The following is a 144,179-nucleotide window of genomic DNA, read 5'->3' as shown; positions in this document are numbered from 1 at the left end:
GAAACCAGGTGTCATTATGGCAACACAGTATTTTAAGAGAAACCTCTCTTTAAATTTGTATAGAGAAGGAAAAAAATATTGCTAGTTTGTTTCCTCCTGCCGCTTAAGAGAGATAAAAATGTCTGACACTTGCAGGCTATTTTTCTTCCATTTGGAGACCCCTGGCCTTCCTGCCTGTTACCCTCTAAAAAGGATCAATCCAAGAAGAAGATATCAGATCACATCAGATCAGATCAGTCGCTCAGTTGTCTCCGACTCTTTGAGACCCCATGAATCGCAGCACGCCAGGCCTCCATGTCCATCACCAACTCCCAGAGTTCACTGAGACTCACGTCCATTGAGTCAGTGATGCCATCCAGCCATCTCATCCTCTGTTGTCCCCTTCTCCTCCTGCCCCCAATCCCTCACAGCATCAGAGTCCTTTCCAATGAGTCAACTCCTCGCATGAGGTGGCCAAAGTACTGGAGTTTCAGCTTTAGCATCATTCCTTCCAAAGAAATCCCAGGGCTGATCTCCTTCAGAATGGACTGGTTGGATCTCCTTGCAGTCCAAGGGACTCTCAAGAGTCTTCTCCAACACCACAGTTCAAAAGCATCAATTCTTCGGCGCTCAGCCTTCTTCACAGTCCAACTCTCACATCCATACATGACCACAGGAAAAACCATAGCCTTGACTAGACAAACTTTTGTTGGCAAAGTAATGTCTCTGCTTTTGAATATGCTATCCAGGTTGGTCATAACTTTCCTTCCAAGGAGTAAGCGTCTTTTAATTTCATGGCTGCAGTCACCATCTGCAGTGATTTTGGAGCCCTGAAAAATAAAGTCTGACACTGTTTCCACTGTTTCCCCATCTATTTCCCATGAAGTGGTGGGACCGGATGCCATGATCTTCGTTTTCTGAATGTTGAGCTTTAAGCCAACTTTTTCACTCTCCACTTTCACTTTCATCAAGAGGCTTTTTAGTTCCTCTTCACTTTCTGTCATAAGGGTGGTGTCATCTGCATATCTGAGGTTATTGATATTTCTCCTGGCAATCTTGATTCCAGTTTGTATTTCTTCCAGTCCAGCATTTCTCATGATGTACTCTGCATATAAGTTAAATAAACAGGGTGACAATATACAGCCTTGACGTACTCCTTTTCCTATTTGGAACCAGTCTGTTGTTCCATGTCCAGTTCTAACTGTTGCCTCCTGACTTGCATACAAATTTCTCAAGAGGCAGATCAGGTGGTCTGGTATTCCCATCTCTTGAAGAATTTTCCACAGTTTATTGTGATCCACATAGTCAAAGGCTTTGGCATAGTCAATAAAGCAGAAATACATGTTTTTCTGGAACTCTCTTGCTTTTTCCATGATCCAGCGGATGTTGGCAATTTGATCTCTGGTTCTTCTGCCTTTTCTAAAACCAGCTTGAACATCAGGAAGTTCACATTTCACATATTGCTGAAGCCTGGCTTGTAGAATTTTGAGCATTACTTTACTAGCGTGTGAGATGAGTACAATTGTGCGGTAGTTTGAGCATTCTTTGGCATTGCCTTTCTTTGGGATTGGAATGAAAACTGCCCTTTTCCAGTCCTGTGGCCACTGCTGAGTTTTCCAAATTTGCTGGCATACTGAGTGCAGCACTTTCACAGCATCATCTTTCAGGATTTGGAATGGTTCAACTGAAATTCCATCACCTCCACTAGCTTTGTTCATAGTGATGCTTTCTAACAATTATAAATATATATGCACCCAACATAGGAGCACCACAATATGTAAGACAAATGCTAACAAGTATGAAAGGGGAAATTAACAATAACACAATAATAGTGGGAGACTTTAATACCTCACTCACACCTATGGGTAGATCAACTAAACAGAAAATTACCAAGGAAACACAAACTTTAAATGATACAATAGACCAGTTAGACCTAATTGATATCTATAGGACATTTCAACCCAAAACAATAATTTCACCTTTTTTTCAAGTGCACATGGGACCTTCTCCAGGATAGATCACATCCTGGGCCATAAATCTAGCCTTGGTAAATTCAAAAAAAATGAAATCATTCCAAGCATCTTTTCTGACCACAATGCAGTAAGATTAGACCTCAATTACAAGAGAAAAACTATTAAAAATTCCAATATATGGAGGCTGAACAACATGCTGCTGAATAAACAGCAAATCACAGAAGAAATCAAAATATGCATAGAAACGAATGAAAATGAAAACACAACAACCCAAAACCTGTGGGATACTGTAAAAGCAATGCTAAGGGGAAGGTTCATAGCAATACAGGCATACCTCAAGAAACAAGAAAAAAGTCAAATAAATAACCTAACTCTACACCTAAAGCAACTAGAAAAGGAAGAAATGAAGAACCCCAGGGTTAGTAGAAGGAAAGAAATCTTAAAAATTAGAGCAGAAATAAATGCAAAAGAAACAAAAGAGACCATAGCAAAATCAACAAAGCCAAAAGCTGGTTCTTTGTGAGAATAAATAAAATTGACAAACCATTAGCCAGACTCATCAAGAAACAAAGGGAGAAAAGTCAAATCAATAAAATTAAATAAGAAAATGGAGATCACACAGACAACACAGAAATACAAAGGATCATAAGAGACTACTATCAGCAATTATATGCCAATAAAATGGACAACTTGGAAGAAATGGACAAATTCTTAGAAAAGTACAACTTTCCAAAACTGAACCAGGAAGAAATAGAAAATCTTAACAGACCCATCACAAGCACAGAAATTGAAACTGTAATCAAAAATCTTCCAGCAAACAAAAGCCCAGGTCCAGACGGCTTCACAGCTGAATTCTACCAAAAATTCAGAGAAGAGCTAACACCTATCCTACTCAAACTCTTCCAGAAAATTGCAGAGGAAGGTAAACTTCCAAACTCATTCTATGAGGCCACCATCACCCTAATACCAAAACCTGACAAAGATCCCACAAAAAAAGAAAACTACAGGCCAATATCACTGATGAACATAGATGCAAAAATCCTTAACAAAATTCTAGCAATCAGAATCCAACAACACATTAAAAAGATCATACAACATGACCAAGTGGGATTCATCCCAGGGATGCAAGGATTCTTCAATATCCTCAAATCAATCAACATAATACACCACATTAACAAATTGAAAAATAAAACCCATATGATTGTCTCAATAGATGCAGAGAAGGCCTTTGACAAAGTTCAACATCCATTTATGATAAAAACTCTCCAGAAAGCAGGAATAGAGGGAATATTCCTCAACATAATAAAAGCTATATATGACAAACCCACAGCAAACATTATCCTCAATGGTGAAAAATTGAAAGCATTTCCCCAAAAGTCAGGAACAAGACAAGGATGCCCACTCTCACCACTACTATTCAACATAGTTTTGGAAGTTTTGGCCCCAGCAATCAGAGCAGAAAAGGAAATAAAAAGAATCCAAATTGGAAAAGAAGAAGTAAAACTCTCACTGTTTGCAGATGACATGATCCTCTACATAGAAAACCCTAAAGACTCCACCAGAAAAGTACTAGAGCTGATCAATGAATATAGTAAAGTTTCAGGATATAAAATCAACACACAAAAATCCTTTGCATTCCTATACACTAATAATGAGAAAATAGAAAGACAAATTAAGGAAACAATTCCATTCACCATTGCAATGAAAAGAATAAAATACTTAGGAATATATCTACCTAAGGAAACAAAAGACCTATATATAGAAAACTATAAAACACTGGTGAAAGAAATCAAAGAGGACACTAATAGATGGAGAAATATACTGTGTTCGTGGATTGGAAGAATCAATATAGTGAAAATGAGTATACTACCCAAAGCAATCTATAGATTCAATGCAATTGCTATCAAGCTACCAATGGTATTTTTCACAGAGCTAGAACAAATAATTTCACAATTTGTATGGAACTACAAAAAAACCTCGAATAGCCAAAGCAATCTTGAGAAAGAAGAATGGAACTGGAGGAATCAACCTGCCTGACTTCAGGCTCTACTACAAAGCCACAGTCATCAAGACAGTATGGTACTGGCACAAAGACAGAAATATATATCAATGGAACAAAATAGAAAACCCAGAGATAAACCCACACACCTATGGATACCTTATCTTTGACAAAGGAGGCAAGAATATACAATGGAGAAAAGACAGTCTCTTTCAAAAGTGGTGCTGTGAAAACTGGTCAACCACTTGTAAAAGAATGAAACTAGAACACTTTCTAACACCATACACAAAAATAAACTCAAAATGGATTAAAGATCTAAACGTAAGACCAGAAACTGTAAAACTCCTAGAGGAGAACATAGGCAGAACACTCTCTGACATACATCACAGCAGCATCCTCTATGACCCACGTCCCAGAATATTGGAAATAAAAGAAAAAATAAACAAATGGGACCTAATTAAACTTAAAAGCTTCTGCACAACAAAGGAAACTATAAGCAAGGTGAAAAGACAGCCTTCAGAATGGGAGAAATAATAGCAAAGGAAGCAACTGACAAAGAATTAATCTCAAAAATTTACAAGCAACTCCTGCAGCTCAATTCCAGAAAAATAAATGACCCAATCAAAAAATGGGCCAAAGAACTAAATAGACATTTCTCTAAAGAAAACATACAGATGGCTAACAAACACATGACAAGATGCTCAACATCACTCATTATCAGAGAAATGCAAATCAAAACCACAATGAGGTACCATTTCACACTAGTCAGAATGGCTGCGATCCAAAAGTCTATAAGCAATAAATGCTGGAGAGGGTGTGGAGAAAAGGGAACCCTCTTACACTGTTGTTGGGAATGCAAACTAGTACAGCCACTATGGAGAACAGTCTGGCGATTCCTTAAAAAACTGGAAATAGAACTGCCATATGACCCAGCAATCCCACTGCTGGGCATACACACTGAGGAAACCAGAATTGAAAGAGACATGTGCACCCCAATGTTCATCACAGCACTGTTTATAATAGCCAGGACATGGAAGCAACCTAGATGTCCATCAGCAGACAAATGGATAAGAAAGCTGTGGTACATATATACAATGGAGTATTACTCAGCCATTAAAAAGAATACATTTGAATCAGTTCTAATGAGGTGGATGAAACTGGAGCCTATTATACAGACTGAAGTAAGCCAGAAAGAAAAACACCAATACAGTATACTAACTCATATATATGGAATTTAGAAAGGTGGTAACGATAACCCTGTATGCAAGACAGCAAAAGAGACACAGATGTATAGAACAGTCTTTTGGACTCTGTGGGAGAGGACAAGGGTGGGATGATTTGGGAGAATAGCATTGAAATATGTATAATATCATATGTGAAATGAATCGCCAGTCCAGGTTTGATGCATGATACAGGATGGTCGGGGCTGGTGCACTGGGATGACCCAGAGGGATGGTATGGGGAGAGAGGTGGAAGGGGAGTTCAGGATGGGGAACACATGTATACCCGTGGTGGATCCATGTTGATATATTGCAAAACCAATACAATACTGTATGAATTGTTTGTCAATGCAAACTTCAGAAAAGGAATTATTCTCTTTGATCTACAGACAGTGGAGTGGCGTTTTCTCTTCTATATCCACTCTCCCTGTGCTATGGAAGCTTTAAAGTTTGGATAGGATTAAAGCTACTCCAGCTCCAGGAGTGGGGCCTGATTAATACAAGCCAAGGATCAGAATCCCATAGACAGATGAGCCATGTAGGCTAGACCTAAAGTCCATGGGGTTGCAGAGTCAGACACAACTGAGCAACTAACACATGCACGCATGCACACGTACACTCACACACACAAGGATCAACAAATTTTCCTGCAAAAAGTGAGATAGTAAACATGTTAGGCTTTGTGAACCAGATGTTTGCAACTACTCAATTCTGCTGCTTCATTGTGAAAACAGCCATAGTCAATAAGTAAACAAAAGGGTCTGATTGTGTTCCAATAAAACTTTACAAAACAAGCAGCAAAAAGAATTCAGCCTGTGGCCATAGTCTGATGGTCTAAGCCAATCAAGGTAACTCCATTCATCCTCTTCTTAAATGATGCTTAACCAAATAATGCATCACATTCCAATGACTACAATAATTGGCTCTGGAATTGTCTAGTCAGCGTGAATATTAGGAATTTCATTTGATGGTTGGGAGAGGGTGGAGTAGTGGGGAGGAGGAGGGATAGAGGGGCAATACACTGTTTCTCCCTGTACCTAAGTAAGAAAATGATAAGGAAAGAAGCTAACAAATAGAGAAGGAAAAAGCTAGAGAAATCAAACTGAAAGAAGGCCTGATTAAATAATGCCTGAAGCCTACGCAACATCTTGGCTTGATAATTATGAAAGCAAATAAATTCCTATTTTATAAGCCATTTTGACTTAGATTTACTAGTACCATCAACCTACAGCATCTAAACATACAAATTGGAGATCATATTAACTAACTGCTGCTGCTGCTGCTAAGTCACTTCAGTCGTGTCCAACTCTGTGCGACCCCATAGATGGCAGCCCACCAGGCTCTGCCATCCCTGGGATTCTCCAGTCAAGAACACTGGAGTGGGTTGCCATTCCCTTCTCCAGTGAAGTCGCTCAGTCATGTCTGACTCTTCGTGACCCCATGGACTGCAGCCCACCAGGCTCCTCCATCCATGGGATTTTCCAGGCAAGAGTACTGGAGTGGGGTGCCATTGCCTTCTCCGTATTAACTAACTAATGGAAGCGAAACAACATTGTGTTTTCCCCCAACTTAAACAAAACGATAAAACACTAAAAATGTGTAATGGTTAATTTTATGTGTCAACTTGACTATGCCACTAAACTCTCAGATACTTGGTGAAATACTGTTTCTGGGTGTGTGTGTTAAGAGTGCTTTGGATAAGATTAACACTTGAATTGGTAGACCAAGTAAAGCAGACTGCCTTTGTGAGTGGGTCTCATCCAGTCAGCTGATGGCCTGAATAAAGTAAAAGGCTGAGAAAGAAAGAATAATCTCTCCCTCCTTCTGCTCAGGGCTTCCCTGGGGGCTCAGCAGTAAAGAATCTGCCTGGGAAACCTATGGACAAGGATCCTAGTGGGCTACGACCATGGGACAAAACAGTCAGACTCAGCTTAGTGAATAAACAAACAAACAAAAAAACCTTTCTGCTTAACTGTCTTCCTCTACCTGGGACATTGATTGGTTTTCTTCTGACTTCAGACTTGGACTCAGAATGAAACTCACACCATTGACTCTCCAAGTTCTCAGACCTGGACTGAAACTTATATCATCTGTTCTGCTTCTCAGGACCCTGGACTCAGCATGTGTGTGTGTTAGTCACTCAGTCATGTCTGATTCTTTGTGGTCCCGTGAACTGCAGTCCACCAGGCTCCTCTTGTCTATGGGCTTCTCCAGGAAGAATACTAGAGTGGGTAGCCATTCCCTTCTCCGGGGGAGCTTCCTGACTCAGGAATCAAACCTGGATCTTTTGCATTACAGGCAGATTCTTTACCATCTGAGTCACCAGGGAAGCCCCTGGACTCAGATTGGGACTAAATCAACTCTCCTAGGTATGGACTTCTCAGCCTTCATAGTCACATGAGGCAATTCCTTACAATAAATCATATGTATGTGTGTGAGAAAGTTGTCTTAAAACTCAATATTGAGAAAACTAAGATCATGGCATCTGGTCTAATCACTTCATGGCAAATAGATGGGGAAACAATGGAAACACTGACAAATTTTATTTTGGGGGTCTCCAAAATCACTGCAGACGGTGACTGCAAACATGAAATTAAAAGATGCTTGCTCCTTGGAAGGAAAGCTATGGTCAATCTAGACAGCATATTAAAAAGCAGAGGCATTACTTTACCAACAAAGATCCATCTAGTCAAAACTATGTTTTTTCAAGTAGTCATGTATGGATGTGAGAGTTGGACTGTAAAGAAAGCTGAACACCAAAGAATTGATGCTTTTGAACTGTGGTGTTGGAGAAGACTCTTGAGAGTCCCTTGGATGGCAAAGAGATCCAACCAGTCTATCCTAAACGAGGTCAGTCCTGAACATTCATTGGAAGGATTGATGCTAAAGCTGAAACTCCAATACTCTGGCCACCTGATGCAAAGAACTGACTCACTAGAAAAGACCCTGATGCTGGGAAAGATTGAAGGCAGGAGGAGAAGGGAACAACAGAGGATGAGATGGTTGGATGGCATCACCAACTCGATGGACATGAGTTTGAGTAAGATCCGGGAGTTGGTGATGGACAGGGAAGCCTGGCGTGCTGCAGTCCATGTGGTCACAGAGTCGGACATGACTGAGTGACTGAATTGATATATATATAATATATAATTTTACTGTTGTTTGGTCGCTAAGTTGTGTTCATCTCTTTTGCGACCCCATGGTATTGATTCTGTTTCTCTGGAGAACCTTGATTAATATAAAATGAAACTGCTTTTGATGTAGCTCAGGTTAGGAAATTAAAGTGGATTGGGCTCCACCCACTCCCTGCCCATCCCCACAGTTTCCAAGGCATCTCCCTTATCACCTCAAGGCCTAAAAGGATGCTTTGAAAACAAGAAGCTGAAATTATTTCTGTAGGGTGTTTGTTTCAGAAGATATCTCTGAGAGAAGGAGACTAAAATCACAGAGGTTCTGACCTGCATTTCTTCCATATGTTGACTTGCTATGGGAGTCCTCTGTGGGTCTCTATTTCCTCATTTGGAAAATAAGCATCTTGAATGAAATGAGCATTTGGAAAGACTCTCCTCCCTCTGTACCCAATATCAGAATAAGAGCAGGCTGATCATCTCCCTGGCAGAATGAGAATTTGGTTAGTCACAATTATTTTTATTCCTTATACAGAAATCATACAAAGTCTCTGGAAATATTTAGAAATAAACATAAGGGAAAAAAGTAGAAAATCCAAATAACCCATAATGCCTCTCTTGAAAACAACCTCTGTGAACATTTTGATGTAAATATATTCAAGCTTACTTCTCTTTCTCACTCTCACATACACACACACGTTAGAAATTATACTTATATCTGTAAGTATGTACATGCTATTTATAACCTGTTGAATTATCTTAAAAGTATAATATCTCTCCATACCAATAAATATTCTTCTGTAATACTGTTTTAATAGCTGTAAAGAATCTCAATTGCATAGATACACCAAAATTTATTCAACTAATCTTTTTCTGTTGGAAATTCAAGTTTATCCAATTTTCTGCTATTTTAATAGTATGATGAACATTATTGTAGCTTAATCTCTACACATTTGCATTATCATATCCTTAGGATTTATTTTTAGAAATGGAATTACTAATTCAAAGGGTATAAACATTTTTAAGTTGTTTGATGCATTTTACCAAATTATTCAGAAAGTTTATGCAAATTTAAACATCCTTTCCCTGTGTATGGGAAAGCCTATTCATACACAGTCTCACCACTATCAGGCTGTTATGCTTTAAAATCGTAATAAATCAGAGAAAGTGAGAAAAATGGGACTCTGCATTCCTTATGAGATGATTTCTTGAACTTTAATTCATGTGTGTGTGTGGTGGAGAAGGGGTACAGCTTTGATTTATAACTGGACCCTAGAGTTACATTAGGATCTAATTCTAGTTATGTGCCTATAGTAAAGGGTGGTGGCATATGAAGATGATTTGATTCCTCCTTCAAAATCTAAAAATAAAGAAGCAATAGCCTCATGAGACATGGAGGAAAGGATGTATGGTGGACCAGAGGACAGTGGCTCATGGAGTATAAGGACAATGCGAAGTTTTCTGAATCCTCCCACACTTACCCTTTCAACTCTTAGAGCCTCAGTCTTTACTGATCAGTGCCATATTGTGTCAAAAGAGCTGATCCATATTCAACTGATAGGGCTTTCTTGAATATGGTTATCTTTTCTGTGACTCTTCCTGACAATTTATTTACCTGAGGGCACTGTATTTACCTGAGGGCATTGTATGACTGAATTTTTTAAAAATCTGAGCAAAAATTTAAGATTTGGCATGTCGTTTTCTTCCATTAATCAGTCCAGTGCCTTCAGAAGTAACCATTCCACTCCAATATCTTGCATTTTCCTATGTACTGTTGTGTGTCAGTAGCAAGACTGTAGTCAAAGCCTTGGCCTTGGTGGCCACATCACTGCAGATGTCTACAAGTGATAAGTGCCTTGCCTCCATGTGAGGCGACCCTCCAGGTTTTTCATTCTGGAATACTAACAAAAGTTGTTAATGCCTTCAATCCATTTTGAATGCCTTCTATCCCAGCCAAGTCAGATAGTCGAAAGCATCTTCCTTTCTGCGACAAATTCTAAGGTGGCATCCAAAGTTCACTTGGTGTTAACACCTTTGTCTAACCTTGAGTGTGGGCAGGAGCTGTGACTTGTTTCTAACCAATAAACCCATGAGAAAGGTGATGAGATGCCATTCTTATGATAAGGTTACCTTATATGACAAAAATCACAGGCTGTCACTATCATGAACATGTTACAATACACTATATACTCTATACATACTATATTATACATCTATAAGTATATGACTCGAAGCAGTCTCTCCTACTCTCTCTCCTCTCCCTCTGCTCCCTCTTTCCTCTCTCTCTCTGTTCCCTTCCTCTCTCTTTCTCCCACTGGCCTTGAAAAAGCAATCTTGCATGAGTTCCTCTGCAAGAACATAAATTCTATCAACACCTTGAATGAGTTTGGAAGAAGAGTCTTCTCCAGCTGAGCTTCTGATGAAACCTCAGCCCTGGCCAATACTTGGGTTATAGCCTGATGAGATCCTGAAGCAAAGAACTCAGATAAGCCGTGTTCAGATTTTTGATCTATGGAAACTCAGATAATAAATATGTGCTATTTGAAGTTGCTAACTTTGTGGGAATTTGTTGTGCAACGATAGAAATCAAATACACTCATACACGCCTCTTGCTGTTACTAATTTCTGTAGCAAGGTTCTCAATTGCAAACCAATTCTAATTCAGACATAAAGCAATTCACTGAAAGCCTACCAGATATGCCACAGAATCAATAGAAAGGCTATAGAACTAGCCTTGTTCAATGGGCAAGAGGCAAAGGACAGTAGCAGTAAAAACCACAATCAAAATGATTCCATGATCAGTCTGGTAAGATACCACCAATGGCACAGCTACCACTATTCCCACCCCTTCCAAACAGCACTGCCTCTGGGTCATGTTGCTGCTGCTGCTGCTGGACCCTCAGTAGCAGTGCCATTACCCCTGGGTGTGGTTACCATGCAATTCTACTGTGACATTCCTTATTACCTTGCATCTGTGCATCACTCTTCTAAGATTCAAAGCATCAGATGAGAATATACTGTTGGCCAAGTTTATGTCACACACTCACAACCTAACCACCAGTGGGCTGGCTTATCTTCTCAGGGTCACAGAATTGCTCAAATCTAGAGTATACATTCATGTTTAATGTTAATAGTGCCATAGTCAATTTGGGCTGCAATAAAAAATTGCTGGACTGGATGCAGCACAAGTTGGAATCAAGATTGCTGGGAGAAATATCAATAACCTAAGATATGCAGATGACACCACCCTTATGGCAGAAAGCAAAGAGGAACTAAAGAGCCTACTGATGAAAGTGAAAGAAGAGAGTGAAGAAACTGACTTAAAATTCAACATTCAATAAACAAAGATCATGGCATCCAGCCCCATCAGTTCATGGCAAATAGATGGGGAAACAATGGAAACACTGACAGACTTTATTTTCTTGGGCTCCAAAATCTCTGCAGATGGTGACTGGAGACATGAAATTAAAAGATGTTTGCTCCTTGGAAGAAAAGCTATGACAAACCTAGACAGCATAGTAAAAAGCAGAGACATTACTTTGCCAACAATGGCCCATATAGTCAAACCTACTGTTTTTCCAGTAGTCATGTACAGATGTGAGAGTTGGACCATAAAGAAGGTTGAGAACTGAAGAACTGATGTTTTTGAACTGTGGTCCTGGAGAAGACTCTGAAGAGTCCCTTGGACAGCAAGGTGATCAAATCATTCAATCCTAAAGGAAATCAACCCTGAATATTTATTGGAAGGACTGATGCTGAAGCTAAAGCTCCAATATCTTGGCCACATGATGCGAAGAGCTGAAAGACCCTGATGCTGGGAAAGATTGAAGGCAGGAGGAGAGGGGGAAGACAGACAACAAGATGGTTGGATGGCATCACTGACTCAATGGACATGAGTTTGAGCCAATTCCACGAGATGGTAAAGGACAGGGAAACCTGGTGTGCTGCAGCCTATGGGGTTGCAAAGAGTCAGACAACTGAGCGAATGAACAACAACACAAAATACCATAGATTAGGTGGCTTATAAACAACAGAAATTTGTTTCTCACAGTTCTGGGGGCTGGGAAGTCCAAAATAAAGGTGTCAACAGATTTGGTGTCTAGTGAGGGCCTGCTTTCTTAGATGGCTATATCCCCATCATATTCGCACATGGAGGAAGGGTCTGGAGACATTTTTGAGTCTCTTTTCAAAGGGCTCATTCATGAGGACTCCATTCTCATGAATTCATTACCTCTCAAAGGTTCCATCTCCAAATACCATAACACTAAGATGTAGATTTCAACACATGAATCTGGGAGGACACAAATATTCAGTCTTCAGCAAATGACATGCCTTGGAGTTTTAAAGGACTTAGCTATTCATAGACTGTACTGTCTAGAATTGTGTGTTAGTTGCTCAGTCATATCTGACTCTTTGAAACCCTATGGACTGTAGCCCACCAGGCTTCTCTGTCAATAGAACTCTCCAGGCAAGAATACTGGAGTGGGCTGCCATTTCCTTCTCCAGGATATCTTTCCAACCCAGGGATCAAACCAGGGTCTCCCACACAGCAGGCAGATTCTTTACCCTCTAAGCCACCTGGAAGTTCACTCTCTAGAATTAGATAATCTATAGCTCTTTGTAGATATTATTATGAGAATGAGAGCCCCTCAGAGTGGCACAATACAGAACTCTGTCCTGCTCTCATCTAGCTTCTGTTGTGGAAATCAAAAGTTCCATTATCATGACTTATGAGATGCCCCACCTGCCAACCCATCTGTGCCATATGAGATGTTAAGATGCAGTGAAATCATGAAAAAAAAATTTTTTAAATAAATATAAATGACTCACTTCAGTAAATGGATGGCAACTGAAGCCATATGAATGATTAAGATTACTTCATGTAAGAGAAAAGCATGGGGACAGAAGAGAAACATGAAAAAAATGTCAACAAACTCCAACATTCCATGGCCAGAGAAAGTGTTAATAAGTATTCAGAAATGCAAAAGTGATCCATACCTCTCCAGGTGTGACTCTGAGGAAGAATTTTCCAGGGAGGCTTCAATCCTATACAACAGTTAATTATTTTTAGTTTAAAAATATCACTGTGTTTAATAAATTTAACTTGCTTCAATAAAAGTAACTGTGAAAACAAGGAGGAACAATGTGTTTCTTTTAGACTCTGTGTCCTGATTTGGGATTTGGAAGTTATGGTTACTTCAGAGGCAATATTCAAACTTTTACTTGTATTATGGTGCTAAATTGAGAGATCAGGATCCAGGATTTGTGGCCCAAACATCTTTAGTGGGGCCAAAATAATTTCCATCAAATTTCCAGCATATCCAGTCTCCTAATTACTAACATATTGGAAAATGCAATGTATTTGTAAAGTTGAATGAAATCTTTCCTAAAATAAGCCAAATGGATTTTCTTTAATTATTGAGAACATAATGTGGTCATGATCTAAACCTGAAAAGTTAATCAAGAAAAGTTATAGAATTTAACAAATTGGACCTGGCAGGCCGTCTCATTTCTCTATAGTAAAGCAAGGATAATATAAAATTTTAATCATCTGTGTCTGATGTCTCTGGTTCATAGAGAGAATGGAAAAAAATCTACTGTAAAAGTTGAATGGAGAAGAAGACAGAAATAAAATAGATACCGGTACATGTGAAGGGAGAATATCCTTGCTAGAGGGTGGATTAAATAAACAGTGAAGAAATTCCAAAGAAGGTGAGGGAAGGTGGCAGAGGAAGAGCTTCTTGACTGAGCAGACATGAACCCAGGGAGATAAATGGCATACAGGACAGTGGGACAGGAGGCAAGTGCCCTAGACAGCTAACTGGCACTGGGAAAGCTAAAGGGGTAGACTATTCTTACAAGATTGATTATTTTAAAACAACTCTGTATTGAAAATCCCATGGACTTTCAAAGCCAATATCTTTCCTTTGCCTGGGAGTAAATCCAAACATCTCTGTGTGACCTCCAAAACACTCTAGTCAGATGGTCTCTATTTCTCTTTGCTCTGACCACACTGCGGTCAGCTGTGCTGTTTTTCTTCCAGACCACTGTTCACACCAGAATCCTGTCTTGATTTACTATTTCAAATCTGCATTTAGCAACTCCCTGTCCTTGGAAATCCTGCTCCTGTCCAGAAGCAGCCATCACCTGGTCTTCTGTGCCACTATCCTAGCAGTTAGCACAGATTTCCTGGAATCATTTAAGTCAGAGTTTTTCACAAAGAAAGGCAACAGAAACAAGCAGGTGAGGGAAGAATGCAGAAGCAGACAGGACCATTTTAGGAGAACCATGCCAATTTTGAAGCCGGTCCTCACTTGGGTTATCCAGAAGCTCTGAACAAGATGTTTAAGGAGGTACAGTGAATTCATGATTGATTAAGGCTTGTGTTAACATCAAGCAAGAGCAGAGTTGATGTTCTGATCAGTCTATTTGGAAGAGAAAATCAAACTACCTCTGAAGAAAACATATCTAGCCACACGGGAAGAAGCTGGAAAGACCACAGACGTGTAACAGACCTTATTCACTAAAGCAGGAATCCATACTCTGTGGCAAGAACAACTACAACTATTTTGGCTATTACTACTACTACTAACACCACTAATAGCTACGATCAGATGCATCCCTTCTCTGCTTTAGGCTCTACAGCCAGTTACCTCATTCACTCTTCACAACATCCTCCAGATGACATATTATCATCTCCTTTTAGCAGAAAAGTTTTATGTATTGGATCAACACAACTAGAAAGTGGCAGAGGCAAGATTCAAACCAGGATCACCAGAGTCCAAAGCCCACATATTGTCTTGTACCTGTAAGTCATGTTGCCTCTGCAAAAACTGTCAAGCTTAAATGGAAGCTGAAGCCAAACTGTGCCTGAGGAGGAATTGGGAGTAGTCTTCAATTAAAGGGCAAATAATGGTCTGGGGTAAGCCCTGAGCACATTGGATCTCAGGCTTTCCCTGTATGCTGGAGGAGCTGAGCCTTTAACTCACTATTTCCTGTCCTGTAGGAACTGGGCTAGGGACTGAGTATGGCTGAGCCTGTAGCTAATAGTTGCTGGGGAAGGCAAGGGCTGACATAGTCTACTCATTTTCCCAGCTGGACAAGGAGCTCCTTGATAAGACGAGCTGTGGCTTGCATATTTACTATCCATCCTAAGGGCTGGCCCACAGTAGGTCCTCAATATGTTTGTTGATGGATTGATTAGTTGATTGATTGATATGCCAACTGATGGAATAAAAAGGCATTAGGGAAAGCCACAGTGGGTTTAGTTCTTCCATTATCCATCTATGCTTGCTCAGACATGCCTCACAGAGATGTGACTTATTGCCTCACTGCCTCCCCTCTTTCTCAGAGAACAGGATATGACCTTTCTGGTTCCATAGAATATATTTACGGTCCTCCTGGGCATTTCAATTTGCATTAAGTGAAACAATGCTTACTTCGCTTTCTCCTTTGTCCTTAATCAATGGGAGCCCTAACTATCCTGTGTCTAGACAAATCAAAATCACAGGAGCTCTGAGCAGATCTGAGGGCCCAGCTTAACAGAACCAATGGCTGCACACACATCCCATCCTCCATCTCTCATCACCACCCTCCACTCCCATCCCACACTGCAATACTCTGGCTAACTTGTTCAAGACATGAAGGATGGTACATAAACTGAATGCTTGCAGGACAACATATTTCTATCTCTTACACTGGACAAGATAATGGTTAGGCATCAATGTACAGAAAGCAAGAGGTCCAGTGGGGCAGACCTGCATCAAAAGTGTTGGTCATCAGTGGTACTAGGCATCAGTTGTATTAGCTCCTACCAGACAAGGTCAAGTCCTTGTTGGTTACATGTCAACAAGCTCTGACCACTGGACTCCCTCTCTTACTAGGATGCTATAAGTCTTCTTCCAGGCATCCTGAGGTTCCCTAAATCCTGAGAAGCACAACTTCTTTGTCCCAAGCCCTTGGAACATTTTTCTTCTTATCAGAATATTCACTTATGAATACTTTATTATTAATAGTAGTAGGGTGAATCTTTATTTTTTTAATGAAGAAAGCTTCTAGAGTGATAGAGGTCACTATTAATAAGTATACAGGGATAATAGACATAAGTTGGGACCATCCTAGGCAAACCAGGTTGTGTGCTAACTCTACCACTGGTTTCTCAAATTATAATGTGAGCTCCCTGCAGACTGAGTAAGTGGTCCTTCCTCCTCTGCTACTCCTCCTTGGCCTGTTAACCTCCAGTTCTTCTTCAGGGCGCAGTTAGAGAGCCCTCTACACACCGTTTTTAATGGCCCCTGTTAATCTTCAGGTTTAAGTGTATAAAAATATCATCTTCAAGCTCAGGACTACTTACTCCCGACCAAAGCATGAGCATGAATGCTCCAAAGAATCTCACATGCAGTTTTCCAAGCTTTTGGTCAACTTTGATGCGTTCCTTTTTTCTTCCCCTATAAGTAGTCTGACTGTGGTCAGAGAGGGCTGACAGCTCTGTACTATAATAGGTTCAAGAACTGGGAGAGAGGGCAGTTGGGATGCCAAAGGGCCAAGCTGGACCTTTCTGAAGCATTAATCTTGAGCAGCAAATGCCAAAGTCAGACAAGGCCAAGGGCCTGCTAGGTAAATGTTTCCCCCTACCTGAGCTGGGTCTGGGGACTCCCTGCTGAGGTGCAGCTATTGTAGAATTCCTGGCCCTCCTCGCACAGCCTCTCAAGATCAGCCATTTTGTGTGTGCTGTCATAACACAGCCTTTATCTACTTCACACTCAGAACCAAAGGCCCTGCACCCAGTGTCTGGGGCTCTTGTACAGCAGGAGGAGGTTAAAAGATCATTTATCGGTCATATGTGGCTTCCTGGCCTCACAATATCAGTCCTAGGTATTTTGCTCTGAGTGCTCCCCAGGTGCTCGAGGGTAGATCTGGAGAGTGTGGTCCCCCCATTCATCTTCTAAGGTTTCGCTCTATCCCTCTTTCATCCCATTTTCAACAAAAACAGCTGATAGGCAGAGACAGGAATACTCAATGTGGGAGAAAGCAGAATGCAGGCCAATGGTAGGAATACGAGGAATTTGAAGAGATCATGCCCTGAGCCTTAGGAGTATGAGCACTGACTCCAAGACCCTAGAATACCAGAGAACTAACCCTAGGGAGTATCAAATAGTGAGAACTCACACACAGGAAACCACTTGAATACAAGACCTGGCATCACCCAACCACCAGTAGCACCCTGTGCAGGACTCCTGATCCAGAAAACAAAAACACAAACTGAATCATCAGCAGACAGGATTACCACCTCACCCAGCCTTCATCAAAGGAGAAATCAAACAAACAAACAAAAACTTAGCTCAAATCTCACCCTATATGAAGCTTACACAAACCACTGGACCAACCTTAGAAAGCAGAAACCAAAAGGAAGAAAGAATTCAACCTTGAAGCCTGGGGAAAGGAGACCTCAAACACAGTAAGTTAAAAATAATAATAATAATGAAAAGGCAGAGAAATACTACACAAATGAAGGAACAAACTAGAAATACAGAAGTCCAAATAAATTAAAAGGAAATAGGCAAACTATCTGAAAAAAATTTCAGAAAAATGATAGCAAAGATGATCAAAAACCTTGGGAAAAAATGGAGAAAATGCAAGAATCAATTAACAAAGACCCCATGAATCGCAGCACACCAGGCTTCCCTGTCTATCACCAACTCCCAGAGTTCACTCAAACTCACGTCCATCGAGTCAGTGATGCCATGCAGCCATCTCATCCTTTGTTGTTCCCTTCTCCTCCTGCCCCCAATCCCTCCCAGCATCACAGTCTTTTCCAATGAGTCAACTATTTGCATGAGGTGGCCAAAGTACTGGAGTTTCAGCTTTAGCATCATTCCTTCCAAAGAACACCCAGGATTGATTTCCTTTAGAATGGACTGGTTGGATCTCCTTGCAGTCCAAGGGACTCTTAAGAATCTTCTCCAACACCACAGTTTAAAAGCATCAATTCTTTGGCGCTCAGCTTTCTTCACAGTCCAACTCTCACATGCATACATAACTACTGGAAAAACCATAGCCTTGACTAGACAGACCTTTGTTGGCAAAGCAATGTCTCTGCTTTTTAATATGCTATCTAGGCAATAGGACGGAGAAGGCAATGGCACCCCACTCTAGTACTTCTGCCTGGAAAATCCCATGGACGGAGGAGCATGGTAGGCTGCAGTCCATGGGGTCGCTGAGGGTCGGACACGACTGAGCGACTTCACTTTCACTTTTCACTTTCATGCATTGGAGAAGGAAATGGCAACCCACTCCAGTGTTCTTGCCTGGAGAATCCCAGGGACAAGGGAGCCTGGTGGGCTGCCATCTATGGGGTCACACAGAGTCGGACACGACTGAAGTGACTTAGCAGCAGGCAATAGGAACATATATATCAGTAATTACTTTAAATGTAAATGGATTAACTGCTCCAACCAAAAGACATATACTGGCTGAATGGATACAAAAACAAGACCCATTTATATGCTGTCTACAAGAAACCCACCTCAGACCTAAAGACATATATAGACTGAAAGTGAGAGGATGGAAAAATACATTTCATGCAAATAGGAAGCAAAAGAAAGCTGGAGTAGCAATCCTCATATCAGACAAAACAGACCTTAAAATAAAGATTACAAGAGATAAGGAAGGACACTACATAATGATCAAGGGATCAATCCAAGAGGAAGACATAAGAATTGTATATATCTATACACCCAACATAGGAGCACCTCAATACATAAGGCAAACACTCACAGACATAAAAGGAGAAACTGACAGTAACACAATAATAGTAAGAGACTTTAACACCCCACTCACACCAATGGACAGATCATCAAACAGAAAATTAATAAGGAAGCACAAGTCTTAAATAATACATTAGATGAGATGGATCTTATTGATATCTTCAGGACATTCCATCCAAATGCAGAAGAATACACCTTCTTCTCAAGTGCACATGGAACATTCTCCAGGATAGAACATATCTTGGGCTTGGGTCACAAATCAAACCTCAGTAAATTTACAAAAACTGAAATCATATCAAGCATCTTCTCCGACCACAACACTATGAGACTAGATATCAATTACAAGAAAAAATCTATAAGAAACACAAATACCTGGAGATTAAACAACACATTTCTAAATAACCAACAGGTTACCGAAGAAATAAAAAGGGAAATTATAAAATTTCTAGAAACAAATGACAATGAAAACATGACAATTCAAAACCTATGGGATAAAGCAAAAGCAGTTCTAAGAAGGAAGCTTATAGCAATACAATCCTACCTCCAGAAACAAGAAAAACATCGAATAGACAACCTAACTTCACACCTACCTGGAAAACGAACAACAACAACAAAAAAGCAAAAAACAAACAAACAAAAAAAACCAAAATTAGTAGAAGGAAAGAAATCATAAAGATCTGAGCAGAAACAAATGAAAAATAAATGAAAGAAACAATAGTAAAGATTAATAAAACAAAAAAAGTTGGTTCTTTGAGAAGATAAACAAAATTGACAAATCTTTAGCCAGACTCATCAAGAAAAAAAGAGAGAAGACTCAAATCAACAAAATTAGAAATGAAAAAGGAGAGGTTACAACAGACAATGCAGAAATACAAAGGATTATAAGAGACTATTATGAACAACTATATGGCCATAAAATAGATAACCTGGAAGAAACTGACAGATTCTTAGAAAAGTTCAATCTTCCAAGACTGAACCAGGAAGAAATATAAATTATGAACAACCCAATTACAAGCACTGAAATTGAAGCTGTGATCAAATATCTCTGAAAAAACAAAAGCCTGGGACCAGCTGGCTTCACAGGAAAATTCTATCAAACATTTAGAGAAGAGTTAACGCCTATCCTTCTAAAACTCTTTCAAAAAATTTCAGAGGAAGGAACACTTCCGAACTCATTCTATGAGGCCACCATCCTGATACCAAAACCAAAGATAACACAAAAAAAGAAAACTACAGGCCAGTATCACTGATGAACATAGATGCAAAGATCCTCAACAACATTTTAGCAAACAATATTCAGCAACACATTGAAAAGCTCATACACCATGATCAAGTTGGGTTTATTCCAGGGAAGCAAGGATTCTTCAATATATGCAAATCAAGCAATGTGATACACCATATTAACAAATTGAAAGATAAAAACCACAAGATAATCTCAATAGATGCAGGAAAAGCCTTTGAAAAACTTCAGCACCCATTTATGATTAAAACTCTTCAAAAAATGGGCATAGAAGAAATCTACCTCAATATAGTAAACGCCATATATGATAAGCCTATAGCAAATATTCTCAATGGTGAAAAACTGAAAGCATTCCCCCTAAGATTAGGAACAAGATGAGGGTCTCCACTTCCGCCACTATTATTCAACATAGTTCTGGAAGTCCTAGCTTCAGCAATCAGAGAAGAAAAAGAAATAAAAGGAATCCAGATCAGAAAAAAAAAAAGTAAAGCTCTCATTGTTTGCAGATGACATGATACTGTACATAGAAAGCATAAAGATAGTATCAGAAAATTCCTAGAGCTAATCAGTGAATTTAGCAAAGTTGAAGGATACAAAATCAATACACAGAAATCACTTGCATTTCTATATACTAACCATGAAAAATCAGAAAAAAAAAATCAAGGAATCAATCCCATTCACCATTGCAACAAATATAATTAAATATCTAGGAATAAACTTACCTAAGAAGACAAAAGAACTGTACACAGAAAATTATAAGACACTAATGAAAAAAATAAAGACAACATAAACAGATGGAGAGATATTCCATGTTCCTGGGTAAGAAGAATCAGTATTGTGAAAATGACTATACTACCAAATGCAATCTACAGATTCAATGAGATCCCTATCAAATTACCAATGGCATTTTTCACATAACTAGATAAAAAGATTGCACAATTCACATGGAAACACAAAAAACCCAAATAGCCAAAGTAGTCTTAAGAAAGAAGAATGGAGCTGGAGGAATCAACCTGCCTGACTTCAGATTATACTACAAAGCTACAGTCAGCAAAACAGTATGGTACTGGTACAAAAACAGAAATATGGACCAATGGAACAAGATAGAAAGCCCAGAAATTAACCCATGCACCTATGGGTATCTTATTTTTGACCAAGGAAGCAAGATTATACAATGGGGCAAAGACAGCCTCTTCAATAAATGGTGCTGGTAAAACTGGACAGCTACATGTGAAAGAATGAAATTATAACACTTCCTAACAAGATACACAAAGATAAACTCAAAATGGATTAAAGACCTAAATGTAAGACCAGAAACTATAAAACTCTTAGAGGAAAACATTGGCAGAACACTCAATGATATAGATTAAAGCAAGATCCTCTATGGCCCACCTCCTGGAGTAATGGAAACAAAAATAAAGTAACAAAAGTAAACAAAAACAAAAAGTAACAAAAACAAAAGTAAACAAGTGGGACCTGATTAAACTTAAAAGCTTTTGCACAGCAAAGGAAACTAGAAGCAAGGTGAAAAGACAACCCTCAGAATGGGAGAAAATAATAGCAAATGAAACAACTGACAAAGCATTAATTTCCAAAATATACAAGTAGCTCATACAACTCAATGCCAGAAAAACAAACAACCCAATCAAAAAGTGGGGAAAAGACCTAAACAGACATTTCTCCAAAGAAGATATACAGATGGATAACAAACACATGTAAAGATGCTCAACATCATTCATTATTAGAGAAATGCAAATCAAAACTACAATGAGATATCACCTCGCACTGGTCAGATTCACCATCATCAAAAAGTCTACAAACAATAAATGCTGGAGAGGGTATGGAGAAAAGGGAACACTCTTGCACTGTTGGTGGGAATGTAAATTGATACAGCCACTATGGAAGACAGTATGGAGATTCCTTAAAAAACTAGGAATAAAACCACCATAGGACACAGCAATCCCACTCCTAGGCTTATACCCTGAGGAAACCAAAATTGAAAGACACATGTATCTCACTGTTCATTGCAGCACTACTTACAACAGCTAGAATATAGAAGCAACCTAGATGTCCATTGACAGATGAATGGATAAAGAAGTTGTGGTACATATACACAATGGAATATTACTCAGCCATAAAAAGGAATGTATCTGAGTCAGTTCTGATGAGGTGGATGAAGCTAGAACCTATTATGCAGAGTGAAGTGAGTCAAAAAGAGAAAGATAAATATTTATTCTAATACATATATATGGAATCTAGAAGAATGGTACTTAAGAACTTATTTACAGGGCAGCAGTGGAGAAATGGACATAGGGAATAGACTTATGGACATGGGGAGAGAGGAGGAGAGGGTGAGATGTATGGAAAGAGTAACATAGAAAATTATATTACCATATACAAAATAGATAACCAATGGGAATTTGCTGTATGGCTCAGGAAACTCAAACAGGGGCTCTATATCAACCTAAAGGGGTGAGATGGGAAAGGAGATAGGAGGGAGGTTCAAAAGGGAGGGGGTATATGTATACCTATGGCTGATTCAAGTTGAGGTTTGACAGAAAACAGAAAAAACTCTGTAAAACAATTATCCTTCAATTAAAAAATTAAAAAATTAAAAACAGAAAAAAGAAAAACAAACAAACAGCTGATCGTTGGCAGACAATATCCATTATCTTTTCATCCCCTGGATCCTATGGGGATCTTTGCACCCTGGGGTTTCCTAAGCTGCTAGAGACCAGGAGAGGACGCTGAATCTTCCTGTAGAGCACATGTGGCCATTGTTGTAGGCAGGATGCCTGCATTATCTGACTGATATACTGCCAGGCCTATAATATATAATATCATATAATGATACTTTTGAATTGTGGTGCTAGGGAAGACTCTTGAGAGTCTCTCAGACTGCAAGATCAAACCAGTCATCCTAAAGGAAATCAACCCTGAATATTCACTGGAAAGACTGATGCTGAAGCCGAAGTTCCAATACTTTGGCCACCTGATGCAAAGAGCTGACTCATTGGAAAAGATCCCGATGCCGGGAGAGATTGAGGGCAGGACGAGAAGGGGATGACAGAGGATGAGATGGTTGGATGGCATCACAGACTCAATGCACACAACTTTGAGAAAACTCCAGGAGACAGTGAAGGAGAGGGAAGCCTGGAGTGCTGCAGTCCATGGAGTCCCAAAGAGTGGGACACAACTTAGCGACTGAACAGCAAACAACACACATGCATATATTTTACATACATGTGAAAAAAAAAAATATATATATACACAATATCCCCTTTGTTTATACCTGGGGCAAACAAGCTAAACGAGTTGAAGCAGTTTGCCCAGAGTCACAGAGCTTTCTGCTACACTGTAAATAAAGTGGGGTTACTTGCTGAAAAGAGACTGAATGTTCTTACAGAACCACAAACATATATTCAGGAAGTAAAACACAAGACTAGGTAGGTCAGTCAAGAAATCCAGGCGAGAGGCTGAAAAGGAGTTATAGTTTGGGAATCCTGGGCAGAAAGACACAACAGGATCATATCACTGTGAGGGAGTTATATTCTATAACCCTGCAGTCAGTAATAAGTAAACAAGTCTCCAGGGTCTGCTAAGATCTACAAGTTAGAAAGTCTCTATGTATAGAATTTCCTTAACTACTGTCCAATGTTCAATAAATGGAGGAGAAAATTTTAATTCTGAGAACTCTGGCAAAACTATTACTAAGAAAATATTTCTTTAACGACTTGAAGAATAATGTTTCATACAGTGCAATTACAAAACTGTATCCAAAACCATGCAAATGGAAAGAAAGACAGCAATAAAATACATCAGAGAGCTAAAAGTGGTGATGAACAATTAATTTTCTTTTCCAAAACATAATCTAAATTTTTACAAAACTGCTGCTGCTGCTAAGTCACTTCAGTCGTGTCCAACTCTGTGCGACCCCATAGACGGCAGCCCACGAGGCTCCCCCGTCCCTGAGATTCTCCAGGCAAGAACACTGGAGTGGGTTGCCATTGCCTTCTCCAATGCAGGGAAGTGAAAAGTGAAAGCGAAGTCGCTGAGTCTTGTCCGACTCTTAGCGACCCCATGGACTGCGGCCCACCAGGCTCCTCCATCCATGGGATTTTCCAGGCAAGAGTACTGGAGTGGGGTGCCATTGCTTTCTCTGTTTACAAAACTATCCTACTTTAATTGTTTTTTAAGATTTGGTGAAGGCAAAGAACATGAGACTTGAACACAAGCTCTACCTTTTACCGAGTTTATGGTTTTTCTTACTCTGAGTATCAGTTTCTTCATTTTACATAATGGCTATGTAATTCTGCATACAAATGGCCTAACCCACTGTCTGATGCTCAGTGTTACTCTTCTTCTCTTCCTAACATAAGTGAAAATGTCCCACCAAGATCCACCAGGTCAATCATTTCCCAGTCTTTTCCTAAGAATTGTTTCTTCAAAGCCAGGAGACCAGCGTTAGGACCCAGCTCAGTGCCCAAAGATCCATCTCCTTCCAGCACATGCAAAGCATCAAAAGAACAGCTCTGGCCATGAAAATCATAGCACTAGGAGGAGGGAAATCAAACCCAAAATTAATCAAACAGGATGTAATTCCCAGAGCAAACATGCATCAATTAGGGGAAATGTTACCATCAGGTACTGGGTTTGGAATTTCACGAGGGACTCATAAGGTGAATAAACTAAGCTCTGGCATTGATTATGGAAAGCAGCAGCTGTATGATGTCAGGACTGCTGTGATCAGTTCAGCCAGAAATTCACTTTTCAGTGCCTTGATTCTTGGGATTACCTTTGTGCTGACTGACAGCCAAAGAGAGAAAAACTGCATGGCTAAATGGAAAACTTTCTCTGATGGGTTCATCTAACAGTGGGCTGATGCACCAGGGCTGATTTACTTTGCCTATTTTTCAGCTATACTTCAATTTATATTCTTTAAATTGGAGCAAGTGAAAGAAATAAACTCTTGATTGCCCCTTATATGTACAAGGCACTATATTGACACAGTGAAGGATACAGAGATGAGAGAAAGTCTCTCCTCTGTGGGAGGAGAGGGAAGAAAAGCCGATTGCTACTGGAACACAGCTGAATGCCAAGCACTATTTCCCAGGCTTTAGGTCTATTATTATTTAATCTTTTTTTCTCAACAATCATATGTGGTAGGTTATATTGTTCCCATTCTCTGGATAAGGCAACTGAGGCTCAGAGAGACCACTGATTTGAGCCCTGGCTTGTTGAACTCTGAAGTCCCTTTGCCACCTGGCCTTATAACCTGTTCTGAGACCAATGTCCAAAAACCATCCTACCTCTACAAAAAGCACAGAAGGGGATAGAAGACTGGGAGCATCAGGCCATTACATCAGATTTATTTGCACCTCCTGGACATCAGGCATCTTCCTCTGCAGAGGCTGAACTGCAAGTCGGTGTTTTCCCTCCTCACCTGTCCAAGTCTGGGCAACATGACCCATTCCCCAAGAGAGCGCTCTCGTCTCTCCAGTGAGAATTAGTCCCTCCTTCCTTTGAGTTCCCACTGCATTTTGTTTGAACTTCTCTTAGGAAACTTATTCTTTCACTTTACTGGGGGAAAAAAAAATCACTGGTTGATTATACCCCCAATTCCTTTCTAGAGATTTTGCTTTTTGGAATCCTATTTATCCATTTATCCTCTAAGAGTTGACTCAAATTATGGATTTAGCAACTAGCTCCTCTCCACTCTGAGCGTGCATGCACACGCGTGCACACACACTGTAATTTCTATTTCTTAAATCAGATGTGAATTTCAATCCATCAAATCAGCTGTGAAATGTGACATCCTCCCCCCACCAACAATTCAAGTAACCTTTGAGATCCTCCTCACCTTATTTCATCCTCATTGATAATTCCCTGCTGTCACTGCAAACCTATCCCCCTTTCCCATCTACAGAGTGACTACTTCTTTTACTTCTGAGTCATATTGGGGTTTGGGAACTCTCTGACAACCTCAAAGCAGCCAGTTCATCTCTTTGGCCTTGCCAGAGAAGCAGAAACCCTCTGCTGTTGGATCCCACAAACTCATCTGAAGTATGAGCTCCTCAGGGCTTCTGGCTGGGAGACAGTCTGGAACCTCCTTTTCCAGGACCAGTCATCATCCTTACTCACATAGCATTTTCCTTTACTTTCAATACTGCCAAGACCAGGAGAATCCTTTCTAGTTGGAAGTGGAGAGAAAATCTTTTCCTTCAAATCCTCTAACACTTTGGCTATAACTACTCCTCTTATTTCTCCTAAAAGCACAAGCATTTTGTAACTAAGGACCTTCATATCATTTCTTGAGGAAGTGCATACATAAGGGAAGACTAGTGCAATTAAAATGAGCAAGAGAAGGCAGAGAGGAAACTGGCAAAATACAAAAGGCTTTAATTTAAATGTCAAAATATCTTTCTATCCTCTCTCATTGGCAGTTAGTTCAGAGCACTATGGCTTATTCAGAGCACTAAGGGCTTCCCTGGTGGCTTAGAGGGTAAAGCCTCTGCCTGCAATGCAGGAATCTGGGTTTGATCTCTGGGTAGGGAAGATCCCCTGGAGAAGGAAATGGCAACCCACTCCAGTATTCTCGCCTGGAAAACCCCATGGATGGAGAAGACTGGTGGGCTACAGTCCATGGAGTCACAAAGAGTCAGACACAACTTTCACTTTCATGGCTTATTACTTTTGGCTCTTCCTCCAATACTGCTTTATTCAGTGTTGCTAAAGTTAGGAATATAGCCTGAGATGGTGCTCAGAGATATGGATTGGGTGTTTGGAAACCTGGTTTGCATTTCCTGTTCTGATACTAATGGGATGTGTGGCCCCGAGAAGGTAATGTCTTCTTAATTCTCCTGTGCATGAACCATAAAATCAGAGGATTGCACCAGATTAATATTCCTAATTCTTAGTCATCCTCATACCATCTTTCCAATTGTGCCATATCTAATTTTCACCTATATTATTTAATATTTTCCTTAAATAATTTCCTTAAATTTTATTTAATACTTTTCTTTTTAAAAGCCAATTAAATTTGTCAAAGGAAACTTTCTATTACTGTCATCTCACTTAACAAGTCTAAAAAGTAACCAAAAAGAAAAAAATTAAAATAAAACCTCAATGATACACAACAATGTCATTAAATTCCAGCTGGGCATTTTTGCCTACCAAATTCTTTTTGCTATGTAAAAATGTGAAAACAGCACCTGTCAGAGAGGTGTTAAAGATACAGTAACAATAACCTAAAGCTTTCTTCTTGGTAAATAGGAGAATTAAAGTAGATCCGAAAATGAAGTAACATTCTCATTAGAGATTCAGTGTTATTTAAAGACATGCCCTTACACTAAACAAAAACTTCTTGTGCCACCAGAGGTAGGAGTCCTGGGTTGAGCACTAGACTAAGTGATACTCAAGTCTCTTTGAAAGTCTCTCTACAGCTCTAACACTTTGCCTAATCTTATTATCTTTGCACACCATCTATTTCTTGACCAGATATTCCTACCTAATTTGTATCCTCCACCAAGCTGCTGCTGCTGCTAAGTTGCTGCCCTGCCTCCATTTCCTCTAATTTTAGTTCTCCCTTGAGAGTTTGGAGTGTTCGAGAGGTCCCACCTCTACCTTCTAGGTTTAACAGCCCCTCATTCATCTTCACAGGGCTTCTGCTCTCCCTCTGTGCTCACCCCACTTTATTCTGGCAGGAAGAGCCCAACCCCCCAGGGTTCAGTGGCCAGATGAGCTCCTGACACACCTGGCTGTGCTGCTAAAGCCTGTATTTTTCCTATCTCACACTTGTCTGCTCACATCACTCATACCTGTGGTCATCACTGTCTTAAAAACATACCTGCTCCAGAGCCAAGCCTGAACAGAAGCAGTGTCAAGCATGGCTAACACCCCAGCAGGATCTGGGCTAAGCTTGCAGGAAGCCTACAGAAACTAGTTTTGATCGTTTCCTTTCCAAGGCCATCCTGAACCCAGCCATCCAAGGAAATGGTTCAGCATATTCCCTGTCATAGGTAGGAGAACACAAGCGCAAACTTTAAATTGATACCTAGAATAGTATCAAAAATCTGTTACCATCTCTTGAACTTCTTCCTTGGCCACTGTAATCCCCATCCTTTCCAGTTTTGAAAATGATCAAGAAAAGGTGACTTGGCTTTCAAAATTATGATAGTCAGTTACTCAGCAGTGCTCCCAATGCACACCAACTATGTGCTGTATAAAACATACTACTGAGTGCACTGCTGGGCTTCAGAAAGTAAGAGAAATCTCCAAGCACTGGTCCTCCCACTCAAAGGCAAAAAAGATAAAACACACGAGCATGATCTACATGCAAATATGGAAGGCAACATTTTTTTGAAGCAAACGCCAACATTAGCACTCTATCTTGGGGACTATGCCTTGGGCCAGAGTTTATCCTTGGACATTCACACTAAACTAGAAATCCAGGAAGGACTTTAGAGAGTCCAGGTAGGAGTTAACTCTCTGGCTCCAAGAAGAAGCAAATACATTCTTCTTCTTGAAGAAAGCACCTTTGATTTAGGCTACACAGGATTTCCAAAATTTAACATCAAGCAACCAAGAACTTTTAATAAAAGATTAAGAATATAAATAAATAAACCATCATAAGTAAGAATCAGCAGAAACAACACATACTAGATGTAGACCCTGCCTCACCCATCTCTGAGCTAACAGTTTTGGTGCACTTGACCTCACCACTCTCACATTCTGGTCATTGCTCTCATAACCAGTTCCGTGTGGGTTCTGACCAGCTTCATGCAGATCCACCCATGTTTGCATTACATGCTTTTCAATTCCTGTCCCAGGGCTTTCTTGTTGCTCAGTTCAGTTCAGTTCAGTCACTCAGTTGTGTTCGACTCTTGGCAACCCCATGGACTGAAGCACACCAGGCCTCCCTGTCCATCACCAACTCCTGGAGCCTATCCAAACTCATGTCCATCGAGTCAGTGATGCCATCCAACCATCTCATCCTCTGTCATCCTCTTCTCCTTCTGCCTTCGATCTTTGCCAGCATCAGGGTCTTTTCCAATGAGTCAGTTCTTACCATCAGGTGGCCAAAGTATTGGAGCTTCAGTTTCAGCATTACTCCTTCCAATGAATATTCAGGACTGTTGAATATTCCCTGTTGCTACCAAGGTGAAAAACACTGAGAGATCTTGCTCAGTGTTCACACATGGGGAAACCAGGATTGTGGATGCCCCATGGGTCAACCTTTGACCAATAGGAAAAGGAGCCAATGGGAAAATTCTTTCTCATGCCTTTCTCTAGGTAAATGATCCTGGAAAGAAGTTTAAATGGTTTCTTGAGAGGCTACTATATAGCATAATCATATGCTATGGCATACTCAGTTGCACTTAGGGGCAGCCAACTGGTAACACATCCTCATTTAGATGTCTCTCTTCCCTGTCTCACTCCTTTTGCCTTCACTCCTGCTACCTAGAAATGTGCTCCTTAAAAATACAATTGCATACAACCTTTGATTTCTGGACAACATATGTTAAACCAATCAGGAACTTCACATACTGTAGTTATCAGATAAAAGATATAAGAACTATATGTGAATTATTTTTTAAAATTAAAAAGTAAGCAACTAAACACTACAAAATAGCCACACAGATCAGAAAAGGTATAAAGTAGAAAAATATACAATTATTAAAAATATGTTTATACTCACTGATAGATAGTAGATATGATTAAACTGAAGAGAGAATTAGTGATGACAGAATTAGTGAAAAAAGAATTTGTGAAGATATATACGAAATAATTACCCAGAGTGTAACACCAAAAGCATCAAAAATATGGAAAGTTAAAATATACGATGGATAGAATGAGAAGGTCTGCTACTGCTACTGCTAAGTCGCTTCAGTCGTGTCTGACTCTGCGCGACCCCATAGACGGCAGCCCACCAGGCTCCCATGTCTAACACATGTTTAATCAGAGTACCAGGAAAAGAGAATAGAGATATGATGGAAAATAAATATTTTTAAAGTGGGTGAGAATTAGGCCTAACTAATCAAACACATAAATCAATAGATGCAGAAAGCACTAAACTTAACAACTAAGACAGACTTTTTTAAATTTATACCAGGTAAAGCAGAATGCCAACCATGAAAAAACAAAACCAGCCAGAGAACAGGGAAAAAGACAAATCACTCACACACACACCATGATAATCAGACAGACTATACTAGTCAAGGTTCTCTAGAGAAACAGAACAAATAGGTTGTATGTGTGTCTATACGTGCACATGTGTATGTATGAATGTGTAGAGAGAGAGACAACAAGATTGATTTTATTATAAGAAATTGGCTTTAATAATTATGGAGGCTGATAAGTCCTAAATCTGAAAGCTGGACACCCAAAAGAGCCAATAGTGTAAGTTCTAATACTTTATAGGCGGGCAGTTTCCAGAACAAGAAAGAGGTGATATTTCAGTTTGAGTTTGAAGGCAGAAAAAGAACCAATGTCCAAGTTAAAAGGCAACCGGGCAGGAAGAATATTCTCTGGCTCATGGTGGGGGGGTCAGTCTTTTTGTTCTACTCGTACCTTCAACTGATTGGATGGTGCTCATCCACATGAGGACGGGCAATCTGTTTTATTCATGTTACCAGCACACAAAAACAGCTTCACAGAAACTCCAAGGATAAAGTTAGACCAAATGTCTGAGCACAGCATCACCGAGTCTAGTTGACACATAAAATTAACCACCACATTGACTATAAACTCCTTTACTGAAATGATAGATGTACAAAGACCTTGACAAAGGTCCATATAGTCAAAGGTATGGTTTTTCCAGTAGTCATGTATGGATGGGAGAAGGCAATGGCAACCCACTCTAGTACTCTTGCCTGGAAAATCCCATGGACGGAGGAGCCTGGTAGGCTGCAGTCCATGGCGTTGCTAAAAGTCAGACACGACTGAGCGACTTCACTTTCACTTTTCACTTTCATGCATTGGAGAAGGAAATGGCAACCCACTCCAGTAGTCTTGCCTGGAGAATCCCAGGGACAGGGGAGCCTGGTGGGCTGCCGTCTATGGGGTTACACAGAGTCGGACACGACTGAAGTGACTTAGCAGCAGCAGCAGCATGTATGGATGTGACAGCTGGACCATACAGAAGAATTGATGCTTTTGAACTGTGGGGCTGGAGAAAACTCTTGAGAGAGTCCCTTGGACAGCAAGGAGATCAAAGCAGTCAATCCTAAAGGAAAGCAACCCTGAATATTCATTGGAAGAACTGATGCAGAAGCTGAAGCTCCAATACTTTGGCCACCTGATACAAAGAGCCAATTCAATGGAAAAACCCCTGATGCTGGGAAAGATTGAGGGCTAGAGGAGAAGGGGGCAACAGAGGCTGAGCTGGTTGGATGGCATCACCAAAGCAATGGACATGAGTTTAAAAAAACTCCAGGAGATAGTGAAGGACAGAGAAGCCTGGTGTGCTGCTGTACATGGGGTCGCAAAGAGTCAGACATCACTGAGCAACAGAACAACAACAAAGCAAAGACAAGAGAGTATCTTTAGTGTTAAAGGAAAATAACTGTGAACTTAGGTTTGTCTAAGCATTAAAACTTTCTTTTGAAAATATAGATAAAATAAAGATTCTTATATTAATATTTGTCACCAATAGATATTCGCTTTTAAAAAACCTCTAAAAAATGTTCATATATCCTAATCAGGAAGAAGTAGAACTGTACCAGAATAAAGAGAAAAACTATCCCCGAAGGACATTTTGAAAACCAATAAGATATGGTGATTGCTAAAAGATCCTAAAAGATGATGCTGTTAAAGTGCTGCACTCAATATGCCAACAAATTTGGAAAATCCAACAATGGCCACTGTAAAAGGTCAGTTTTCATTCCATTCCCAAAGAAGGGCAATGCTAAAGAATGTTCTAACTACTGTACAATTGTGCTCATTTCACATGCTAGCAAAGTAATGCTCAAAATTCTTCAAGCTAAGCTTCAACATTACTTTAACTAAGAACTTTCAGATGTACAAGCTGGATTTAGAAAAGGCAGAGGAACCAGAGATCAAATTAACAACATCCCTTAGATCATAGAAAAAGCAAGGGAATTTAATAAAAAAACATCTACTTCTGCTTCATTGACTACACTAAAGCCTTTGACTGTGTGGATCACAAAAAACTGGAAAATTCTTAGAGAAGGAATACCAGACCATCTGCCTCCTGAGAAACCTGTATGCAGGTCAAGAAGCAACAGTTAGAACTGGACATGGAACAACAGACTGGTTCAAAACTGGGAAAGAAGTATGTCAAGGCTATATATTGTCACCCTGCTTATTTAACTTATAAGCAGAGTACATCATGCAAAATGCCAGGCTGGATAAATCACAAACTGGAATCAAGACTGCCAGAAGAAATATCAACAACCTCAGACATGCAGATGATACCACTTTAATGGCAGAAAGCAAAGAGGAACTAAAGAACCTCTTGATAAGGGTGAACGAGGAGAGTGAAAAAGCTGGCTTAAAAGTCAACATTCAAAAAACGAAGATCATGTGATCTGGTTCCATCACTTCATGGCAAATAGATGGGGTAAAATGGAAACAGTGGCAGATTTTATTTTCTTGGGCTCTAAAATCACTGTAGATAGTGACTGCAGCCATAAAATTAAAGGACTTGCTCCTTGAAAGAAAAGCTACAATAAACCTAGACAGCATATTAAAAAGCAGAGACAACTCTTTTCTGACAAAGGTCCATATAGTCAAAGCTATGGTGTTTCCAAATAATTATGTACAGATGTTAGATTTGAACCATAAAGAAGGCTGAGCAAGAAGAATTGATGCCTTTGAATTGTGGTGCTGAGAAGATTCTGAGAGTCCCTTGGACATCAAGGAGATCAAACCAGTCAATCCCTAAAGGAAATCAGTCCTGAATATTCATTGGAAGGACTGATGCTGAAGCTGAAGCACCAATGGTTTGGCCACCTGATGCAAAGAGCCCACTCATTGAAAAAGACTCTAATGCTGGGAAAGACTGGGGGCAGAAGGAGAAGGGTGTGACAGGGAATGATAGTTGGATGGCATCATCAACTCAGTGGACATTAGTTTGAGCAAACTCCAGGAGATAGTGAAGGAAAGGAAAGCCTGGTGTGCTGCAGTGCATGGGGTTGCAAAGAGCCTGACATGACTTAAAGACTGAACAACAACAAAAATAAGCAAATCTTTTCTATTTAAAATAACAATAAAATAATATCTAATTTGTGTTTAAAAGAGAACTAAAATACTTGACAATAAGCAGAAAAGTGTTTCAAATTGAGTTGTTCAGTTGTTGAGTTGTTGTATTCACAACCTTGTAGATCTCCTCTCCTTGAGTAGCTTGCTTTTAATGAATAGAATAACATTGAGGCAAAGACACCTCCATGATCCCGTTATAAAGATTATAACTTCTGTCTAGCTAACAAACTCTCCATCCTTTGCTGGCTTGCCTACCTTGAGGAAACAAGCTGCCATCTTGGAGGGGCCTGTATGGCAAGGAATTGGGAGCAATCCCACCAGTGAGTAACTGACACCCTCATCCAACTTCCCATGAGGAATCAACTGAATGCTATTGACAACCACAGACTGACCTTCAAAATAACCCTGGTCTGACATTGTGATAGCAGCCATGTGAGAGACTATGAAGCATGGATGTGTCAAAGCCATGCCCAGATCCTGGCTCATAGAAACTGAGATAATAAATAGGTCTTATTTTAATTGTGGGGTTTATTTGTTACTCAGCAAAGATCCACATACTAGAAGCATTGTTAGATATGTAAGTATTACCATCGATCACTACTTAAGATAAAGTCTTAACTCACCTGACGACATAGAAATTCTAAATGTATATGAATCTACTATTATATAATAGACTCAAGATACTAATGAAATTGGAACTTTAGGGAACTGCAGGTGCAGTGAAAGGAGACCTCAGTCAAGAATGACAAACCGGACTCTAAGTTTCAGTATATTTTTCCATATAATCTTGTGTAAACTACGTCATTTTCCTGAGCCTGAAATCCTACATTTTTGTGATTGTCCAATATATTTTGTTTCCTTTTCTAAGTTTTTTTTTTTAAGTCTATAAGCATTTATTAAATGAAATAACTTTTAAATGTTATTACAAATGTATGTGTTTCTCTTTCATTAACTAACATTTGTGGAAGTTCTTTGGGGCTCCTGGGCCAGTTCAAGCAAACATTCCACTTTGTTAGTTATAATACACCGAATAGCAGAGCCAAGTACTACTGCAGAAAGCCAGGCCAGGAGAGTTTAGTTAACAAGAATCAAACAAGCCCCTTTGGGACATGGCCCACTCCACCCCAAGTATCACAGAAGAGCTTTGTGCAGTTTGCCTCCTCACCTCAAATTTTTAATCAATAGGTTGTCATCATGACTGAAGAACCCACGCTAGAGGAACAGCAAGTAAAAAAGCCACATTCGTGGTAGGGCAGCATACCTCAGAGGATTTGCTTTTGGAGATGAAGTAAAAGAATCCTCTGCAGGAATTTAAAGACCATGGAAGTATGATCACATGGAGGCTGATAGTACCTCGTCCGTCCTAATAGGTAAGGACATTAAATAATGCAAAAGTCAGTCTACCAGTTATTGATTTGGGATAAAAAGTTAAAAAATCTCACTGGTGAAACAATATATTTATGTATTTATATATATATATATACACACACACACACACACACACACATACACATAAAGCTACAATACAAAAAAGAAATATACATTCAAAAAAATCTATATATACATGTATTGCTTTTTCCTTCTGTTTGTAAATATATGCCCTGATTCTTTGTCTTCAGGCAGAAAGTTAGCCTATTCTGCTGCAGGTAAGTCGTCTACAAATTCTAGCCTAAGGGTAGACTTTTCTACTTTGTATTTAATGCCGTTTGAAGATGCCTGAGTAGTTCTGAGTAGAACTTATGAAATTCCCAGCATCACAGAAGAGGTTTGTATTTTCCATTTAACCCCTGAGTTTTGCCTCCTTTTCACAAATTGTCTCTCTGCTGCAGGCAGTCCCCTTCAGCCTAGAGTTGCCTAACCAAGGAGAGGCCTGTCCGAATCCTGTAGGACAGCTTTTGAGTGTGGCATAATATTCTCACCACATCCAATGCCAGGTGAATGTGAAATTTGGAAATATTTGTATGAAGTTAGAGCACATTTCAAGCCCAGAAACAGAAGCTGATCCTTTACATTCGAGCCAAAAAATAAACTATTTAATACCAACTTCTGGAATCAAGGAGGCTTATTTTCAAATCCTGGCTCAGCCATTTATTATTTAAATTTTGGTAAATTTCTTAATCTCTTGTACCCTAAGATGCCTCACCTGTAAAAGGGAATAATGATAGTACCAGTTTCAGAAGTTTTCTGTGAAAAAATAAATATAAAATGTATGTAAAGTGCTGAACATAGAAGAGGACATACAAACATTTTAATAAATTCAGGTTACTACTAATAATATAATTATCATGAAAGAGAAAAACACAAGAGTTTTATTGTGTCAGAACTCCCCATCCACTCATAAACCAGCTAATTCAGGGCTGCACGGACCACAGAGATAGGCTTCTCACCCCATTATTTAATAGACCAAAAACCTGAGTCTCAGAGAGGTCAAGCAAATTGCTCAAGTTCACACAGCTAAGGTCATTCATAGTCTTTCAGGCAAATAGCAGGATTCATGTTAACCAAAGCAGAGTCAGTAGGGATCCTGTAACATTAATTCAAATAGCTCACCCCTAAAGTTAATATATTTTTAGGACTGATAAAGCTCCTGTAATGGGGATTGCTCGGGAATCCAAATCTACTTGGCATTCTCAGAAGCGTCCTTGGGCTGCTTGAAGATTCGCAGCCTATAGCTTTTGGCAGTCCCCAAAGAGGGAGCTCTTTCCACTAACAAAATACAAAATGCAAAATTAATAAAAAGACCCTTTGAAACTGACAAATGTGCCTGAGGCAAACTATCTGCCCAGCAGCTGGTTAAAATTTAATCAGTTTTTTTTTTTTTAATTTTTTTTTCAGGCCTGTACATCTTTTGTATGGAGCTCCCAGTCTGAGTGTGGTCAAAGTTTGTTAAACAAGAAATAATAGCCAAAGCTTTTTAATTCTGCAAATAAGCAGTGGATGCTTTAAGTGGCTCTGCAACACTGAAGAAACTAATTGCTCAGGTCTCAACAAAGCTGGATAATTCTTTAATAATTTTTGTTCTTTCCTTTAGAAAACATAAATTGGCAACTCTGTACCATACAGTGAATCTTAACAATTTAGGCTTCTGAATTACAGTGTGCTGTTTTCTGGGAAGTTGATGATGCCCTAAAAAAGAGAGGTAGAGGAGAGGGACGGGAAGAATGAGAATGAATATGAGAATGAATCAACTGGCATAATGATGAGAGTTTTGTAAAATAAAGAAACAAGAGCTCCGTAAGAACTTAGTGAAGAATCTACTGCTGTCACTGTCACTTGGACACTGGGGACTAGAGGATTTTCAACTCTTGGACCATCAAGTGCTTTCTACCAAAAGAACAGGACTAAAAGGCCCAAATTTGATTTGTTCTACCTACTCTTCTCCCATAAACAGGTATGCTATTAAAGACCCATATACATAAACATCTCAGATGGAAACTGTCCACCAAGAAGTAAATTAGACAAGTCCCTGGTTGTCCAGAAACTATAGTAATAATCACACAACTTCTTTGAAAGTGAAAGTGTTAGTCGCTCAGTTGTGTCCACTCTTTGTGATCCCATGGACTATAACCTGCCAGGTTCCTCTGTCCATAAGGAGAGAGAATTCCATAATGCTCCAGGAAAGAATACTGGAGTGGGTAACCATTCCCTTCCCCAGAGGATCTTCCCAACCCAGGGACTGAACCCAGGGTCTCCAGACAGATTCTTTACCCTCTGAGCCACCAGGGAAGCCCTTTCACTTTCACTTTCAAGATGGAAACTGTCCACCAAGAAGAAAAGTAGACAAGTCCTTGGTTGTCCAGAAACTGTAGCAACAATCACACAACTTCTTTAGTTCCTAATAAAGAAGGAGAAATGGGGGTTGGAAGAGAGAAGTTTTCATTGATGGTGAACAAGGAGTTATTTTAGAAGTGTAGCCCTGCAAGAGAAGAGGGATCTTGAGTCTAAAACACCAAGGCTTTGGAATTGAATTCCTACCGTATGACAGATGTATGTTGGGGAGTGGGGAGAGTTGAGGGGAAAGTGTCAGGTTAGAATGCCCTCCAGGTGCTGCTGTGGCCTGGTTGGGGCCAATCTCTTATCCTGGAAGTACACACTTAGAGCTTTCTGAAGTGATGAGGGTTTTTCCTCTCAATACATTGAATAATTGCTAAGTGAATTTAGTCGCTACGTCATGTCTGACTCTTCTGTGACCCCATGGACTGTAGCTTGCCAGGACAGAGGAGCCAGGCTCCTGCCAGGCAGGCTCTGTCCATGGAATTTTCCAGGCAAGAATACTGGAGTGATTTGCCATTTCTTTCTCCAGGGGATCTTCCTGACTCAGGGATTGAACCCAGGTCTCCTACATTGCAAGTGGTCTCCTACACTGCAAGCAGTCTCCTGCACTGCAGGCAGATTCTTTATGGGCTGAGCCACTAAGGAAGCCCAATTGCTATAAATGCTTGTTTTATCATTAGAATCCAAGTAATTTGTATGTTTTTACCCAAAACTATTTGGGGACGTGGTCTGGCACCTCTCCTAATAAGGGGAAGGATAATACCCATAATGCTCAGCTCTCAGCACTATGGGAAGCAGACTAGTGGAGAATTCTGGTTGTTTGTGGGCCTCAGAGCTAGGTCTATATCTCAACTTTATTCCCCATGTACCAACTGCTTGATCTTAGAAATTGACTTCACCTCTTTGAAGTTTGTTTTCTTCATTATAACTTGAAATAATAATACCTGAGTTTCAGGGTTATTGGGAAAATTTAATCAGATAATGGTTAGAAAGTAAATGGGGCTTTCCAGGTGATGGCTCAGTGGTAAAGAATCTGCCTGCCAATGCAGGAGATGCAGGTTTGATCCCCAGGTTGGGAAGATTCCCTGGAGGAGGAAATGGCAACCCACTCCAGTATTCTTGCCTGGAAAAGCCCATGAACAGAGGATCCTGGAGGGTTAAAGTCCATGGGGTTGCAGAGAGTTGGACATGACTTAGCAACTAAGCACATATGCATGCAGAAAATGAATAGTAGTGTATCATCTATTACTGATGAGAGTGAACGATAGCTTCTTACATGTACTTATATATACGTACTATCCACACACCCAGGAGCTCAGACAACTGCTATTCTCCTGTCAAAGTTTTGAGTTCTGTTAACTCACACACTTTCTTGTTTTCAAATTCTTGGCTGCAAATTCTTGGCTCCTACTTCATTCCTGTTCAGTGGCACTTATGGTCATTGAAAAACCCAATAAATAATTCTTGGCTTCACTCTGTGATCACTCTTTGCTTCTAAGGCCACATTTGACACTATGGAAAACTCAAGAGAGTAAAATAACAATATAATTACTGACCATTACTTAGCACTAAATTTATCAGGAAATGTTCTAGTGGGTTTAGGTATTAAGCCTCAAAACAAACACATAAGATAGGTATTATTTTATCTTCATTTTGCAAATGAGGAAACAAAATAACAGAGAAGTGACTTGTCTAAGCTCACACAGCAGAGCCAGAATTTGAACCTAGGCAGCAGAGCTCCAGAAGCTTGTTTTTAAAATATGATATATTCCAATCATTCAGCCACCATAATTGATTTAGAGATAGACACATGATCCAGTTCATGATCATGAAAGTCGGGAGCAGAATTAGAAAGAAAAATCTCCAATTACCTATTGCTATCCAATAGACATCTTAATTTTAACGTTAGTAAAATGGAATAACCAAATCAATTGCTTTGAACTTGTCATTTTCTTCCCCTCTCAATTTTGTTTTCCATATATCCTTGCCTAAAACCCACTCCTTGCCCAGTATATTCCAATCAATAAATGACACCAATATCTTCCCAGGTGCTGTAACAGAAAGCCCAGGGAATTCAACCAAGATGCAACATAGGAGAAACCTGAATTTTCCTCCTCCCATGGATGTACCAAATATTCAAGTATTCTTGGAGCAATTCCCTTGGAAAAAAAAGGCAGAAACTGGGTGACTCATATACAGCAAGTAGGGACTCTTATACATTAAGCCATATTGAAACAGGTAGGAAAGTCTGAGACATTCTCACCATAAACCCCATACCCATTATAGTGTCATACAATCAGGAACTCCAAGCTCCCAACTTCTTCCTAAGGAGGGAAGGGTTTGGACCACATATCTAGTGCCCCAACTTTTAAGTCTGCCACCCAACGGCAGAGCCCCCAAATCACCTACATCTGAAAGCCAATGGGGTTTATGTTCATAGGTTCTATATGACTTTAGCAAACAAAGCAGAAGTTCTTAATTAAGTGTGTGAGTACTTATTATGGCTATCCCCCAAGAGATATATTCAGTGATTTATTCCAAGTCCATCTGACTTCATACTTGCTTAACTAAAATTATAGCATTACATATATAAATGCATACATACATTATCTAAGTTATCTTTGAGGAAAAGTCCTAATATGTTAAACACTTGTATATTGAGTAAATATTTTATATTCAAAGACTTTCATCCTAACCTCTAATTATTTCCTAGCTGGCTGAACCAAACAAATAACCAAAACAAATAAGAGAAATTCAAATTAAAAAGGAAGAAGTAAAATTGTCTCTGTTTATGGTGACATATTATATATAGAAAATCCTAAAGACTCCACCAAAAAACTGGTAGAATAAACAATTTCAGGAAAGTTGCAAAATACAAAAATCTTTGTATTTGCAAAATATAAAAATCAGTATCATTTCTACAGACCAACAGTGAACTATAGGAAAGAGAAATTAAGAAAACAACCCTATTTACATTAGAATCACAAAGAATAAAACCTGTAAACCAAGAACCATAAAACATCAATGAAAGAAATTGTGAAAGATATAAATACAAAAAGATATTCTGCATTGTAGATTAAAAGAAGTAATATTGTTAAAAAATGTTCACTCTACCCAGAGCAGTCTACAAATTCAATGGGATCTCCCTCAAAATTCCAATGGCATTGTTTATGAAAATAGAAAAAACAATCCTAAAACTTGTGTGGAACCACAAAAGATCTCAAAGAGCCAAAGCAATCTTGGAAAAGAAGAACAAACTTGAAGACATCCCACTTCTTGATTTCAAACTATATTACAAACCTACAGTAACCAAAACAACATGGCACTAGCATAAAAACAGACACAAAGATCAATGGAAGATAATAGAAAGCCCAGAAATAAACCCATAGGTTGCCAGTTTGACAAAGAAGCTGAAAATATATAATGGGGAGAGGACAGTTTCTTCAATAAATGGTATTGATAAAACTGGACTGCCATAGGCAAAAAAATGAAACAGGACCCCTGTCTTATACTGCACACAAAAATCAACTCAAAATGGATTGTGAACTTGAATATAAGACCTGTAAACTGTAAAACTCCTAAAATAAAATACAGGGAATGATCACCTTTATATTGATTTTGGCAATGCTTTGCTGGATTTGACTTTGAAAGCAAGGGCTTCCCTGGTGGCTCAGCAGGTAAAGAATCTGCCTGCAAAGAGGGAAACCTGGGTTTGATCCCTGGGTTGGGAAGATCCCCTGGAGAACAGAACAGCTACCCACTCCAGTATTCTGGCCTGGAGAATTCCATGGACTATAGTCCACGGGGTCACAACGAGTTGGACACGACTGAGTGACTTTCAGCTCAGCAAAGGCAAAGGCAACAAAAACAAAAATAAATTAAAACTAAACAAAAAAAATTCTGCACAGCAAAGAAAACCACCAACAAAAGAAAAAGACAGCCTATGGAATAGAAGAAAATATTTACAAATATATATTGCATAAGGAATTGATATCCAAAATATACATTGAATTCACACAACTCAATAGTAAAAAAAAAAAATACAAATAATTCAAAAGTGGGCAAAGGATCTGAAGAGACATGTTTCTTTACATAAGTGAAACCATATAATATGTACATTTTGGTTTCTGTTGTACAATATTATGCTTGTGAGATTACTTCATGTTACTGTATGTTGTGGTTTATTCATTTCTATACTCTATATATCCCATTGTATGAATAAAACCACAATTTATTTATCATTTCTACTGTTGATATACTTTTGTCTTGTTTCCAGATTTTGGGTGTTAGTTAGTGCTATAATGAATGTTTTTCCACATGTTTTGGAATGGAAAACCTATGCATTTCTCTCAGGTATCAGTTAAGTTCTTTTCAAAACCTTGTAACGGTCTTTTTTTTAGAATGCTGATATGCCTTTTGGAAAAAATATTGCCAGGGATTCTGAAAGGTTCTTTCATTTCTTCGTACATGTGGAGAAAGCTTAAGGATTCCATATCACACAAGTTGTGGCTGAAGTTCAAACAGCAAGAGGTCCCCATTAGCCCGCTAATCTTCATATTTACCAGAAACAGTCATCACAGTGTGAAAATTTCCACAGGGAAAGCCCAATTTTCTTGGTGTTGGGTGCCATAAGGATCAGAAGCACCTATGAGGTGCTAATGATTGCTGGCCTTTAATCCTGTGAATTTAGTGATAATAAGGCTGCTAGTTTGGGGCTGTTCTGCCTAGATGGAGCTTTATCCAGACCACCCTGGCTATCTTCCAGAGTTCTAATGGTTTTTCTTATGCTTCTGTACTAGGCTGGGTTTTAAAATTCACAGGAAACACTCTCTCCTGGGCTCCCCTTTTTCACTCGCTCGACTTTCCCCCACCTATCCTACTCCATTCACCTATTTCAGTGCCAAGAAAAGGAAAGTATGAAATTCTACCCAGTTGGAGTTTCTCTAACTACATGTATCAGATGTCATTAGATGGGGAAGTAAGTCCTTGGGGGCCAGCAAGTCTATAGAAAATTCCAAGCTGGCATTCAAGCCTCTGCAATTTGGCTCCCACATCATTTTCAACATCATTTCCCATTGGTTCCAATATACCCTTTTCTGATACACTCATGCTGCTTTTTTCTTCCTTGAAAGTCTTACTACATCCCACTCCTATTTTCTTTAAATATTTCATCTTGATTTTGTGTGTGTGTGTGTGTGTGTGCATGTATGAGCAAACTCCCTATTCTTGAGACACTTTGTTAGATGTGCGGGAATAAAAAATGAGTAAAGCATGGATCTACTTTCAAGACACTTTTATTTTGATGAAGGAACAGGAGAGCAATATTGGATGCAAGTACTCCCTGTAACTGGTAAAGGGAGATACCTAGGCAATACAAGGATGACTGCTGAACACTTGTCTAGATCAGAACTAACTAGAAAACTCTGGTAGATATGAATGACTACATGATTTGGAGGGCACAGGGCAAAGTGAAAATATGGGACTCTTTATTTAAAATGTGTTAAGAATTTAAAGGTGAAAATAACAGCATTAAACCAAGAAGGTCCTGTGCCAATGCCCAATTGTCCATGACGCCATCTCTCTGATAGAGACTACATCAGGGAGATGAAATCAAGAGAAAACTTCATGCATTTTCCTGTTTCCAGAGGAGATTTAGACAATCAGGCAAAATTGGGACTGAATTAGTGATGAGTAAATAGAAAACTAAGCAAACAACAACAACAAAATAAGACAACTCTTCCTTCTAGAAAAAAAGAAGTTGGGAAGAAACAGAAAAGTGATTGTTTATTTCCTTGGCTCAGCTGTGAATATGGTTTGCATATTATATTAGCCAGTGTTCTACAGAGAAACAGAACCAGTGGGAGAACCAATAGGTAAATCTATATCTACTTATACATGTATAAACAGAACCAATAGGTATAACTATCTATTTACAATAGATATAGATACACACATGCATGCGCGCTAAGCGGCTTCAGTTGTGTCTGACTCTTTGTGACCCTATGGACCATAGCCCTCCAGGCTCCTCTGTCCATGGGATTTTCTAGCCAAGAATATTGGAGTGGGTTGCGGTGCCCTCCTCCAGGGGATCTTCCTAACCCGGGATCTAACTGGCATCTCTTATGTCTCCTGCATTGGCAGGTGGGTTCTTTACCACTAGCTCCTCCTGGGAAGCCCATAGATATGCATGTACATATACATATAATAGAAACAGAGAGAGGTTGATTTTAAGGAATTGGCTCACATGACTGCAGGGCTTGGCAAGTCAAAAATCCGCAGGGCAGGCCAGCAGGCTGGAGACCCAACAAAGAGGTGAAGCTGCAGCCTGAGTCCAAAGGCAACCTGGAGACAGAAATCCCTTCTCCTTAGGGGACATCAGTCTTTTACTCTTAAGACCTTCAAGTGGTCAGATGAGGCCCAACCACATCAGTGATAGCATATGTTTTACTTAAAGTCTACTTATTTAAATGCCAATTTCATCTTAAAAAATGCCTGTTCAGTGACATCTAGACTTGTGTTTCCCAAAGATTTGGGTACTACACCCTAGCTATGCATGCATGCTCAGTTGCTAAGTTGCATCCGACTCTTTGCAACCCCATGGACTGTAGCCTGCCAGGCTCCTCTGTCCATGGGATTTCCCAGGCAAGAATACCGGAGTGGGTTGACATATCCTTCTCCATGGGATCTTCCTGACCCAGGGATCAAACTCACATCTCTTATGTCTCCTACATTAGTAGGCAGATTCTTTATCACTGAGCCACCTAGCCCACACCCTAGTCAAGTTGATACAAAAAATTCACTGTCATACACAGTCATAATATTTTAAACACAAGATATTTATCTAACCAAAGTTATGATAAGCTATTCTGGAAGGATGGGGAGGGCAGGTGGTAGGTATAACTATGTGTATAGTGGTGGGACTCGGGGAGAAAGAAAGGTAAATCTCACCTTCCACACAGCACAGGGGGAAGTCAAGGAATAATGACAAAAGGCTAATCAAGAGGAGGCAATACAACCATGTTTTTTAGAGGAAGGGAAGTCAATGCCAACATGTGAGCTAAAAGAGGAGAAAGGGTTGCCTCTGGAGAGGTGGGGGAAACAATAGGAAGGTGTGAAAAAACACTCTTTTACATAACACACCATGCAGACATATTTGGCTTTTTAAAGTATGTACATGTATAACTTTGATTTTAAAATATAAATACTTGAAGAAAGGAAAAGAAGAAAAGATATCCACTGGAGACAAACAATAACAACTAAAATATAGAACAATGGGAATCAATGAAGGGCTAACATACAGTGAGGCTTATCTAATGAAAATAAAGACAGGCCCACTGAGGACTGAATGAGAGACTGGGAAGTTTCCTTTAAGGAGGACTTACCTCAGCCAAATTAAGAATTTTCATGAAGAACATGCTTGAGAAAGGCATTGCAGGCAGATGTCTTACATCCTACTTCCCGTAAGTGCCATTTTGCTCTTGCACAGAAGCTTACTGAGGGCCCTGCTCCAGCCTCCCCTCATCCTTGACATCTTCCTACATCCTCCTAGGAAGCTGATACTTCTTTCCGCGTAACGCCTACTGCATATGAAGTTCACACAACCTCCCCTGGATTGTGTAGTGAGTGGATCTCTCCTTAACAAGATCCCAAGTACTCTGATGTCAGAGTCCTGTCTGATGTTAATAATACCCATTTATTCATCATCTACTTCTGTCTGGTCCCAGGCTAAGTACTCTGAATCCGTGACACTTTAATCTACAGCTGCCCTGGGAGGGCAGTGTTATAATGATCTCCGCCTTTGGAAAAAGAAAATTGAGGCTGAGAAAGTTGACTTAATGTGCCAGCTAGGAATCACAATCAGATCTTTTTTTCTCCAAAGTCCATGTTTTTAACCTCTTTGTCGCATTCTTCCCCACTACCTCAGACTGCCTGTTTTATCAACATGTGCTTAGGACAGTATCAAGCATGTAGTAGGTGTGTGGAATATGTTGGTTGATTGAAAGAGAGAGAGTGCAGCATTTGGAAGGTATCCTGCCGCCTCCTTGCAGAAACACAGGAAGTTACATTTCCGTAACCAAGCGAAGCTGTCATGGCCTCAGCACACAGCTCTTCTGGCCCTGCAAAGGCATCTAATGACAGCTCACTGTGTGTAAACAGATGTCAGGCTTAAATCAATCTTGCCTCTGACATCTTACTTTAAAACAGTAATTACATGCTCATTTTTGAATATGCAACCCTAGGTAAATTATCTATCTCCACCTTCCTCACCAAGTTTTAATTTTTTAATATCAATTAAGTTTTTTTTAAGGCACTCACAGCAGGAGACACACACACACAGTGAGGCCAAAACAAAAGAGTGAGCATCTGCAGAAAGTGGAAGAGAATGGAGGGTAGTGAGGCAGCCCCAACTGTAGCAACAGAGCAGGGTGATATGAAAAGCAGATATCATCAAAAACACACAGGCAAGCACGAGGGTCATGGTCAGAGGACAAGGACTCACTGGGCTCAAGGCTGGGCATCCAGGCTTGGTCAGATGCAGAAATACTGGCAGGTCCAGCAGAGACAGGCATGATACCATGCAGAGAACCCAAGGGAGATCTGCTCAGTCATGCTCTGATCTCTGCAGACTTACAGATTGTGGACCTGCCCATTTGAGACTCCTTAGTACCCCATGCCTGAGACAGAGATCCATCCCAGTGTCAGTAATATCTCCTCTTCCACCTCCCACCAATAGATACCATTGCAGGAGGACAGACATTCCCTTGTTGCCCAGAAGAGAGCAAAGGCTTTTCATTGCATCTCGATTCTTAGCTGTGTGATCACAGGCAAACACTTAAGCTCTCTGAATGAGAGAAGATTAATTTTGGAAACTGAGAGGCTGTATTTTCATTCAACATTGTGTAACTTTAAGCAAGTTACTTTACATTTCTAAGCTTCAGTTTCTTCAGCTGTAAAATTGATATATTAACTGTTCCTATCTCATAGAAATATTGGGGAGAGTAAATGTTAGGCATGTAAATCTCTTACAATATAGTCTACTATTTAGAAAGTAGTAATTTTCATTCTTTAGGACTTTAATGGGTATAAAATTGACAAGGATGCATTTGAAGTACCAGGTTCCTCCTCCTTTCTATAGGTGTGTGTGTGATCAGTCATGCCCGACTCTTTGTGACCCCATAGACTGTAACCTACCAGGCTCCTCTGTCCACGGGATTTCCCAGGCAAGAATATTGGAGGGGATTGCCATTTCCTATTCCAGGTTCTATAGGTATGTTAGCATTTCAACATGGATTCCATGGGCCTACTTTGAGTTCTGTTAGATGGGCAGTCCTGGTTGGGAGAAGGAGTACCTGATCTTGGCATTAGTGTTGTATCACTGGCGAAGAGAGCCAAAATGGAAGGAAGGGACCCTAGTAGACAGAAATGCAATGGGACAGGCTAACAAACGATAGGATGAGATAGATCTGAGTGAGACCAAGGGCACATGCTCAACCTGAAGACAAAACATTACAGAAAATGGAGAGATTATTATCCAGCTGTACTCAAATCACAGCAAATGTGACTCCATCTCTGCCCTCCCAAATCACACCAATCCAGAGTGGATAGAGGGAGGGACTCCGCTATCCCAGCCATGGTTAGCTTACTAAAAGACCAAGCTAGGAGATGTGCAGGTTCCTCAAGAGGCAACCTCTTCTCTCACCTCTGCCTGGTCTTGTGTATCACCCTGTACCACTGCCTAGGTCCCAGCACTGGCACTGTTTGTCTTAGGTCTGAACTACTTGCTAAGACCTAGACCATGTTTCTCCTTTTTCGTTTATGCTGCTCCACACCTTCCTAGCTTTTGACCTGCTCCCATTTTCAGACCTGGCTCATCTTCCAAATAGGGCTTTGCACTGGTTCAGGGGCTACAAGTTGGCTTCTCCAACCTATACAATTGCTAGGGCCCCCTCTCCCTATTGCCACATCTGCCCTGGTAAGGTACTTCTCTTGTGTCCTCCAAGGTTTTGTATTTTCGTCTCAGTATCCCTGAGGGGTCACAGGGTCTCCAGCTCCAAGAGTGAGTCCTCTCTGTACTTCAGATGCATTTCAAACTCTAAAATGCCTCTAAATGATGGGAGATATTGTTCTGCTCCTCACAGCAACATAGCCATTTCTTGAGGTCCAGGATTATTTTTGTTTAATGTTTTGTTTTGTTTACTCAGGACAGAGGCCCCAAGTCAGGAATTTAACAGGAAAAAAGTGCTGTGGAAACTCAAAGAAATTAAATGTAGGAGTAAGCTCAAAAAGACTCATGTCTAAAGACTAAGCGACCCCAATGTAGGAGCTGGAAGTACCCTATATGTCCATCTTTCTAATCTCCTAATTGTATAGAAAGGGACTGTGGTCACTTGACCAAGTCCCCAAGTGCAGTGGGATACATCTGGGATTATCACTCGAAATCCCTTTTCCTCACCCACTATGATCCCATCATATGTGTCCCATTTGACCTGGTGGATTTTAGCCAAATGGACACATCCATTGGCCTCTAAGAGTCTCTCCCACAGTGTGTACGGCACTCATCAGGAATCTCTGCTGGTTCACAGACTGCCCTTCACTCCAATCCAGGTCCATCAGTTGAGTAAGTCATAGCTCTAACTACTTGGCACTTAGAACTTGGATTTTGTTCCTTGTTTGGCTTCTCCTCCAGCGTTCTGCAATAGTTCCTCACGTAGAATGTCTCTCCTTGGGCTCCCTGGGACTCACACCTCTAACCTGATCCACTGATAAGTGTTCAGTCTGGGCCCACCTGCTCCCTCAAAAAGGGGACATCTTAATACTCCTTTAAACAATGCTCCACATCTATTTGTCCCATAGCACCTTTATCTGTAGGCTAACCGTATCAGTAAAGACCCTGAGCAGGAGGATAGGACAATGATCAGAGCCACACTTTATTCTAATCTATAGCTGTCAAGGTATGGAAAGTGTCTCATCAGTGTCTGGAGGCTTATATCTCTCTCCTCCTTCACTCTTTAAATGCCTCTAAATATCCAGGATGAGTAAACTGCTTAAAGAATCTTCAGTAAAGTGGAAGTTGCTTTGCAGATGTCCTCCGAGAGATGAGGTGTCCAGGATTCTCCCAGACAAGTGTGGGATGTCTTCCAAGTACTGAAGGGACAGGTTTATAAACAGCAGCTCCAGTACCTTGCAGGGAACTCAGGCCCAGAGCCAGGCTTCTCCACCTTATGATGAGAAAACCATTATCACTTCATAAGCCTTCACCCTGTGCCTCCCTGAAAACAACTGCCTGAATGTAGTACTTTAGCCAGGCAACCCTGGCCCTGCTCCCTCCCACAGTCCTGGACAGAAATGAGAGAGAAGCTGCTAAAACCTTTCTGAGAGAGTCAGGTAACTGATACCTGCTCGGGGAGCCATTTTCTTTCTCCCCACCTTCACAAGGCTGCAACACCATGGCCTGGGGCTTTCCTCAGAAGGCCACCTGGGGCCTGGGAGGAGAAGGCACAGTGGTCCCTATTGTTCCTTCCTGGCAAAGAAGGTTCCTGATGAAGTGTATGAGGTCAGGGATGCAGAGGCAAGGCATCTCCTGGAGGATTTTAGTTCCAGTTCAATTTTGCTTTCAGAAAAGGCTACTTAAAGATTTGGCAAATAGCAAGGTGTCCAGTATTCATGCCTAGAGAAATCCATGGACAGAGGAGCCTGGCGGGCTACAGTCCATGGGGCCGCGAAGAGTTGGACACAACTGAAGCAGATTAGCACACACACACACGCTGAGGCGGGAGCAAACACAGATATACCTGCACTCAACAGCATCCTCTTCATGCCTTCTGTCACCTCTCTGATTTACTTGGGAGCTGCCATTGTAACAAGTATTCAGCTGGGCCTAGAAGGGCCCGTGCATTGTGTACTCCAGCTACCCTCTGGCTGCATCACTCCAGCACCTGAGACAGCAGGAGCACAAAGCCTGTCCCTCCCGGATAGCTGATCCTTCAAAAGAGCTTCAAATGCCAATACCTGAGACAGCCTGCCATACAAGGTTTTTATTCATTTATTCATTTGGCACTTGTTTATTGAGCCCAGCAGTTGGACTTGTGAAGAGTAATTGAGATAGTGATTGAGCTAGATTAGATAAGCACAAGATCTACTTACAGAAACTTTTTAGATATAGGTGTATTATTTTAGAATAATAATCACAGAAACATTTAAGAGTTGCCTTATGCTTGAAAATTAAAAATCATTGTTTCAGAGCTGAAAGAGGCTTTAGATATTACCTAAAGTCATTTCGAAGCCTCATCTTTAAATAAACATTTTGGCCACATGGTACAGCATGTGGGATCTTAGTTCCCTGACCAGGGGTCAAACTCACGCCTTCTGCAGTGTGGAGTCTTAACCACTGGACCTCCAGGAAAATCTTAAAGCCTCATTTTTAAATGATAGAAGCTCAGATCCGAAGAGATTGGCATTGACACTGTTAACTAGTGGTTTACCAGGAACAATGCCAGGTCCTTCCGTCTCTCATTCCAATGGCAAAACTTGGACATACCAGCATTCATTCACTGACCACCAGCCTCACAGTTTAAAGGTAAGCCTTCCCTTACCACACCCCTACCTATCCTCCTATTCCATGATTCCTACTTTGGCACAGGTGCAACCTTTGGGTTATGCTGTCTAGCCTCTGCCTGTTTCTCAAGAGCAGCAGTTTTTTGCCTCATAGACACATGTGTTTGTTGGCACCTGATCTTCTACGTTCCCAACCAGGTCACTCTTGACCTATCTGCTGGGAGTGCCTGTCTCCCCAAATATGGACTCTGTCCAGGGACTTTGCACCCCACGAGGAGGAAGAGATAGTTCTTCCTTCTCATCTTACTTCACCACACATTCTTACTGCACATCTTACCACACCACACACTCCTAATGGGGTGAGATCATCCTTCTTCTAAACATTTTATGATTTTACAGTTAAAGTAGTATACGGTTTGGACCCAGTGCCTAATCTTTCTTGTAAGTAGTTTTTCCTCAAACACTCAAAACTTCACATAGATGAGGTGTGTGTCCAGGGAGTTGTTCTGCTGGTTCGACATATGAATGAAGCAGAGAAGGGAGATGTGTGAGGTGAGATCACATGTGGAACCCAGGCAAGAATATCTGGGTAGGTATGAAGGCTGTGATTGACTCTGCTCTGCATTTAAGACTCCTGTCCCCTCTGTTCCCTACCACCTCATACTCTGGCCTCACCAGCAGCCTTCTGAATTGCTACCATCATTTCCTTGCTCTGCTCACTACTTTAAGCTGTCCCACCTCTAATTCATCCTGCATACAGCTGTCATAAGCTGGACTTTGCTCAACTATGTTATTGGCAAAGGCACCATTTAAGTTAAAAAAAAAAAAAAAAAGTAGATCACTGTGTAATCCTAACACTCTGTGCAACTCTACATAGTGGAGTGACGGGCATGGATCAGCCTCCGTAGGAGACTAGGCTTGAGAAGCAACCTCCAGGGACATCTAGAGAAAGATCAGCCTAGGGCACAGTCTCAAACACATGTGAGTGCTAATGAATACATCCTTGGCCTTAGATCCAGTGTGGGTTTATTTCAGGAAGGGGCTCAACACTGCTGCTCTAGGACTCAGCAGAGAGGCCTAGAGTCTGCTCCTTCCCTCAGGCTCTCACCTAAGTTATGTCTATGATGTGAAGGACTGGCAGCCCTGTAGACTCAGCACCCCTGCGTGAGGCACAATCTGAACATGATAGTGGTGGGCAGTGGCTTCCCACTGCCTTCTAAACAGAGTTCAAGCCACTTGGAAGGCCTTCTCCAATCAGCCCTACAGACCTGAAGCTGCCATCACGTACCTCCTGCTCTAGTTAATCTGAATTTCCAGTCTCCCTACCTCTCTAGTGGTTTGCTCCATCATGCCCTGCCCAAGTTGTTCCCTCTATGTGACACATCCATGCCCCAGTGTTCACATGCCTAACATCTCCTGCTCCAGTGCCACTGCAACTGAAAGGACCCCTCTCCACCCCTCAGCATTTACTCCTATTATAATGATCCAGCCATTTCTGGTATTCCAGATGTAGTCTCCTCAACTCTTGAGCTGCCCTGCCCTCCTTGAAAGTAAATTTTATGCCTCATTAAATTTAGAGCACCTAAAGTCTCATGCTCAGACCCTTAAACTGTTATTAATTTGGCCTCTACCCTGTAACTGTCCTACAAGTTCTCAACTGACCTCCACCCTCTGACTTGCTAATGCCTTACCATTTCCTCCACCCCCTGACCTGCTCTGTGCTCTGATCCAACATCTGCCCCCCAACTCTGGGGCACTCTTAGCTAACCACTGTTCTCTGGCTTACTGTTTCTCTGTGGCTTCTAAGCAGCCTCCATCTCCAGGGCCCTCTGTCCTCATTTGTACAGGCTTAGAGCTCTGAGATCTTAGAGTCTAGGAGTCTGGCTCTGTCATGCTCCAGCCACCTGACCCTGGGCAAGTCACTTAACCTCCAATGGCCTAATTGTCTTCATCTCTAAAAAGAGCACCTTAACCCAGCTGATCTCTGTGCTCCTTCTCAACACTCAACATTTTCTGGTTCTAAAATCCAAGTGGTATATGTGTTAATCTTCTATATACACACATTTACACTATCATTATATTTATATTAAAGGGGGCATGCAACAAAAGGCAAGCAGCAGTTCTAATAGATTTTCCTGACCTCCCTGTTCCAATGGGCCCTTTCCTTAGGGAGCGCTTGTTTTTCCCGCAGTCTTTGAACCTCTCACAGGCCTGCTCATTATTTTGTTGTCTGAAGTTAGGCAGGAACATTTCTGTGATTAATTAAGCAAAAGGCCCTGGTACTAGTTGCACAAGAACCATCAGATAATCATGCCTTTGGGGTGCTCACCAGGCCTGGGGAGCGGCCAGGCTGGGGTCCTCAGAGGGTTGATTAACTCTGGGAATCTCAAGCCTGCCCAAGACATGTAGTTACCGGAGACACCGTCCTACTTTATAGAAACAGTCGAAGGCTCGCTGTGCAGGGTGATGCAGGCACTGGAGTCAGAGCTACAAGGTTCTGCTACTCTGAGGGGCCCATTGGCAGAACTTGGAGATTAGTGAAACAAAGTTTACAACAAGGACTTTCAAGCTTTTCCTGTGGAGTCTACAATCCACAGCAGCATCTGAGGAGCAAGCAGTGGGACTCCACCTCTGATTCAGCTCAGCTTTGATCTGTGTATCAGTTTTCTAGGTCTGCTGACACAAAATACCACAATTGAATGGCTTAGAACAACAGAAAGGCATTCTCTTGTATCTCTGGAGGCTCGAAGTCTGAACTCGGGGTGTCCGTTATGTCAGTTCCTTCTGGAAGCCCTGGAAGAATCCATCCTTTCTCTTTGCTGCTGGTGGTTGCCACCAATTCGCAGCATTCCTTGGCTTATAGCCCCACTCCAGTACTCTTGCCTGGAAAACCCCATGGACGGAGGAGCCTGGTAGGCTGCAGTCCATGAGGTCGCTAAGAGTCGGACGCGACTGAGCAACTTCACTTTCACTTTTCACTTTCATGCATTGGAGAAGGAAATGGCAACCCACTCCAGTGTTCTTGCCTGGAGAATCCCAGGGACGGGGGAGCCTGGTGGGCTGCCGTCTATGGGGTCGCACAGAGTCGGACACGACTGAAGCGACTTACAGTACTTACAGTTGGCTTGTAGACACATGGCTCCCGTCTCTGACTCTGTCTTTGCCGGGCCTTCTTTCCTATGTGTCTGTATCTCTGTATCCAAATCTTCCTCTCATTTCTCTTATAAAACCCCAGTCATTGAATTTAGCATCTGCACTATCCAGTATGAATTTAAGTTGACTGTATCTGCAAAGACTATTTCTAAATAAGGTCACGTTCATGGGTACCAGGGATTGGGACTTGAGCATGTGTCTGGGGGAGACAGTTAGACTCCCTATAATTTGCCTTTTGCTTTGAGCATCTGAATTAGATTTCATTTGAAGAAAGCATTCTATAACTAAAATAAACTTAAGAAATCAAGGTTGTAAAATATTGGCAGGATTGTGATAGAAATCTCCCTGCTCTAGAATCTCCATTGAGCCTGGAATACAAGTCTCATAAGGACTCAATGGGTAGAAAATTGCCCCTCTGACCACTCCTCCCTGTGGGCCCTGCCCCAAACTTTGGTCAGTTGTTTAAGTGAGGATTCTGTCAGAGAAGCAGAACCTTGTGCAAGGTGACTAAGCAGACTCTGTAAGGCTGTCATTTTCTCATCTGACACTGGAGCTTGAACAGTGTAGACAGGAAGGGAAGATAGATGTAAAGTGGGGACAGCAAGAATAAACCAGAACCCAGAAGCATCTGCTGGAACCCTTGAGGACAAACCCAAACCACTACGGTTCTTGTGACCTCTGACCTTGAGGGTATGAATATTCTGCAGAAACCAGGGCTCAGGGAACTAAATACACACACCTGGCCCAAGAGTCTGAGAAACTGAAAGATGATCCAGGGAAGGAGACACAGTGGCAGGCCTGTTGTGGCCTTGCACCAAGGAGGTGAACCGACAGGCAAGGGACAGTGGGTATGGCTGCTTCCTCCCAAGCATTTCACTGTAGCCCACCCTAACTGGACAAAGGAAAAGGAATCCTGGGAAGTGTAGTTCAGCCTAGCCAAGTTGGCACATTACAAAACCGATTCCCTCTGTCAGTTCCCTCAGACTCCCTGTCCCTCTCTCAGTGGACTATGAATTCGGGACTGAGACAAAGCTCTTACTCATCTCCATAACCCCATGTTGTGAACAGTACCTAAGATTCAATTATTAGGTGCTCACAGAATGATAATCAAATTGCAGAGACCTGAACCACAGAGACAGATGTCTAAGACAGATGCCACGATAATCTTGGTATTTCAACAAGACCAGACTCAATAACCATCTACTGAGCACTAACTGCAGGCTAAAAACTATACTATCATCGATACTGCCCATTTAATTCTGTGACAATGTTGTAAGGAAGTAGGTGCATCTTTCTTTTCAGATAACAAAATCAAGCTTCAGGGAGATTAAGTCATTTGTTTGAGGCCACGTATCAAGACAAAAGCAGGTTTAAGTTTAAATCCAAATCTTCTGAAGCCATGTCCACTTCAGGTTCAGAATTGGCTAAGTAACCTTCATCCCTGCTTTCAGGCAATATTAAAAATAACAGTATCATAACTCATACAGGAGAAAATCTAATTTGACTTTGAAAGGCTGGACCCAGTCTCAGTGGTACTCTGGAGAAAGTGGAAAATGTGGTGCCAGAGGCAATTAACTCTGAGTAACAGAAACTTTTAGCAAACCAAATGGGCCACATGCTAGGGTAGAAGAGGCTGCTTCCAGGGGAAGAGGATGAACTTGCAAATGAATCTTAGACCTGGCTATGTGTTTACTAAATTAATTAATAAAAAGGGTTTTTTCTAGAGAACTCCACCAGAGAGAGATGACAAGCAGCTAATGAAGGGTGAGAAAAGCAAGAAAAAAAGATAGGAAAAAAGACAGAGGAATAGTTCTTTCCCTAGAAGCCTGCCAGGTGGGGAGACCGGATTAGATTCAGGAAAGAAAATGAAGATTGGCCATCTTGAGCTGAATTAGATGGATGGGTTAGAGAGAGGGTCTGAAATATCAATTCCAAAAATTGTTTTTCCTGTTTCCCTCAGCAGAAGAAGGAGTTAGGGGGTTACTGGGAAGTTTGGGCTTAGGGACTTCCTGAGAGTATCTGTGGAACTAACAGGTTTAGATCTTAAAACAAGTTCAGTTAGAGAAAATGATAAAGTAGGGGGAGAAAAGGGGCTTGTCAGAATGATAAAGTCATCTACGAGAAAAGATGAATTTCTCTGGCAAGAGAAGTCAAGAAATAAAAGTAGAACATGCAAGTAAATATATACCAAATGAAATAGGAAAACTAACCAACTATGGGAGGCAGGGAAGAAGTTAAATAGATTCTAGTGTTTTACAATCCTGTTTGAAGTGGCATTTTTGGATAGGCCATAGTCTTCTGCCAATGCAAAGATGCTCTCAGCTCTCCTGAGCTGGAGGATCCATGAGAACCCCCGAGTCTCCTGAATTACACAAGCAGAGCAGAGGGAATCAGCAGCACTGCATAGGCTTCCGTGTCTCTCATCTCCCAGTGCTCCATCATCCCATAGCACAGAGAAAGGTGTCTCATAGAGGGATTTTCTGAAAGCCTCTTGAAAGCTGCACCCTCAAAGGATGCCTAGAGAAAAGTATCACTTGTGCTGATGGCCTCAGAAACAAAGCTGGGTGTTCCTATATCCCCTTTCTTCTGAGGTTGGGCATGGCAGAGGGTGGGCAGGGACATGCGAAATTTGGACACTTTTTCTCTTTATTCTTTATCTCTACATATCCCTTAGGATGGAAGGGGAAGTCTCTTCTTTTTCTATCAGGTCTAGACCTCTCCTGGACAAACTTCTGTGATCTTGTCCACAAAGCCCACCTTTACATACATAAAGGAACAGAAAAAGGAAATTAGAAATATTTTTCTTTGTAATTTCTGTATAGTAGTCCCCTTATCTGTAATTTTGCTTTCTATGTAGTTTCACTTACCCACAGTCAAATGTGGTCAAAAAATATTAAATGGAAAATACCAGAAATGACCAATTTATAAGTTTTAAATTGTATGCCCTTAATAGTAGCATGATGAAATCTCATGCCATCTCATTCCATCCCACACAGGATGTGAATCATCCCTTTTTCCAGAGTGTCCTGCCTGCCCATTAGTCACTTAGTAGCCACCTTGGTTATCAGATCAACTGTTGTGGTAGTATAGTCAAATAAACCTTATTTTGGGCTTCCCTGGTGGCTCAGTTGGTAAAGATTCCACCTGCAATGTGGGAGACCTGGGTTCGATCCTGGGGTTGGGAAGATCCCTTGGAGGAGGGCACGGCAACCCACTCCAATATTCTTGCCTGGAAAATTCCATGGACAGAGGAGCCTGGCAGGATACAGTCCATGGGGTATCAAAGAGTCCGATACAACGAAGCGACTAAGCACAGCATAGCACAACCGTTATTTTACTTAATACAATGGCCTCAAAATGCGAGAGTAGTCATGCAGGTGATTCAGATATGCCTAAAGGAAGCTATAAAGTGTTTTCTTTAAATGAAAAGGTTGTTTATGTAAAACAAGGAGACTGTCAGTTATTTCTCCAGCAAAAATGGGTTCAAGGTCAACCAAGAATTGCAGTTTGAAGTCTGCAACCAAGAGTCATGTGCAAGTTCCCACACAGCAAGGAGAAGAGAACTCTATTAAAAGAGGGGGAAGGAAGTCGGGAGGACTATTGTAAACAGAGTTCATCGGAGAAACTGAGAGTTTGAAGTACAATGGCTTTTCATTGACTGCACTGGGACAGTTTCAATTGGCTGAAATCTTGGCAGGCAAGGAGAGGAAGCCTTTCTTCTGCCCACTGGACTCTGTTATCATCATAGGTTGTAAGAAATCTTCCTCCTGTCTTCCCAGTTCTATCTTAATTGAGGTTTCTGTTTATTAGTTTTTACATTTCCCATTTTTGATTAAGATTTTTCTCTGAAAGCACCACTGATCAAGACATTGGAGACTGTCTGAAGCATTGTGTCATCGCCAAAAATTTGGAAGACAAACTTCCAAAGTTTAGATCTTAATATATATTCCATTTTCCAGATGTTACATGACTAAAGATGAAATTCCTAGCTGACCCAAACTCAGCTTTCTTAAAAAAATTTTTTAATATCTTCACCATCATAGACACTATTATTCACTTTTAATCAATTTTGGTTAATGTTTTTTCTTTTTGTCCTCATCAGGTTTTTTTTTTTGGTTTAATTTTACATTAAAACCTATATAAATAAAACTATACTCTTCATCCTATTTTTCTCACATTAGTTTGCATTTGTTAAACTTGTATTTTATTCAACCATATGTCTTGCTTATTTCTGAGTCACTTTTTTTCATATAATGTTTGTTTTTTAATTTGAGATTGCTACTTAATAGAAACATTGAACCAACTTGCAATGGTTGTAAAAACTGTTGTACTTCTATCATCTTTTAAAAATGTTTCCTGTGGTTGTCTTATCCTCTGTTCAGTTTTATATTTTACTATTTGGGCTGAGTTTTACTGATTTAAAACAGAGAATAATGGTTACTTTAATATCAAAAAATAACTTTAAGTATATGTTTTTCCAACTGTCAACATTTATTATAAAACCATGCTTATTAATTCTCTTGAAAAAGATGGTGAAATTTCACATTTTTAATTCTTCTTGTTCTTCCCTCTTCCTACTATACCCTTTGGCTAAGAGCTGCTTTTATGATTAGTTCATTACTCCCTCATTTTACAGGTCTAAATTTATCAGGGCTAGTGCCATATGAGTTTTATTTTATAACCAAATCATAGACCTAATGTTGGGTTTAAATTTGACCACTAATCCTTTTACAGAATGTATTTTCCATTCATAAGTACTCTGTTTTGAGTAATTTTTTGGTTGGCTAAAGCATAGGTCTTCAGAGTAGGTTATGAGTATTTGGGGGAGTATCAAGACTTTTCAATGGCTATACAGGTAGAGGTAGCTTGAATGTAATCATTTTCCAGATCTTTAAATTCCATATACACTTTTTTCTATAATTTATCTGCTTGAAAATTCTCCTCTCACTGAGGCTTTAGACAAGCTCTCCTTTCCATCACCATCTAACTCTCATCTCTGGCCAAACTTTTCACACATCTAGTGTCTCCCTATAGTTCTATACCTCCTATAGAACTAATCCATAATATGAACTTCCTAGACATGAAACATATGGATAATTTAAAATATTTGGTAGTGGGGAAGCTCATTTAAGCAAGAAACCATAAACTTACCACTTTCTTTCTATTTTTCCAATAAAACTACTTTCTGCATTTATTATTTTTTCAAATGTTTTAACATATTTTTTGGATCACGTGCACACTAATTATTACAATGATGTCAATTCAGAATAAGTCTTTCAACCCTTAGGACCATATATCGCCAGTAAATAAAAATAAATTTGTGTCCATATTTTTAGCTGCAGAGAAGTATAATAGGGAAGTTTTATATATAGTTCTAATAGTAAGTAAGTAATAATAGTCAATAAAAGATTCCTGAGCATAAAAATATATTACATTAACATATAATTCTTGGGGGACATAGAATAAATAAGCGAGGAAAAGGAGAAAAAGAAATAATGCAGAAGTTCTAATAGCTCAAAAAAGAGTTTATTATTTTCTTGTAGATGATTTTTGTTGTTCAGTTGTTCAGTCACTAAGTCATGTCTGACTCTTTGTGACCTCATGGACTGCAGCATGCCAGGCTTCCCTGTCCTTCACTATCTCTCGGAGTTTGCTCAAACTCATGTCCATTGAGTGGGAGATGCCATCCAGACATCTCCTCCTGCAGGCAGAAAATCCCCATGGTTTTTATATTCCATTGAATGCCACTGTATGTATTTTTTAAAAGTGAAGTAAAATATTCATTTAAAAATATTCGTATGGCCCAACTCTACCTGTCCTCAGTATTTATCCTAGAGAGCCAAAATATATGCTCATACAATGACCTGTTTGTACAAGTTCATAGCAACTTTATTCATAATCATCAAAAACTAAAAATAGTCCAAATGCCCTCAGCTGGTGAATAGATAAACAAATAGTGTTACATCCATACAATGGAATACTGCTCAGCAATGAAAAAGAACAAACTTCTGATGTATATGCAACATGTAACAACATGGGTGGCTCTCAAACATATTATGTTGACTGAAAGAAATCAGATGCTAAAGGCCATATACTAAAAGATTTCATTTATATGTCATGCTGAAAAAGGAAAAACTAGAGACAGAAATCAGATTAGTACTTGAAAGGGGCTGGGTAAAAAGAGAAATTGACTCTAGTGCACAGTGGCATTTTCTAGGAGAAAAAAAACTTTCATTCTCTTGATTAATGTGGTGATTTTATGACTATATACTTTTCTCAAAACGCATCAGACTATATACATCTGAAAAAGGGAATTTTACTCTAAGTTATATTTGATAAAGCTGACTTTTTAAAAAAGTAAATATTTATTTTTATGTCATTTACAACTATTATAACTTATAATGCAAAATTTTAATCAGTTAAAATATATAAAGACATTTTTGATAGCATTCTTTTTAAACAGTAGGCAAATAAAATTGAAAACCACTGGGCTTTGCAAAAACATGAGTATCTGACAACATACCTTTGTGTGCATCTAAAGTGAATGATAACTTAGCTGAATACAGAAGTCCTGGCTCATAACATGTTGTCTGTAATATCAGAACTATTGCTCCATTGCTATCTGAGTTTTAGTTTTCTGGTTAAAGAACACGGTTAGGCTAATTCACTTTAGGGAGTTTGATTTTATTTCTTTCCTACATGGATACATGTAGAATATTTTCTTTGCCATCAAAATTTAAATATTCAGTAGGACAAATATGTTAATCACTTTTTTAATATTTTATTTTATTTTTTAACTTTGTTAATCACTTTTAAAGTTAGTTTTGTCTAGAGTTCTTTTCAATTGGAAAACTGTAAATTTGTTTTGCAATTAAAATACAATTGACTTGCAATACTATATTAGTTTTAGGTATACAGTGATTCAATATTTTATACATTATGAAATGATCATGATAAGTTTAGTTACCATCTGTCACCATATAAAATACTTCAATACTATTGACTATATTCCCTATGATGTACATTACATTATTCTGTGATTTACTTCTTTTGTAACTGGAACTTTTATCTCTTAATCTCCTTTACCTATTTTGCCCATCTTCCCATCCTTGCCTTTCCCCCAACCACCACTTTGTTCTCTGTATCTATGGTTCTGCTTCTGATACAGGAGACAAGACGTCAAGACACAACCTTTAAAAGAATCATATAGCCATTGAGAATACAGTATAAACTGGTTAGAATCAACAATCCAAAATGGTGGATGATTCAATTTCCAGTAAACCTTGAGCCTCATTATATGCCCATTATAATGCATTGGCATGCTAAATGACATACTCACAGGTGTCATAACAGTTCCAAGGATTACAATAAAAGGCCAAAACATGGGCAGTGGCCCAAATCCTAGAAATCCTGTTTCTCCAAAATAATTGGATTAATCCTCCACTTTTCACTTTCATGCATTGGAGAAGGAAATGGCAACCCACTCCAGTGTTCTTGACTGGAGAATCCCAGGGACGGGGAACCCTGGTGGGCTGCCGTCTATGGGGTCACACAGAGTTGGACACGACTGAAGCGAATTAGCAGCAGCAGCAGCAGCAGCATTAGCCTATAAAATTACCAAGTCCATAAAAATTAACCATCACATATTTTGGGGCCTCTAGGCTTCTGAGAATGTTTACACTGTCTGTGGAGTGCGTTTTTCCCAGGACCATTCCATTCACACCTTTTGAGACAGACTGCATTCTGTCTTTGGAATGTGTATCTCTCTAAATAAATCCACCTCTTACCCATCACTTTGTCTCTCACTGAATACTTTCTGCAATGCAGCATAAAGAACCTGAGCTTTAAGTCCTAAGACCACATGTGTGATTTCAATTAAAAGATAGTGGGTTCAAGTCCCACTCTGAGTTGTACAGCTTCATTTGTGTCATTGAGTTTGTTCATTTGTTTTTTAGATTTCATGCATAAATCAAAATACATGGTATTTATCTTTTTCTGACTTACTCTACATAATTCCCCTAGAGTCAACTCATGTTGTCACAATGGCAGGATTTTATTCTTCTTATGGCCGATAATATTCTATTTTATGTGTGTGTATGTGTGTGTATTGAAGCTGAAACTCCAATACTTTGGCCACCTGATGTGAAGAGCTGACTCATTTGAAAAGACCCTGATGCTGGGAAAGGTTGAAGGTGGGAGGAGAAGGGGATGACAGAGGATGAAATGGTTGAATGGCATCACCAACTCAATGAACATGAGTTTGAGTAAACTTCGGGAGTTGGTGATGGACAGGGAAGCTTGGTGTGCTGCAGTCCGTGGGGTCACAAAGAGTCAGACACGACTGAGCGACTGAACTGAACTGAACTGATGTGTGTGTATATATACTCCAAATATTCTTTATCTATTTACCTATTGACATACATTTTAGTTGCTACAATATTTTAGCTATTATAAATGCTGCTGCAATGAATATAGAAATGCATATATCTTTTTGAATTTGTGTTTTCATTTTCATACCCAGAAGTAGAATTCCTGGATTTTATGATAGCTCTATTTTTAATTTTTTGAGGACCCTCCATACTGTTTTCCACAGTGACTATACCAATTTACTGCTAACAGTGCATGAGGGGTCCCTTTTCTCCATATCCTTGTCAACACTTGTTATTTCCTGACTTTTTGATAATAGCCACTCTAACAGGTGTGAAGTGAAAATCTCATTGTAGTTTTGATTTTCATTTCCCTGATGATTAGTGATGTTGAGCAACTTTTCTTGTGCTTGCTAGCTGTCTGTATGTCTTTTTTGGAAAAATGTCTAGCCAGGTCCTTTTCCCACTTTTTAATAAGATTGCTTGTTTTTTATATATTGAATTATATGAATTCTTTATATATTTGGGATATTAACTCCTTCTCAGACGTATCATTTGCAGATCTCCTCTTCCATTCAACGGACTACCTTTTTGTTTTGTTTATAGTTTTCTTCCCTGTGCAAGTTTTTAGATTTTGTGTCTTACTGCTTCAGACCCATTTTTTTCTGGTTCCTATAATGGAAACCCAAAATATCTCTACATTAGACTTCTATTCTCTGCTCTCTACATCTATCGATTTAGAGATAATATTTTAATCTATCTTATTGTTCACATTTAAAGAGAGATTCTCACACACATTTGTCATCCATCTCACTGACTAGATTTTTTGCAATGCTTATTTTGTTCTTTAAACCTTTTAATACAATTTGAGTTTTGCCAGTGCATTTTCAGCACTCTTTCTTTATCTTATCCAGTTCCCTTTTGCAGTTCTGCCTTTCTCTCAGTTTGCTTCATTTCCAGTCTTGTGGCTTATACAGAACTTTATTAAAATCCCGAGGCAGAAAGAGTAAAACATTCACTTCTGTTTCTGCTTTCACTCAGCCCGTTCAGAGCTATGTTTTTCTTTATGTTACACATTATTTTGAATAGGTGTCTTCTTTTATTGTTGTGTTTTATATTCTTGTTCTTGAATGACTAAAGCTCTTTCAAGACCAGATATTTATCAAAAGAGAGGGTAGTTGAAGATACTCCTTTTGGACTGTCTCACTGTCCCACTTGATGTGGTTAGAACTTTCCTTTTAGATTGTAAGATGTAGGTCTAGATAGATGTCATTTTGTATGATTTGTTCAGAGATGCAGCTGCCTGGGAGGGCCCAACTCTAAAGCAGTCGCAGTGGGAAGAAGTGTCTCTTCACATCCTGGTGTTCGTCAGAAGGTGCTGCAAGGCCACCAGACCATATTAGCTTTTTTCTTGGACTGATCAATATTTCAAGCAGCCCAGACCTTTGGCCTGGAGTCAAAGAAGCGCTGGCACCCATCAGCTTCCTGGGTGGATCTTCCTGTATATTGCTCATATACTGGTGATCTAGCTACCACGGCAAATTTCATTGCAGGTCAGTGCCCCCCAACTGTTGTGAACATGATCCACATGGTCAGTCATTAGCATTCTAAAACAGGAGACGGCACAAGTTTCTTCAGTGCTCTCTTGCCAGACCACATGTCACTTCCTCAGGAGAACATGCGAGGGTTAGACTTTGCGCCCTCCTTCAATCTGGCCCCAGCTGCATTCTATGCAATAGAAACTTCCTGAAACTTCTGTGGATAACATTCTGTTTAGGTTCTAGGTACAGGTTTTTATTTTATCTTTCTTAAACCATTAAAAATATTTCTAAAACATTTAATTTAGGACTTGAAAATGGGGCATTTGGTATCTAATTTCAAAACTCTAGCTCAGAAATCTGCTTCTGCTTTTAAGCATGGGTAATTGAAAGGTTAGGTAAAAAATTCAGAAGAGAAAATGGTGACTAGATGAGAGCCTGGAAGCTCTGCCGTGATAACTGTGACAAAAATGTGATGTGCCATGTGGAAAGGAGCTACTCAGACCCCCAACCAGGACTCCAGTCCCAGCCATGCCCCCTGTGTAAAGTGCTTTTATCTGACCTCCACTCAACTGACTCACTGGATTAAGACACTCTTCAGACCCTCTGAAAAGCACTGACTGATTCCCTCCACACCCTGAATTTCAGCAGCCAATAGTCTGTTCCCCATCGGGCTCCACACAACTGCTCTCATCATTTATGTGTGCTCATCTGCAAACCTGTTTGTGCCACTACTACATGTTTTTAACTGCATACTTATCAAAATATCACACAGTCAATTAAATAAAAACTTACGAAAAATTTTGCCTCTATGAAAACTAAGTTAAATGGAAGCGTTGGGAAGGAAAGCTGCTAAAGCAATATACTGCTGTGAATTATAAGAAAACTCTAACAGATCTGGAAAGTTAAATGGTAAAATCTGGAAGGATTCTTCTTTCAAATGGCTTTGATTGTATCATTAAATTCTACATCCACTTTAATAGAATCAAAACTTAGGATCGGAACTGATACATTATGGAAATGATTGATGCAAGAAAGATGGTGCAGAAATCTAGTTAAATGAACATACATAAAAGAAAAGTCTTATTAATAAAATTATGAAGATAACTGTCAATCTGTTCAGACTGCTATAATAAAATATCATGGACTAGGTGACTTGTAAACAACAAACCTGTATTCCTCATAATTCTAAAAGCTGGGAATTCTAAGATCATGATGTCAGAATAGTAGGTATGGTAGACAGGCTTATTTCCTGGTTGATAGATGTTATCATGTTTCTGTGTTGTCACATGTTCAAAAGGGACTAAAGATCTCTCTGGGGCATCTTTTACAAGGGCACTAATCAAAGAAGCTGAAGTTGAACGGTTCTATGAAGACCTACAAGACCTTTTAGAACTAACACCCAAAAAAGATGTCCTTTTCATTACAGGGGACTGGAATACAAAAGTAGGAAGTCAAGAAACACCTGGAGTTAACAGGCAAATTTGGCCTTGGAATACAGAATGAAACAGGGCAAAGACTAATAGAGTTTTGCCAAGAAAATGCACTGGTCATAACAAACACCCTCTTCCAACAACACAAGAGAAGACTCTATACATGGACATCACCAGATGGTCAACACCGAAATCAGATTGATTATATTCTTTGCAGCCAAAGATGGAGAAGCTCTACACAGTCAGCAAAAACAAGACCAGGGGCTGACTGTGGCTCAGATCATGAACTCCTCATTGCCAAATTGAGATTGAAATAGAATAAAGTAGGGAAAACCACTAGACCATTCAGGTATGATCTAAATCAAATCCCTTATGATTATACAGTGGAAGTGAGAAGTAGATTTAAGGGCCTAGATCTGATAGAGTGCCTGATGAACTATGAAATGAGGTTCGTGACATTGTACAGGAGACAGGGATCAAGACCATCCCCATGGAAAAGAAATGCAAAGAAGCAAAATGGCTGTCTGGGGAGGCCTTACAAATAGCTGAGAAAAGAAGAGAAGTGAAAAGCAAAGGAGAAAAGGAAAGATACAAGCATCTGAATGCAGAGTTCCAAAGAATAGCAAGAAGAGATAAGAAAGCCTTCTTCAGCGATCAATGCAAAGAAATAGAGGAAAACAACAGAATGGGAAAGACTAGAGATCTCTTCAAGAAAATTAGAGATACCAAGGGAATATTTCATGCAAAGATGGGCTCGATAAAGGACAGAAATGGTATGGACCTAACAGAAGCAGAAGATATTAAGAAGAGATGGCAAGAATACACAGAAGAACTGTACAAAAAAGATCTTCACGACCCAGATAATCACAATGGTGTGATCACTGACCTAGAGCCAGACATCCTGGAATGTGAAGTCAAGTGGGCCTTAGAAAGCATCACTACGAACAAAGCTAGTGGAGGTGATGGAATTCCAGTTGAACTATTTCAAATCCTGAAAGATGATGTTGTGAAAGTGCTGCACTCAATATGCCAGCAAATTTGGAAAACTCAGCAGTGGCCACAGGACTGGAAAAGGTCAGTTTTCATTCCAACCCCAAAGAAAGGCAATGCCAAAGAATGCTCAAACTACCACACATTTGCACTCATCTCACATGCTAGTAAAGTAATGCTCAAAATTCTCCAAGCCAGGCTTCAGCAATACATCAACCATGAACTTCCAGATGTTCAAGCTGGTTTTAGAAAAGGCAGAGGAACCAAAGATCAAATTGCCAACATCTGCTGGATCATGGAAAAAGCAAGAGAGTTCCAGTTTCTGCTTTATTGACTATGCCAAAGCCTTTGACTGTGTGTATCACAATACACTGTGGAAAATTCTGAAAGAGATGGGAATACCAGACCACCTGATCTGCCTCTTGAGAAATCTGTATGCAGGTCAGGAAGCAACAGTCAGAACTGGACATGGAACAACAGACTGGTTCCAAATAGGAAAAGGAGTACGTCAAGGCTGTATATTATCACCCTGCTTATTTAACTTATATGCAGAGTACATCATGAGAAACGCTGGACTGGAAGAAGCACAAGCTGGAATCAAGATTGCCAGGAGAAATATCAATAACCTCAGATATGCAGATGACACCATCCTTATGGCAGAAAGTGAAGAGGAACTAAAAGGCCTCTTGATGAAAGTGAAAGTGGAGAGTGAAAAAGTTGGCTTAAGACTCAACATTCAGAAAACGAAGATCATGGCATCCGGTCCAATCACTTCATGGGAAATAGATGGGGAAACAGTGGAAACAGTGTCAGACTTTATTTTTCAGGGCTCCAAAATCACTGCAGATGGTGACTGCAGCCATGAAATTAAAAGACGCTTACTCCTTGGAAGGAAAGTTATGACCAACCTAGATAGCATATTCAAAAGCAGAGACATTACTTTGCCAACAAAGTTCCGTCTAGTCAAGGCTATGGTTTTTCTAGTGGTCATGTATGGATGTGAGAGTTGGACTGTGAAGAAAGCTGAGCGCCGAAGAATTGATGCTTTTGAACTGTGGTGTTGGAGAAGACTCTTGCGAGTCCCTTGGACTGCAAGGAGATCCAACCAGTCCATTCTGAAGGAGTTCAGCCCTGGGATTTCTTTGGAAGGAATGATACTAAGGCTGAAACTCCAGTACTTTGGCCATCTCATGCGAAGAGTTGACTCATTGGAAAAGACTCTGATGCTGGGAGGGATTGGGGGCAGGAGGAGAAGGGTTCGACAGAGGATGAGATGGCTGGATGGCATCACTGACTCGATGGACGTTGAGTCTGGGTGAACTCCGGGAGTTGGTGATGGACAGGGAGGCCTGGCGTGCTGCAATTCATGGGGTCACAAAGAGTCGGACACGACTGAGCAACTGAACTGAACTGGAATCCTGTTCATAGGGCTCCACCCTCCTGACTTAAGTATCAAAGGCTCCACTTCCTAATACCAATCCCTCTGAGAGCTAGGATTTCAACATATGAATTTTCAAGGGATGCAAGTATTCACACTATAGCTCTAATGTGCATTTATTTTGCTGGTTATCACTATTGCTATATAAGATTGTCCAATGGCAGTTCTCTCTGTATCAATCTCCTTCTTTCATTCTCATTCTCTCTCTTTCTCTCTACCCATTCCATCGTCCCCCTCATCTCCATCTGTCTTTCATAGCTTCTCTTTCTGCCACAGATCTATTATTACCTTTGCCCCATATTTCTGTTTCTTTGTATATGACTTGTGTGTTTTCCCTTTTCCCACTATCTCCCCTCAGAGACATAAGATGACTGTCCCTTGCTCTGGATGCTATAGAATAACCATTGGAACATGAGGAGTAGACTACTGAGTAACTCAGGCAAAGCCCACAGGCATTTTCTAGTGAACCACTGTTGAGCCAGGCTCTACCTCCTCTGTTCCAATATCCCAACTCTCTTAATCAGAATCAAACCTTCATTTTGTGGCCAGTACCTGCAATTCAGGGCTGAAAATTTTGAAGAACAGACATAAGGAGAACATATATTAAAAATTCTGTTATCAGAGTCTGCTTTTCTTGATCAAAAAGTCTATTAAGGTGTGGAATCATAAGAAAATACATATTTACTTCAGTCTATTTGATTGGCTGACTAAACTTGGTGAATGATGTCCTTGAGGAAACACTGCCCTTGCCCCAGTGGCCCTCAGTTGGAAAGAGAATCCTCAGCAGGATAGACCAGGATTTGAACTATATCTGTATTTCTAATGTGGTTCTATCCTTACTCGAGAATCCAAGCACACAATGACCAAGTCAAAGTATCTGGTGTTGTGGAAAGCATATAAAATGTGAAATAAGACAGAATTCTAAGACCTTGGGGAAGTTCTTTACTTTCTCACACTCCATTTTCTCATCTATGAAATGGACATACCATATCTCTTAGGACTCTTAAGAGGACTGAATGAGATTAAGACATGTACAATGATCAACCAATTGGCTCGGCCACCCAAGCAACAAATCCTGCACTAAATATGTTTGCAATAAATCCTGGAAGAGTCCTCTTCACTTCAAGATTATGGATACTCTACATGTACCCCACTGTTCACTACAGCACTATTTATAATAGCTGTGGAAGCAACCTAAATGCCCATCAACTGAGGAATGCAGAAAGAAGATATGGTATGCATAAACAGTGGAATATTACTCAGCAATAAAAAAGAAAAATAATGTCATGTGCAGCAATATGAATGGACCTAGAGATTGTCTGACTGAGTGAAGTCGGACATAGAAAGACAAATAATCATATGATATTGCTTATACATAGAATCTTTTAAAAAAAAGGTATAAATGAACACATTTACAAAAGAGAGGTAGATTCACAGATGTAGAAAATGAACTTCTAGTTACCAGGGGATATAGGTGAGAGGAGGGATAAAATGGGAGACTGAGACTGACATATACACCGTACTATACATAAAATAGATAACTGATAACAGCCTGCTGCATAGAACAGGGAACTCTACTCAATACTTTGTAATGGCCTATATGGGAAAAGAATCTTTTAAAGAGCGGATATATGTCTACATATAACCGATTCACTTTGCTGTACATCAGATACACTTTGCTGTGCAGCTGAAACTAACACAACATTGTAAATCAACTATACTCCAATGACCTTTTTTTTTTAAGATTATGGCTACTGTAGATCCTAAACCACATGATCACAGAACTCCAAGCACTGAGGTTAATTGCATAAAGATATCAGCAACCTTGAAAGGTATTGTGTACAGGGAGGCCTAACAATTGAATTCAGGTTACAGTTTTGAAGTATGTGGGTGTTGTCTGAGCTGATCCTGCTGTAAGAATCTGCCCTTCAGACTTTTTCATGGATAGAGCTAGTATATTGCATTCCACATCTGTTCTACAGCACTAGGGATTTGGAATGGAAACTTCCTCTTCCTCTCTACACAACTCTACACAAAGATGATGCCCCAGAGCAAGAAGAAGGATCATTCTTCTATCAGGAAAGAGCATGTGAGCAATTATGCTACCTTGATGGAAAATTTCAGTCCTATTTCTCCCTTCCCTCTCAACACACATACACAGCATCTTGTCAGTTGTAGAAACAAAAATGCCTCTTGAAACTGAATTATCTGTGATAGTAGAACATAGTTAAGAGTGTGGGCTTTGGAGTCAGACACACCTTGGTTTAAATCTGGATTCTGCCATGTAACTGCCTGTGTGAGGTTGGGAAACTCAGTCAACCTCTCTGAGCCTCAGCCAAATGTCAAACAAGACTAATAAAAACAACTGTGCAGGCTAGTGTCTAAATAAAGTGATAGTGTAACGCTTGGTTCACAGTACCTGGCATCCATGGCAATACTCAACTAGTAGTAGGAGTAGCAATAGTAGCAGCAGCAGCAGATACAGTTATCAGTGACGTTGTCGATGCTGTTACTACCTGACTCGGGATCCCAGCACCAGCTTCCTAGGCAGTGAAGGAAAAGGACAAAACAGGCATCTCTAAACATGGAATCATCCCCAAGTGAGGGTCCACGTGGGCTTTTTCTCTCTTTTCTCCTCTTTCAAAGGAGAGGACTGTTTTCACAGTCTTCACAGGATAGGCATGAAATCTGCACCTGATTTCTGTACTGACCACCCACACCAGTGATATACGTGGCAACAGATGCACTGTGAGCCTCTCACCAACATTTAGGATTCTGGAATGGAAATGATGGATGACTTTATTCTGCACCCCGGCAATCTCAGCCCTTCCAACAGTTCCAACAGCTTCTAGTCATAACCCTGTGATTTGAGAACAATGAATCTTAATATAATTGAGTTAACTGTATCATTTTTAATGTAAGACAATCTTGATTACAGCCAAAGGGCACCATTAATACGCTGAAGGAATGGCCGAGATTTTAGCATGTGAATGTTGTACAGAAAATAGAACTAATTAGCACTAATTTAATTCGAAGATTAAAGAAAATTCTGCTTTTAATTTTTAATTTAAGACAAACCATTTTACTTCGAACAAAGAAAGAATAATAAGTACATTTTTTTCCATCTGAAAGGCAATTTTTACTTTTGCATTATTACACTAATATGGGACTATGGGAATCCTGACCCCATTAGAGATCAAATAATCAGCATTTAATTATTGACAGCAAATTAATATTTAATAAAGACACAAGGGTTCCGGTATATGAAAGAAAGGCACCAAGGTTCTGCTGACCCAGAAACGTCCAGAAGGTCCCTTAGTCAGAACGTGATCTCCTTGCTGAGGGTAGCAAGTCAGGATCCCCAAAGGGTCCTGGCAGTTTATTTCCATCTCAGCTACCATGATGAGGAGCAGAAAGACCAGAGTCTGAGCAATTGCCCCTTCCAGTTCCTATTCCACCCCCACCCAACAGTTCTTCCTTAATCAAGCACTTAAGCTAAATAATACATCAAATGTCATAACCAAAAGGAGGACAGTCATAATAAAAAAATAATAAAAGAAGTGGCCAATCCCCCTTTTTATTCTGCAAAATAATACTGACTTTTCTTTGCTGTGGGACTGCTTGTCAGGGATAATTTCTAACCAAAGAAGACATAATGGATTTACAATGAAACTCTGATGCTTTCCCCTGGCCTCACAAAGATTCTGAAAATAAGTACTATTACATTAGCAGTCCAAGGAAAGCCAAGAAAAATCCAAGAAAAAGCTGTTAGGCCATTTCCTGAGAAAGCCAAAGCAGTGTGCAGAGAATGGCCTGTGGGTGACCTGGTGTTGGATCTAAAACCTATCTGCACTCCCTTCAAATCTCAGCGATAAAAATCAGACCAGGCCTTCTCTGGACTTGTTGAAGTGATGGCAGCTGGCCTGGAATAGAATGTCCTTAAACCAGGCTAGAGGACTGTGTACTCAGCATGGGCTGCCTGACTCCAGGCCTCAGTCTCTTAAATCATTTCAGGTAGACACCTTCAGGGCTTACCATTTGGACATGCAAGGTAAATCCAGCCTAACAACTTGGAGATGCCAGGTTAGATTGACATGCAGGGTCTGTGTTAATTCTGACCTAGGGAGCTCTCACTTGGCAATTCCATTCAGGCTTCTGGTTCCACTCCACAGTGCAGCTCAGTCTTGGCAAGCTCTAAATACCCTGTGTTTTATTTCTACCAATTCGTCATTGATAAGCTATACAAGGAAAGTTAACAAGCAGATACTTTAGTGGACACTCTCTGTCTGGCCTGATTCCATGTTGTAGAGAGAGAACACAGCAGGTAGACTAAAGTGTATGTATTGTGGCTGTTTGGAAAGGGAGGCAAAAGGTGGATGCCTGATGGTATTTGTCTGCCTCTCAGTGTGTTGATTTTACAATGTTTGAATAAAGCAAGCACGGGATTTAGTGTGAGAAAGGAAGTGGGCCTGAAATCATGGGGTGATCCAGAAGGTAAGAGGGGCCTGTAATAGAGGCACTATTTACAACAGGCAGCTACAAGTAAGGTTATACAACTAAGGGGAGGCTCTTCAAGCAAGACTAAATGAAACAGTGCATGACAAATTCTTAGCACATTAGTGCTAGATAAACCATAGCTACCAGTATCATTTTTATTGACCAAGATCTTTCTACTGTTTTTTCATTGGGGTGACACTGAGTTGAAAGAACCCGTAGTTCTAACCTAAGCCAACCCCTTCTGAATGGGAGGTGGAAGTTCAGGGAAATCAATTCTTGACTTGAGGTTGCACAGTGAGTGAGGCAGAGCCAAGGCACATATCTGCATTGCTTCAACCAGTCTGGAGTTTTCACCAGGAATCTTCCCCGTCCCTAGGCTGGGACCTACAGGAGTCAGCAGATGAAGGAAACTGAGGCAGTGCAAACTTTGTATGCTGGACTGTGCTGGGCCTCAACTGGGACTGGACTCCAAACTCTGAGGCTATCTCTGGTAACATTCTCCTAACATATTCCCATGGGACCTAATAGCAAAGACCAAGGACAAAAATGGTCAGTACGTCTGGAAGAGACTTCCCAAATGGTCATTTCCAAGGGACAGCATCTGGCTCCAGAGAGTGCTGCTAGCAAACCAGTCCCTGGAACTCCCTAGCCACCAATGCATTTTCCCACAAAATAGCTCCAGGGCCAAGAGAGGGACCTCATAGAGCTGTTCTCTCTAGTTTGACTCTTGCATGAAGTAACAGTTGTATGTAGGATAAGCCCAGGCCTGGAAGAGACAAGTATAGAACTCTGCAGATGATCACCAGCTTTTGCCCAACCACTGCAAAGGCATCTTCACATCTGTCTAAAGGCAGCAGACTTTATAATATGGTTTTATCTGCTTCTTGCTCTAACCCAGGAGCTAATGTAATAATAGCTTATACAGGCCACTGTATTCTTTCCCAGTATCAACACTTGCTTGTATCCTGGGCCTGTGTACCCTTGGATATATTCTCTTCCTTTTGGGGGGGTTCTGGCTTTATAGCACATGGATACTGATCCCTGCAAGTTATCTTTTCAGGCTCTCTTCTCATCTAGTCTCCAGATGGATTCAGCCAATAGGAAGCATTGAAGGGAGAATGGAGAGAAGGAAGAAAGGGGCCAGGATATTTCCCTGCCTCTGGTAGCTTCTCTTGAAGCAGCTACATCTTCTCTTGGGGTCCAGATCATATAGACAAGCTTGTCGTGGTTTCAGAGTCTACTGGGTGACCCAAATGCTACTGCTTCCTCCTTCTGTCCCTTCAGGCCCAAAACAGTACCTTCCTAATTTTGCTAACCTGTGGTTATTGCACTGTCCTGTTTGACTTAGCTCCTCCAAAATTTCCTGTCTTAAAACCTATCCACCATATAAACACTTGAAATAATTTCCTTTTTCTGATTAGGCCTTGATTGACACATACAGTGCCTGCAGCATGGCATACCACCCATATATTTGTATTTGTATTCACTTACAAATGACATCCATCAAACAATATTTTAATTGCCCAGCCCACCTCCCTAAAGAAATGGAGACAGAGAATGGACATTTGTTTAGTGTCTGTTTTATGCCAGTTGCCTGGAAAATCCCATAGACGGAGGAGCCTGGTGGGCTGCAGTCCATGGGGTCGCTAAGAGTCGGACATGACTGAGCGACTTCACTTTCACTTTTCACTTTCATGCACTGGAGAAGGAAATGGCAACCCACTCCAGTGTTCTTGCCTGGAGAATCCCAGGGATGGGGGAGCCTGGTGGGCTGCCGTCTATGGGGTCCCACAGAGTCGGACACGACTGAAGCGACTTAGCAGCAGCAGCAGCAGCAGCAGTGGGAACGTTTCCATACATCATATATTTAATCCTTGTAACAACATCATGAGGTAGCTCTTAGTATCCAATTTTTATGAATGAGAAAATGAAGGCCAAAAAGATTAAGATTATGTCACTAATGAGTTTGGGAACAAGAATTTAGACTCTAGCCCCATGGAACTGCCAAGGAAGCCAGCCAGTATCCTTTCTCCTCATCTAGAATTCTTGAGGTTTTTTGTTTTTGCTTTAATTTTTGTTGTTGTTGCAGTTGACAAATCACTGTGTGAATACAATTCTATTCTGACTACCATTTTAAAAAATTTTGCAAAGCTCAGCTGCTCTGATGGCTCTGGTTGGATCAAGGATGGGCCCTGACTTCACGCTCTCATCTCCCCACCGTGGCCACCACCAAGGCTTCTTGTACCACTTTGGAAACACTTGCTCCATCTATTTGGCTCCCTTGCATTAAGTCTCTTCCATTCTCAACCTGTCCTATATTGAGATGCTCAATTAATTTTCCTAAATTTCACCTCTAATTGCATTGCTCACTACTCAGAGAAGGCTTCCTTTTGCCTGCCAGCTTGAGAACAAATTTCTCTTATAGGCATTAATGATCCACAACAGGCCAATTTTATCATGGTCTATACCCTTATTACTCCACTCGAAGAATTACTCCTGCATTCCAAACATTGCCATGTTTTCTGTCTTAATACTTTTCCACATGATGTTTCCCTCTCCTGGAATACTTTTCTATATTCTCCCATTGGCACCTGTCAGACCACCACCTACCCTTCAAAAGTCATCTATAATTCACCTTAGCTTCCCAGGTGGCTCAGTGGTAAAGAATCTGCCCACCAAAGCAGGAGACGCAGGAGACGCTGATTCAATCCTGTGTCAGGAAGGGAAGATCCCCTGGAGAAGGAAATGGCAACCCACTTCAGTATTCTTGCCTGGAAAAATCCCATGGACAGAAGAGCCTGGCAGGCTACAGTCCATAGAGTCACAAAGAGTTGGACACGACTGAATGATTGACCACGCATGCATAACTCACCTTCTCCATGAAGCCCCCACAAACGTGGTATAATTTTCCTTTTTTAATCAGGTCCTCTATCACTCTTGGCAATATTCTGCCCCATGTAAGAGTCATTTGTGAGCATGTCCCATCCTTTTATGAGAACTGAGAATCATCCCCATGTTCCCCACTGCACGTAGCATCATGCTTTGCAAATTTGGGGCATTCAGTAAGGGTTTGTTGAACTCAATAGAGCTGGTAGTATTTAATTTAATTAGTGGCAGGTCAGGAAAGCGCTCTTCCCTAAATTGTAAACTAGGCAAAGTTTGACATGCCTCCATCCCATCAGTGTCTTCTTTCCCTCACTGATGCCTCTCTCTCAGACATCATTTGTCTGTCCTCACCCCAATTAACCATTAACAGATGCCTGAAAAAAAAATGAGTTTAGAGATAACTAAAAGCTTAAAACTAGGAACGGCCTTTCTCTAACCTCCCTAAGGAAGGTGCCATCTGAGCCTTCCAGCCTCTATGAAGAGAGGCTGCCTCCCCCCACCCCCTCACACACCAGAGGCAGTGAGCTAAGAATGCCTGGCACACCACTTCCCAATTGCCATTGCCCTTGCTCTTTGTGAATGAGTAAAGCGGTCCTAGGTGCCAGCTTCAGGCATTCTACATCTAGAATCTGCCACCTACTCCTACGTCCATGTTCGCCAGACCACCCTTACAGGGATGACGTTTTTTCCTGTCATTTTGCAGTCTTCATACCCTTGAATAAAATGCCTCCTTCCCATTACCCTTCTTTGTCTTTGACCCATTCTCAGAGTACCTGGTTTGTAAAATCAGGGAATTTTTAAAATTTGCTTTAGCAAAGGAACATTTAAAGGAACTACAACTAGGCTTCATAGAAGCCAAAAATTCATCTGGCAGGTTTTTGTGTCTTTTTTTCTCTCTCTGTCTATATGGTTTCTCATCACTACTTAAGTTTGTCTCTCAAACTCATGGCTTTCCCTTGATATCACAATTCCCGTTATCCCATCACAGTGACAGATAATACTGCCTTTGGTTTGCCTTGGTACCAGCTCTTGCCCTGACCCCACCACCAGTCTTTTTCTTTTCATACAGAGTCTCAATATTAGAGAATCTAATTGTCTTAATCAAGTTCCAGAATTATTTACCACTGGACCAGTATTATCTGTTGTCAGAATCCTGGGCACATACCAAGATGTCTAGCCCCATCCTTTGTCAGGGGTCCTGGCTAACATGTAATTACAAAGATAAGAGTATGGATACACAATCTGAGATACTTGTAGGGATCTCTAAAGAGACTAGTAGGCTTATGAAAACAGACTAGAAGATGAAAAAAGGAAGATAGGAAGGGAGGAAAGGAGAAAGGAAAGAAAGAAAAGTGGGAAGGAAGAAAAAAAACTAAAAATTGCTAAACCACTGTTACATGCTAAGCACAAATAAGCACAAATTCAACACTTACACTTATATCACCCTATTTTAGCCTCATAATAATTCTTCCAAGTAATTGCTATCAGTTCCTCTTTCCATGTTAAAGGATTCAGTCTCAGAAAAGTGAACTGATTCATCCTGTAGTTAGTAGAAGAATGATGAGTTGAACTGTGAAATATCTGACTTCAGTTTCATCAGAGGTGGAAGTTGTATGTGATAAATTTGAAGAAATAACATCAAAAACGGTTTTCCTTAAAACAATCAAAACAAAAGAGTGATTATTGAAGAATGTTAATTGATATCTCTGCGCTGGTTACTTCTGCCTGATGGTTTAATTATTAGTAGCTCAGTGAGTTTCATTAGAGACCTATTGTGCCGCTGTTGGCAAAACAACACTGGCATCTCGTGTTCAATAATTAAAAGCAGGAAAAACAAACATTCTCTTTGGAGCCCTGGATTTATAAATAGCAGTGGTATGTGATTCCTTTAATCAATAACTAGGCTATCTAGCCCAGCTTGGATGATCAAGATGATGGGTCATCTTATCACTTAATTCCCTTTGTCTGCTCTAAATTTACAAAATCCAGCTGGGCACAGACTGGGCTGGTGGGTAGCCCTCCTATCCTGAACCCTATCTTTGGGCCACATAGCTATTAGAAGATAATATTCTAAAAAAGGCAATATCATGACTTTCTTATATACATAAAAATATAATATGGACATGTGTTAAAGAAAGAATTGGAAAAGACGATACCATCTGTTCAAAGGGGAAATCAAAGAACCATAAATTGATATGGAGTATAGGATTATTTAAATGAATTTATAAATAGATGTTAATTTTTTTTGAGGAATTGAGGAGGATAATCAAGTAAACTAACACTGGAGAGAATTTATATGCATCTCTACAACTTACACTAGACAATATTTAGAAAACCATGAAAGGCTAAATTCAGATAAACCTCAAACAAGTGTGCTCTAAATAATGCATACTTTTTCCTTTGGATACATCCAGTTATCTTTCTTGTTTATTCCAAATTTCCTTACATGGTGTGTGAAAAACCTGTGCTTTAAGGTCAAATCAAATTAACTCTACTGCTCCATTGCTCTAGGTGACCTCTGACAGGTGATTAAATCATCATAAAATAGGGACAGAATACTCATGTTTAGGATGAAGATCAGGTTAATAACTAAGACCTTAATGTAGTATCTGACACAGAATAATACTCAGTAAGTGTTCATCCCCACAGGCCTTTCCCCCAAATTCAGCAGCCCAGGGACTCCAGAAATCAGTCTCTTCTTGTGGCTGCCAAGAAAGCTGAGTTAGTAAGGTGGACACTGGACACTCCAGGCCTCTCTGGTCCTTGAAAAAATGATATAAAGCCATCTGATCACAGTAAGCCTGGAGCTGAGCTGATATTTAGGAGTGAATATGTAATCGATGCAACCAGAGGCTGTTTTCCTTGGAGAGGAAGAAAGAAAAGAGGCAAAAAGAAAGTCAACATTACTCCAGAGATCTGTTCAAATCCTCAAAACTGACACAGAAGAGATTCAGACCTGGGGAAGAGGCACATAGGAAAGAAAGAGTCTAAGGACTTCCCCTGTGGTCTAGTGGTAAGACTCCACCCTTCCAATGCAGGAGGCATGGGTTCCATCTATGGACAGGGAAATTTCACATGCCAAAAGGCAAAAAAAAAAAAAAAAAATTAAAGTCTGCTTGATGTGTTAATCTGTTAACTCTGGCTTTGCTACCTGTCAATTGTCACTGATATTATTTCATTCAATACCCACATAGGACACTGTGGGAGGTAGTACAGCCATTGTCCCTGATGCTATTTCATTCAATAGACACACTGATCATTGACCATAGGATATCATGGGAAATGGTGCAGCCAGTGGTTCTGATCACAGGCACTGGAATCAGGCAGACCTAGGATGGAATCCTAACTCTGCCACTGACTAGTTTTGTGATCTTAGGTGATTTTAGTCACCTCCTTGTCCTCATGGTCCTCCTTAGTAAAGAGATTAACAATAGCAATTTACATAAAGTATTATTTTCAGGATTAATGAGATAATATTTTTGATGGGCTTAGCAAGTCAATGAACAATAAATAGTAGTTAAAATAAATAAAGGTCAAGAGAAAAGTTGTGCCCACACTGTCCTGTGTTATAGTAGTTAAGAAATACTTACCAACCAAGCTGTTGACAGACTTTAAAAACAAAGGTAAAGAGAACTAAACTGGGGAGAATCATCACCTGTAGTTTCTCACCCGTGCACATCCAGCTAGTTAGTCTTGGGGCTCAGATACGATTCCTCAGCTATTCAGAGGAGATATGACCACAGATATGCAGCCTGAATCCACTTGAAGCCAGCCTAGTATTAGTGAAAGTGTTAGCTGTTCAATTGCGTCCGACTCTTTGCAACCCCATGGACTGCAGCCCACCAGGTTCCTCTGTCCATTGGATTCTCCAGGCAAGAATACTGGAATGGGTAGCCATTCCCTTCTCCAGGGGATCCTCCAACCCAGGGATAGAAGCCAGGTCTCCTGCATTGCAGGCAGATTCTTTACTATCTGAGCTACCAGGGAAGCCTTTGGGCCAGCCTATGTGTTCCAAATGTGCATACAGCAACTATGGACTATATTGTCCTTGCAAATTGGTCACAACTAGAAAATGAGTATGTAGTTAGAGGCAGTGCTACTGTCCTGTGCCCCTATGTGGATCTCAAACCATTCGTCCTCTCTGAAAACTACTATTTTTGCCCTCACTCTACTAGATCAACACTGAGGAGCATTCTACCAAGATGTCAGCTGGCAGGGGTTTCTCATGCTCTCCTCTCATCAGGGAGAATATATTGAGGGAGAAAGCAGCATGTTCTCCTGTGCCTGCCTCTCACTTGCATGTGAATCACTTGGGCTTCTTTCTAGAACTTCCTAATATATAGATTTCATCCTTTACCTAAGGGTTGTACTCCTGCCCTGCTACCCTCAATTACTGATGAGTGAGTCTGTGTAACAAAGATTCTGAGAGTTTGTTAACACTAACCTTCTAGATAGCTCAGCCTCTCCCTCTCCAGGACGACCAGGAGTCAGTTCCCTTAGGACTTCCCACCTGCGCCTAAAGCAGATATGTAAGCCATTCCTTGAATGCCAGCCCCTTGATAAACTGCAAGTGGCCTGCATCCATACTATGTTCTGCTGTGGTCCAAGAACCTTGAATGCCAAGATGAATTGATTACCCCTAATTCTGTAGGTCCTAGGAAGATAGCAAATGTTTCCCAACTGGAGACTGACATTATCTGAATAGGTGTGTCAGGGGCCTGTTTCAAACCAAAAGGAAGGAAGAAATTTGAGTATTAAAAGGAGAATGAGAAGGCTCTACGTGGGGCTGACTTGTTTTTTTGTTTGTTTTTTTCTTTTTGTCTTGTGCATATGACAAAACCTGCCCAGAGATCCAATGATGGGACAATAGATTGTTTTCCTGAACCAAAGGGCCAAGGAGAAAAATAGTCAATAGATTACAAAATGGACACCTTCCTCCCCACCCCCCACCCCCGGGGCCTAAGCCCTAGAAGCACTGGTCCAGAAGGCCAGACAACTCATCCTCTTCTCTGAGCCCTGGGGCAGCTCCTGGTCTCCCTTTGCTGCCCAGCTCCATGGATATCTGTGGATGGGGGATAAGTTAAGCAAAGCTAGTGTCAGATCAGGCATGATGGAGAGTGTATATCCCTTCTTGAGATACTTTATCATTCAGACTGAGTGTTTTATGGCCCTGCATAGAGGTTGCCATAAAACACCATTTTAAGGAGCTTGAGGCCGTATTTCATCCATTAACGTCCTCTTGCCCCAAGAGGCAAAACAAACTAGCAGGTGGCTCAGGATTAACATCTTTATTACAGATGACCTCACTATTGTGTTCTCTATAAAGAAAAAATATTACAAAGCATTAACGCACTTTAACTATTAAATTAATACAGATTTACGGCTCATATCCGGATCTAAATTTCTAGGCTTGCAGGGTCATTATTTTTCTGTGATTTTTTTTTTGACAATATTGCTAATGGGGACCAGAGCAAAATTGATATGAACTGTGATGGTGGATGCATGAATTCAGGGAGGCAGCAGGTTATGTCTCTTCATAAATCACTCCAGTGGCAGTTTTGCACTAGAACTTACACAAGTATTTTCAATATTTGAGCAATAGCCACAGAAGGACATTTAGCTGAGAGGATGCACGTATTAAGATTCCAATATTTACTTTGTTCTGACAAATGGCAAAACATGAAGGCTATGCCTTAATTACTTGGAGAGGCTTTGGCACATGACTCCTCCTGCCCCCACTCCATTTCTAATGCTTAAAGTAGCCATTACTTATTTTATCTCGATGGGTTGCTACTGAATGTTTGTGTTCATACATGCTTAGATTAAAGTTGTCTTCACTTCTACTCCTTTCTGGAGTTCTGAGTCATAGTATACGCTGGTCACTAGTTAAATAGGAAGCAAATTATCACTTATATTGTTAATGACCAGCAAGCACCCAAAGCCCCAGAGTCTGGTGAAAATGGATTATAGAGCAATGCTTAATACTGAACAGTTTTCCTCCTGCCTTCCAAATTAAAAACTTGGGAATCCCTCATTCATTCACACCTTAAAGTGTGAAAGATAGAAATGACATCTATACCAGCCTATTGATCATGTTACAGAGGTGAAAAGGCATTAAGAAATTCAAGAGAAAGTTGAAAGTTAACAGGAGATTTGCATGAACTCTGATATTATATATTTTCCTTGAACACAAAGCCCCTCCCCTGTACATTTTCTATATTCAGGTTAGCCAGTTCATTGCAGGGAGATGCAAGGTATAGAGAGGCAGCTATGGTCCCATCAGTATCCTGGGTAGGGGGTTACCGGGTGGAGAGAAGAGGGTCATTGAAAGAAAGTCTGGGCTCTCCATGGCCTTAGAGGAAAAACCCTAGGAAAAGGTAAAACACAGAGTCTCATTTCAGAGGATTTGCTGTACAATTTATCACCATCTAGTCCAAGTTTCATTGAAAAAGCAAGAGAGTTCCAGAAAAAACATCTATTTCTGCTTTATTGACTATGCCAAAGCCTTTGACTGTGTGGATCACAATAAACTGTGGATAATTCTGAAAGAGATGGGAATACCAGACCACTTGACCTGCCTCTTGAGAAACCTATATGCAGGTCAGGAAGCAACAGTTAGAACTGGACATGGAAGAACAGACTGGTTCCAAATAGGAAAAGGAGTACGTCAAGGCTGTATATTATCACCCTGCTTATTTAACTTATATGCAGAGTACATCATGAGAAACGCTGGACTGGAAGAAGCACAAGCTGGAATCAAGATTGCCAGGAGAAATCTCAATAACCTCAGATATGCAGATGACACCATCCTGATGGCAGAAAGTGAAGAGGAACTAAAAAGCCTCTTGATGAAAGTGAAAGTGGAGAGTGAAAAAGTTGGCTTAAAGCTCAACATTCAGAAAACAAAGATCATGGCATCTGGTCCCATCACTTCATGGGAAATAGATGGGGAAACAGTGGAAACAGTGTCAGACTTTATCTTTTTGGGCTCCAAAATCATTGCAGATGGTGACTGCAGCCATGAAATTAAAAGACGCTTACTCCTTGGAAGGAAAGTTATGACCAACCTAAATAACATATTCAAAAGCAGCGACATTACTTTGCCAACAAAGGTTCGTCTAGTCAAGGCTATGGTTTTTCCAGTGGTCATGTATGGATGTGAGAGTTGGACTGTGAAGAGGGCTGAGCATGGAAGAATTGATGCTTTTGAACTGTGGTGTTGGAGAAGACTCTTGAGAGTCCCATGGACTGCAAGGAGATCCAACCAGTCCATTCTGAAGGAGATCAGCCCTGGGATTTCTTTGGAAGGAATGATACTAAAGCTGAAACTCCAGTACTTTGGCCACCTCATGCAAAGAGTTGACTCATTGGAAAAGACTCTGATGCTGGGAGGGATTGGGGGCAAGAGGAGAAGGGGACGACAGAGGATGAGATGGCTGGATGGCATCACTGACTCGATGGACGTGAGTCTGAGTGAACTCCGGGAGTTGGTGATGGACAGGGAAGCCTGGCGTGCTGCGATTCATGGGGTCGCAAAGAGTCGGACACGACTGAGCGACTAAACTGAACTGAACTGAGTCCAAGTTTCAAGTATCATTTAGGGTAAGACAATATCTTGACACGTGGGCTTTGAAAATAGATAAACTATGACTTGGATCAGTAACTTCCTCCCTGAAACTCCTTGTTAGAAATATGTAAACGTGAAACAATGAGAAAGCATCTTGAGAATAAAAATGCCTTTTTTAGCCAAGGGGCATGTGGGATCTGGTTCCCCAACCAATGGCCCCAAATTCTAATGCTGACCTCTAGCCAGCTAGGCTGAACTAGGAGGAGGAATCTTTGGGATAATCTCAGCCTCTCCTACCCACCCTCACACCTTCCTGGCTGTTACGAGAAAAGGGTAGATCCATACAAACCACAATGAAAGCAGAGAGTACACATGTCCTAGAGGTGAGTATGAGAAAAGTCTTCCAGGTCCCTCTATAAATCATGGAAGCCCCTTCAAAATTGCCACTCCTGGAAAACCACAAAGGTCACTTTAAAAATAGGATGTGCGATGAAAACAGTGTTTGTTTAGCCAAGAACTGACTTCTAGAAAGGAAACAAAATGTGAGATGTTCCCAACCCAAAACTACCACTGGTAACAGCTGCCATTTAAGGAGTCTAAATCTTTAAGCATGGAGCTCTCCCTCCCCCCATATCAAGGTTGAAAATCTCTCTCTTCTCTTTTCCACCCCATCATGAGGAGTCCAGAAACCATTCAGAAGAGAGAGCTCCAGAAAACACTAAAGCCCATCCCAAAAAAACTCAAGTCTCAGCAGAAGAGGTTGACAGGTACATGTCCCCGATATGTTCTAACAGCTTTGGTATTTGGAAGCCAACTGAAAAAGAAATGATCACAAATATCTCAACAAGAGATAATATAGTAATGGGGAAACCATTGGCTGGTGTTTCTTGACATCTCCCAGGAATATAATCCCAAGAAATATAACTCTTCCCTTCTCCTTCCAAAATATGAATATTCATAGGCATATAGTCAGTGTGCACATGTATGTGTGTGCTGTGTGTGTGAGTATGCACAGTCTTCTGCACTCTGGGCATGCATTGGTAATCAGATGCATGCCTGTTGGTGTGCTTGCATGTATACCTCATGAAGTCAGGCACCTGTATGTGTAACTTGTACATCAGTGATCAATGGATGCACATGTGTGCAGGTATTTTGTGCATATTCTGTACACTATTTTCCATGCATACACACCCAGGTGTGTCCTGCATGACCACAAAAGAATGTCACGTGCATGCACAGGTGCATGTGTAAGTTCTGTGTCTGTATGTTTGCGCAAGTCTGGGTTCTTAAACCCAACCACGCACCAGGCTGTTTGCAGCCAATGTTGAGCCGCTAATGATTTTAATGAGAGTGCCTTCTGGATTCATATTTTTTTCATAAAATACATCACACTAAAAACCAAATCAATGAGAAACATTAATTAGGGCCTTTGTAGATGCCTTCTGTGGTGGTGTTTTTCTTTTGAGAAGCACCAGACGAAGAATGCTGGGCTTTATTTAAGCTAAGTTGTTTGACATTTAGATGAGAGAAAAAAGGGGAAGAAACTAGCCAGCCCAGGAACCGTTTTTGACAGCTCTTTGTCATGCAAGGGAGAAAAAAGGCGCCGGCTGTGAGAGTCTACTTTGAAGCCCTGGAAATTTGTAATGAAAAATTTAAGATACAAGAGAGGCAGAAAGATGAGCTATTCACGGGGCTCTGCATATATTAACACTTGTAATGCAAACTAAAGGTTTGCTATGTGTTTTTATAATTTGGCCGCTAATAAATATCTTCCAGAAGTGCTTTGATTTTCTAAGCTCGGGTATGGAGTTCGAATCCATTAAAAAGTAAAAGAAACAATTGGCATTGGACTTTGGTCCCTGATTAGGGGACCGTGCACATCAATTATTACAGACAGACCACTGACGGATTTCAAAGGATGCTGGAAGCCCTTGTGTGCTCAGAGGAAGCCATGCATCTGTGGACATGTCTTCCACTGCAACTGTCTCCCATGCTGACCTCCAGGTCAACTCTTCCTGGGTCCCTGAGCCTCTCCTCTTGACCACCTGGGCATGATTACTAAGGATTCTTTCTCCAGGGACAGGCAGATGCTAGGGATCCACTGAGGAAGTTCTCAAAATGCAACATCTTCATTGCTGAAAGGGCAGAATTTCTGTGATGTCAAAGCAACTTTTACAAATTTGGGATATGGAAGCATATCAGTTCTATCCATGTATTATTTCCCCATGAGCCTGGATCATGTTCATTTTGCCCAGTGCATTTGATTACATTCAATGGCATCTTTGCTTCCTCTTTTCTTTCTAGATCTTCCAAAGATCTTCTTGCCCCTAGTTCTTTTTTCTTTAGTCTAGAACTTCTATTCCCTGGTTAACAAAAACTAGACATCTTCACACATTCTTCAAAATTCTTTGCTAAGGCAGTGGAAGGAATGTGGGCTTGGCAGTCAGACGACTGCCTCAAATGAACATTCGAGGAAGTTCCAACCTCAAATGAACATGATGAGAGGGAAATGGTACGTGGAGGCCAAGGAGTGTGGGGGGAGCAGGCTAACAGGTTTCAGCCTGGGCTTGGGGCTCTGGCCCCCACATCAAAGCAGCTCTAGGTAGCATTGACATTCAGTGCCCAGTGCCTTCATCTTTCAGGTCTAACAATGCCATTTCCTTGGACTACTGCTCTGGCTATACTGATTTTGATCTCTCTTAGAAAAGTGTTCATCCAGAATATTCTGAGTCCCAGAAACTTACACTTCTTCCCCCCCCACCAAAACACCAATATAGGTTCTTCCAATTCCTCAAGCACAAACAGATCAGGTGCAACAGATCAGGGATTTTCAAACTCTGTTCTTTGGACAGTTTGGATTAGATAATTCTTTTTTGGAGGGGCTATCCTGTGCATTGTAGGATATTAGCAGCATTCCTGGCCTATTCATCTTGTTAAAATGGACAACACCAAGTGAATTGCAGGAAGCTGGCTGTTCTCGTGAGATCCAATGTGGCAATCCAGGGTCCAAGCAAGGTTCCTCTTCATCATAGTCATCGTTTGTGAGGCTGGACAAAAACTACCAAAATACATGAAGTGGAAAGTGTGCCTCAATCAGGGACCTGATAAAGAGGTATCACATCTGATCTGGTAATTTAAAATGAGTTTAGCAAAAGAACTATCAATATTTGTAAGAGTGTGTACAGTACTCTAGAGCTACTGCACTTGGGAGCCGCTATTAACTCTGGGCCAGAAGAGAAGGGAGGAAATAATTAATCAAAAAGCTGTATGGAGAGGGGCTTCTGAGAAGAGCTGTGGTAAATGGCCCACTCACAATAATCCAGAAGGCAAAGGCCTGAGAAGAAACCCCTCCCATCCCCACCAACCTATGTTCCTCCCAAACTCAGTCCTTCCTCCAGAAGCAAAGGATCCATTGAGGCACTCTGATTGATCAGACTCCCAGAACCTGATCAATATCTCTGTACCTAGAACAGAGTACAGGCATACCTCATTTTATTGTGCTTCGCTTTGTTAAACTTTAAAGATGTTTGCATTTTTTAAATATAAAGGTTTGTGGCAACCCTGGATTATCAGACGATGAGTTGTCATTTTTATCAATGAAGTATTTTCTAATTAAGGTACATTCGTTTTTTAGACATAATACTATTGCACTCTTAATAGACTACAGTGTAAACATAACTTTTATATGCACTGAGAATCCGAAATATTTGTGACTTACTTTATTGTGATATTTGCTTTATTGCACTGGTCTGGAACCAAACCCACAGGATTTCCGAGATATGCCTACAGAGTGGAGGGAGAGTGAGTGGATTGAGGGGCCATGGGAAATATCCAGCACAGGTGAAAGGTGTCCAAGAGACAGTTTCTGGGCTGCTGCCTTGGCAGAGGTATATAGTCAAGGAAATTAGGAGAATATTACCGACAAGACCTAGAGCTTCAAAGGGCACAGCTAAAACACTAGCCAAAAGCAAGTGGTGAAAATTGACCCAGCCAAGTTCTTAATACCTGAGAATGACAGTCTGCTGGCTGCAAAGCTCACATCCAAAGGGGTTAGGTTTATTACAAGAAGGCTAGGAAGAAGGAAGTCACATCCAAACCAATCTCCTTTTGAATGGGAATGTGACAGTCCAGGCTTTAGGATTCCCTTATCTGCCCTAAAATGTTCCTATGGTCCACCGTGTGTGGGAAGAGTTCAAAACTCAAGTTGTACACCTTAAATCTATATAACTTTTACCTGTCAATCATACCTCAGTTCAGATGGGGAAAGAGAATCCCTAAGAGTCACTGTCATAGCAAAGGGCCTACATTCTTTCTTTCCCTTCAGCAGAGGAGTGAATCCTTCCCACAAAGTGTGTTCAAGCAGGGCCCTAGCATGGGCCACCTCTCATGTATTTCTTAGGGCACCTGGTTAGGGGGGGCAAGGACCCAGAACTTGGGGTTGTCACGTTTCTTGCCCCTCAGTCTGGACAGTCACCTGAGTCCTTAGTTAGGGAAAACCACTGGACATCTTTCCAGCAGCAGGCACTAAAATCTTGGCTGATTCCAGCTGGTAGGATGAGGGACAAGGATGTACCCCTCTGTAGTTACAGAACTTAGCTCTTCAGACACATATCCAGTTCCACAGCACCACGTCACTGGACTTCCTGAGAGTGACAAGCTTCCCTTGGTTCTGACTCCTACAAAAAGCTGGACAACAGACTACACCCAGATCCTATGGCGTACGCCAACTGTCCGCTCTCCTAAAGCATGTTCCAATTTTCTCCCTAAGGAACCTCTCCCAGGCCCTCTTTTCCTGGGCAGGAGGCTAGGGCCAACCACAAATTGCCTTCACAAAATCTGTGAGTCTGTTTGGAATCTCAGATTGGAAATTCCAGATTCCGTTGTATTTCTACCTGAACGTTGGTATGATGAGGGTCACAGAGGGACCTTAAAAATAATGTATTACCTCAAAAGGATTATAGTCCAGCAGGAAACATTTAAAACAAAAGTTTGCATGTTGTGCAGCAGAAAAGGACCTCAGGAGAGACCTCCCTTGCTGGCAAGGATGAGTTATAGAGAGGTAAAGGAGGCTGATGTTGGCAGGTAAGGAACGGGTGGAGAAGGGGATACTTAAGCCATACCTTGCCCATGAGCAGACTCTCATCAGCTGGGATGGCTACATCTTTTAAGTTATAACCAGTGTGTAAGACTTCCCCACTCCCCTCCTGCTGCCTCTTCTCCTACTTGTGATCTCTGGAAAACATTTTGGGAAAGAGATGTTCTAAAGATGTTGGTTAAACAGCTCTGCCTCTGGTTCTCCATCTGAAGCCAACTTCTTAATTAAGGCACTACTGCCTGCCTGGACATAAATGCATTTATGTATATTAATTTTTGCTCCACTTAGCAGAGTGGTCACTTAATTAAATGTATTCAGTTGTTTTATTGGAAAAAACATAACCCATCCTCCCCCCCCCCCCCAAGGAATTTGTCCTTCCCACTTAGCTCCTCTGTTGTGCTGTGAATTTAAACATACTATTTGTTGCTTCCCATTCAGTTCATTTGTAATCCTGATGCCACTGCATTTGTAGGAACTGATATTAAAAAGTAATATCCGAGACTAAAGTCGCTAGACTGTTTAGTAGATTTTTAAATTGAAACCAAAATTATACAGATTTTTCATTCTGATAATTCCACCAATTCACTAATTCTTTAATCTTTACAGGTCATTGAACAGTTCCACATTAATGAGATGTAGTTAAGAACAAATTTTACACTTTTTCCTTTTTTTTTTTCTTGAAAAATGTTTCCTATCATTTGTAAATTAGAAAGAACTTGTTCCATTTATGGTCCATTTATTTAAAATAATCGAATGCATGGGATCTGGCTGAACACTGTGTGTAATGATGCTTTTAAACAAATTACCATTTATTTATAAGCAAGAAATAGACTTTTAAAAAGCACCCAGACTTGGTTACATTATTAATGATGTTCTCCAAGCCCAACAGCTCTAGGGTGTGTGTGTGTGTGTGTGTGTGTGTGTTATGTATGTGTGCGTATGTGCATATGCACACACACACATGGATGTGGATTTTATTCCAGTGAGAAGGTTGAGAATTTGGGAGTAAAACTGAAAAAAACCAGAAAGCTTCTAGAAAAGCAGCATATTTTTTCTTTTTCAGAAAGCTGCAAATGTTAATGAAATTCACCCATGATGAGCCAACAATCCCAAAATCTTCACTGTAAATGTGTGGCTCTCATCACAAGCACCCAAAGTGAAAATCAACCCTACCCTCCTTGTTCAGTGTGCCAAGGATATGGAACAAACAGAAAAAGTCCTTCATCCCATGTATGCAAGCCCATCTCTTTTGCCAGTGGCCCAGGAGTTCCTAGAGAATAATTGCGTTTTTATAAAATGCTGTGGAGTTAATTGCTTGGATTCAAGTATTGTAAATTACCATTATTCCTTGACACACACTACTGCAGGGAGGAAAGTGTTTATCCTGTTAAGTGGTAGTTAAAGAGCTTGGATTGTAGAGAATCAAGGGAGATGGCTGACTATGCTAAGAATTAATGGGGTGAGATTATCCTGGCTTCATCAGCTTTGGTTCTATCCGTTTATAAGACTACCTTCATTTCCTTTCTCCTATCTTTCTTCTTCTATGCAGACCAAATAAAGAATAAATAAATAATAAGTAGTGCCTGGGACTTCCAATATTTAATCCTAGCCCCAGTCCTGCAACTGCTAACAAGTATGTAATCCCCAGAGACCATCTGGCAGCTCCAGCAAAATCAACCAAAATAGCCCTGTTCACCAATATTTTTTATTTGAGAAGGGAGCCTACATGCCTAGAAAGAGTTAAGGGGTGGGGAGGGGGAAAATATATATATATATATATATATATACACACACACACACACACACACACACACATATATGCATGTATATGTATATGGAAGATAAAGGAGAAAAAGGGAAGAAAGTGGAAGAAAAAATATGAATCTAAGATACCAGAGGACTCAAAGCTGCTAAGCAGAGGAAGATATTAGAAGTTTTCAAGACAGAGAGTAAGTGGATAAGACTACTTTATGCCAGGGATTTTTTTTAAAAAAAAATCATTAAAAAAAATTTAATGAAAGGAAAGGTGCTTAAAGACAAAATGAATACATATAAAGATAACTCTTATACTGCTAGCACCAAGAACACTGTCTGACATACAATGGACACTCAATAAATATTTGTTGAATGAACGGTTTTCCAAAAAGTTAGAGGTAGATCTAGAATCTAGAGGTGAGCTACTTCAATTACTAGTAAAACAATAATTATTAAGTTGGTAGTTTTGAAAGCCTAGGAAATAAGTAATGATGTGAGTGAAAGTCACTCAGTTGTGTCTGACTCTTTGTGATCCCATGGACTAAACAGTCCATGGAATTCTCTAGGCCAGAATACTGGAGTGGGTAGCCGTTGCCTTCTCTAGGGGATCTTCCCAACCCAGGGATCAAACCCAGGTCTCCCACATTGCAAGCAGATTCTTTACCTGCTGAGCCACAAGGGAAGCCCAAGAATACTGGAGTGAGTAGCCTAACCCTTCTCCAGGGGATTTTCCTGACCCAGGAATCGAACCAGGGGTCTCCTGCACTGCAGGTGGATTCTTTATCAACTGAGCTATCAGGATGGTCAGATCCCATTAGGACAAATCTTTCAAGATAAATCTAGTGGCCATTTTTTCACTGAGTTATCTGTAGACCAATTATATATTGTTTTCAGTTAAGTGTTTGACAAATTATATTGTGATATATTGTGCAATTGGGAAAATATGGAAATTTGCTGAACATCTATACTAAAAGTGAAAAATTATGATTAATAGACAAAAAATCTCTAGTGCAATCCTATAGGTCCACTGACTATTTGTTGTACCAATAATCAAAGATAATAGAAGAGAGTATTTATGGTTGGTGCCATGATAAAAAAAATTCTGGAATTTATGATGATATTTAGTAATAGGGTTCTGTCCTCAGCCCTAATGTATTTCATCTTTTTCTCAGAATCTTACATAGATGTATCTAACATGCCAGTCAAAATTCGTAGATGACAAAAACTTGGGAGAATAGTCAGATAGCTGAATAAATAAAGGGAATTATCAATCTGACAATGATAAATATAATTTTTTTAATAGGTTCAAAAATTCAGCTCCTCATAGATACACATGGAGAATACCTAGCTAAATAGCAGTAGTCACTGAAGATAAGAAGATAACCTTAAGCTGTTTTAAATTGTTACAAGTTTGATATGCAAAAAGGATAAGATGGGATCATCAAGTAACCCAAGTTGTTGGAATTTGTATCAATAGAAACTATCACTGGGAGGTGGCAGTTGACTGAAGAAAACAGCCATTTGACTTAGACTAAGTAAAATAACTCAGTCTAAGCTTCAGAAGGAAAACTCTCTCTTCAGTATTTATTTGAACTGTTTAAATTTACAGATTAAGTTGGGAAGAATTAGCATCATTTCCTATTAAATTTTTCCATTCAGGAACATGCCCATTGTTCCATTTCCATTTATTCCAGATTTCTTTTATGTTCCTCAATAGTTTTATAGGTTTATTCAGATATAAGCCCTGCAAAATTACTCTTGGTAATATTATTTCTAGTATTTTAAAGTTTTTCTTGCTCTTACAAATGGTATCTCTCATACTACATCTTTTTCTGGTGTACATGAAATCCATTTTAACATATTATTTTATAAATTAAATTTTATTGTACCTTTGTACTAGAGTGATGGTTTTAGCTGGCTCACTTGGGTTTTTCCAAAAATCTTTGTTTATTTTTTGATAATATTTATACTTTTTTCTTTTTCTTATTGCATCAGCTAGAAATTTTCAAACAATGTGAAATAAGGGTTATGACAACGGGTGTTATTTTAGTACCCTTATCTTTGGGGACGGCCTTCCCAGGTGGCTCAGAGTAAAGAATCCAAATCTGTCTGCCAATGCAGGAGACACAGATTTGATCCCTAAGTCAGGAACATCCTCTGGGGTAGGAAATGGCAACCCATTCCAGTATTCTTGGGTGGAAAATTACATGGACAGAGGATCCTGGAAGGCTGGAGTCCATGAGGTCGCAAAGAGTCAGACCCAACTGAGCACACATATACATCTATTAGGATAGCTGCAGCATTCCTCAAAGAAACAGAGGCATTAGGGGGCTGGGTAATAAACTCGGTACAGAGGGCATGGAGGTAGAGCTATCATGCTCACCACCCTGTGAGATTTTGATAGGCTGTTTTTGAAGTGCTATCAGCTGCAATTTAGAATCATTGCATAGTGATGTACCATCAGCAAAATTTGTTGTATCATTCAAGTACATCTGAGTGCCAAAGTGTTGAGAAAATGAAAAACCTGTGTTATAATACTTCACTACTTGTTTGATGTTCGCTCTTTATTTAGGGTATTCTGTAGGACAGCATCATATACCTACATTACTAACATGAGTTTTTGTTTTTTCAGTCTGAAATATCAATAGATATGAACTTTATGAAATGTGTTTGGGAAATCTGACATGATTACATAATGCACTTTCAAATGCCTAACAAACAGGACCTTACATTGAGCTAGTGGTAACATCTTCACTACATTGTTGCTCACAATTTGCCATTTTGTCTAAGAGTTTTGCAGCTCTATTTGTCTTTATACCCTTGGTGCTTCAGGTACCCTATGCTTTAGTCAAACTGATATATATACTTGAAATGTGCTTCCCAATTTCTGTGCCTTGAATTTATTTACTTCCCTTCATTTACTTCAGTCTTCATTTCCATGTGCTCAAACCCAAATCAAACACTACATCTTCCATGAAAGCCTCCCTGAAAACTTCAATTACATAATTCTTTCTCTTTCTACACTAACTTTAACTTGTTTCTGCACCTTCCTAATGACACTTATTTCTGGGCATCATTGTTGATTTAGCTTATCCCTTCTCCTAGACTGTGAACTTCTTGGAGGATCTATGTCTGACTCATCTGCATCTTCTTTACAACGTTCTACAATGGTGCTGAGTAGGTACAATGCCATAACATACCAGCTCCCCCTCTTTATAGCTACATGACCTGTATAAGTTACTTAATTTTTTTCACCCCTAGTTTCTTATACAGTGTGGAATATCAATAGAGAGCACTTGGAATAATTCTTAGCATAGCTTTAGTCTCCAATATCTTTTATTTATCATAACCTATTAGAAATAAGCTTAAGGAAGGCAGATATTTCCTATGTTTGTCATTTGCTGATTTTTAATACCTAGTGCAGTTCTTAGTGGACTACCCTGATGGCTCAAACAAGTAAAGAATCTGCCTGTGATGTGGGAGACCCAGGTTCCGTCCCTGGATTGGGAAATCCCCTGGAGGAGGAAAGGGCAACCCACTCCAGTAATCTTGCCTGAAAAATTCCATACACAGAGGAGCCTGGTGGGCTACAGTCCATGAGGTCACAAGGAGTTGGACACGACTAAGCAACTAGCACTCACAGTTCTTAGTACATAGCAGGCAGTAAATAAATATTTATTTAATAAAGATTAAATGAGTAAATAGATAGATGGGTGATAAAACTACCCTCTGTAAATTTGAATTGTTATGCTGGTTTCACTTCTCTGTTATTTTACCCAGAGAATGTAGATCCCATGTCACAGAATTCACTAAGTTCCACCCTGTAATTTATCTTTCCCTGGAAGTTATATACTAGCCCTTGAAGCTGAGACAGAAAAAAAAGGAACTGGGGAACCTCTGATAACCTACCGAGCAAAGCTGGGACCCAACTAACAGCGGACAAATACAGTATTCTGTTCCAATCAATATCTTTGTGGTTACAGTAAATCAGCCTCTTTAGTTTTGAAGTGTTGGATAGTTCGGGTTATTCTTCTGCTTTGTCAAAATGCCTGAAGGATAAAACTTCTGTGGCAAAGAAAGAAGGAAGAGGCCAAGTGCTAGAAACAGAACATAATCCATTAGTAGCAAGGCAGTGGTTAAGATAAGAAGACTGAAGAAAGACCTTTTCATGAACCTATGAACAGCTATACTATGAACTACTTCAGGAGACTAGAACATTGAATTGCTCCAAAAATGAATAATTATGTTATACTTTCTTTTATTGGTTCTATGTTCCACTTTAGTATTAAAAAGACTAGACTCTGAAATCAAACGACCCTTAGAATGAATTACATATAATCTTAGAAAAGTAACTTCAACACTCTGAGCCTCCGTTTTCTCATCTCTAAATATCTACCCCACAGAACTACTAAAATGACTAAATGAGGTAATGCATATTCCTGGCCCATTTCGGGGCATGTAACAAATGCCTGCTAAATGTTGATGCCCTTCTCCCTTCCACCATTGTCACTTTTACCATCATTAGGAGTAATATATGCCTGTACTTCAGAAATATTCTCTTTATTATTGTCATCATTATGTTCAAAAGCTGAAAGATCATTCTATTCAAAGTACTAGGTATCCTTTTCAGCCATGGAGTATAAAACATAGCATTTGCCAAACATCTGGCTGTAAGTTTGGGGCTTATAAAAGAAATGGGTGATTTTTACTGATCATTGATTTTTTTTTTTAACTGAAGTATAGTAACAATATTGTGTTAGTTTCTGCTATACAGCAAAGTGATTCAGTTATACATATATATACACACACACATACATATATATATGTATGTATGCTTTCTTTATTATATTCTTTCCCATTATGGTTTATCACAGGATATTGAATATATTATCCAGTGTTACATAGTAGGACCTTGTTGCTGATCATTGATTATTTTGCTCCTAGATGGCACACATGAGAAGTTTTCAAAGACCACTGATTTTAAATTAAGCAAACTGGTAAAAATCAATCTTTCTTTAGGGTCAATACAGAATATTTTGTAAGAAAAAATTTTTTAAACACAACATATTAGAAATCTGTGAGATGCTGCTAAAAAAAAGACTTGGAGGAAAATGTAAAAATTAAATGCTTAAATTAGAAAATAGAAGTCTCAAATTAATAATCTAAGATCCTACTCTAATAAATTAGAAAAAGAAGAGCAAGTCAAACTCAAAGCAAGCAGAGGAAGAAAATAATAAATACAATAGCAGAAATCATAAACAGAAACAATTGGGAGGAGGACTTCCCCAGCGGTCCAGTTGTTAAGACTCTGCACTGCCACCGCAGGGGGCACGGGTTGGGTTCAATCCCTAATTGGGGAACTAAGATTCCATATCCAGCGTGGCACAGCCAAACACACACACACACACGCAAAAAGACAACCAAGGAGGGAAATAGAGAACATAAAATCAAGGGCTGGCTCTTTGAAAAGATCAACTAAACTCATCAATCTCTAGCCAGACAATCCAGAAATAAAGAGAGAAGATAAATAAATCTATAAAAGAAATGAAAGAATATACTTACACATTCCTCAAACATAATGAGTATAAGAAAGTATTGTGAACAAATTTATACTAATAAATTCTGTACCTTAGATGAAAGGAAAAATTATTTGAAGTATTTTTTTTTAAGTTCATTCAAGAAAAAATCAATAATCTGAAGAGCTCTCTACCTATTAAGCTTACTGATGGTTCTATCAAATATGTAAGGAAAAAATAATGCCAAATCTACACAAACTCTTTCAGAAAACAGAAGGGCAAACACATCCAGGTTATTTTAGGAGGCCAATGTAACCTGAAAACAAGGCCTAACAAAGAAATTACAAGAAAAAATATCACAGACTCATATTCTTCATAAACATAGACACAAAAAATCTTTAAAAAATGTTAGCAACCACTATTTCAACACTGTCCTGGAGGCTCTAGCTAACCCAATAAGACAAGAAAAGGAAATAAAAGGTATACAGGTTGGGAAGGAAAACATAAAAATGTGTTTGTTCACAGATGACATGATCATCTATGTAGAAAACCTGAAAGAACAGACAAAAACAAACAAAACAAAAGCTCCCACAACTTTTGTTTAAGTGATTAAAGTAAGGCTGCAGGACACAAAGTTAATACACAAAAAAGTCAATTATTTTCTGAAAGTTGCTCAGTCGTGTCCAACTCTTTGTGATCCCATGGACTATCCATGGGATTCTCCAGGCTAGAATACTTGAGTGGGTAGCTGCTTCCTTCTCCAGGGGATCTTCACAACCCAGGGATTGAACCCAGTCTCCCACACTGCAGGCAGATTCCTTACCAGCTGAGCCACAAGGTAAGACCAAGAATACTGGAGTGGGTAGCCTATCCCTTCTCCAGGGGATCTTCCCAACCCAGGAGACCCAGGGTCTCCCGCATTGCGGATTCTTTACAAACTGAGCTCTCAGGGAAGCCATCATTTTCCTATATACCAGCAATGAGCAAGTGGAGTTTAAACCATAACACATTAGCATCCCCAAAAGAAAATTTAACTATAAAGCAATAAATCTAACAAAATATGTTTGTGTGTGTGTGTTAGTCAAATCGGTCGTATCTGACTCTTTGTGATACCCAAAGACTATAGCGCTCTCCAGGCTCCTCTGTCCATGGAATTCTGTCCAGAATACTGGAGTGGGTTGCCATTCCCTTCTCCAGGGGATCTTCTCAACCCAGGATTGAACCTGGGTCTCCCACATTGCAGGCAGGTTCTTTACCATCTGAGCCACCAAGGAAGCCCTAAGAAAATGTACAAGATCTGTATGAGGAAAACTCTGATGAGTAAGAACAAAGAGTTAAATAAATAAAGAGTTATATCATGGTTTATGAATAGAAAGCCTCAATATAGTCAAGATGTCAGTTCTTCCAAACTTGATCCAAGAATTCAATGCCATGCCAATCAAATTCCAGCAACTTATTTTATGAATATAAACAAAATGACTGTAAAATTCCTATGGAGAGGCAAAATACCCATAATAGCTTCATAAAATATTGAAGGAGAAGAATAATATAAGAACACGGACACTGCCAATTTCAAGACTTAGTATAAAACTATAGCAATCAAGACAGTGTGATGCTGGTGGAAGAATAGATAATAAGGCCAGTGGAATATAATAGGGATTCTCAAAATGGACCAACATAAATATAATTAAGTAATCTTTGACAAAGAAGCAAAAGCAATACAATGGAGGAACAACAGTCTTTTCAACAAATGGGGGGAGAACAACTGGATATCCACATTCAAAAAAATAAATTCAGACACAGACTTTACACTCTTCACAAAAATTAACTGAAAATGTAAACACAATTTTTAAAATGTAAACCTAAGTGCAAAACACAAACCTATAAAACTCTTAGAATATAACACTGGGGAAAATCTAGATAATCTTGGGTATGGTGATGACTTTTTAGATATAACCCTAAAGCCATGATCCATGAAAGAAAGAATTGATAGGCTGTGCTTCATTAAAAATTATAAACTCAGGTCTGTAAAAGACAAAGCCAAGAAAATGAGAAGACAAACCACAAATCGGCAGAAAACAATTGCAAAAGACATTTGGTAAAGAACTATTATCCAAAATGTGCAAACTCTTAAAACTCCATAATAAGAATACAAACAACCTGATTTTAAAAATCAGGGCCAAAGACCTTAATAAGACCTCACCAAATAATTAATGTAAATGAAAAATAAGCATCTGAAAAGATGTTCCATATCATATATCACCAAGGAAATGCAATTTGAATCAGCAATAATACATTACTATATACATACCTATTAGAATGGTCAATATCTTGAAACATTGACAACAAATGCTGACTAGGATGTGGAGAAACAGGGACTCTCATACACTCCTGGTGGGAATGCAAAATGGAATTACCACTTTGATGGTTTCTTACAAAACCAAATTCTTGTCATATGATCCAGCAATCAAACTCCTTGATATTTATCCAAGGGAGGTGAAGACTTATGTCCACACAAAAATCCTCAACATGGATGTTTATAGAAGCTTTGTTCATAATTGCCAAAACTTGGAAGTGACCAGAATGTCCTACATCAGGTAAATGAATAAACTATAGTATATCCAGACAATACAATATTATTCAGCACTGAAAAGAAATGAGTTACCAAGTCATGAAAATATATGGAGGAACTTTGAGTGCTTAGTCCTAAATGAAAGAAGACAATCTCCAAATGCTACATTCTGTATAATTCCAACTACATGACATTTCAAAAAGGCAATACTATGGAGACCTTAAAAAGATCAGTGGTCATCATGGGCTTGAGCCAAAGGCAAAGGGTTTGGGGGATGAATAGACAGAGCACAGAGGATTTTTAGGGCATTGAACATACTCTGTATGATAGCATAATGATGGATATATATCAGTATATATTTGTCAAACTCATAAAATGTACAATACCAAGAATGAACCCTAAGGTAAACAGCAGACTTTAGGCAATTACCACATGTCAACTGGGATTCATCAACTGTAACAAATGTACCACTTTGGTGAGAGATGTTGATAATGGGGAAGGCTATGCAAGTTTAGGGCAAGGGATAGTAGGGAAATCTTTGTATTATCCCCTCAATTTTGGTATGAAACTTATATTACTTAAAAAAACACAAAATCTTAATTTTAAAATGTTAGAAAATCAGATACAGCAATACAAAGAAAGAATAATCCATCGTGTTCAAGTGGGATAGTTCCAAAAATATAATACTAGTTTAACATCTGAAATATAATCAGTATAATTCATCACTTTAACACACAAAACTAGAACAACTATAACATAACTTCAACAGATACATAGAAAGATTTAATCAAATTCAATATCCATTCATGATTTTTTAAAAATACCCTCAATGTCTTAGACCATTTGAACTTCTTTAACAGAATACCATAGACTAGGTAGTTTAAAGAACAAACACTTTTCATAGTTCTGGAGGATAGGATGTCCAAGATCAAGGAAGCAATAGATTTGGTATCTGTAAAGGGCTTTCTTCCAGTTCATAAGAGTGCTATGTGTGGTGGAAGGGGAGGTCAACTCTCGGGAATATTGTTTATAAGGGCACTAATTCCATCCATGAGGGATCTTCCCTCATGATCTAATCACTTCACCAAAGTTCCATCTCCTAATACAGGTGCATTAGGGATTTGAATTTCAACATGAATGGCGGGGGGCGGGGGTGTAAATATTCAGTGCATTATACTCAGCAAACTAAACAAAAGGGGGGCTCAGTGGAAATACCCAGACCTAGCATAGGATTCCATGAAAAAAACTGAAATCATTTAACCTAAAATGAGGAATAAAGCAATGACACCTGTTTGTTCTATTTCTGTTCTAAATTTTCCTGGAGTGTCTAGCCAGTACAAAGGAAAACAAATAAAATTCTTACAAATTGAAGAGAGAGAACTGTCATCCTTCTTAGGAAGTTTCATCTTCCTAAAAAGATGACATGATTACCTATGTAGATAATCCCAAGGAATCTACCCAAAACAGTCATTGAAAATAATAAGTAAGTTTATTAAAGTTGTAGGATACAGGGCCAATATACAAAAATCAATTGTATTTATATACACTAGCAATGCATAATTGGGAATTGGAATGAAAAGCAATATAATTTAAAAAAGATGAAAACCTAGAGGTAAATTTAGCAAAATAAGTTTAATATATCTTTGTAGAGAAAATTGTAAAACATTACTTAGAGAAAGTAAAGAAGACCAAACTTGACAACAAATTACATCATATTCATTTATTGGAAGAATCAATAGTGTTAAAATATAAGTTCTCCCCCAATTTACCTATATACTCAAAGCAGTCTCAATAAAATATAAAGGTTTTTTATACAAATCTAGGTAAGCTGACTCTGAAATGCATATGAAAATGAAAAGAACCCACAGGAGCCAAAATAACTCTGTACAAAAAAGAATAAAATTGTAGGATCTAAACTCCCTGAATGTATTATAAAATTGCCAATATCAGGACATTGTTACAGTCCTGTAAAAAATCAGTGGACTAGAATGAAAGTGAAAGTCGCTCAGTCCTTTCTGACTCTTTGTGATCCCATGGACTGTAGGGATTCTCCAGGCCAGAATACTGTAATCTGTAGACTTTCCCTTCTCCAGGGGATCTTCCCAACCCAGGGATGGAACCCAGGTCTCCCGCATTGCAGGCAGATTCTTTACCATTTGAGCCACAGGGGAAGTCCAATATTAAAGAGGGTAGGCTATCCCTTCTCCAGTGGATCTTACCGACACAGGAATGGAACCGGTATCTCCTGCATTGCAGGCAGATTCTTAACCAACTGAGCTATCAGTGAAGAGATTAGAAAGTCCAGAAAGAGCTCATATCTATCCTCAGTCCATTTCTGACAAAGCTGTGAAAGTATTTTAATGCAGAAAAGTAGTCTTTTTTCACTGGTGGACAACTAGATTTCCCCATGTGAAGAGGCAGGTGAGGAGGAGGGTGGGGAGAGATGGGGGAAAATGGGGATGAGGAGGCAGCAGGGGAAGGAGGAGGAGGAAATAACCTCAATCCCAACCACATGTATTACACAAAGAAAATTAACAGAAACCGGATCGTAGGTCTAAATGTCAAAGCTAAAACTATAAACCTTCTAAAAGAAAACATAGCAGAAAATCTCTGCGACCCTGGGATAGGCAAACATTTCTTAGAACATAAAGAGCACAAAACATTTTTAAAAAACAACAACATATGTTGTAGTTTATCTACATTTAAAAGTTAAAAATTTTGCTTTTGGAGAGGCACTGTAAAGAAAATAAAAAGGCCTTTCACAGACTGGGAGAAAACATTTGCAAATCACATAAAGGACTTACATCAGAATATACAAAGAACTCTTAGAACTTTTAATAAGAATGAAACAATCAGTAAAATAATGGACAAAATATTTGAACAGACACTTTAGCAAAGAAGATATATGAATGGCAAATAAGCACATGAAAAGATGCTCAACATAATTAGTCATTAGGGAAATGCAAAGTAAAAGCATGGAATACCAACACCCACTAGTATGACTAAAATTAGACATACAAAGTGTTAGGATGTAGAACAACTAGAAATCTCACATACAGCTGGTCGAAATGCAAAAAAAAAAAAAAAATGCAGTCACTTTGGAAAACAGTTCAGCACTTTAAGTATACGATTACTACATGACCTATGATTACTACTCCTTGTATTTCCTTATAAGAAATGAAAATATATGTCCACACAAATACTTGTACATTAAAATTCACAGAAGCTTTATTTATAATAGTTAAAAACCTGAAATCACCAAATGAGAAGTGGATAAGTATATTGTGGTATATCCCTGAAATGTTCCTGAGCAATAAAAAGAACAAACTACTGAGATACAATGTATATATCATATGATTGCATGACCTGGATGAAACTCAAAAGCATTATGTTAAGTGAAAGAGGGACAAAAGACTCTAGGGTCCGTTTCTGTAAAATTTTAGAAAATATAAATTTATAGTCATTGAAAGCAGATCAGTGGTTGCCTGAGCCTGGGGGTGAGAACAGGTATTGACTGCAAAGGGCACAAGTAGACATTTTGAGGTATGGAAAATATTGATTATGTTTATATCAGTGTACACATTTGCCAAAATTTATGACAGAGTTTTATTCCTCAATAAAGCCAACTGTCAACCAATCAATCAATAACCGTAAGTTAGATCACATCACTCCCAAGCTCAAAACCCTCTAATAGCTTCCTATCGTGTTTCTAATGATATCCACAACCCCTGCTTCAGCTTATACTGATGCACATGAGCTGTTTCTACAATCCCTCCAGTCTCCTCCATCCACTTCTCCCTCAGTGTTTTCTGTCATACTGTCCTCCTTAGGGATTCTAGTACAAATCAATGATGTTCCTGCATCAGAGTATTTGCATGTGCCGTTCCCTCCGTTTGGGATATTCCTTCCCTTTTCATTGATTCCTCACTTTTTCTAGGTCTCTGTTAAACTATCAGCATATCAACGAGTCCTTTCCTCTATATTCTTTATACAATAGCACCTCCTCCACATTCTCCTTACACTTTATTTTATTCATAGCACCTATCATTGTCTGATATTATTTTATTTACTTATTCATTTTATTTTCCCCACTTGAATTATCTCCTTGAGAGCAGGGATTTCTAAGGTCGTATCTCCACCCACTAGCACAGTATCTGGCACAAAGTGGATCTCAGTGAATCCAGGTCATTCCATGAAGAATCCTGAAATCTCTACATATTTGAATCTTGTAATATAGCCAAAACAATGCACATAGAAAGACACAGTCATAAAAACTTATATTATTGAACAAGAATGAAGCCTAATGAAACACTGAATTGAAGAAATTAAAAATAAAATGAAATAATTCTAAGGAAAACAGAAAGAAGGAACTAATAAAAAATGAAGAAATAAATTAGAAAATAAGCTCAGAGTTGAAATAACAAATCCAAGAGCTATTTCTTTGGGGAAAAATAACGATGAAATAGGTAAATCACCAGCTTATTTACTCCTGAGTAAAAGGAATAAAGTTAGAAATGAAAATCAGGGAAATTAGAATAGAGAGGAATTATTTTAATCCTAAGAAAAAGATTTGTTCTATGAGGCAAATGTATTTGAAGACAAAATTGCTTTGACCCCCCACAAACTCCTCACTCGGTTGACATCATTTGGACCCACTGCTAATCACTGGCTCTCATGTGGCTTCATTCTGCTCTCGGGTCTCAAGGAACATCTCTGCAATATGCTAACCATGAGGGAGCTCAGAGAGGCCGCTGGTTTTGGTTAGGTGATGCACATTCTAAGCATCGCAATTAGGCTGTTGGGTCAGACCATCCACGCTCTGCCAATAAACAACTGCGTGACTTTAGTACCTCCAAATCCTAACGTCATCATCTGTAAATGGAATAATAATGCCTGCCTCAAGGTGTGGATAAGTGAGTGATCAGGTAAAGTGCTGTGCAGAAGTGCTCATTAAATGTTACTTAGAAGTACTGTATGATATCACTAGAGGAATATAAAAAAGTTAAACCTATAAAAAACAGAGAGTAAAATGGAGGTTACCAGGGAATGAGGGATGAAGGGTGGTGGATAAAAGATGTTTAAGGGTACAAACTTGTAATCAACAGTAAATAAGTCAGAGAGCTAATGTACTGTATAATGAATACAGACAATAATATAGTATAATAATTAATATTATATATAGTTATATCAGCAATCCTATTATAATATATAAATGTATCAAAGTAACATACCATATCTCTTAAACTTACATGATGTTACATACCAAACTTATTCAATAAACTTTTTTAATTAAAAAAATTGAAAATGAAAGCCTAAGTGTCAATTGCTATTCAGTTACATGGGTGTTCTGAACCTGTGAATTCTGGGGAGGTCTGACCACTGAGCCATCTAGGGGAAGTATTGGGAAGCCTGAATCACCATCCCTTCCTGGTCCCCTCACTATTCAGTCAACACTGACTGGACTGCAAACTCATCGGGGCATGTTTAAGAGATATGGACTTGACTCAAGCTAAAGATGTCCTCATTAGCTATGACCTCTGATCTCTGGGGAACTTGGCCTCCACAATTTGCAGAATGCATTTCCAAAGACGTTTTCTGGTACAAGCCACACCACTGCTGCCTCTTTTGAGTGGACAGGAGGAAACTCTCCCAAGAAATGTCCAGAAGGCAGGCTCCCTTAATGTTTACCCCTGGCTACCTCAGCTCACCAATCCACAGGCACCTATCCTGGGCAGACCTGGGCACACACAAGCATGGAGGCAGCAGTCAGCATCTCTCAGAACTGCATGTTTTTCATTTGTGATGGGCAGAAACTGGAGAAGATACTAAGGCATTCTGAGATTATTTCCAATCACTTCCAAGGAGGAACCAGCAGTATAAATAGCCATATCCCAAGGTAGGCTCACAGACGTCCTTGAATCCTCCAGGGCCTGAACCAGATGAAAAGGGAAAGGAAAATGCTTTTTCCATCCCAAGGACTTTGCTGCCATGCAGTTCCAAGTAGAATTGAGTTGACTGTTCTCTGATAAAGAACACCAAGTAAAATCTTCCAAAGTGACCCATTTGAGTGCAGTTGATCACTCTTAAACTTGAGATGCAGGTTCTCAGGGAGGTTGTTCTCACTTTTAAAATAGAAATTTAAATAAATGACAAAAGAGAAAACAGTTGCTGCAGTCCAAATCCTTCCCAGAACCCTTACCAAAGAGCCTGGGTCTGAGTAAAATGAGAACTGCAGGCTGTCAGAGGTGGAAGGATCCTCAGAAAGCATCTCCTCCAGAGGCTGGGGGCAGACAAGGGGCCTATGATGGTGTACAGCAAGTCAGGGATGGGACCACAGCAAGAGATCAGGTTTCCTCACCTTACTATGACACTTCTCAACTGCACAGGTCCACAGGACTATACTGCTGCTGCTGCTGCTGCTAAGTTGCTTCAGTCGTGTCCGACTGTGTGTGACCCCATAGATGGCAGCCCACCAGGGTCTCCCGTCCCTGGGATTCTCTAGGCAAGAACACTGGAGTGGGTTGCCATTTCCTTCTCCAATGCATGAAAGTGAAAAGTGCAAGTGAAGACGCTCAGTCGTGTCCGACTCTTAGTGACCCCATGGACTGCAGCCTACCAGGCTCCTCCATCCATGGGATTGTCCAGGCAAGAACGTAGCTCAAAAACTGCAAACTGTGAATTCAAATTATCTGAACAACTTGGGAACTGTGGGTACCAGATGTTTTGCTCTTGTCCAGATGTTGTGCAACTTGTTAGAGGAAAGTCTCAGGAGATCTTGTGACAAAGTGCCTTTGTCACCTGCAAAACCCATTAACAATTCCCAGGAAATAAAAATAGAATGTGGATAATCAAGTCCAACATTTTTTTTTCCTTTGTGCTTAGTTTCACTTGCTCATGATGTGCTGCTTGCAGAGTCCTTGCACCCAGCCCTTTAGACCAGAGTTCTCAGTGCAAAGGGGCTGCACCCAACACCTCTGAGACACTGTGCTTAGCACTGCAATCTGGAGCTGAGAGCACAGCTACACCTGACCTATCAGATCTCCACCTCCTCCCCACTGACAAGAATCCTATAGAGCAGCTCCACCAATAGTCCTTCAGGGACTGTGTGCTCTAGAGTACAAGCTTGCACCTCTCCATTCTTTGATCAAAGAATAAAACTTTCCTGTGTTTCTGAACCAAATTCAGTCTTGTTCTATTGGTTCAAATGACAGTGGGCAGAAGGACCCCTTTGGGGGCCTGATTTGGGAGGGTTGGTAAGAAAATTTTTGGCATCCATGAAGGGACACTCCTTGGCCTTTTTGCCTGTACCTACCCACTCAGTTTCAGGCTGGCCCTGGCTCCAGCAGAAGGATAGTGGATGCTTTGGGAGGTTCACATGAGGATGACTGACTCTGATCTTTGGGTACACTCTGATGGGTTAGCACAATGGCAGCCTTCAGCCAAATTCAGAGCAACTCTGCCCAGCAACCTGACTGTGGTTCATGCACAGCATAGCCCCCAGAGTCATCTGGACTGAAGCCCCTGGAGGAGATCACACTGGCATCATTGGGAACTGGAGACTGGAACAAATGCATGCCTGCCTACTGCCTCTGTGGGGCCTTCCCACAATACCAGATGCCTGGGATGGGGCCGACCTGGGGATGAGAGGGAGCCCTGGCAGTCTTACCCACTATCTTGCCAATAGTGCTGTCCTCTTGTCCCCTGTACAAGGCAGTAGTGGCCACACCAAGGCTTTTGCCCCCACTTACTGACCCCCAGGAGTCAACAGTAGCGTTGCCTAGTCACTTTCCATTTGGAAAAAGAGTGGTCAGTCCTGTGAGCCAAGAGGCAAGACTGGAGAAAAGCCAGGTAATGAGGACCACCTGACAAAATGGATCAGGGATATTCCATCAGATTTCAGGAAAAGGTACCAGGGTGCCCACATGTGAAAATGTTCCTCCAAGGTAGGTAAAGGACCAGTAACTTGACCTCTTCCAGTCAGCACTAGTTTCTCTGAAGTGGGCTGGGGAACCCTGCAAGCTGCTTGCAAGACAAGGAACCCCATTATCAGGAAGCCCTGTGAGCTTCAGGCAAGAACAGGAAACACCCATCACCTGACCTCTCCTCTCCTCTCCACTTGTGAGGCAAACCTTGGGTGATTCTTTATCAACTGAGGTTCCTATGGGCAGTTAGCAGCTACTGTACTCCTGCTAAAGGAGCTGAAAAATTAATGTTTGGTCAGTCAGCCACTATATAGGCTGCACACCAGTTTCAGGCTTTAGTAAGTTTTAAGGGAACAGAATGGCTAGAATGACTTTCTCCTAGAAAGTCAATTCGAGTTCAGATACCTTCATTTCTAGTAAAAATGGAATGTGTGACCATTATTCTCTTGCTATTAATAACATCTGGGTCTTGCATCCTAAACTGTCTGCTGTCCTCTGTCTCCAAGTAGCCAGAGTTTCTGAAAACTGCAAATGATGGTCACTTAGCGATGCTAACAGGACGGAGGCCTGTGACAACCAAGTACATGTAAAGGCAGCTGGAGAAGCTCTGCTCCTCCACTCAGTGTTATGACGGTTCCCCAGACCAGCTAAGCAGTTATAGAAGATGGACTGGCACCCCTCAGTGCCTTTCTAGGGTGAGGAGCGGGATGAAAAACCAAGGAGGGGTTTGTCACCGGCAAAGCCCATTCACAGTTCCCAGTAAATTAACATAGAAGAAAGTCTAACCTTTTTTTTTTTTTTTCCGTGCCTCCTGTAGTTTCACTTGACCACAGGATACTGCGTGAAGAGGCCTCCCACCAGGTACTTCAGACAAGAGTCCCCAACGCCAAAGAGCTGTGCCTGCTTCTTAGCTTGGGACCGTGTGCAGACGCTCTGCGCTCAACACTGCAATTCAAGATGGCCCTGGCGGCAGCGAGCTGTGTGCAGACACCGCTGGCAAACTGCCCCTGCGCTGCCGGAGCTCCGCCCCGTCGCCCCGCCCAACACTTGAACTCCATAAAGCAGCCCGGCCCACAGCCCGCCAGGGAGAAAGGGTACTCCAGGAGGCGAGCTTGCCCCTCTCCATTCTTTCACTGAAAAACACAGCTTTCCTTTGTTCTGAACGGATCTTGGTCTCATTCAATAGGCTCATATGGGACCAGTCAGGAGAACCTTCGTCGAGGACGGACTCAGAAGGGTCAGTAACACTTTTGATGTGCAACTGAAATGTGAACTGGGTGAATTTGATGGTCCGTGAATTTCAGGCGGCTGCGTGCATCAGGAAGTCAGGCAGTTTCTGGGTTGACACCAGCTATCTGTTGATACCCTGTTGCTGGCACCGTGGTGTCAGCCACTATCACCTCTTGATGTCTCACTGAGATGGCACCCAACTGGCCCCTGCTTCCATCCTGGCCCTCCTACAACGTGGTAATCAGAGTGTTCCTTTTCAACATAAATCGGCTGTGTCACTTCTCCACTCTAAGTATCATTGGAGAAAGCATTCTTTGATCGCGTGGATCCTGATGGGTCATGCTCCTTTGCTAAGATATATCCCCTTTTATATTGATAGTTCGTATATAAAAGTTAGATGTCTTCTGAGCCTGATCTTACCCCTTTACCTTCCTTCCTGCTCATTACCTGATGTCTAACCAACTCAAGCAGAGACAGTCCTCAATGAGTTGAACAGAGGGGAAAAAAACCCTGGGCTCCAGCAATTATGACCATATTTAACAGTGCCACACTTGAAGCCCATGACCTCCACACAATTGGAAATAATGTTTCAGATATCACTAAACCTAGAGATTGTCCTCTTCTGCCTAGCAATCCAGGAAAACTTTCCACTAGCACAAAGTTCCACTAGCACAGTGCAGAACACCAAAAAGAGACCCAAGCCCAGACTTGGGCTTCAGTCCAGCAGATAAGAATGAAAGGAAGTGACAGAAGAACAGAGATGTTCCCACAGTAATAACAAGCAGGCGTTTTTCAGAAGGTGATGTCAAACAAAAAACAAATACTTGAAATTCCAACATTGCATGGATCTGTACAGCAGAAAACTCCAGAATAGGAATGGCCAGAGCTATACCTAGAAAGAATAAATTGGACATATACTGAGGAGTTGGGGGCAGAAAGACTGAGAATTATTTATAGTCAATAACCATATCAATTACAATGAGCAATAAATTCAGCCAATATTGTAGAAGACATATTCCTAGAAAATTCCTCAGTAGAATAAGAAGAAAGCAGGTTGATAAGATAAGGGTGCACCTGGCAACAGACCAGGGATCTGGTTTTACTCACAATTGGCTAAGGATTCCACCATAATGGGAAGGGATAGGTGGTAAAGCCTCCACCACCTTGAACTTTAGTTGATCCTTCAGGAGTAATGATCCTTCAGTTTTAGAGTTACTTCACTGGAGATGTTTGATGAAATGCAAATTCCTGGGCCTGCCCAGACCAACCAAATCACCTCAAGTACTGGAACCTATTATTGTTAATAAGCAAACCAGGTGTGTCTAAGGCATCTGAGTTTTGTGTTGGCTGTCAGGGGATCCCACCTTAGAAACTTCTGCTCTTTAATGTCTGTAGTCTGTTATGTAAATAATGTGGCCCGTGTATTCACCTGTGCTCTTACACAAATAATTGCTTTGGGGAAAGAATCACTGAATAAACTGTTTATAATGATTACCTTTGGGCATATGGGATGAGGGCCAAACTGGGGATATGATAGCACTTTCCTTCAATCATTTCTGTTTTATTTTTTTCATTTTATTTATATATTACTCATATGGTAGCAGTAGTAGTTATCTGGACATGGAGTTTGGGGTTGTGGTTTTGTTCTCCTTTTTTTGTGGTTTTTAAAATTTTAATTAGAAGATAATTACTCTATAATATTATGATGGTTTCTGCCATACATCAACATGAATTGACCATAGGTATACATATGTCCCCTCCCTCATGAACCTCCTTCCCACGTCCCTCCCCAATCCACCCCTCTAGGTTGTCAAAGAACACTAGCTTTGGGTTCCCTGAGTCATATAGCAAATTCCCCCTGGCTATCTACTTTACAAATGATAATGTATATATTTCAATGCTATTCTCTCAAACGCTATTCTCATCTACTCTTTCCTTCCCCCACTGTGTCCAAAAGTCTGTTCTTTATGTCTGTGTCTCCTTTGCTGCCCTACAAGTAGGATCATCAGTACTATATTCCTAGATTCCATATATATGCATTGATATACAATATTTGTCTTTCTCTTTCTGACTTACTTCACTCTGTATAATAGCCTCTAGATTCATCCACCTCATTAGAACTGGCTCAAGTGTGTTCTTCTTATAGTTGAGTAATATTCCACTGTGTATATGTACCACAACTTCTTTATCCATTCATCTGTTGATGGACATCTAGGTTGCTTCCATGTCCTAGCTATTGTAAATAGTGCTGCTATGAACACTGGGGTACATAAGTCTTGTTCAACTATGGTTTCCTCAGGGTATATGCCCAGCAGTGGGATTCCTGGGTCATATAATAGTTTTATTCCTAGTTTTTAAAGTAATTTCCATACTGTTTTCCATAGTGGCTCTATCAATTTGCATTCCCAATCTTCTTTATACTTTAAAAGTGGTAGCAAATTTTTTGAGAAGGCAATGGCACCCCACTCCAGTACTCTTGCCTGGAAAATCCCACGGACAGAGGAGCCTGGTAGGCTGCAGTCCATGGGGTCACTAAGAGTCAGACACGACTGAGCGACTTCCCTTTCACTTTTCACTTCATGCATTGGAGAAGGAAATGGCAACCCTCTCCAGTGTTCTTGCCTGGAGAATCCCAGGGACGGCGGAGCCTGGTGGGCTGCCGTCTATGGGGTCGCACAGAGTCGGACATGACTGAAGCGACTTAGCAGCAGCAGCAGCAAATTTTCAATTCACTATTTCTTTATTTAAAATGTACTGAGTGCCTACTATGTGCCAGGCACTGTGCTAGGTACTTGGGCTATAGTGTTTGCAAGATAAGTACAAAATTGAGCTTAAACTGTCTGCTTTGTTGTAAAATAATCGTAATTCAAACTTTGCACATGGTCAGCTATCTATGTTTTTATTTTCACAGATTGAAAGAGTTCCTCTGGGTTGATGAGCTGAGCCCTCGGGACAGAGAGAGGCCAGTTGACAAATGTAATCATGACCTAGGAGCCCAGGGGCACATACCAAGTAAGAGACAGCTTTGCCCACCTTGTTTTAAAGAATGGTGTGTGGAAAGGACTTATTATTTCCTGCTGTGCTGCATGTTATTCACACAGTAGAGCAGAGCCTGGAGAATTGGAATTGCAGACTTTTGGCTCTGAAACTTATTGAACATGATAGAAGTGAGTAGAAAAATGAAATTGAGATGGGATACTGAGCAACTAGCTTGAGGGGCAAGAGTCTGAATTTTTCTTTGCTTTCCCACCCAGATTGAGCATTCTTTATTTTATTTTCTTTAGAGAGATGAACCAGTAATAGGAGGTGAATGGGACAGTTCCCATTTGCAAGAGAAACTCTCTTCTCACAGACCCTCTGCTTCTCACAGCATGCCCACTTTCAAAACCATGCATCAACTTCCCCAAAGGAAGTATTTTGTAAAATATGCATTGCATTAAAAGAAATAACTTACAAAATACTGTATGCAGAGTTCTTAGAAATATACTTGTTTTCAAACTGAAATATAAGTTATGAGTTCACTGAGCTCACAAAAATATCAATGATACCAATAATTACAGCTAGTTTTTATATGTTTCATCTTATTTCACCTCCCTAGTCTTATGAGATAAATACTGTTGTCGTTCCCATCTTTTAGAGGAGGAAACTGAAACACAGAGAAGTCAAACAACAGGTCCAAGACCACTCAGGATACTCTCTATCAACCCAACAACTTGCCTCCACAATCTGCAGTCTCACCCACTCACTCTCTGTCCTTCATTTTCTCTACAGTGATGAACCCAGACCATCCATTAATGAGTGTCCCAGAGCACAAAACAGGGGTGGAGGGACCCACATGAAAAAAGAAAGGAAAGACCCAGTTATCAATGATCCCTGGCCTGCCTGGCCACAGCAATCAAGCAATAGACTTCAAGCAAATATTTACAGGATAAAGCCACTCTACAGACAATTGCTATCGTTGGGCTCCATGAGAAACCTCTGGTTGTCAATATATCTGCTGGCCAGTTTCACAGCAGTCTGAATTTTTTTTTTTTTCTTTTTCCTGTAGCCAAAGGACTGCCCCCTTTTCCATCTCAAATCTTTCTTTCTCTCCTCTACTCTCTTCTTCATCCTTCCTATTTACAAAGATGAAAAATACAGGTCAGCCAAAGCTTGGAAGAGAACTTAAATTGTAGATTTAACTTTTTAAGTCAAATATCCCTTTTGTCAGAAATTTTTACCTGTTCTTTTAATCCAACACTTCTCAAATTTTATTTTATGAAACACTGTTCCAATAGATATTAATAGATATATCTTAGGATGGCCCATGGTCAAATAAGCTTAGGAAATAAGGCATGCCAAGTCCTCCTCTTGGAGCTATGCTATTAACATAATAAGACTGAGAAGTCAAGCAGTAAAGAAAGCTGTTTAACTTAAATATGACAATTTAAATATTTTGGGTGCCTTCTATGTGCCAGTCTCTATTTTGATACAGGAAAAATAGAGCAGTAAACAAGACAAAGTCGCTCTTTCTATGGATCTTCTATTACAGTAAATGTAACAATTGTGCACTAAACATTTTTTGTGATATATTAATACCTTGGAAATTGTGTTCCATTGGTCACAAACTTTGTAAATGCCTATCTAAAGACATAAAGTTGTTGTTGTTTAGTTGCTAAGTCATGTCTAAGTCTTTTGTGAGGCCATGGACTGTAGCCCACCAGACTCATCTATGCACGGGATTTTCCAGGCAAGAATACTGGAATGGGTTGCCATTTCCTTCTCCAGAGGATCTTCTCAACCCAGGGACTGAACTCATGTCTTCTGCTTGGCAGGCAGATTCTTTACCACCAAGTCAACTGGGAAGCCCTGATCTACGGACATATAGTATTTATGTAATTTGAGTTTTACTCTCACCTACCGATGCCCAGATAGAGAAGGATATCCATAAATATAAGAGATACCCTTGGTCCTGTATTTATACGGAAGATTTTATCTTCTTATGGAGAAGTGCTATATTTCACAAAATTCAAAGATGAAAATAAAAACAAAAATTATTTCTTAAAAATAAAAATTGTCAAATAAGAACTCATTGAAGGAAAATCTTCAGATTAAGGGCAAAAATCACATTTGTAGACTTGCTTCATTTGTCTGTGGAGACATCTTACATAAGCCTTTTTTCTAAACATACCTATTGGACTAAGACATGTTATTCAGTTCTTGTACCATGATTCCCACACGTGTTATAGGGCTGATAACATTTCCTAACATCTTTGGTTTCTAGGTCGAATAATAAATACCTTCTACTACTCTGCTACTCTGTTCTGATTGGCAAGAATTGGTAAGTCTGGGACTTCTGGCAGGGGAGGTGGACATATGAGTGAATTGTCTTTGGCAAGCAGACGTAAAGAAGAGTCAACGTCCACAATGGGAATAGCCACAAAGGACTAACAGTTAATTAGCAGGGCAGCAAACACACTTTTCATCCCATCTGATAGTAACTGATGTGCAGACCCCACAGCCCCAGGCTGGGATCCCCCAGTTCTCCAATGAGGGACAAGCAAGGGATTTTCATAGTTGAACTTGCTTTTAAGAATGATACTTACCATCTCCTTCAAAAGAGGGACAAAGAGAACCTTAACTAAAGCAGTCAATGAAAACAGAAGTGTCAGAAAAGAGGCAGGAAGCATTTTAGAAATTCAATTAATGGACTTGTCCGCTAAAGGAAGTTCCCAGAGGCCCCCATGTTTGTGGCATCATTCATTCAGTTTAGAATGCACACACATATAAGCCTTCACTGTCCAGCAAATATTTCTTTCAGTAAACTCCCAGACACCCAAGTCTCTTTAGGATGAAAGATTCACTTTTGTATCATAGTCTCCTGAATCCTAAATACCTGTTCTAACCTGATTCACTCAGTCTTAGCCAGATTCCCATCACCCTCATAGCACTGACTCTTATTTGGTTGGTCAACTAATACTTCCTCCAAAGTTTAGTTAGAATACAAAAAAGAAAAACTAAACCAGGAATATCATAGCAGACAAATACAGCAGTCGAGTATTGGGCCCATTAATTCTGTTAGTCATTCAAAAATACATAGAGTTGACCCTCAGACAGTGTAGGAGTTAGGGGTACAGTAGAAAATTTGCATATAACTTATAGCTGGCCCTCCATACCTGTGGTTCTTCCATATTCACTCCACCAATTGAAGATAGTGTAGTACTGTAGGAAAAAATCTGTGGGTGCATGGACCCAGGAAGTCAAACCCATGTTATTCAAAGGTTAACTAGATGGGGCACCTGTTAGCAGCCAGATATTTTGCCAGGTGCTGGGCATTCAGTGGTGGGTTAGAGAGCTGAGAGTCCTCTCTCATGAAGCTAACATTGAGGGGAAGACAGACATTAAACAAATGAACAAAGGAGACAATTTCAGAAAGTGAGAAATACTCTGAAGATCATCAAACAAGGAGAAGTGAAGCAGAGCGACTAAATGAGAACATTCCCACTTCAGAAATGAGGGTGGTCTGCAGGCAGCAGGACCAGCAGGTGCACAGGCTCTGAGAAAAGCACAGGCTTAGCTTGCTTGCATGCCAGATAGAAGGGCAGTGAGCCAGACCACAGATGAGCTGGCTCAAGAGCAGGTTGGAGAGGTGTGCGGAGGCTGGATTGTGCAGGACCTTGAAGGCCATGGTGAGGCTCAGGTTCAAATTGTATCCTAAATCCTGTGGGATGCCATGGGAGGATTTTTAAGGAAGGATAGGTTATGATCTGTCTTCTGTTTCAAAAGACGATTGTGACTTCCATGAGAAGAGGGATGGTAGGACTGCGACGATGAAATGTAAAGGAAGTTACAAGTCTATTTTTTAAAATTCTCTCATAATTCTGTAGCAAGCTGAATGTTGCCTTTAAAGTGAATTTATTTATTAAGTGAAAAAAATGGTCAAAAATTTATTCAGGTTTTTCCACACTACCTTACAGAAAAACCGGAACAAACTTTCAGCCAACCCAATATTAATACTGATAAACGTTTTAAAACATATACATTCACATACACATTCAGAAACATAACACAACTTTACCTGTAAAGAGTAAAAACAAGTCTATTTTCTCCAAAGTGCACTTTCTTATGTATTGGTAGATCTGATAAAAGGCATCATTAGCTACCTTTCCCCCTTGGATCTTTCAAGAATACTTCACTGGTAATTGGTTAGGTCCCTTCACGACGGGAAGAGGATTACTCAGCATGACATCCATTGCTGTCAGGAACACACAGCAATTGCTGATACTGAAGAGATAAATGGGGTGAAAATCGTTCTCACCACCGCCCATCTCTGAGAGGTGGCTGGGCCATCCCATCTATGAGGGGAAGAAAGACTTGGAAAAGCAGTGTGGCCATTAGGAGACCTTAAAGAAGTCTAAGGCCACTGTGGGGAGACCAGAAACTTGTATCTTCCAGATGTCATTAATTGTCCTAACTATCAGGGATTGCCCCTGTTCTTTACATCAGGCAAATAGCAATTACAGAAGCTATGAGGATAAATATACTATTTCTTCCAAGAATTTACAGGAACTCCAAACTAAGGCTTGCTTAGTGTGGGTTCTTTCAGACTCTGCTTGAATGACTAAAAGAGCACATTGAATAAGTTCCTTGATTTAATTACATTATTTCCTCACTCTTTTTCAAATAAGAATTTGAAGTGGCTTCTAGTGTTTTGTTTAAATGGAAAAAAACAGTTTTTCACACATTACAAGGTTGGATCATTTTAAGGTGGTTCAGCTATTTCTTCTTGATTCCTTTCATTTTTTTCACAAGCTTGGTCATTCTTCAAAAACAATCTAAAAGAAAAATTTAGCACTATTGTGGTATAAGTTCACCCTAATCCTGAACTTTCTGAATTCAAATGAATGAGGTGTGAACATTATTTACATTGGTATGGTTACATATAGCTCCCATAAATTAGAGGTTTCGAATTTCAGGAGGAAACTAAATTCTAATTTAGTTAATGTTTACTAAACATTAACTAAATATGTTGACACTGGCATATAATCCAGGAAGAAAAAGAAAGTGAAAGTGGTAGTCACTCAGTCGAGTCCAATTCTTTGCAATCCCATGGATGGTAGCCTGCCAGACTTCTCTGTCTGTGGGATTTCCCAGGCAGAATACTGGAGTGGGTGGCCATTTCCTTCTCCAGGTGATCTTCCCAACCTAGAGATCGAACATGGGTCTCCTGCATTGCAGACAGATTCTTTACCATCTGAGCCACCATGAAAACCCCAATCCAGGAAGAAAGACCTACCCAATACCTAAAGGCCAAATTCTCCAGTGAGATGGACAGCCATGGTCAGAAAGAGAAGTTCCCTGGGACTCTATAGCATTCTTGGATACCATTTTTCCTCATGGAGTTGAGAGGAAACTTGAGATTCGACCTCCTTCTCTCATGAATGGGGAAACTGAAATTGAGGTAGCAGAACCCTTGCCAATGGTCACATAGGCTGAGGGACACAAATAGGCCCAGGATTTCCTGAATCCTGGGTGATTTCATGGTGCTGCCTTTTTTCATAATTTCTCAGATTTCACACCCCAGGTGCATTTAGAGCTGGCTCATCTTTAGGGAAGATCGGATCCCCTACGGATCCTATGAACAGAGATGACGAGACAATTACAGCCCTAAGGCATACAGGAGACCCAACCAGACAGCCAGAGATAACAGGAAGTTCGCTACTCCAATCAGGGCCCCTCAATGGCCACAGATCCACCTGGTACTCCTGCTGTCTTGCCGGTCACACTGTTCACTGATCCCAGGGTAGATAAGTTGCGACCCAGGAAAATGAAAGAAGACTCAAGGAGCTGTGGGGCCTGCAGACATGTTTACTCTCTGGGCAGCAGCAACTGGGAGTCTTCAAAGACTTCTGATATACTAAGACAGACAAAAGTGGCCCATGGCCAAGTGGGCGCACAGGCGCAGTGCTATCAAGGTCAGCAATATCACTGTTTACAAAACATAAGTTATGAGGCTGTGAGAGAATGGGGCAGGAGAGCCTGACTGACGCCTTGTTGTCAGTTACTTTCTTCACACCTGCGTTATCACAACTCACCATTACCACTTGCAAAGACTCCCTGTGGGTGCAATACTGCACTGAACACTTTTCATACATGACTTAACTTTGAACTTTACAGAAATCCTACAAGGTCAGGCAGGTTAAGAGATAGGCTCCAGAGACAAGGCAGCCTGCATTTGAATCCTGTTTGCCCTGCTTAATATCTCTGTGAAAATTTCCCCCTACATCTCAGTTGCCTCTCTGTAAAATGGGAATAATAATGTTACTAATTTCAGAAAGCCATCATGACAAGTAAATGAGTAAGTTCATGTCCAGTACTTAGGGAAGTGCCTGACACATAGTAAGTGCTCCGTCAACACGGCTATTATTATCATCTTTTTTACAGATGAGGGAATTGAGGCTAACAGAGAACAACAAGTTCAAAATAGCACAGTAAGTAGAAGAAATAGCATCTGAGCTCCAGACTATATCACTCCAAAGGCTGTGTTATTAACCATGTTTCTAGACCACTTCCTTCTGAGGAGACTCAGATGTAATTTGTGCTCTGGGTCTCCTAGGTTGTCAATCCACAGCACACCAGTTCTCTACAACCAGCAGGTAGTCGATCCCAAGATTTCAGAGCTACCGTCCTCACCTGGCCCAGCCAAACTTTTCAGCCTCTTCCCTGCCCCTCCTTCCCTCATCATTTATGAGTCCTTGATCTACCTTCACTGGTATCACCTACCTTGGATCAGCAGGTATGGACACTCCATACATGTTGATTAAATTGAATTAAACAATTAGCCTTCCTTCATCCATAGAGCAACCTTTGAGAACTAAAGGAAAGATCATGATTTCATTGGGTCTCATGTTCCTATAAATAATTAGAATGTTCATGCAGTTAGTTATTAAAGAATTCCCCAAAATCAGGGCTTTTCAAACTTTAGTGGGCATTGGAATCACCTGCAGCACTCCTTAAACCCAATTACTGGGCCCCACCGCTGGAGTTTCCTGCTTGATAGGTCTGGAGTGGGACTTGCTAATTTGCATTTCCAACAAGCTCTCAGGTGATGCCCATGCTGCTGAAATAAAAGATCACCATTAGAACACCACCACCACCAGGCTAATGATTGCTGCAGGCAAGATCACTGATAGATGCTAATATTAGTGAGCAAAGCATTAAAGAAAAATAGGATATTTGTACAGTCTCAAAGTGTCTCCAACAAGTATTTATTCACTACGGAGGTGGTTTCTATACTTGTTCACCAATTGTTTGCTTGTTCTCCCTCCAGGAATGGAGTTTAATTCCCCTCCCCTGAATGTGGGCTGGATTTAGTGGCTTGCTTCTAACAAATAGTGTATGGGACATGGGACGAGCAGTATAGTAACTTCATGGTGGGAAAACCTGGCAGATGCCACCCTCACTAAGTGGTCAAGACTAAACCAGAAATAAGTCACATTGATACCATGTACCTCCTAATATGTTGTGATAAGGATGCTTCACCTTTATGATAGTCTTCCCCAAAATCCATAGCCTCAGTCTAATCGAGAGAAAACATGAGGCCAATCGAAATTGAGAAATATTCTACAAAATAACTGGGCAACTCTTTTTTTACATCTTCCCTGGTGGCTCAATCAGTAAAGAGTCTGCCTGCAATGCAGAAGACCCGGGTTCAATCCCCGGGTAGGGAACATCCCCTGGAGAAGGAAATGGCAACACACTCCAGTATTCTTGCCTGGAGAATTCTATGGACAGAGGAGCCTGGCGGGCTACAGTCCATGGGGTCACAAACAGTAGGAAACTACTGAGTGACTAACACTTTCACTTCACTTTCAAAGGTTTTAAAGTCAAAGAGGAAAGACCAAATAAATGTCACAGATTAAAAGAAAATAGGAGATATGGTAACCAATACAATATATTATCCCAAATAATATATTATTTGGGATATATTGAAACAGAAAAAGGAAATTATTAACTTTTTAAAAACTGGTAAAATCCAAATAAAGCCTGTAGTTTAGTTAATAGTAGGTCCGCTTCTCAGTTTAGAGAAATGTGCCACAGTCATGTAAGATGTTGACATTGGGACAGGACTGGCTACATAATTTGGTGGATATAGGCAAGGCTATGGTTTTTCCTGTTGTCATGTATGGATGTGAGAGTTGGAACATACAAAAGACTGAGCACTGAAGAAATTATGTTTTCCAACTGTGGTACTGGAGAAAACTCTCGAGAGTTCCTTGGATAGCCAGGAGATTAAACCGGTCAGTCCTAAAGGAAATCAACCCTGGATATTCATAGGAAGGACTGATGCTGATGCGAAGAGCTGACTCATTGGGAAAGACCCTGATGCTGGGTAAGATTGAGGTTAGAAGAAGGGGGCAACAGAGGATGAGATGGCTGGATGGCATCACCTATTCAATGGACATGAGTTTGAGCAGACTCCAGGAGATAGTGAAGGACAGGGAAGCCTGGAGTGCTGCAATAGATGGGGTCACAAAGAGTCAGACACGACTAAGGAACTGAATAACAAGTGTAAAGTGAAACTCTGGGGCCACTTGTTCAAAATTTAAAAGATTTCAAGACAGCAACAGAGAAGAAAACCAGGCACAGGCCGTTCTGAATGTGGGGTGCAGTGAGACCACACAGGTTGTATGCCATGAAGCCTGCCCTGCGTTTGGAGGAAGCAAGATGTGAAGCATATGGTCAGGACTTTAGCTGAGCTGGGAGATAGCGCTGAGCTGGGAGATACCACTGAGCTGTCAGGTATCTGAGTAGCTGATTAAAGCAACAAGTTTTAAGAAAGAGGCCTTTAATCACTTACTCTGATAATATAAGAGGAGAAAATGATGACTCCCCCTGGAACCATGCACAGGTTGAAGGTCAGGTGAATCCGTGTGGATGTGGAGTTCATCTTACTATTGAGGGAGCCCCAAGGAACAAAAGGCCCCAGCAGTGGGAGGTGAGAAAAGTTCAGAGTGAAAAAGAACTAGGGGAGGGTGGGTACAGAGTCAGAGTGGGGAAAGGTTCTTTAAGTTTTTCCCTCTTCCCCCTGATAAAGAGCATTTAGCAGAAGTTTCTGAAAAAGACCTCAACCAAAGCCTTGGATAAAAGGAAGGAAGGTGTCTGGGCTAGGAATGTAAGTATGAGAAAGATCTCCGCCATGACTAGTGGGAGGAGGGGGCTGAGACCCCGATTGCAGCTCCCTTCAGACGGCTGTGCAGCTATGGGCAGGAAGTCCGGTGAGAGCAGTGCCCCTCACAACCCCCGTGTGGCTTGCCACGTGGTGCCTTTGTGTTAACCTCTGGGTGGGCCTGAAACATCACATGTAGGTTTTTAACCAGCAGCTGGACTCCTTGTTTTTTTGTACTATGTTTGCAAGTCTTCTATAAATCTGTAATTATTTCAAAATAAAACTTTTTAAAAAGGGCTCTCTCATCGTTGTCCCATTCTTTCCTCTCCCATACCTTCTAAACATTTTGTTTGTAACTGAGACTAATAAACTAAGTTTCTAAGAACTAATTTATTTGTCCTTCTCTCCACAGGTCTTAGACATGAATCATGGAGGCTGCTCCAGGGACCTCTGAAGACCTGGATCATGGTCTACTTTGCCCCTTCTCTCCGCACCAATAGGCCTCTTTCCCAAATGCAAATTATCAGCTTGTGGGAATAGATGCCTATGAATCAGCAGCCCTATCCAGACATACCTGAACCTGGATGGATTGAGCACCACCCACAAGTCCTCTGCCAGGTGTTCACTGAGTGGACGGCCCTTGCTTCTCTCCACTTAAATTTCATTCTCCATCTCTGACATCTCCACTAAGTTCTCACAAGTACCTCAATGCAGTATGCACTGCTGCCTCGTGTTCAATATGTCCAGAAAGGTATTTAACCCATCACTACCCATGCAAAAAATAAAAAAATAAAAACCTGCTTTCCTCCTAACATGTGACTTTTAATGACAGTTTTGTGTTTCTAATCACCTGGGGATTAGAACCTTAGCTACATTTTGAGTTCACCCCATTTCGTACCACATTCTAGCAGTTATTCAGTAGTTTCTACCTCATCAATATGTCTCATCTGTTAAAGCCCCACCTGTGCCACAGGTTTTAATAGCTTTTTTCCAGGCTTATTACAATAGTTTCATTATTCATTCTATTGTCAAACCTATGTGCTATACCTTTTGCAGGCATGCCCTTTCTTACCTCTGAGCCTGTTCAGGCTATTCCTGTTCACACTCTTCCCATCCTCCAGCCATTAAGCTAGGTAGTTCTCATTCAGCCTGTGTGTATTTGTTGATCCTCACTTTCTTCCCTGATCCTTCCCAGGCCTGGGTTAGATGACACCCTCAGCCCCTGGGTTTGCCCTAACACACTGTACTGTAGCTACCTGGTTTGTTTGTCCCTTGCTTTAGGCATGAAGCATGACAGCAGGGACCATGACATGATTATAGCCTTAGCAACCGACATGAAGTGTGATACACAGTCTTAGTTAAAACTCACTTAAAAAAAAAATCTTATTGACTGGAGGTATGAATGCTGGGCACTGTCCCAGGATGGGGGTTATCAAGAATAAACCTTAGTTCTTCTTTTCAAAGATTTCACACTCAAGTGGAAGACAAAATAAGTACAACAAGCACTTATTGAGTGCTTTAAAAGCTAGGTACAATATTATCCCCATTTTACAAGGGAAGATTGAAATGGAAAGTTTAATTGCCCAGTTTAAAAAGTGGCAGACTAGGAATTTATTATAATCAAGAGGAGGAAATACTCCAAATGTCTGTCAGTAGAAACATACATGAACAAACTGTAGTCATTCATACAATAGAATGCCACTCAGCAACTAAAAGCAGTAAGTTACTGACACGACAGCATGGGTGAATCTCCAAAACCTCCTGCTGAGCAAAAGAAGCCAGACACAAAAAGAGTACATGCAATATGATTCCACTTATATAAAACTTCAGAAAAAAACATAAATCTAGTATGTGGTATAAGAACACAGATCAGTATTTGCCTTGGGCTAGGGAAAAACACAGATATTGACTAGCAAAACATTGAAGGGAATTTGAGGCTGATGGTAATGTTCAGTATGTAGTTATATGGGTATATATATTTGTCAAAAATCACCAGAGTATACCCTGAAACGTAGTGAATTTTACCTGATGTAAATTATATCTACACAGTTTATATAACTTTTTTTAAAAGTAAAATTAAAAACTCAAACTTCAGAATCCTTGTTTTTAACCACTGTGCTGCCTAACAAATATGACATTTATACATTCGTAGAGACTGTATCAAGCATGCTGCTGCTGCTACTGCTGCTAAGTCACTTCAGTCGTGTCCAACTCTGTGCGACCCCATAGACGGCAGCACACCAGGCTCCCCCGTCCCTGGGATTCTCCAGGCAAGAACACTGGAGTGGGTTGCCATTTCCTTCTCCAATGCATGAAGTGAAAAGTGAAAGTGAAGTCGCTCAGTCATGTCCGACTCTTAGTGACCCCATGGACTGCAGCCTACCAGGCTCCTTCATCCATGGGATTTTCTAGGCAAGAGTACTGGAGTGGGGTGCCATCACCTTCTCCGGTATCAAGCATCATGAAATATAAAACTTTGATTTCTACCAAAATAGTTGACTATTTCCCCCCTTTCCACCAAAATTAACACTGAAAAAAAAAGTATAAAAGCAAGAGGAACATATAAGTGTCAGAAATCAACCACAGTAATAATAACAAAATGTGAGCCCTCTGGGGACAGAGTCTGGATCTGTTGTGTGTCAGGAAGTGAGTAGCTACAGCTTGAAACTGACAATACCCAGAGGTGGTGTCCCCTCAGTGTGTGGGAGGAAAGTTCTGGCATTTTGCTCTCACCTCCCTGCTGCTGCACTGCCTTGGACAAACCATCACCTGTTCCTTCACAGTCCAGCCAGGCCAACACCTAACAGTATAGGGGAAAAGTCCTTTGGGAGCAGGAACAAGCAAAGAGCTGATAAATTTAAAAAATACTGAGATCCTACTATACATTTATTAGAATAACCAAAATCCAGAACAATGACAACACCAAATGCTAGCGAGGGTGTGGAACGAAAGGAACTTTCATACACTCCTGGTGAGAATGCAAAATGGTACAGCCAATCTGGGAGACAGTTTGGCAGTTTCTTAACAAACTAAACACCCTCTTACCATGTGATCCAGCAATCACATTCCTTGACATTTATCCAAAAGAGTCAAAAACTGATGTCCACACGAAAACCTGAACACAAATGTTTATAGCAGCTTTATTCATAATGGCCAAAAACTTGGAAGCCAGCTAGATACCTTCATTAGGTGAATGGATACATACACTGCAGTACACCCAGATGATGAACTATTATTCAGCACTAAAATGTCCTTCAGCACAGAACTTTAGATACATATTACTAAGTGAAAGAAGCCAACATGAAAAAGCTACATACTAGGGCTTCCCTGGTGGCTCAGTGGTAAAGAATCTGCCTGCCAATTCAGGAGACTCAGGTTCAATCCCTCCAGGAGGATCCCACATGCCACAGAACAACTGAGCCTGTGCACCAGAACTATTGATCTTCTGCTCTGGAGCCTGGGAGCTGCAGCTGCTGAGGCCCATGTACCTAGACCCCATGCTCTGCAACAAGAGAAGCCACTGCAATGAGAAACCAGGCACCACAACTAGAGGAAAGTCCATGCAGCAATGAAGACCCAGCACAGCCAAAAATAAATAAATAATACAATTAATATTTTAATTTTGTAAATTAAAAGCTACATATTGTGTAATTCCAACTCTATGACATTCTGGAAAAGGCAAAACTATGGAGACAATAAAAAGATTAATGGTTGCCAAGAGTAGGCGGGGAAAGGAAAAGAAGAAATTGGCAGAGCACAAAGCATTTTTATGACATAAAGAATATTCTGTATGGTATTATAACAATGGATATATGTCATTATACATTTGCCCAAACCCATAAAATATACAATACCAAGAGTAAATCCTAAGGTAAACTATGGGTTTGGGGTGATTATGGTGTGTCAGTGGAGGTTCATCCTGGTGAATGCTGCTGGTAATGCGGGAATATGTACAGGTTCAGGGGTAGAAGGTATATGGGAAATCTCAGTATCTCCCTCTCAATTTTATGGTGAACCTAAAACTTCTCTAAAAAAATTATCTTTGAAAAAAGTTGATGAAAATGAGTTGGATCTGCTCTCCACCCCCTCTCCCAAACCCAGACCAGACACAACCCACAGAGGCCACCCTCTCCCCATGCCAATTCACCTCGAAGGTTTGAAGTGGAACTCCAGTTGTGGGACTCGAGAAACCTTGGGCTTTCTGCCCTCAGACTCATCTGTTCCCCTCTCCTTAAATCCATGGAGACAGATACCTGAACATGACCTCTTTCCCCAACACACCTTACCAAATGACTGATTGATAGCCTCAGGGAAACATGACTTCATAAACCAAAAGAACTAGATTTGAGGACATAATTACTACGAAGAAAGGCAACATACAGAACAACACTTGAAGCAGAACTACTGAAATAAACCTTCCAAAAATGTAAAATACACATGAAGATATGAGGGGAAAATATTAGCCATAGGAAGCAAAGACAAGAAATCAACAAGATCCCAAGAAGAAATGTTAGTATCAATACTAAAGCCAAAGTAAATAACACAGTCAATGGAATAAATGGCAAGATGAATTTGAAGAAAAATGAATTAGTGAATTAGAAAAGCAGACTGAGGAAATGATGGAAAATATAAAAGAAAAGCTAAAAGATGATTCTGGATGTGAAAAGATAGACTTGATATTAAAAATAGCATAGAATAAGGGGAATATAGGCATACCAGTGAGATGGGCAGAAAAAGCTGAGAGAGTAAAGAGCAGGGAAACCCCCGAAAAGCCTCATAAAGAGAAGTCTTGAGATGAGACAAAAAGAAAGGTAGAAGTTTGCCAGGTGAGCATGGAAAGGGAAAACATTTCAGGCAGAGAGAAACAACGCAGGTAAATGCATGGAGGCATGAATACAAACCATCACTTGACTAGGATCTAGCAGGTAGTCTGGTATGTCTGGAGCAAAGGCTATTTGAAGGAAGGTAAAGAAGGTTAACATTGGAATGCAAGCAAGAGTCAGGTCAGTAAAACTCTTGGGAGATCTGTAGCATAATTATACCCCATCTTAAACACCAGGAAACTAAGTCGAGCTCAGATAGTTGAGCGACTTGCCCCAGGTCAGACTTCCAACTGCCAGGCTCGGACCTGTTCACTGCCTCACACTCAGCGGTGGCTCTGAGTTTGCTTGTAGCTTGGATGTCTCGGTGTTCTGCAAAGCCAATTAGAATTTTTTTAAACAGATGAATTTGGGAAGTAGGGGAGTTGTGCATCCAAGATTAGGTGCGGTGTTCTGAAGTTTCAGAGTGTCCAGTTGACAATTAGTAGTTCAGGGTTAAAAGTAAGAAGATCAAGACAGTTGATACAAATTCGGATATTCCCAGCATATGGAGGTGGATGGGAGTGGATGGAGTTGCAACAATAATGCCACTGGTAACCTCGGCAAACATTTCCTCAGGACAGAAACACTTTACTGGAGTAAGACATCACTAGCCAAGTGAGGAAAACTGAAAGGCCCACAGTCACTCTGGCTTGTTGCTTTCTGTTAGTCAGATCTCAGTTCAGTTGTAGCATTTTCCGCCAGCCAGACACCGCCAGCACACCAGATAACTCTGACTGGGATCTGAGTGCAGTGCAGCACTCAGCGTGGTACTTTGTGACCCAGTGGACTGTAGCCCACCAGGCTCCTCTGTCCATGGAATTTTCCAGGCAAGAAAACTGGAGTGGGTTGCCATTTCCAATTTCAGTGGATCTTCCTGACCTAGGGATCGAACACACGTCTCCTTCATCTCTTGCACTGTCAGGCAGATTCTTTACCACTGCACCAGTAAACCTGGGAAGTGAAAATAACCATCCTCAGATGCATATTGTCAAAAGTCTGACTTCTTCTAAGTGACATCCAATTCTGGGATCCAGGAATACAGGAACACCAGGGTTGCTTGGGAAACCCAAATTGGGGAGATGTATCTCTGAATGCCAGTTACCAAGAAACATATCCTTTTATCCAGAAGGAAAATAATATTACTTTTAGCTTGTAGATAAAGAAACCAAATCTGAGAGAAGTTAAGTGACTTGCTCAAGATCATTCAGCTAAGAGGCAAAACTGGGATTCAAATCAAGGGGAGGCTGGTTCCAAAGCCAAGGAGATGAAGATTAAACAAGACGGTGCTGGTGTACCCAACATTCACTCTCATTCTTGCTTTCTCAAAGCCCAGTATTCAGAGTGGGTCAGGAGAAAAAGGTCCATGTCCTTGCTCCTAAGAAGCTTGAGAACTGAAGTCACCATTTGCTGGGAAAGAAAGAGCTTTGGGTTACAAATCAGAAGAATTAGGTCCCAGTCTGATCTGTGCCACAACTTGCTGTGTGACTGTGACCAAGTCACTCACCTCTGTGGTCCCCATTCCCTCTGCAAAAGGACGATTCTGGAAATGCAGGTGTCTGTGACTGGCAGGAGGCTTCCCTTAGACCCTAAGCCCCACCCAGCAGAGCTGGCAGTATCCAATTCTCTCCTCCCAATGCCTTTCCTCTTCTCCATTCATACCAGCCATTACAGCTAGGGCTTCCCAGCTGAGGGCTGGGTGTGGATTGTTTGAGAAGCCATATGGCATCCCAGTGCAGCCGAGAGTCCAATCTCAAGGGGAAACCATTGTTCATTCATCTGGACCGAGTGACATTCTTTATGCAAGAATAACTCTTGATTAAAGGGTGAGTTTTAATGGAAACTAATTAGGCAAACTCTTTAGCCTGGGCATAATGATCAAATGAGCTGTCACACCATACCTGATACAATGATCTCACTCGCTACAAGATTTTATTCCTTAGCAATTACACTCCCACATGGCACTGCGTGCCGTTATTGCCTGGAGCACACATGTCAAATTAAAGAGCAACTTATGCACCTGATATTTAATTATTGCCTAGTACTACAGACACCCAGGGAATGTCAAAGTGAGCAGTCCTGCTTGGGAGAAATGAAAACTGAAATCTACTTCTGCAAGGGAGTGAAAAAAATAGGGATAAAATATGTATAGGCTACTATAGTTCCTTATTCAGCCGTCTTACAATTCAGTTACAAAACTTGCTCTCCCCAACCTTGAATAATTTACCTTTTTTTTTTCCTTCATCCAGAGAAAGTCAGCAGTTGGAGAGTTGTAGGTAAAGGCACAGGGGTCCGATTGGTATTTGTTTATCTACATGATTGATGTGGTCAGGTCTGGTCAACATTGAGCTCTTCCTGTACGTTATTCTCTCCCTAACAGACTCTGACAGGAAAGAGGGTGCCTGGCATGTCTTTCTAGCCCAAAGGGAAATGTTTGCCCTCAAGGCTGAGCACTCAGGAAGCCACATCTCACACCAGGCACACGAGCAACACGTTTGAAAAGTTGACAGAAGTTTCCCCACAAGCTGGGACAGTGAGAGGCTGTGAGGATGGAGGCTCTATGTCTACTTTGGTTAGAATAATCTGGAGAACTTTGCAAACATACGGATGCTCAGAATCCCATCCCAGACTATTTACATAGGATCCGAGGCCTTAACTTTTGGGGCTTCCCTGGTAGCTCAGCGGGTAAAGAATATACCTACAATGCAGGAGACCCTGGTTTGATTCCTGGGTTGGGAAGATCCCCTGGAGAAGGAATAGGCTACCCACTCCAGTATTCTTGAGCTTCCCTGGTGGCTCAGCTGGTGAAGAAGCTGCCTGCAATGCAGGAGACCTGGGTTCGATCCCTGCATTTGGAAGATCCCCTGGAGAAGGGAATGGCTACCCACTCCAGTATTCTGGCCTGGAGAATTCCATGGACTGTATAGTCCATGGGGTCGCAAAGAGTCGGACATGACTGAGTGACTTTCACTTTCTGGGAAGGAGGACTGGGTAATTTGTAAGGCTCCTCAGGTGATTCTAATACTCAAGTAGGGCCAAGAACAACTAGACTAGACTGGAACCAGCCAGGCCAGAGCTTAGCATTATAGGAGCTGCTTTCTGTCCTCAAAAAGGCCTCCACACCTCAGTGCCTTTGGACGTGCTATTCTCTCCTCTGGAATGTTCTTTCTCATCCCTTCTTTCTACCTAGAAAAAAAAATTATCCTTCAACATCAAATACATACGCTATTTTCCTCTGAGGTTTCCCCATGATTTCCCCAAGCAGAGTTGCTTCATCATCCACCAGGAGCCAGACACAAGGCTCAAAGGATCATTAAACTATCCTGCTCTCCTCAGCGGGGGTTCAAGAAGGGAATCCCCATGTCTCCAGCAATCATCTGTGAGTCCCAGCTGAGCAAACTCTGAGAATATCTTGGTCCCTTTGCTCCAGATAAAGAAATTCAATTACTCATTATCAGAATTGCACTGCCTAATACTAAAATGCCTTAATATGAGAGCTTTTGTATTTAGTAAACTGCACAGCTTGTGAAAACCCCCTCCAAACATCTGGCAAGAGGCCCAGCAGAGGTAGGGCTGAAACCTCTAATGATGGCAACATGTAAACAAGTGTTTTGTTTCAACTGATAATCATTAACTTCCAGTGTCAGGCTTACCCCTAGAGGTCTGATGCCTCAGCCTTGCAAAGGCCTCTGGGAAACAGCAGCTGGGATGAGGCCGATGCTGAGCCAATGGGGAGGGAGGGGGTGGGAAGGCCTGTCACTATCAACCTGGAGAGGCAGGAGGTGACGGGAGCAGATGCCTCTGATGAAAGGGAGTGCCATCAGGGAGTCCTAACTTCCTTTCAGGGATGTTCATACTGGGCAAGGGTTGCTTCTCGACTATGCCTACCTAGCTGTGTGACCTTGGCAATAAAGCCCCAGTTTCTCTATCTGCCAAATAGAATTAACAAAGGTTCCTACTTTATAGTTGTGAGACATATGTGAGAAAACATGTTCCAACCAGGCTTTTGGCACTGCCCTGATTTACAGAAAGCAGTCAATAAAAGAAATTTCCAGTTTCTTTCTCCATTATTCCCTTCAGATGTTCCTAACTGGGAACTAGACTAGTCTGAAGACCCCTGTCCTAACTCACTAAGTAATGGCTATTTGACCCCAGGATCACTGGGCTGAAGTGTGTGGTATTTGTACACATGAGTATCAAAATAGAAACTGATAAGGGAACAGCTGGGTTTTTATTCTCATTGACCATTAACAAATACTGGTGCTGAGTAATCCTTCACACTATAATTCATGTGCAAATATCAATTCATTGCATAAATATTAACTGAGTAACTACTATGTTCCAGATACTATGTGTACTAAGATGATTAAGAAGTGTGTTCACAGCTTGGGTTCTGGGAAAGCAGACACTGAGACAGAAAGGAGGTCGCCATGGAGTGAGTTTAGAACCCACTTGTGTGAAAGGGAGATGTTATGGACTAAACTATGTCCCTCCAAAATTCATGTGATAAAGCTCTACCCCTGAGTGTGACTGTATTTGGAGATAGGGCCTTTAAGGAGATAATTAAGGTTAAATAAAGTCATAAAAGGGCTTCCCAGGTAGCTCAGTGGTAAAGAATCTGCCTGCAATGCAGGACACTGGGTTCCCTGGGTCAGGAAGGTCCCCTGGAGAAGCGAATGGCTACCCGCTCCAGTATTCTAGCCTGGAGAATCCCATGGAGAGAGGAGCCTGGTGCGTTACAGTCCATGGGGTGGCAAAGAGTTGGATATGACTAAAGTGACTTAGCAGAGCACAGCACATACAAAGCCATAAGCGGGACTCAGATTTGATAGGACTGGTATTGTCAGGAGAAGAGGAAGAAACTAGAGCACTCTCTTGCTATCTCTCTGCATAAGCACAGAGGAAAGACCAAGTGAGGATACAGTGAGTAGGGGGCTGTCTGTAAGCCAAGAAGAGAGAACCCAGAACCAGAAACCCAAACCAGCCAGGACCTTCCTTGATCTTGAACTTCCATCCTCTAGGACTGTGAGATAACAAATTTCTGTTGTTTAAACCACCCAGTCTGTGGTATGCCATTACAGAAGCCTGAGTTGACAAAGACAGAGATGAAGGAAGCAGGAACGTGGGGAGGCAGACACTGAGCTGTAACTTAGGCCCAATAAAGACCTCAGGTGACCACATGGGGAGCTCTGGAGTGGGAGGGCTTTCTGAGCCTCCTCCCAATCCAGAGAGGGGCTGGGCCTTTATGCCTCCTAGGTCATCAGTCATTGGATGCAGGCTGCCCCTGAAAAGATGTGTGACCCTGGAACAGGTAGTTTCCTTCTGCAGAGCCAATCCCCAAGAAGGCCGGCAGGACTCTGTACATCTCAGCCTCCATCACAATGAGTTCCCTATGGCCCTAGTGACTAGTGCCCTTTGTCCAGCACCCACCATGTGCCAGAAGCCTCATAAATGTCATTTACTTGGTCTTCACAGTACTCCTGTGAGAAAATACCCATTTCACAGAGAAGGTGAAATAACGTCCAAAGCCACAAATCTGATACATAACGAAGGCCAAATTGAAGAGACCTCTCTTTCCCATCAATCCTAGTCTTGTCTTGACAGCATGCTTCCTCCCCCTTGGAAACCTTCATTTTCCACAAGAAGCTTTCCCTGTCCTCCTCAAGCAGGCATATGTGCCCATGACACCCTGTGCCTCCCTCTTCAAAGCCTATAGCACTTTGCATTATCAACAGTCACACTATGCATGTTAGTTGCTTAGTAATGTCCAACTCTTTGCAACACCATAGACTGTAGCCCACCAGACTCCTCTGTCCATGGAATTCTCTAGGCAAGAATACTGGAGTGGGTTGCCATTTCTTCCTCCAGGGCACCTTCCTGACCCAGTGATGGGACCCGAGTTCCCTGTATTACAGGCAGATTTTTTACCATCTGAGCCACCATGGAAGCCTAATCACATTAGCTGACACAACCCTGGTGGCTCAGACAGTAAAGAATTTGCCTCCAAAGCAGGAGACCTAGGTTTGATCCCTAGGTTGAGAAGATCCCCTGGAGGAGGGAATGGCAACCCACTCCGGTATTCTTGGCTAGAGAATTTCATGGACAGAGGAGCCTGGTGGGCTACAGTCCATGGGGTCGCAAAGAGTCAAGCACAACTGAGTGATGAACGCTTTCACTTTAACATTTACCATGTCGCAGGCACTGTTCTGGTGCTTTCCAAACATTAATTTATTTAATCTTTTCAACAGCCCTATAAAATATTATTTTGATCATTCTCATTTACAGATAAGAAGGCTAATAAGATATAAAACTGTTAAGTAACTTTCCCAGAGATACCCAACCAGGGTTTGAAACCACTCGATCTGGTTCCCGATATTATACTATTCTGTCTAGGGGTCATTTCTGACACCCTTCTGATTTGCAAATGTTTGGAGAACATAGACGAGTCTCACTCATTTTTCTCCACCTCAGTGGCTTACCTGGGACTGACATATACTAAGCTTTTCGTAAGGTTTTCCTAAACAACTAAGTGACGGCTTTCACATGAACATTTTGAAAATAATTGGATTTGATCTATGTGGACAAAGCCTAGAAGAAAAGACAGACAAAAAAAAAAATCCATTTGGTCTGTTGAGACATTGAGATCATGGGTGAATTTTAATACCTGGATATTGAGAGAATACTGGTTTTTAAGAATCCAGAATGGGTGATGGCAAAATTTATCTGCATTTCCTATTGCTGTCATGAGAGTGGGCCTCTGGTACATTTCAGATGGCATTCCTACTGGGATGCAGGCTTCTCCAGCCCATGAAGCTCAGGTCCAGAAATATCTCAGGTGTCAGAGTAGCGCCATGTCTTTCCAATGACCCCATAATCAATTCTAAGATGAAAAGATCAAGACTCCCATCATCACAACTCAGAAGTTACTGATACCCAGAAATGATGTAAAGAGTATTTTGGTGGCCGTTTAAGCCTGTTTATAAGTGAACCCTAGTGACTGCGCAGATTCCCCAAGTCTTCAGATCTTCAGATTCCCACTAGGACATTTAGATAAGCAGACCCTTATGCAGCTGATAAGTAATCAAAATGAGCCAGTGGCCAGGGAGGCTCTGAGAAATTGTATTGAGTTCTCTCATCTCACTCCTGTACTTGCTGTTTACTCTATATTATTCATTCACTCATTTATCCATTCAGCAGATGTAACTGGGGTCCTACTAGATGTCAAGAAGTTTTCTAATCTTGAAGAATACATAATGAACAAGCCAGATGAGTCCTTTTCTTGTATGGAGTTTACAGTCTAATGAGAGAATACGAACAATAAACAAACGATATAACTTCAACTCATGATAATTTCTATAAAGAAAATAAAGCAGGGTGACATTCTGAAAAGTGAGTGAGGCACAGGGAAAAACTGATTTTGACAGGATAGTTAGGGAAGGATTCTCAGGGGTGACATTTAAATAGAGACTTGAATAGTAAGTGGCCAACTTTCAGGGAATCTGGGAACACAGGAGTGCAAAGTCCCTGAGGCTGAACTAGGCTTGCCAGTGTCCTGGGGGCAGAAATCAGACCAGCGCAGGTAGGCCGGATGAGCATGGGGAAGAATAGTAAGATACAAAGCCTGAGAAGCAGAGAAGAAGTTTGGGTTTTATTTCTAGCATGATGAGGAACTATTGGAGAGCTTTTAAGAAAGACAGAAATGCAATATGGTTTAAGTATTTAAAAGATCACTCTGGCTGCCAAGTAAAGAATGAACTATAGGAAACAAAAATAGAATTTTGGAGACTCAGTTCACTGTCTACTAGATGTCTGGTCTGCTGATTTGGCTCTTGTTTCCGATCCCAAAGTTACTGCCAGCAATTCAAATTGCCTAGTTCGTTTCACCTCCACCCCTGACTTCCCAATACTTGAGTGTTGCTGCTCACCACTTCAGCCAGCACCCTATCTGCCCAACTGCTCTGCACAAGTGGGGATCAGATGGGTCTCTAGATCACAAAAGGCAGCAGTTTAGCTCATTAATGTCACTTGTAGATTAATATAAAACCCAAAAGCGTCAACTGCAAGATCCATGAAAACAGAGTAAAGAGTTGATACTGTTTACAAAGTTTCCCCAGTGCTATGCAGAGTAGGTGCTCCAAAGATATTGGTTAGATGAACAGATGGATCTAGAGGGGCTGGGTGCTCATTGCCTGGCTCAGATGAAGAGAGCCTCCACTTGGGAGTCTGGGGAGAAGCTACAAAGAAGCTACAGTCCAGCAAACATCACTTCAACCTAAAACCTCCACATTGGCTGGGGTGAAGCTGCCCAGGGGCCCCTCCTCGGATCAGGTGGAACCTGCTAGACTGCCAGGCTTGTTCATTAGTGGCCTGACATTACACATCTGCAAGTGGGTAATTTCTATGTTAACTACTCCCTCCCGCCATAATGAGAGCTCATAACTATGTTTTATATAAAGCCGATTATGCATTTGCACAGAGACATAAAGGGTCAGTGATTATAAAGTGTATTGGGAGTCTCTGAGGTAACCATCATACTACCCAGTCCAGACCCACCCTGTGGGATGCATTTGACTGACATGGGATGGGTGGGTTGGGAAGGAAGTCCTCTATTAGAGCAGGACTCCTGGATGACCAGGAAGGGCTTCTGAGATATGGCCCTCTCTTAAAGCATGCTACTACCACCTATTAGAATTCAAGACAGACTTATAGCTTGCTGAAAATATTAGGTCTAGGAGAAGGTCATTTTTTTAAATCTCTTTTTCATTTCTCTCTTATTTTTTCATATTTATATATAAATATATAAATATATGCAGTATTTGATTCTGCTTTCACTGAAATTTTTTCAGAAAGAAGGCCACTCTTGTCTGTATGATAAAGGATTTTTGAGGACTGGCATGAGGTCTGAATTTCTTCCCTTGGGTTCTGTTATCATCTCCACATCTACTAGCTGTGTTACCTTGAACCATACATATTACATTCATGGGTCTCATTTTCCACATTCATAAAATGGGATCACCATACCTCACATTTTTGGCAGGTCTATTTCGAGAATTAAAGCATAACACCATTTATTGAAACATTAGTTTCAGGCATTGTCTATGTGTCAATTCATTTAAACCTCTCAACAACCCTTTGTGGTGGGCCCTGGTGACATCTCCAATTTTAAAAGGTAGAAACTGAGAAGTTAGAAGGTTGGCTCAAAGTCACAGAGCTGATTAGCGGTAAAGCCAAAATTCAAGCCCAGGCAATCTGTCTCTGGATCCAAAGAACCCAACAACAGTGCCCAGAGCAAAGTAAACATTCAAAAAATAAATAAAAGTTTCCGTCATCATTTTTACCAACTTCAAGCCAATTTTATGCACAAATCTTTATTACTATTATCACACCTTGGGTATGACTCCAGGTCCTATTAAAAGGGACAGAGATACAGTGAGGGGCTACCGCAGAGTCAGAATTGTCTGGTACCCCCAGAGGGTTGACTCTTGGGCTACTGAGGGGATAGAATGGAGCCCTGACTGTGAGAGCGAGACAGAGACAAAGATGGCAGGAAAAGGACACAGGGTTCAAGACTGGAAATTTAGACTCTAGTCCCATCACCTGCCCACCCTGGGGCCTTGAGCAAAGCCAGCTGCCCTCAAGGTTCTGCCCAGGGTATGGCAGGGGCTGACTGGGCTGGCTCGGGGACTAGATGTGAGGGGTGAAGCACAGGCCAATGAGGACAGGATGCCCACATGGGTCGGGAAGATCCCCTGGAGGCGGCAATGGCAGCCCACTCCAGTGTTCTTGCCTGGAGAATCCCATGGACAGAGGAGCCTGGCAGGCTATAGTCCATAGGGTTGCAAAGAGTCAGACACGACTGAATCGACTTAGCATGCACACACTGGAATATGAGTTAGACTGAGCAAGGGGGGCCATGGGCCCCTTGCAGGATTTTCCTCCTAGAGGTCATTCAGCGTGTTTGGATGGTCCAGACTCATGGCTGAGATAGCTGTAATCTAGACCATGAAGACCTTGGCAGAGAGCGTCAGGGAGCCAGAGCTCTGGCCCAGCCCACCAAGGACCTGTGGCATACCCCAGCCCAGTGACAGCCCCTTCTGGCCTCAGTTTTTCCCATCTGAAAAATGAGAGGGTCAATGAAACAAATTTTAATGGCTCTAACATCTTGAAAATTCCACATCCCCAAGCCTGACTTCATCCACAGCCTTATACTAATATCCTTGGGGCACAGCGATTTCATTTAGGTCAGATGATTTCCCTGCACACAAGCAGAAGTGAAACAAAAGCCCCCTTTTTCCCAAGTCATTAGCTCTCTCACACACAGGCGCGCGCGCGCGCGCACACACACACACACACACACATGCATGCAAACCCTCATAATGCTTATACAGGCCACCCCCTCCGCAGTCGTGCACAAAGGCTCACACACAGGCGCGCAGAGGCACAAACACCTGGACTCTCTAAGCGGCTCCTTCCCCCACCCGACTCCTGCGCACTCCCCACCATCAAGCCTTCCAACTCCCCTACTGAGAAGCGGAGCGGCCCCACCAGCCTCCGCGAGTTACTTAACCTGGTGGGCTGGTGCCACCTAATGGTCAGGATGAGAAATGCACCCTTGGTTCCAAGAAGCAGAAGGATTGGAAAAGGTCCAGGGTCATTATGTTCACCCCTCTCCCTCCAACAGGGCTATATCCAGAGCAGCCTTAGACGGATGAGACTTTCTTTAATCTTTGAAACCTTTCAAACAAGAATTTCCTTTCATGATGCCCCTAATATGGATCTTCTTTTCCAAAGATCAGTGTATTGTCATTAGCACTCTGAGTAGGCTTGCACTAGAGCTTAACATTATTGTGCATGAACTCTGTTCAGCGTCATTCTAGAAGCTTTTGATGTGTTATCTTTTTAATCCTCACAACAGCTGTCTTTGCAGTGCTTGTATTACTGTCTTCATTTCAAAGAGCTACAACCAAGAAGGAGTAGGCCTAAGACAAACACAAGTTCTAACTCAGCAGCCACTTGGCCATCCTGTACCTCAGTTTTGTCAGTGTGTACACAACTACTTCCAGACATCCATTCAGTCATTCTTTCCTTCAGCGAGCATTGATTGCACACCTACTATGAATCAGGAACTGTGTTGGGACTTAGAATTCAGCAAGCACCTTTACATGGCCTTTGCCCTTGAAGAGGTCTCTCTGTCCACTGAAGTCAATGACAGCTCTCGTCCTCCTAGATCCCTGACTCTCAGATTTAGTGGATCTTCTCTGCAAACTAGGACAAAAGCCCTAAGGAAAAGTCAAGGGAAGAAAAGGAAAAAGCTGCGAGCTGGGGGTGTGGGGGGTGCGGGGGGTGTGGGCGAGGCAGCCAGCCTACAGAGTAGAAGGAAGGTCAGTGTCCTTGCCCAAGAGTCCCCTGGTCCACACCCTGCTCATCTGGGATTGGTCAGTCTGGAACTGCCTCAAGCCCTTCCAGGGCCCATATCCTCTCAGAAAGGAAGGAGAAGGAGCTGTGGTTATCTGACTTCAGAGCAGATGTCCTTTGTACCACACCAGAGATTTTGGGGAGCACACCAGAGAGATCAGAGCCAGAACTGGGGAGCACCTCAGGGGCTTGGAAGATGAAGTAAGGGAACCAAAGCCTTATTGATAATTGTGGTTGTTGCTCTGACGGTCAGAGCCCCTGTGACCTTCCTAAGCATCTGTCTCTCCACCTATTTCCTCATAATTCACACTGCCCCAGAGTCACTTCCTACACTCCAAATACCCCATGGCCGACCCGTGCTTAGCCTTGCTCTCTTACAAATTAATAGACAAAGTAATAGAATAATAGACTCCTCGAATGTCAAGCCCTGGAAGAAATCATCTGACCCAAAGGTTGTGGATGAGGAAAATACAATCAGAGAGGTAAGGTTAGGACATGTCCCAAGTCACACAGCGAATGAGTAGCATGGTCAAGCCTAGAATTCAGGCACCCCCTTCCATTGTAAAGACGTTTCCCTACTCTCTCTCTTCTTTTCCACTCACACAGTTAGACACCGATAAGAGTCCATTTCTATTCTGAAAGTTCTTTTTATCATTCCTCTTCTTATCACTTCTCCCATTTAATCCTATTAGATCATAAGCCCCTGGAAAACAGAAAATCTCTCCTTCCTCCAAAGCCTTACTACTTAGCACAATGATAAGCATGCAAATGTTTAAAACTGGATGGATGAAAGGAAGTATCAATGGATGGATGGAGAGAAGCATGAATGGGTAAATTCTATATGGAATTTCTGCACTAACCTCTTACCTAGTCTCCTGGTTTCCAGTTTCCCCACAACCTGGCCTATCCTCCACAGTGGTATTAGAATGACCCTTTTAAAAATAAAAGTCTTTCTCTTCTGTGTGCAAAAGCTTTTGAAACATTTCCTATCATCTAATAATGCAGGAGTCCCCAACCCCTGGGATCTAATGCCTGATGATATGAGGTGGAGCTGACATAACAATAGTAGAAATAAAGTGCACAATAAATGTAATGCATTTGAATCATCCCAAAACCACACCCCCCCCCCCCACCGCGTCTGTGAAAAAATTTTCTTCCATGACACCAGTCTGTGGTGCCGAAAGGTTGGAAACTGGCCATCTAATGGATAAGTCAAGACCCAGTTGGCTTACAATATTCTAAATGGATGTGTCACCTACCCTACCAGCCTTATGTGCTATTAACCATGTAAATACATCATACACAATCATACCCTAAACTCTAGAAATACCAGAGTTCTCCATTCCCTGAATGAAGAAACATACATGGCCTCATCTCCAGGATCTTCTTGTGTCATTCTCATATTCTCAGAATCCTTTCCTGCTAATACCAGACTCCTAACATCCTAACCAACCTTCAAAGCCCAATTCACATGCCACCTCCGTGAAGTCCTCCCTAATTCCCTTAACAAAATGGCTAATGCTCAGAGCATGTAGTCCTTCAGGCTTCAGTAAGCATGGTGCACCTCATTCTGCCCCTCCTAAAATGACCTTTTGAAACCTTTTCCCTGGGCATTGTAGTTGGTCATTTTTATGTCCATAGCTCCCAAAAGAGGCTTAGCCATGGATCTGAGGATCCGACACAAAGTAAATGCTTATTCAGCATTTGTTGAATGGACATTCTTCTTACTGCACCATATGCTCCAATTGTCCCTGAGGGTGCAGTTTTATTTTATTCTAAAACCACTTAAGTTACTTTCTAGGCTATTATGAGCAAGAGCCCTGCGGGAACAGAACCCAGATTCTCCAAAGAACCAGAGCTCTATGGTGGGTACAGGGCAGGATGGTAGAGACGAAAATGGCACACACAAAAGCAGATCTCTTAGTTAGAAATGAAGGTCAGGGGAAAGAACTCAGTTCCACTGGGGGAAGATCCAAGGAGTCAAATTTTGGTTCAACTTAAGGACCTTGTTCATGACGAAAGCTGTACAGCAATGGATTAGACTGCCTCAGGAAGTAGCGAGCCCTCTGGTCCTGCAAGTATGTAAGAAGTGACTATAGACGACTGTTGAGGACAAATCTAAGACTCTATGGTCTTGCATAGGGGACCACGGGCTTCCCAGGTGGCTCAGTGGGTAAAGAACCTGCCTGCAATACAGGAGACCCTGGAGATATTGGTTCGATTCCTGGGTTGGGAAGATCACCTGGAGGAGGGCACAGCAGTCCTCTCCTGTATTCTTGCATGGATAATCCCCATGGACAGAGGAGCCTGGCAGACTACAGTCCATAGGTCGCAAAGGGTCAGACACATGACTGAAGCAACTTAGCACAGCACAGCATAGGCGACCATAGCAATGGGAGTGAGGTCGAACCATAGACTTGTAAGGTCCTGTCCAGCACTGAGAATCTGGGATCTCATCAAACCTCCAGGAGTGGCCCAAGCAAAATTACTAAAAGTTAGTTTTGGGGCGATTAGTATTGCTCTTTGTCTCCCTTCCTTTCAATACTTCCTCTCACCCTGAACCTCTAAGAAGTCTGTCATCACAGAGTTGCTGGAAGAGGAGATGTTCTTGGTGCCCCTCTCATATACAGCCCACCCTGGTGGTCACCTGCATCTTAATGGACAGTTCTCATGTAAGCTAACCTCTCTGGAAGCCTGGTGGGATTAACGCCCAGGGGCCCACAGCAATATCCAACCCAAAAAACACCTTCCCTTAGCTTCTCTCCTTTTCTTGTGCTCCCCCACTACCTCACTTCTTCCTGAAATCACTTTCTAAATAGTCTACTTGCACCCAAATCTTTGTCTCAGAGTCTGCTTTGGGGGGTGCAATGTGTTCTACATGGTGAGGGGTCAAAACACAGATTTTGTGGTTACTAAACACTGGATAGGAAATCCAGTTTGGTGACCTGGAGAAAGGTAATAAATCTCTCTGAACCACCTTCAGTGGATAAAAAGAGGTTAGTAACTACTTCCCAGACTTTATAGCACTCACTGTGTGTGACACAGGTCTGTATGGTTATGTTCACTGAGTGCTTACTTTGTGCCAGGAACTGTGCTAAGATAAATGCGCTCAGCCGTGTCCGACTTTTTGGGACCCCATGGACTATAGCCTGCCAGGCTTCTCTGTCCATGGAATTTTTCAGACAAAAATACTAGAGTGGGTTGCCATTTTCTACTCCAGGGGATCTTCCCGACCTAGGGATCAAATCCGCATCTCTTGCATCTCCTGCACTGGCATGATTCATATATATGATCCTCACACCAAAGGAAATAAATGCAGGAAGAAGACTATAGGAGACTGATGGTGGCCCCCAAAAGATATGTCCACATCATAACCCCCAGAACCTGTGACCTCATTTGGAAAAATGGGTCTTTGCCGATGTAATTGAGTTAATGATCTCAAGAGGAGAATATCATGGATTACCCAGGTAGACCCTAAGTTCACTGAAGAATGTCCTTATAGGAGATAGACGAAATCACAGAGGAAAAGATCATATGGAGGCAGATGTAATGATGCATCCATAAGCCAAGGGACGCCTGGAGTCAGCAGAAGCTAGAGAAGGCAAGGAAGGATTCTCCCCTGGAGACTTTAGAGGGAGCCCAACCTTGCTGACACCTTAATTTGGGATTTCTGGCTTCCAGAACTGTGAGGGAACACATTCCTGCTGTTTGAGCCAGCAAGCTTTTACAGTTTGTTAGGGCAGCCCTAGGAAACTGATATAAAGTTTCTATTGTCCTTGCTTTTACACATACGGAAGCCAAGGCTTACAGAAAAACGCCCTACCCAGGGGCATCCGCCAGAATATGGCAGAGCTGGGATTTGAACCCAAGTCTGACTAGCCACACAGAGGTCACTCTTAGCCACCAGATCAAGGGAAATCAGTCGTGGGACGTGCCTAGCACTGTGCCAGGCACATCATAGATGCTCAGAGAGTGTCAATTTGCTTAAACTTTCTCTTTGGTGCCCATTTTACCCCTGACTCTTACTAGGTAGTCAACAGTTAATCAGACAAACCTGTTCCTGCCAATCCATGGGCTCTCCTAGAGCGGGCTTCTACCTGGATACAGTTACGTTACACACACTGAGAAGGTCCTTGGAATCAACTTGCCTGGTAAGCATTTCGGCTTCACAGCAGCTGTTGGAAAAGATAGATTGGGGCCTGTGCCTTGAGTTAACGTCAGTCTGAATTGAAGATGTGCCAGCCTCATCAGGATAGATCCTTTAATTAACCTGCTAGTCCTGTCAGGGATTGGGTTCACTGTCTTTCTCCAGAAATGTGTTATGTGTCTCTCCTTTCACCACTTTGTCATTTGCTCTATTTTAGATTCAAGGTGTCCTTTAGCTGTGCTTTAAAAGACTCTCTGTCCTCTTGAGTCAACAGCTGTTGGCAAAGTGGCCCCTCAAACAAGATCTCATTGCTTAACCATCACAGCTCTTCTCAGTGTCTGCAAGAAACAAACCTTCAGCAATTTTGATGCAACAAATACATTTTGAGTAACTGCTGTGTGCTTGCTCCTGAGTTATCCATTGCAAAAGATGAATAAGACCCAGTTCCTGCCTTTCAAGGATAAAACAGAACAGGTGACTTGTGTTTCCCAGTCTTTTCACTTCATGGTAGGCACAGAAAAATGGTAATAATTTTGAAGGGAAACTGGGAGAAATTCACAAGGCTGCTAGTGGTCTGAGGCAATCAGCCCAGGGGTTCCAGCTCCCCAGGCCCCTCCAAATAACCCCCATGGGATTGGGCAACCAGCATTCCCACACACTAGTGATCCATTCACCTTCAACCTTTCAGGAAAATATGCTGGTAGAAAACCATACTTCTTACTTTTGCTCTTTGCAGGAATTTGTGTCCCACCATTTGAACCTGGATTCTACAGTTGAAATCCAACACTGTCAGTATTTTTCCAATTTGTAGAATACATTGTATTAATGAGAATCATTTTTGTAGCTACAATTTTTTCCCCACAATTTTTTTAAACTTCAGTTTACCTCTGAACTTCTAGACCAGGCTCCCAGGAAATAAAATGAATGGGCAAGAAATAACATATTAACAGGAAAACTTGGAGACAAATTGAATTGTTTTGCTTTTTGTTCAATGTGAGGATATGGGGATGGCTTTATAGTTTGTGCATTTAGAAAGAGGTTCTTCCAAAGATATGTAAAGAGGGGCCTGATTTCAGGCATTCCACAACTTCAACAGGTTTGGAAATCTATTGAAACAAAGCAAGAACTAATACATTTGTCCTCCAAAAGAGTACAAATAAGGTGCTTTGGAGATTATAAAATTCCTGTGTGTGATGAATGAAAAAATGAATTTTCCTCCCTAAAGTTATCCTTAGTTATACCCGTTACCCTGCTGTTTTTATTTTTTTTATCAACACAGTACAGTGTTTTGGGGCAAAGGAAGTCACTGAGAAAAACCAGCATCGTGGATGACGTACTAAGAACATACCAGAACATCAGTGGCTTCCTGCCAGAGATGTGCACTTTAATCATGAGAAAACACCAGACAAACCCAGAGTGAGGGACATGGTACAAAACAGATGACTTACTCTCTTAAAAATATGTACATATTTCAGACTAGGTAAATTTTCCAGAGAAAAAGAGACTAAAAAATCACAAAAATTAAATACAATATGTGATCTCAAATTGGATTCTCAGCCAGAAAATAAAATAAAGTGCTATAAAAGATATTATTAAGATAATTGGTGAAATTTTAATAATGTCTGTAGATTAATATCAGTCTTAAATTTGATTTTGGTAGTTAACTGCAGTTACATAAGGAAATAGCCTCATTCTTGGGAAAGGCACAGTGAAATACTTAGGAAAAAAGAGTATATATATATATATATATGTGTGTGTGTGTGTGAGTGTGTATGTGTATGTATACACATAGTGAAAGTCAATCATGTCTGACTCTTTGTTATCCCATGGACTGCAGACCACCAGACTCCTCTGTCCATGGGATTCTCTAGGCAAGAATACTGGAGTGGGTTGTCAATCCCCTCTCCAATATATATATGTATATATTTTACATAATTATAATTATATACATAGTATATATTAACTATAAAGGATTGTGGCAAATGTTGACAACTAGTGAACCTGGGTGTAAGGTATATGGGAGCTCTTTCACTATTAATGCAACTTTTGTGTAAGTTAAAATTATAAAAAGTTACAAAATTAAAAAGCTAGTACATAAATCATTAAAAGTTCTATCTTGCATTTCTCTGTACTGCTTCCCATTTCCAATACTCTTTGCTCCCTTCCCCTCTTTCAAAACTTCCACAAAAAATAAATAAATAAAATAGGGAAAGAAAAAAAATAGGGAAAATAAATCTAATATTTTCTATAAATTCTTGGTAGTAGGAACAATTCACTGATGTTGTACACAAATATGTCGGTTGAGTAAAAAATAGAATCACAAGAGAAAGAGCTCAGCTCTTTGATGAAGAAGGGATCACATATGAAGGAGACTGAAAAACCTCTTGAAAATAGTCTCCAGTGCTGAGATTCTTCATATCTAAACAAATCTGCCCGAAAGCATTGACCATCTTGCCTAACTGCTAGTGGTCTGGGTACTGATTTAGGTTTAGGTCTCAGTTTACCTACTGTATTAGTTTTCCAGGGCTGCCATAACAAAGCGCTATAGATAAGCTGGCTTAAACCACAGAAATGTCACAAGCCTGGAGGCTGCAGGTCCAAAGTCAGGGTGCTGGCAGTGTGGGTATTTTCTGAGGGCTGTGGGGGAAGGATCTGTCCCAGTTCTCTCTCCTTAGCTTGAGAACAGCACCTTCTATCTGTGTCTTTTCACATCATTGATTGAAGGTGGGAGGAGAAGGGGACGACAGAGGATGAGATGGTTGGATGGCATCACCGACTCAATGGACATGAGTTTGAGTAGGCCCTGGGAGTTGGTGATGCACAGGGAAGCCTGGAAGCATGGACCCTGTAAGTCCATGGGGTCACAAAGAGTTGGACACAACTGAGCGACTGAACTGAACTGACCCTCTAGAAGTGTCTCTGGTCCAAACTCTTCCTTTTCATGAGGACATCAATCACATTGGAGTAGAGCCCACCCTAATGATCTTATTTTAACTTGATTGCCTCTATAAAGGCTCTATCTCCAAATAAGGTTTCATTCAGAGTTATAACATATGTTGAAATTCATTCAACATTTGAATTTTAGGGGGGACATGATTCAATCCATAACACCCACTTCTGAATGGAATCCCAAAACTCCAAAACCCTAAATGTCCAATCAATATATATTGATTGGCCAAAACAGAGCTCCAATCTATTCCAAAAATATGGAATTTCACATCTCCAAATCTGCAATGGGAAATAAATCCGACTTTGGAGACAACACATCAGCAGATCATCTCTACCATCTTCTGAATTATCAAAGTAGTAATATGGGGACACTGAACATGACCACTGGGGCTTAATATCTACCATAGTCTTTCTAGTATATTTTCTGTGGCTGAGGTTAAAGGATTAGCAAATTTTTTCAATCATTTTTGCATAGATACTGACCAAGTGCCTGCTACATGTCAAGCACAGTGCTAGTGCTGAAACAAAGGTTTACAAAGACCAGCAATCCAGTGGAACTTACATTAGTGGGAGTGAAGGAGGGTCATGCTTGTGTGTGTATACTTAAGTGTACCAAAGTCACTTCAGTAGTGTGCAACCCTTTTCAACCCTATGGACTGTAGCCCATCAGGCTCCTCTGTCCATGGGATTCTCCAGGCAAGATGCCCTCCTGCAGGGGATCTTCCCAACCCAGGGATTGAAGCTGCATCCCTTAGGTCTCCTGCCTTGGCAGGCAGGTTCTGTAGCATTAACCACCTGGGAAGCCCAAGAGTCATGCTTACTGCCAATTAAATCCTTCTGTTTAGATGGAATAGGGAGGAAGAGAGATGGAAAGGTAGGGATACTGAGCAAGATAGACTTCAACACAAGGCTATTCCACTAAAAATTAGGGTGTGTCCTGGAGAGAGACTGAAATGAGAAATTGCTTTGAATCTACTATCCTTTCAATTTGTTCAGTTTCCATTGGCCTCTCATAATGGAGTTTCTCCAGTTTTTTGAGTATGATTCTATGGGATTTACAAGGATAATTTTGACTCTAAGATTTTTGCCTTAAACCTTGGAGTCATACACCCACCATCTGTAAGGTGAAATCAGCTGATGAAATCAACCAGTGTGCCAGTTTATGGACCTATGATTAGTCACCAATTTTGGTGGTTATAGAGCTTCCCTGGTGGCTCAGATGATAAAGAATCTGCCAGCAAAGCAGATTCAGGTTTGATCCCTGGGTTGGTAAGATCCCCTGGAGAAGGGAATGGCTACCCACTGCAGTATTCTTGCCTGGAGAATTCCATGGACAGAGGAGCCTGGAGGGCTGCAGCCCATGGGATCGCCAAGAGTCAGATATGACTGAGTGACTAACACATACTTGGTGGTTATAAGGATGAGAGAGAGAGATAGAGAGAGAAGAGAGAGAAAGTAGACAGTTTACAAGAAAGAGATAACTAACTAAAAAACTCTCCTATTTCTCAACCCCTAGAACTAGTGTTTCCTTATTTGTTAATTTTTGTTTCAGGAAATAAGAAAAGACCTGTGTTTTGATTAGAGGCTTCAGATACCATGATCCTGAAGGACTTGGTGTTCTTAGGTATAAATTTTAAGGTGTATAAAATGTAAGGCTAACTGCAAAGTTAGACCAAGTTTGGACTGAAATAAAGTCCAGATTTTAATCTCAAAGGCATAAGGGCCCTGCCCCAGTTCTGAGTCCACAGTAGGCCTGATTAAAAATCTGTTGGTTAAAAACTTGCTTTCATTATAATGAATTTTTCTCATTTTTCTTCTGTATTGAGAGTGACAATTTCCATTTGTGATGATCAGCCACAACATAGATGCAAATGTGCTAAGTAAAATTAGGTGTATCAGAGAGACTATCTTATAAAAAAGATCATTTTACAGCCTAACCCAGCAAGTAGAGAGTTATTCCTGCTCAATGTACTATATGCAAATGCTCAGATTATAGCTAATTATATTGTTGCAAAGCAGAGCCAAGAAACTGCTACAATACTCCTAGTCTCCTTGGGGAACAGGCCATGAAAAGAACTTTTTTTTCCCCCTTTGTAAATTACACTATGATATAATTGGGTCTCACTGTTCATGTAACACCCCGCTCAGGGATAGCGCAAGAGAAATGAACAATGTCTTACTAAGTCCCTGTTAAGATCATTAAATGTAGATCACAACACACTAGCAGGCGCCCAAATCTTAATGTGTCACAGTTACAAAACCGGGAAAAGAAAAAAAGTGACAAGTTGCCTCATATTATTTTTCTCTTACAATGGAGTTTAAGGTAATAAAGTGTTAATGAATTCGGCCCTGTGTAGTTGGCATTGTGAGAGAATTTTTTTTTTTTTTTTACTACATTGTAGGAAAAATTGTCATATTCTTTTAGGCAGCTGTTTAGAGAAAAGCTTTGACAGTGTATAATTGACTCTATTTTTACTGCATTTTCATATGGCATTGTTAGGATTATATACTGTACTGAGCTCTGCTTTTCAGTTTTACGCACTAAGAAATTTTCCCCTCAGACAATTTTTCACTGGGGATAAACCAGAGTCCAACCAGACAGGCAAAAATGCACATCCCCAGCTTCTCCCATTGGACGCCCTGAGAGGAGTTACTGAATTATTGTTAGAATTCTTTCCGAGGGAAAAGACCTCTCAGATTGACCCCCTCAGCCTACAGCTGGAGTAATATATAAATATATTTCTAAAATTACACACACACAGAGCACCAAAATGGTAACCATAGTTGTCAGAGGTTTTCTCTAGGAGATAAGAATTTGAGAATCGTGGGTGATTTTTCATTTACTTAT

At 40.9% G+C, this 144,179-nt stretch overlaps 2 long non-coding RNA genes across 3 annotated transcripts; one reads left to right on the top strand and one right to left on the bottom strand.

The window, feature by feature from the left end:
* Positions 1-58,648: 58,648 nt before the first annotated feature.
* Positions 58,649-105,495, bottom strand: LOC123329787. Of its 2 annotated transcripts, none has more exons than XR_006640096.1 (3): positions 105,370-105,495; positions 69,193-69,316; positions 58,649-58,709 (listed from the first exon to the last, which is right to left on the bottom strand). It is a non-coding gene; the product is annotated as an uncharacterized LOC123329787 (long non-coding RNA). The 2 variants fall into 2 exon arrangements; XR_006545342.2 differs by lacking the exon at positions 105,370-105,495 and adding an exon at positions 73,906-74,005.
* On the top strand, positions 104,945-119,281 carry LOC123329786. The gene is made up of 4 exons (XR_006545340.2): positions 104,945-105,278; positions 105,401-105,820; positions 108,725-108,825; positions 118,374-119,281. It is a non-coding gene; the product is annotated as an uncharacterized LOC123329786 (long non-coding RNA).
* The last annotated feature ends 24,898 nt before the right edge of the window (positions 119,282-144,179 follow it).

Source organism: Bubalus bubalis, chromosome 16, assembly GCF_019923935.1.
Source record: "Bubalus bubalis isolate 160015118507 breed Murrah chromosome 16, NDDB_SH_1, whole genome shotgun sequence".
In the NCBI taxonomy this organism is placed as follows: Eukaryota; Metazoa; Chordata; class Mammalia; order Artiodactyla; family Bovidae; genus Bubalus; species Bubalus bubalis.
Note: the sequence above shows the minus strand (reverse complement) of the source record. Positions and strands in the feature narration are given on the sequence as shown.